Source organism: Bombus vosnesenskii, unplaced genomic scaffold, assembly GCF_011952255.1.
Source record: "Bombus vosnesenskii isolate JDL3184/JDL3185 unplaced genomic scaffold, Bvos_JDL3184-5_v1.1 scf7180000013265, whole genome shotgun sequence".
NCBI classification, from domain to species: domain Eukaryota; kingdom Metazoa; phylum Arthropoda; class Insecta; order Hymenoptera; family Apidae; genus Bombus; species Bombus vosnesenskii.
The window spans coordinates 9,268,410-9,412,588 of NW_022882925.1; the positions used below are offsets into that span (position 1 = coordinate 9,268,410).

The 144,179-nt window shown below is 37.3% G+C and overlaps 6 protein-coding genes, 1 long non-coding RNA gene and 2 pseudogenes across 14 annotated transcripts; 6 read left to right on the forward strand and 3 right to left on the reverse strand.

Annotated features, from left to right (window-relative positions):
• Window positions 1-8,363: 8,363 nt before the first annotated feature.
• On the reverse strand, window positions 8,364-9,162 carry LOC117242444 (annotated as a pseudogene).
• A 2,027-nt stretch (window positions 9,163-11,189) lies between these two features.
• On the forward strand, window positions 11,190-82,751 carry LOC117243105 (alpha-catulin). 5 transcript variants are annotated; one of them, XM_033510313.1, is made up of 12 exons: window positions 11,264-11,391; window positions 22,588-22,648; window positions 45,948-46,137; window positions 66,324-66,601; window positions 68,972-69,214; window positions 72,273-72,536; window positions 73,219-73,470; window positions 73,756-73,915; window positions 74,099-74,217; window positions 74,352-74,681; window positions 77,801-78,007; window positions 78,723-79,130. In XM_033510313.1, exons 2-12 carry the CDS (start codon window positions 22,634-22,636, stop codon window positions 79,128-79,130), a joined length of 2,466 nt encoding a protein of 821 aa, XP_033366204.1. In that variant the 5' UTR covers window positions 11,264-11,391; window positions 22,588-22,633. The 5 variants fall into 5 exon arrangements, with proteins under 5 accessions (XP_033366201.1, XP_033366204.1, XP_033366202.1 ...); XM_033510311.1 differs by lacking the exon at window positions 22,588-22,648 and adding an exon at window positions 80,746-80,856 and having other exon boundaries at window positions 11,305-11,391; window positions 78,723-79,213; XM_033510310.1 differs by lacking the exon at window positions 22,588-22,648 and having other exon boundaries at window positions 11,190-11,391.
• Window positions 82,752-92,845: 10,094 nt separating this feature from the next.
• Window positions 92,846-94,877, forward strand: LOC117243110 (26S proteasome regulatory subunit 6A-B). The gene is made up of 3 exons (XM_033510320.1): window positions 92,846-93,089; window positions 93,434-94,567; window positions 94,640-94,877. Exons 1-3 carry the CDS (start codon window positions 93,048-93,050, stop codon window positions 94,748-94,750), a joined length of 1,287 nt encoding a protein of 428 aa, XP_033366211.1. The 5' UTR covers window positions 92,846-93,047; the 3' UTR covers window positions 94,751-94,877.
• Window positions 94,878-95,359: 482 nt separating this feature from the next.
• Window positions 95,360-96,425, reverse strand: LOC117243112 (RNA-binding protein 8A). The gene is made up of 4 exons (XM_033510323.1): window positions 96,249-96,425; window positions 95,953-96,099; window positions 95,552-95,813; window positions 95,360-95,471 (listed from the first exon to the last, which is right to left on the reverse strand). Exons 1-4 carry the CDS (start codon window positions 96,307-96,309, stop codon window positions 95,441-95,443), a joined length of 501 nt encoding a protein of 166 aa, XP_033366214.1. The 5' UTR covers window positions 96,310-96,425; the 3' UTR covers window positions 95,360-95,440.
• Window positions 96,426-96,684: 259 nt separating this feature from the next.
• On the forward strand, window positions 96,685-98,606 carry LOC117243111 (testis-specific serine/threonine-protein kinase 2-like). 2 transcript variants are annotated; one of them, XM_033510322.1, is made up of 5 exons: window positions 96,685-97,036; window positions 97,503-97,652; window positions 97,723-97,996; window positions 98,108-98,287; window positions 98,358-98,606. In XM_033510322.1, the coding sequence occupies exons 2-5, from the start codon at window positions 97,516-97,518 to the stop codon at window positions 98,514-98,516; spliced, it is 750 nt and encodes a 249-aa protein (XP_033366213.1). In that variant the 5' UTR covers window positions 96,685-97,036; window positions 97,503-97,515; the 3' UTR covers window positions 98,517-98,606. The 2 variants fall into 2 exon arrangements, with proteins under 2 accessions (XP_033366213.1, XP_033366212.1); XM_033510321.1 differs by having other exon boundaries at window positions 96,688-97,394.
• Window positions 98,607-98,670: 64 nt separating this feature from the next.
• Window positions 98,671-101,723, reverse strand: LOC117243108 (glycerol kinase-like). 2 transcript variants are annotated; one of them, XM_033510317.1, is made up of 10 exons: window positions 101,314-101,723; window positions 100,788-101,046; window positions 100,456-100,673; window positions 100,169-100,381; window positions 99,972-100,082; window positions 99,645-99,901; window positions 99,333-99,538; window positions 99,084-99,221; window positions 98,936-99,013; window positions 98,671-98,867 (listed from the first exon to the last, which is right to left on the reverse strand). In XM_033510317.1, the coding sequence occupies exons 1-10, from the start codon at window positions 101,392-101,394 to the stop codon at window positions 98,770-98,772; spliced, it is 1,659 nt and encodes a 552-aa protein (XP_033366208.1). In that variant the 5' UTR covers window positions 101,395-101,723; the 3' UTR covers window positions 98,671-98,769. The 2 variants fall into 2 exon arrangements, 1 of the variants encoding a protein (XP_033366208.1); XR_004495395.1 differs by lacking the exon at window positions 98,671-98,867 and having other exon boundaries at window positions 98,989-99,013; window positions 99,084-99,225.
• Window positions 100,738-101,107, forward strand: LOC117243115. Its single transcript, XR_004495398.1, has 2 exons — window positions 100,738-100,888; window positions 100,956-101,107. It is a non-coding gene; the product is annotated as an uncharacterized LOC117243115 (long non-coding RNA).
• A 441-nt stretch (window positions 101,724-102,164) lies between the features above and the next one.
• On the forward strand, window positions 102,165-107,116 carry LOC117243107 (zinc finger protein 484-like). Of its 2 annotated transcripts, none has more exons than XM_033510315.1 (12): window positions 102,165-102,415; window positions 103,079-103,311; window positions 103,385-103,558; window positions 104,300-104,488; window positions 104,571-104,899; window positions 105,236-105,477; window positions 105,573-105,753; window positions 105,813-106,050; window positions 106,130-106,270; window positions 106,348-106,467; window positions 106,579-106,734; window positions 106,801-107,116. In XM_033510315.1, exons 2-12 carry the CDS (start codon window positions 103,090-103,092, stop codon window positions 107,032-107,034), a joined length of 2,226 nt encoding a protein of 741 aa, XP_033366206.1. In that variant the 5' UTR covers window positions 102,165-102,415; window positions 103,079-103,089; the 3' UTR covers window positions 107,035-107,116. The 2 variants fall into 2 exon arrangements, with proteins under 2 accessions (XP_033366206.1, XP_033366207.1); XM_033510316.1 differs by lacking the exon at window positions 102,165-102,415 and adding an exon at window positions 102,438-102,869.
• A 29,340-nt stretch (window positions 107,117-136,456) lies between these two features.
• On the forward strand, window positions 136,457-136,575 carry LOC117243456 (annotated as a pseudogene).
• The last annotated feature ends 7,604 nt before the right edge of the window (window positions 136,576-144,179 follow it).

Here is a 144,179-nt window from a genome sequence, read left to right on the forward strand (position 1 = left end):
ATAGTTGTGTTACGACTCGACTATATTTTATTTTCACCGACCAACCCAAAAATTACGTGACATTTTGGCGATCCTGCCAGGATCCATCAGCTTCGAGAAAACGAAATTACGCATTTCGGGCTACGGTCAACTTCGAAGATTGAGGATCAACGGACCACTGCAACAGAGCAGACACCTCTGACGTTTCGACAAAGGAACACCACAACGGCACCTTTCCTACGGGGTAAACGATCAAGGTGAGCGAACGCTGAATTCTTTTGTCAAATAGCACAGACAGTACAAGTAGTATAACAATGGCAACGCCACAAGAAAGTAATACCGAAATGGTTGACGCCGCTTTAACTAGTAGTGGGATGGACCCAACAGTTAGAGCTATAATAGACGCATGGCAGAAAGAGAGCGAGAGTTCCACGCAACGATTTAACCGACTCGAAGCAGAGATCGCACGAATAAGCGATAAGTTAGCAAACATGCAAATGAGAAACGGATCAGAAGCCAGCTCCCTGATAACTATAGATGAAATACACCCCACCACTACGGATCAATCAGTCTTCCGAGAACCCCCTCCAATGACTCAGCCACCCCAATCACCCGAGGGCAGAGCGTTCCTCCAACGTTCTACGCCACCAGAGCTTAAAGCTACAGATGTAATAAGATGTATATCATCACTCAACGGCGAAGATGATATAGGAATGGAAGAATTCGTTAGAGAAGTCGAAGAGATGAGGGTAATGTGCAGCGAACAGTACTTACTGCTAAGAATGATTAAGACTGAGAGAATTTCGGGAAAAGCAGCTATGGCAATACGTAGTGTGCACATTTCAGAATACGCACACTTATACCAAGCATTACGACAGAACCTAGCGACTCGAACCTCGGTCCGTGAAAACCAGGATCAATTACGAGACACTAGACAAGGGTTTAGTGAAGGCGTACAGAGCTATATTACTCGGTTTAGACGAGCCTACAGATGAAATGAACAGACGCGCCGTGAGCGACAGAATCTTGAAAGACTCGATAACGGACTTTGTTCGCGGATTAAAATTAGAAATAGGACAAATACTACTGACCACTCCGCCGCAGAATTTTATTGAAGCCGAGAAACGCGCCATCGAAATCGAAAGATACTTTCATGAGCACAGAACCCGTAAGGAGCGGACCATTCGCCCCGATAATCGACCACGACCAGTAGCAAATTTCACGTCCACACCGCCCAGAGTGATTCAAAATGGTTTCGCCCAACAACCTAAAACGGCCTTTCGACGAGCACCGTTAGAAGAACGAGCCCAGGTACAATGTTTCAAGTGCAAACGCTTTGGACACAGATCAAACCAATGTCCAAATTTTCGAACACCAGGCCTACAACAACGAGCACCCCCAATCAACTTCGTCCAGATGGAAACGAAAGAATCAGGATCAATGCAACTACAGGAGAACTACCCACAGTGCTCCTTGGACCAGCCGGACAACCGAAACGAACATTTCTTGTCGACTCAGGGGCAGGAATCAACCTGCTCAAGCGAAAATGGACAGCAAGAACAGAACCGGTACCTGTGAAGAAATTCACAATGGGACACTCTGAATTCGAAACTTCCGAACGCGTCATTATAGATCTGTTTGACAAAAAGATAGACTTTCATATAATAGATGATGATTTTCCGCTAATAGAAGATGGAATATTAGGTTTCCCCGCATTACGACAGTTTAAATTCAATCTTTCCAACAACAGATTAAAACTAAATAATAATACTATTTTGTTGCAACCGGCAACGACCATATTCACCTGGGCAAGCCATATCAAAGGCAGTGTACCTAGAAGGAAAACCGACTCCAGTATGCTTTATCAATGGTGGTGAGTCCAACTTAAAAATCACTAATTGCATCGAAAATTCCAACACCTACAATCAAATTTCTACATTCAGAGATCTAGTTAGACTTTCACATATAGAAAAGGCTCTCAGAGAACCAATTGAAAAGATATTACTTTACTATTTGGACGTCTTCAATCTCGAAACAGAACTCTTACCGTGCACTTCACTTGCTAAACATACAATTACCCTAAAAGAGAACAAAATCATAAACACTAAATCCTACCGACCCCCTGAATGCCACAAAACAGAAATTAGGCGACAGATGGACGAAATGCTTAGGAAAAACATTATAGAACCTTCCGACTCTCCATATAATTCCCCAGTATGGGTTGTACCAAAGAAACAGGACGCCTCGGGAAAACAGAAATGGAGAATTGTAACTGACTTCAGAAAAATTAACGAACTTACGGACCAAGACGCATATCCACTACCCGACATAGATGACATAATATCGCAGTTAGGAAACGCAAAATTCTTTTCCGCCCTAGACTTATCCTCGGGATTCCACCAAATTCCTATGGATCCCAAATCAAAGAAGTACACTGCATTTAGCACACCACAAGGACATTACCATTATAATCGAATGCCGTTTGGACTCAAAAACGCGCCAGCGACATTTCAAAGAATGATGGACACTGCGCTTCGCGGACTTATTAATAAACATTGCTTTGCATATTTGGACGATATTATTATTTTTGGTCAATCGATAGAAGAACACAACCAAAACCTAGCTATCGTTTTACAAAGACTTAGGGAATTGGGGCTGAAACTACAGCCAGATAAGTGCGAATTTTTAAAGCCCGAATTGGAATACCTCGGACATACCGTAACAAGTGAGGGAGTAAAACCCAATCCGAAGAAAATAGAAGCAGTAAAAAACTTTAGACAACCTAAGAACCCAACAGAAGTAAAATCTTTCCTCGGGCTAGCAGGTTATTACAGAAAATTTATTCGTAACTTTTCAAAGCTAGCAAAACCCCTTACGGACCTCACGAAAAAGGACACGCCATTCCACTGGACCGACAGAACACAACTCAGCTTCGATACGTTAAAAGAAAGATTATGCCAAGCACCGGTACTAAAATATCCCGACTACACAAAAACATTTACGTTGACAACGGACGCCAGTAACGAAGGTTTAGGAGGGATCCTTTCACAAGACGGGCACCCTTGTGTCTTCATTTCGAGAACATTAAACCCTCCTGAACGAAATTATACAACGACGGAAAAAGAATTATTAGCTATCGTTTGGGCAGTTAAAAGACTGAGACAATATTTATTAGGCCGTAAATTCCAAATTCAAACAGACCACCAAGCCCTTAAATGGCTACACAACTGTAAGGACCCCTCCAGCCGATTGATCCGATGGAGATTAAGATTAGAGGAATACGAGTATGACATAGATTACGTAAAAGGAAAGGAAAACGCGGCCGCTGACGCCCTATCCAGAGTACACGCGATAACACAAACTGACGTTTTATTAAAACAATTCAGAGATTGGGAAAAATCAGAAGAAATACCAAAATTATTAAAACTAACACCTAACAAAGACAACTTTTTCCAATTAACAAAAACATATCTAGGCCCATATGACGAAACCGCATGGTTACAGAAAATATCAAACGTACTCAAAACAAATAGAAAGATAGGGATAGGAGACAACAACTTAAACGCACAAGACAAAGCACACATAAAGAGACTTCTTTTGTTTTTCAATGACCAACGCGACGATATAGAGTTTGCTTACGAGCCAATACAGAGCTTAAGTGACGAAGAGATAGAACAAATACTGAAAGAAAATCATGACTTGATAGGACATCCCGGAATACAAAAGACGTACGACAGAATCAGAGACAAATATAGTATCCCACACCTTATGGACAGAATAAAAACCAGAATAGAAACTTGTGAGACCTGTCAAACCGCAAAAATGACTAGGATTCGACCCAAAGAAGAACCATGTATAACCGACACACCATTGGAACCCAATGACAAGATAGCCATGGATATACTAGGACCATTGAAGAAAACGAAACGAGGCAATTCCTTTATACTCACCATTCACGATGAACTCACAAAATACCTTATCCTTGTTCCTATAAAAAACTAACAAACAGAAACTATTTGGAATTCCCTGTTAGACCATTATATATACATATTCTCAGCGCCTAAGAAAATACTGACAGACAGAGGACAAAATTTTATTAGTAGCTTAATGCAAAAATACGAAGAAGCCTTCAAAATAAAACACATTAAAACTACTAGCTTCCACCCCCAAAGTAATGGATCATTAGAGCGAACTCACGCTGTAATAGCAGATATGCTAAAGTGTGTTCAAAGGACTCAGGGGAAGAATGGGACGAACATTTAAATTTTATATGCCTAGCCTACAATACGATGATACACGACTCGACCGGTTATACACCTTTTGAATTGACATTCGGACACAAAGCCAACTTACCCTCGACCATTTCACGAAATCCACAACGCACTTACGCGGACAAAGTAGCATTCAGAAAACGAGAATGGGATTCTAGACTTTCGAAAGCTCGCGACCAATTGATTAGGAGTAAACAAAGATATCAAAGAGATCAGAGACGACGAATAATAAAACCCTAGTCAATATTTAAAGAAGGGGATAGAGTCTTAATACACAACGACCATAAAGAGCATAAATTAGACATAGAGTGGCTAGGACCCTACACCATTGAGAGAGTTAAAACACCGTATTATGAGGTTTTAATAGAAGGTAATATCAAGAAAATTAATGGAAACCGGTTAAAACCTTATTTTCCAGGACGGGCTTCATAACTATAATATACTTAGGCAACACGCAAACAGCAACCTTACCGGAAAAGCCAATTGACCTAGAGATAATCCGCAGAAACACTGAGATTTTGGAGGACCAAAATCAATCTAAGAAGGGGGGTATGTAACGTCAATTCATATCAGAGACCAGGCCACACACCACGGACAGGATGGCACCCAGATGTCTGCATATCCTTGGCGCGCACCCTCAATAGTCTTAAGTGCCCACCAGGGGCCTTGGCATTTTTATAGTTAAGGTCCTTCGGACCAAGCGAGTATTTCCTGTCTTAAATTTCCCTTTACGTTTATTGTCTACCACGTGTTAGCTTAGAAAGTTGGTTTTCTCCACATCTGGTATGTTCCGTTGGCAACTTTCTCGCGAGGGCGGCTAAAACCCTTCCTGGTCCACCAACCGTCCTATTATCCAATCGGAGATGGTGTCTACTGCCCTCACTTCCTTAACCAAAATTGTCATCAACAAATCCGATAGTCCCGTGTCCTTAGACACACCCACCCCTAGCTTTCCTCAGACACAGTATCGTCAGTAAAACTTCACTTGTTCTGTATCCTTAGAATAGTCAACATATCTATGTCGGTCTCTTATAAGTCGCGTACTTAATGTATTGTTGTAACTAAGTCTTACATAACGTGGTTGGAGTGAATTGTGATTTATGTTAATTCAGTGCGTGTTACATTGTGATTGCTGAATTCATAATAAAGGTTGATTAAAACCAAGTAAATAGTTGTGTTACGACTCGACTATATTTTATTTTCACCGACCAACCCAAAAATTACGTGACAGCCGCGTATGCATTCTTCCGAATATTTGGCGGAAGAACCGTAGGGATATCGATGGTACATTAGGCATATCGGCCTTATGCTTTAATGGTATAGCGCTTTGTGTCGCGAAGCCGTCGGAAAGTTCCGTCGTCGAGTGCCGCCACAGAGTTATTGCTCGTTACGGTAAAACACGGAATAAGCGGGTTTTTTCATGTACAACACTCGAAGGCCGATTTCACCTGTGAGCGATCTTTGGTAGGGGGCGACCATCGCCCATCCTTACATATCAGTTTTTTTTCATCCAATTAGTAGCGATGGTCGTTGCCCTCGCTTCCTTACCGAAAATTACAATCAACGAATCCACTTGTCTCGTGCTCTAGACACACCCATCACTAGTTTTCCTCCTCGATATTGTCACGTAAAATAAAAAAAGGAAATCTCTGATGAAAAGAAAAATAAAATATAAAAAAAAAAGAGAATTTATTTTTGACTTTCGATTGGATCTGTTTCTTTTTTTCTTCGTCACCCCTCAATATCCCCACTATCCGCGCGTTTGTTAGACGTCCGAGATCGTTGGCACGCACGCCTTTGTCACGTAATTTTTGGGTTGGTCGGTGAAAATAAAATATAGTCGAGTCGTAACACAACTATTTACTTGGTTTTAATCAACCTTTATTATGAATTCACCAATCACAATGTAACACGCACTGAATTAACATAAATCACAATTCACTCCAACCACGTTATGTAAGACTTAGTTACAACAATACATTAAGTACGCGACTTATAAGAGACCGACATAGATATGTTGACTATTCTAAGGATACAGAATAAGTCAAGTCTTACTGACGATACTGTGCCTGAGGAAAGCTAGGGGTGGGTGTGTCTAAGGACACGGGACTATCGGATTTGTTGATGACAATTTTGGTTAAGGAAGTGAGGGCAGTAGACACCATCTCCGATTGGATAATAGGACGGTTGGTGGACCAGGAAGGGTTTTAGCCGCCCTCGCGAGAAAGTTGCCAACGGAACATACCAGATGTGGAGAAAACCAACTTTCTAAGCTAACACGTGGTAGACAATAAACGTAAAGGGAAATTTAAGACAGGAAATACTCGCTTGGTCCGAAGGACCTTGACTATAAAAATGCCAAGGCCCCCCTGGTGGGCACTTAAGACTATTGAGGGTGCGCGCCAAGGATATGCAGACATCTGGGTGCCATCCTGTCCGTGTTGTGTGGCCTGGTCTCTGATATGAATTGACGTTACATACCCCCCTTCTTAGATTGATTTTGGTCCTCCAAAATCTTAGTTTTTCTTCAAGATTGTTCTATGGACGGCCTTGAGAATGATTTACATCTTGAGGTTGTTTTTCGACGGGATTTTTCTTCAAGTTTTCCTGTGATCGGTTTTCCTAAACTTCTCCATTTATTCTGTTCTTCTTTGAGTTTTGGTACCTGGCTATCCTTCTCTTTAAAATATTTAATTTTATTAGAAAGCTCTCCTTCCGCCAATTGTTCTGTCGTACATTTCCTGTAGATAATAAAATTTGTATGTCTTCAATTTTTCCTTCCTCTGGTGGTGTTGGAGCTGTAAGTTCATCCGCTAAATCTCTTGCCGCTGCTTCCAAAATAGGTGAATATTCAATTGGGCGCTTGTAAACCGTTTTTTTTTTTGCGAGTGATTCATCGAAAGCTGTCAGATCTTCCAAATTAATTTCTATCCATGATTGACGCAAATTATAATTACGTTTTAAAATATCTCTATATTTGTAATTGGAGTTTCCCTCGTGGAATCGTGTAATAAATTCCATAAACTTCTTCTTCGAATGTTGAAAATTAGTTCGCGTCTTATTAAATTCACCTATCGAGTAGTTATCGAAAAAGAATATTCCTGGGTCATCAAACCCTTCTATTATAACTTGATTTTTTTTTTTTCTTTCGTTCTTTCTCTCTTTTTTTTCTAAAGTAAATCACATTTATCGTCTGGTATATTTTTTGCGGTAATTTCTGTCTGTACATTTTCTTCTTTTCCCTTACTCCCCTTTCTCTTTCTAATGAATTCTTTTTATTCCGTAAAATAGTTTTTGTATATTCAATTTTGTTAAGTGCAGTCCTTATTTCTGATAACTTACTTTTATTAGATAATTCTTGTGAATCTTCTACTACATCTTCCATATCATTTTGAGTGCGGCTTCTACCTTCAGTAAATTTAATATCTTTTGAATTGACTTCTGTCTCTGCAGTTTCTTCTTTTGTATCTTCTTCGAGTTTTCTTTGTTCTGCTAATCCACCCTTCTCATTTTGTAGGATCTTCCTTGTATCTTCATCTTTTTTTACTTCGACTATATCCGATCTCCTAGGTCTGCCTCTATGTTTCGCTTCATCAGTTGCTATTACACCCGTTACTCCAATATCATTTTCTACAGATTTATACCTATCGCTATCACTAGCTGTGTTCGTTAAAAGAACTTCCCTTCGTTGACGAGTATCAGTTGTTTCGTTTTCACTATCTGAAATTGATTTTTGTTTAACACCTCTTTTTTCTTCTTTGGCAAATTTATTTTCTACATTTTCCGATGACTTTTGTTTATTAATTATTTCAGACTTGTCTTCGATTAATTTCGTCTTTAAAGCGCTTCGCAAAATTTTATTTGTGTTTGATTGTCTGGTTTGATTATAAACAATTTCTTCAAATTTTGGCAAAGTAGCAGGCTTTGCACCAACATTATAACGACTGCTCCGTTTACTACTATCTAACGTAGATGGAGATGGACTTTTGTCATCTTTATTCTCTAAAGACTTCTTTTGTGTATTAGCATCTAAATTTCTCGACATAAGATCTGCTGAATTTTTTAATTCTGTAGTGTCACACGCAATTTTCGCTGTCATCATTTGGTCTTCCTCTATAAGCAAATGTTCATTATTGTAAGCATTATCTCTTGTTTTTTGTATGGATTCTAATGATATATTTTGTTCAACGTTGTCTATTGATTTTGTATCATTTTCAGCAGTTGATTTACTAACTGCTTCTAATTCCTTCGTTTCAATTTGGTTTTCTTTATTTGTATCGTCGTCCAAAATATTTCTCATTGAAATATTATCCTTCTTGTTATGATCTTTTTCTGCTTCTCCTAAACTTTCACTTTTTTTGTCGAACCGTTCTTGTAAATTTTGAGTATCTTGTGACGAAGATGGTGACAAATCATTATACAATACTGCAATATCTTCTTTCCTTCGTTTCACAAACTCTTTCTGGTTTTCTGTCGAGATATTTGCATCAAACATCAAGTCTGTTTTAGTGAAAATGTAATCCTGTGAATCGGTGTCGATTGATACTTTCTTTTCACAAGAATTTCCTACATTAGACTGCAATTCTTTTGGAAATTCTTTCAAAACCATCTCTTCATTTTCTACAGTAACGTTTTTCGTCTCCAAGCTTTTCTTCAAACTATTAGAAACTAAACTATCCTGACAACTCCCACTAGTCGCTTCTTTAATAGTGGCCTTTGATACAGTTCTCGTTTGTATTCTTGCTAACTTATCATTTATTGCGATCTCTGCTTCGAGTCGGTTAAATCGTTGCGTGGAAGTCTCGCGTTCCTTCTGCCATGCGTCTAACAAAGCCCTAACCGTTGGGTCTATCCCACTACTAGTTGAAGCGGCGTCGACCATTTCGGTATTACTTTCTTGTGGCGTTGCCATTGTTATACTACTTGTACTGTCTGTGCTATTTGACAAAAGAGTTCAGCGTTCGCTCACCTTGATCGTTTAGCCCGTAGGAAAGGTGCCGTTGCGGTGTTCCTTTGTCGAAACGTCAGAGGTGTCTGCTCTGTTGCAGTGGTCCGTTGATCCTCAATCTTCGAAGTTGACCGTAGCCCGAAATGCGTAATTTCGTTTTCTCGAAGCTGATGGATCCTGGCAGGATCGCCAAAATGTCACGTAATTTTTGGGTTGGTCGGTGAAAATAAAATATAGTCGAGTCGTAACACAACTATTTACTTGGTTTTAATCAACCTTTATTATGAATTCACCAATCACAATGTAACACGCACTGAATTAACATAAATCACAATTCACTCCAACCACGTTATGTAAGACTTAGTTACAACAATACATTAAGTACGCGACTTATAAGAGACCGACATAGATATGTTGACTTTTCTAAGGATACAGAATAAGTCAAGTCTTACTGACGATACTGTGTCTGAGGAAAGCTAGGGGTGGGTGTGTCTAAGGACACGGGACTATCGGATTTGTTGATGACAATTTTGGTTAAGGAAGTGAGGGCAGTAGACACCATCTCCGATTGGATAATAGGACGGTTGGTGGACCAGGAAGGGTTTTAGCCGCCCTCGCGAGAAAGTTGCCAACGGAACATACCAGATGTGGAGAAAACCAACTTTCTAAGCTAACACGTGGTAGACAATAAACGTAAAGGGAAATTTAAGACAGGAAATACTCGCTTGGTCCGAAGGACCTTGACTATAAAAATGCCAAGGCCCCCCTGGTGGGCACTTAAGACTATTGAGGGTGCGCGCCAAGGATATGCAGACATCTGGGTGCCATCCTGTCCGTGTTGTGTGGCCTGGCCTCTGATATGAATTGACGTTACACCTTCTTCTAGAACATTCTAGAACATAGATATACATTGTCGCCTAGTGCCGCCACATTTTTATCTCCATCATCCGCCCATCGGGTTTGAAGTGTGCCGGTCGTGACAATATCACCGTCACCGAATTTCACTTGCAATCAACTCTTCGGTCAAAACACTCCTATATCTTTCACACGCAACACTCGCAAACACTTCAAAAGTTGTTGGACTTCGTACACCTTTTTCTTCCTTAGGTATTCAAGAAGTGAGCCATTAATACCTTTGATTCGGATTATGACCTTCTCAATATATGTATGTTTTCTGTGCCGGGGTACATCACCCCATTTGTTGTTGGACTTATTTGTAACGTTCTTTTTCAGTATCGAGGTAAGAGTATTTATCCAACCGCTTCGTTCTCGGAGTACCGTAATATTTACCCTAACACTTTGTTCTTGGGGTAACACGATATTTACCCTACTACTTCGTTCTTATCTTTTCTCGCTTCATTCGTGTTCTTTCTTAAGTTCACACAATATATCTATAAAAGTGAGAGATCGTAGGTGTAACGACAGACAATACGGTAAATCATACGTATAGGTGTAAGGTGTTGATATATTAATAAAATTTGTATTTTGTCAATGAGATTAGTTTGAAATTTATATTATATATAATATAATATATATTAATATAATATAACATATATTAAAAAAGAGATTTCGAAGCGTTTAATGCAATGCTCCATTTTCATATTTCTGTTAATGGCGCGCAAGCCGTTAACAGATTCAAAACTGCATACCTTCTTTTCGGTATAATCGTTGATTCCTGCTTCGAAAACTTCATCCTCGCTGTATTCTACGCGTACTGTACTTTGTCTTTCTTTCAGTTTTATAGAAAAATTTCGATTTAAAAGCGATTAAAACACAGAGAACTAGGAGCAATAAACGAGCACTATCCAAACGCGGTAACTCCATTAGAACTCGGAAGATGGTGCTACCGTAGCTTCTTGAAACTTGGTTGCATAGTTACACGACGAGAAGTTGCAGGTATATCGCCGTTGCAACTGAATGTCGCTGGCGTCGCCGATTAGCAACGCAACGATTGGCTAGTAATTCGAATAGAGGGGCATCTAGGGAAATAAGTGGAAACGCACGAGTGTTGTGAGAGGGTTGTGTGGACGCACGAGAAGCAAGAGGGGTGCAACGAACCCTCTAGGCTCGGTTCGAGTCTACGGAGCTCGGAGTTGTGTTCGAATCATGGCGACACCCGACCCCGTAGACCCAGCCACCCTAGAGATAAAGACCCGTAGCATAGAACAGACACTACACCCACTAGTAAAGCAGGTAAGACAGTTTATCGGAAACCGGAGAAAAAGAATGTTTGTTTGCTCTAATCACTTGGTTTTTATTTGAGCCGCTTACATTCCTGGCTTTTAACCGCGCTAGGTTAAGGTCTTACCCCGGCTTACCTCGATGCGTTACGTTCTGTTGCACCGTTGCACGGTATTCGGTATCACCTATAGAATAGTCATGCTTGTGTGCGTGTTCATCTATACGTCACTCTGCGTATACGTGTACCATCATACACGTGTAAGAGCGTGTACAAACGCGAACGATGCATGTATTCATAGGTAAGTGAGAGAACCGTGTACACGACAGAGAAAGAGTAGAACTCGTAAGACGTGAGAGAAGGACAAACAAGCGTGCCGGTTGCTCTGAAGAGCGGGATAGATATACATAAAGAGTGTGTATGCGGGGGATTAAATGTTACTTACGACAGAGAACGTGCAGCATTAACCATTCCTGCGATATCGATTTGATCTTAACGGAAGTGCCCTTTTTAGGCCTCCATGGTTTTACTTTCAATAGAAACATCACTGTATTTGACAGTTCTCACGCCGGGCATGTGCTTTCTATCATCCAGCGACCGGGCTGCCACGCGCTCCAACTAACAGATATTTTGGTACTACATACATATACATACTTCTTTCTCTTCTGTCTCTTTCTGTTATCCACCTTTTTTATTCTCACTCTTCTAATCATGGCTACATACATGTCTATATATATATGTATCTATGTATGTATGTGTGTGTGCATATATCGGAAGTCACATGACTTGTGTTTCGTGTCGCGGCGTCAATTTTGAGTTTTCATAAAATTATGACGAATTTTTCGTTGTGTGTAATTGCGGTATGCACCCTATAATTTGTATACATGGTCGTCGGTACACGCTAGGAAGCACACATACAAAATCATTCTATAAAAGTCAAAGCACGTTGGACGAATTTGTGAAAAATTTTAATCGAATGAATTCGATCGGGTTAATGCACAAAACACCGACCATATTATATCACCATGGCAAATATACATTTAGATTAAATTATAATTTCAATAAAACCTAAACATTTGCAAATCTAATCAGTCCAAGTACAAAAACATATTCCGTCAACAACCTGTTTCGTTTTCGATTTTACAAAATAGAAAACGAGAAAAAAAGATAAAGAAAATGCGTAGTACAGTGAAAAATAGAACCAAATATGTTTAACTACAGAGGCCATTTCGTGACAAACTTTAGTCCCGTGATTAATGACACAAACGCCTTTAGTCTCTGTCGATGATTTCTGAAATGAAAAAGGGTCACAAAGATTTTCAGTCGTTTATAATAGTCTCTGCTCATAGCTGTGGAATTGATTCTCTATAAATATCGTGTCTATTCCCTGCAGCAAGTCGGATTGGATAAGATTCTTTAAATTTTCTTATACACTATCAAAATATAACTGTAAATTTAATCAAATCGACAATTTCTTTTAATAACGTTAGATAATTAACAGATTTGGAACTTATATTAATCTAAAAGAAAGACGCCGAACCAAAGGTTTGAAAAATATTATTACAATTTAATCATATTTTGTAAAACAAATATCAAAGGATTACTGCTCCTTTAATCAAATGAAACACAGTTCGTTTTCCTCTTTGAGCATATTTCAAAGGGTACGTGGCTTTAAAAGGACTCTGAATTGACGATAATCTTGTATCGCTGTCATCTGAAATCTTCACCTCTTTATAAGACGAAATAATCAAACATGAATCCCACAATCACTTTGTTCATAAGAAAACAAAGGCAGAAGAGCAAATAAACAGATTCGAGTGAATTTTTTGTATCGAAAATCCATTTAATTTAATAATCAACGGTCTAGTTTTTTTTGCGTTACTTATAGCAGCTTCAGATGGTTGCCTTGGTAGTTCTATACCACGAAAGCTGAATGATTATATTGAGTAGATTCACAAATATCGATGATCGTGAATATATTTAATTATATAGTATTACTATAAAATTTTGTTTAAGAAGATATTGAGTAATTTTAGAAAAATCTATCAGCATCGTTGAACGATTTTTCGATTTCAAAAACTTCCATAGAAAACTTAGACGATTAGGAGCAAAATGCAAAAATGGCGTGTTTAAAAAAACTGATATGTGACAAAATGCTTTATAGGTAGTCAGGTAATAGGAGTGATCGATCGGTCCAATTAACCAACCGCCGTTTGCGGGAGTGTCGCGGTGAAAATTATTTCAAGTCAAAAGGGAGCGAAATATCAGTCGGTCATGAACGACCTTTGTGTCACGTTAAGCGATATTTCCTAATGTTAGTGCACACGTATGATCAAAAGAAACGGGAAATTGGTGTGTATTGGTTAAACCTCTTAGATAGAGAAAGCACGCGAGTGTCTGGTGCATGACACAGAAGGCGATCGTTACGGGCTGCAGCCACTTGTTAGACCTCCGTCTAGCCACCTCCTACCTCTTTCCCTATCTTTCTTCTACTTTTCCCTTTCCCTTTTCTATCCCCTCCTATCCTCTGACAGAGACCTTCGACTTATACTTTTCGTACAGTCTATTCTTCCCATCCGGTGTTAGAGTGGTGGTTGAACTGCAGTTAATATTTTATTGACCATCGCCTACTTTATTCGTTAGTAATCACGATTATTTCCTTTAATGCCCATTCCTTTCTTTCATTTCACTTTCCCCTGCTTATTTCAGGTTTTTCCACGGATCTTCAATCGATCGATCATTATTATAAAATAAATTTCCTTGTTTAATCTTTTTAAGATGATAGTTTGTTGCAATTAATTTTTTAAAAAATCGTCGAATTGTTATGATTTTTCTATTGTCATTCAAATCTAAGAATAAAAGTCATTAAAAGAACTGACAAGTTACAAAGTATGAGAATTCATGAATTTTTGTTGTTATTTCAAAAATAATTATAAAGTAAATTTAAAAATCAAAAGGTAATTATGGGTATGGTATTTTTCACGTCATCGCTATTAAGGAAGGTAAATTAAAGAAAAATTTCTGGAGCACTTCAATTAATCGTAGTTCCACTGTTGAACTCAGGTTTTAATATTATCAATGTGTTAAGATTGAGACTACAGGCTGTCCATCATTCGTGTCAATTGTAAATGCAAATTAGACAATAACTATAGAATAATCTGCCGACTGATACCAACATCGTAAAATTTTAGTTCCATACGAAATATTAAAAGAAATCTTCGACCAATTTTCTTTTTTTATTGTATGTATTACTTCATATAATTCTTATTGTTACGACCGTTCGCGGAGAGACGCGGTCGCGAGGAAAACGCGTCAACGAGAGGCGTAACTTCTCGCTACGATTCGGTGAATCGACGCCGCGAAGTAGTCGTTCCCCTGTTTCGTTTAGGATAACAGAGGTGGTTGATTTGAATATGACACAGTAGTAAGTTATATTTCACCGTTTATTCCACAACTTAGAGCGAGGATAGTTACACTGGTGCGTATGTACGAGATGAGTGACTGAGTGATCTGCGGGTGTGTATACCCGCTCGAAGGATGTTGACCGTTCGAAGGATGCAAAAACAGTACTCTTGGGAGACGATGCTGTCTCGGAGGAAAGCTAAGGATGAGTGTGTCTAGCGCACGGGACCATCGGATTCGTTGATGCCGATGTTATTTAGGAGAGTGAGGGAATAGGCTTCGTTTTAATTGGTTAAACGAAGGGTCTTAACCGCCCTCGAGAGAAAGTGGTTAGTGGGAGGAAAGTTGCAGCGTACGTGACAAAAACTGACTTTCCCTTGTTAAGCCGTGGTAGACAATAGTCTCTAGAAATTCCTCCGATCCAGATGTTTGTTTCGTTTGAAGGACCTTTTCTAGGAAATCTATGTGATTTATGGAAGGTCCTTGAAATCATGGAAGATACGCTGCGAGTATCCGAAGACATCTGGTTGCCATATTGCCAGCGGTGTGTGGCCTCGGCTAGGTAGAGTGTTACGCGACGTAACACCTATGGTTGTATGCTTATTAGTGTTGTTGTACGTTTTTTACCTACAAAATTAAACTATTTTACAACTTCGAAAGATCTTTTTTTTGTAAGTAAGGAATATAACGACAGGTTACTTTTAAGTGGCAGATTTATGAAGTCATTGCAATATGTTTTACTCGACTGATTAGGAAGATAGGATTGAACTTTAAATTATTCAGGTTTATGTTATCTTTCGACATTTTCCCAGAATACTTTGCATACTTTTAATATATTTGAAGTTATTCCACGATATTTATCTTTTCAAATGCTTTTTTCGCGGAATATATTTCAAATCCATTGTAAATGTAAAATTTTATTGTCTGTTATCCTTACTCCTTTTATCCTTGCTTTATTTCGAATTGTTATAAATAATTATATTTACTTTGATGTCTATTACTGTAGTGTAACATTTGCTTATGATTCGTGAACTTCTTACAAAATAATAATTTTATATTTTCTTTAATAACTTTTTTAGTAATTTTATATCTTCTCCCTCTCCTTTTACTTTTATAAAAGTACGTTATAATACTAGGAATATATCGTAGCCTTTATCTGTCAGGTTGTCAGGTAGGAATAAAAAAGAATTTTTAGTGGAGAAGTCGGCGACACATTCGTAAGCCACCAATATCTGGTGAGAATTTCTCGAGTGACACACTCGAACACTTCAATTAACCTCGATCTTCGACCTAACCCCACAGTGACCCATTACTGACACGTTACAATCAGTAACTACGACCACAGCTTCCGCAGTGTCTGTCCATGCTTATATATATATATATACGAGAAACTCGGACAGATAAATGGTACCGTAAAGAGTTAAAACACCTCAAAAGATATTTTGCCAGTATTTCAATAAACTTATTCAACTTGGTCGTAAATCTTCTTAAAATGTTCTTTTACTACGGACATATCTCCTTCATGTTTTCATACATAAATAGAGTTGCTTATGCTTTATATCTTCATCTTTATATGATTTTATGAAACACATTTCCTATTTTTATTCATATAAGAAGATGTATTTAAAATATATCCCGGAATTTTTCAATTGTAAACTCCATTGTCTGTTGTGCTCAAAAAAATTTGGAATAGGAATTTCATAAAAGTCGTTTGCAAAAGACGCAATATAAACACGCATAGGCTTAAAAGTACGATTTACATTTCTGCTTAAAACGGATTCTTAATTTATGTTTCTCATTAAAGGAGTTTTAAAGTGGTGCGTATTAAAGTTAATACTTCGGCCTACTGTCTCTCTCAACAAACCGATTCTGGATTAGGTTCGAATAACGAGAAGCAATTTTCTCGTGCACATACCAAATCCCACTGATCCTAAGCGGTGACTTTGTCGGTAAATTTTCCACTGAAAAATTACTTTTCGTACTTTCGATCGTTCAGATGTTAACGATTGAAGACACTGAAAGACAGAACTTTTCCCGACATGTGTGCGCAGTGAACTGTGATTTACGACCTCAAAAAGCAGTCATTGGCGTTAAGATCCTCGGCAAAGTCACTATAAACCTCAAACGTTTTAGAAAATTTAATAATGATGTATAATACAACGGTAATTAAATGATTTTATTGAAACGATCCCAATTTTGCAAATTTTGTCTATTTCCGAGCATCAAGTGCTCGAATTTTACTTTAAAAAATAATTTATATATAAGTAATACTTTATATATATATATATGTGTATATAATCATAGGAAAATATAATAAATGTAGAAAACGTAGCTATATTATAAGTATACGAATTCCAAATCAATTAAGATTATAGACAGTTAAAGTATATCTTTATTATATATTACATTGTTAATAGAGTTAACTAATAAATTTTAAGCTTCTAGTCAACAAGAGGACTCTTCAGTTTAAGTGTAGTTTCGTCACGTATTGTGCACAATACGTACTTATTTACTTGTTTCGATTTTTAATTTCATCATTAAGCAAAATACCTGCAGATCTGTCATTAGACATTACAATTTTTTACTCTAATTTCTTTCATTTTGCTTATATTGCGCTTACAGCATTTTCATCAAACATCATCATTGATCTTTTTGCATAAAGTTTGAAATTTCCTTAGAGCATTTTACCTTTTGTATTTTGTGATATATTTATGAAAAGTTTAGAATGATGCAATTTAGAATGATAGCAATGATGAAATTGAAATACATAAGAAACTTTCAGTGAGTCCAACTTGAGGCTATGTGCTCAAGAATTTTAATCATTCATTAAAATTCTTCCCACTACTTTCATTACCGCCTCCTGTTTTTTCACGTTCCTGTTGCCCTTGGAGTTTTAACGATTTGTACAGGGTTCCCGTAATATTCAATATGGTGTTCCCATTGAAGAATTACATTAATTTCTAATTAAACCAATAATATCCTTTATTTATACAATATGTCCATAAAGAACAGAATTTATTGCGCGAGATAATTAGTTGATATCAGTGTAGTCTCCTTGTATTTATACTTTGGATCTAATACAATTCTTTAAAGTTTTACGTAAACATCCATCAACAAATAATTCGGAAGTAATATATCTGCTTATGCAACGTACATATTTTTCGTCTGCATGCAAAGCAAACATGTCAGAAGCCATTGAACAAACTAATATTGACCGTCGGTCTATATTATCTATCCAGTGATAGTGAAAGTTTGATTAACGTTTTGCTAAAGCTAAGAAGGGTTAATATCCACCGTATACATTGGACTTCAAATTATTCCATACCCCATTAACATGATAAAATCCTAGTATTATGCCAGAGTTAATTGTCTATATCATGTAATTTAAAACGAAAAGAAAAGATATGCCGATATTTCTGCAATAGTTTCAAAGGAAACGAGTTGTAGCTGTTCACGTGACACATTCCGTATTCATTTGTCTCTTTGTATGGCGAAAGTTTGTACGAAGCAACAACCTGAATTTTCTCAGATAGTCTCCAATACTTTCAATTGTTTTCTTACATATATATAAATTAAATTCAGTTTATCAGATTACCATATATGTATGTCCCTTGTAAAATTGTATTCCAACAAATGCTCATTCGAGCTTTCCGAAACCTACAACGCACATATCGAGTTAACGAAGTTTAAGGAAAATTTGTTTCCCATAAATTAAATACTCGGTTCATTTCTTGTAAGCCGTTTCGATCGCCATTTCATAATCAAAATCAAGATGAAGTTATAAAAAGGTATCTATTCTTTATCTTACATGATTTTGTTTCGCTTAAAAACATCATCAAATGGGAGTAAATCCCATAACTGGAAACATTGAGATCTTTCTTAACCGCCTAGCCACAATAAAAGGCTTTAGACAGAATATAGCATCGCAGCAATTATATTAAAAGCAGTGTAATGCGGTTTTTCGAGCGTGATAGTCCATTAAAAGAAAATGCCACAAATTTCAATCTTCAACGCGCACCACCTCAAAACGTCCATCGTCGTTTCTATCGTCGGTCGTGTTAGATCCAGCACAATAAATTGCACGTATCGGTGACCATTGTACTAGAATGAAAAGTTACCAGCCTTTTCTACTTATTACTACTTATCTTAAATGAATGGCGTATAAGGATTTTATGTCGCACAACGCTTTTGCATGATCTCCAGTCATAACAAAAATAGGGGAACAAATAAACATAAATGAAAGAACATTTCATTATCGCTATTAATCTAAACAAGCAGAGGAAAGATGCTATTAGTAAATTTATAAAGCAGATTACAAATAATCAAAATTGTACTTATTAAGTTCTTTCGTAATAGATATAAATTAACGAAAATATTGGGTTCGAAAAATTTGTAGCACAATTTACATAAAAAATAAAAAGTCACATCTTGAGACAGCCTGCTCCAATCTTTTCTTCTACTTTCTGATAGAAAGAAAAGAATAATAAAAAAAAGAAAGGAGAAATCTAAGCAAGTGACGTGGCTTTGTCGAGAAAGTTCACTGATTTACCGATCGTAATAACGTCTGAGGGAAGATCATTCAATGAAAATCCGAAACGTATTCACGACGTTTCACATTGTCTGGATTTCTGAAGGAGACTGAATCGAGATTGCATAAGTGCGAAGCGTTTGCAACAAAGTTCGTAGGCTGAGAAAATATGGGCCAATCGTAACTGAAGAAGTAAAATCTGTGGAATCTTTGCGTTGTTATCTTTTAATCGATTACGAATTTGACAAATTCAAAATTCACCAATCCAATTATATATATATATTATTATTATCATATATTTTTTATTTTTATATCTCGTATTCGATAATTAATGAAAAGAAAAAGTAATTAAGTTAAGTGTAAAAACGAAATAGAATCGATAGATACGAATCGAGAGCAGAGAAGTACAAGCATCAGTGGTTGAATGTAAACTGTTTCATTTTGTGAACCTAATAGTTCACCTAATAGAACCTAATAGTTTCAAAGTGATACGAGAGTGAGTACCTGACACTGCATCTAATATTAAAACGGAATGTCCAGAAGACATTACGTTAAAGCACCGATACCTTTTGATCAGCTAAATTACAGCATCAACATTTTTCATACAATTTTTACTTCGTTTCTATCGAAACGTTATTTTGATATTAACGTTAAACTAATCTGACCTTTTAGTTGCATTTCAAAGCATTCGAGTATAATATGAATCTCTAGAATCTATATGAATATCTAGAAGAATGTACTATTAAAAACTTAAATTATGACTTTAGACTATTCTTGACTATTATTCTTTTATTCGTCGATATTCGAATTGTTATGATCTCTAGCATGGAATTCAAACAACAAATGATTCTTTCGTATTTGCAAATTCAAATTTGAGTAATTGTTTAAGGATAACAATTTACCACTGAATTTTTGATAAAAACAGATCACAATCAAGTGAATTATACACCTACACATACCGCAACATTCCCCAATTCCGCAATGAAAAAGTTGGCTCTTGTTGGCAATGAAAACGCGAAATACCGAAGAAACGTATAAATTACGAGAGATAAACTGGAACAGACAATGAGGAAAGCATCTGAATAGAGTAAAGAGATCTAAACCGTTGTATAGTTTCTTGGCGAACTGAGAAATATCAAAGTTGTTTGTTTTTCGTTATTTTAATTTCCAAACTGCAGAGATTTCATAATACTCCGCATCAACCGCGCATAAATCAATGACATGCGATAAAACGGTTAAATTTTGCATTTTACATCGTATTTAATATCAAAACCTGCATTTTCTAGTATTCGCTACAATATTCATCTTTCTTACAATCATTCGCATATAATATACGGTAGCAATATTTTATAAATTACGTAGGTATATTAATATTTTACAATATTGTTAACCTCATTTTTCATAAAAAATTAAATTTTAAATGGTGAAGCTCAAATTTGTAACGATTTGCGCTTAATTTTTTTACAAATTTAATAGCGCGGGTAATCTTTATAATTTACAAAATGGAAATCTGGAAATTTTTATGCGAAGTTTGCACAATTTTAATTTTATAGTAACGAGCACAGATTCCTTGGAACAGTGCAAAAGGCGTATCGTTTGTGCTTATATCTTTTGCTTTAATTAAATGTCATTTATCTAATGGTAACTGCCTGTTGAAACATCAAATTGTGGTACCCGTAAAATTAATTTCACATTGGAAACTTCATAAATGTTATAGTATATGAAGTTATGAAATACGGTTGTACGAATTTTTGGATCAGGAAGTTATAATTATTTTAAAATAGTCTTTAGCTCCCTTCTTCACTAAGCAAACTTTTACATCCTCATTTTCACGTCCAACGATAATTCGGCTCCATTTCCTGTGACTAAAATTTCAGTGCAAGAGAAGAAATAAAATTTTGTCGACATTTCCTTTTTCGTAATTACACGGCCGGTATAACTTTACGAGCAATAATGTCTTTTTCAAACTATTTAATCGAAAAAGATTTACTGAAGAATTTTCGTCGATTCCCAAATGATCGTTTAGAATATTTTTCAAGATTTATTTATTGCTTTATTTATTTTTACAAGAGTCAATAGTGTAATCAGAATTTCAAGAACGTAATCCTTTCCTTGGACGTCTTATTTAGGACGACGTTTCTGAAGAACGAAACGGCCTGATTTCTCTTCTGCGTGATAGTGGTGCAATGAATAAGCTATGGAACAAAAGTAAACGAGGAAACAAAGGGATATTGATAAAATGAAGAGAAGGCAACGGAGGGAGAAAAATGTGATTTATCTTACACAATAATAGCAGGTTTGTGTTCGTTGATGACAAACATATCAAACAAAAAAAATGTCAAATTTGATTGTCTCGTTTCGCGAAGTAGGTCGCCTAAGAAAAGAAAACTCGAAACTTTCTTATGTTTCGTTCGTACTTCATACTCTTAGCTCACTTATCAGAACATCATCAGTGCCGGTATAAACTTTGAACGATTCTGGATATACGAGATTTATCCGATGAAATTCATATTCCATTTTTTATCGCGAATAAATTTTCCCCAGACGAGTTGAATTTTGCATTTTCACTCTTCAATTCTTCGAAGCCTTGACCGTTAACGTTTCTTCTCTTTAGATGCAACTTGTTCTTGACTTTGAAAAAAAAATGTTCAGCTGTTTGCTTCTTCGGTATTATTTCTAGCGGAATATTTTAATAGCATTTTACCATGTTAACAGAAAAGAGCACGAGTAAGTGTAAATTGCAAAAATATATTCATGTTTCGGTACATGAAGCAAGTACTAAATGTAAGAATCCTTTTACTACGGCGATTAATATTTTTATAATGAAACTTTCTCGCGACAGCTTCCCTTCATACTTTATTGCCCTCCAGGGAAGACTACTTTATTAGGTATCACATCACTTGTCTCGTATGAAGTATTTAACGTATCTCGAGTGTGTATTTCCACGTAGTAATAATATCGTAAATATTATTCAATGATAACGCGGCAAAGATATACTGGGGTAATATCATTTCACATTATGGCGAATTTCGGAAGGGATATACGACGTTATTTCTGGAGAATGTCGAAATCCTCGTCGCGAAAATAAAATCAAAACTCATGCTCTGTGGCGCAACGCGCCGTGCCGCAACGCGACGCGACGACGGCCAGAAATACCGTACAGGGGAAAATAGCGTCGCTTTTGTTTTTACGCTAGAAAGTAGAACGAACAAGAAATCAGCGCGGCTGCACGAGATCATGATTTTTCACTCAACGTGAATGTACGATATATGTGTTCTAGGCACTTCTTCTCAATCTTCGACAGGCGAATTGAGTTCGTAGGTATAATGGGTTCTTCCATGGTAAGTTTTTAGTGGACATTGTTCCACCGATACATAATCGCTACCTACATGTGGTGTAACACTATTAGAATTATCTAGATGATTAGAGGTATTATCCAATGATGTTGTTTACGTGTACGTATTAGAGAAAGAGAAAGAAAGAAAGGAATAGACAGAAAACCGAATTCAACTGAATATTTCTTTCCAAGCTTTCGCAAAAATTTGTTGCAATACTGTTCTAGATCGATGTAATTAGAGACGAAAAAGAATAACAAAGCATAAATGGTTGGAAATGGTTTGTTACATTGGCATAGAGATCCGTAGAAAGCGTTAATTGTCGATTGTTGTGTATGATTAGAAAAAAGAGGGAGAAAATTGTAACCGTTATATCGCCATATTTGTGTTTTTCTAATATATTATCGAATATTTTTGTTTTCGCTACTTTTGTTCGAGTAGTCTATCTGACGAACGAAGCATGATTTCAATATAAAGCTCGGTTTGCTATACTGTTACGTTATATTACGTTAGAGTTGGAGAGTTTCGAGTATTCACTCGCTAGATGCGTCGGAAGGACAATCGCTTCTTTCGTCGGAGAGATTTCTCGATGCTCCTCGGTGAAGTAGTACAACTTTTAAATATTAATTTCCTCTTTTGTACTCTCAAATTTTATGTCTTTGAAATTTACTTCGACGCAAGTCGTGTCGTAATTGTAAAGTGGCCGAAAATTCTCAATTTTGAAATAGAATTCGTATCATTAACTTTTAATAGTCGTTGTTCGTGTAACGATATTTTTTTCTAACATACCTAGCAGTAATGTCTAACAGTAATATAAAATCAAATTAGAAGAACAGGTATTTGAATTCTCTTGAAAAAAGTTTTCAACTTTTAATTTCTTTTAAGAATATCTTTTCAAAGACATACTCGTAAAAACCCTTAAATTCGATTTTCTTAGTGTAATTTCGTAACTTGATCAAATGGAACTTTTACGTACGTTTTATACTACGTGAAATTGCAATTTTTGACAGAGTTATAACAAATAGCTGAATATCTATTAAATATTCTTCCGACCTAACATCCTGTCGATTCTTATTATTATAATTACTTTTGCGTTCTTTTCTACAACCGTTTTAACTATTTCTTTACTTTCGTTTCTTTGTTACTGTCCTTTCCTTTCCTTTCTTTTCCTTCCTCTTCATTCCTTTCCTTTTCTTTTATTTAGAACATAAGATCTATGTAATAAAGAAGTAAAATTCCGTTAAGAGCACGTCCCGTTTCCAAACGATGTTCCCTCAAATTATCATACAATTCAATGCGTCCATTGTCTTGCTCGAGGGAAATTTCATTATAAAAATTGCTTCTTGTAAAAGACGAAAGCTTTTCCTTTTTGTTCTTCGTACAAATTAGCCAATGCAGTACAGTGGGCAAAAGAGCACTGATCGCAAACAGTAAATTCTTCGAAAAGGATTAAATCGAAGGGTTTTCCTGTGAATAAGTATCTCATTAATTGGCGATTCGAAGTCGTGCTCCATTAATTATTTTCCTAGTGACACATAAAACATCGACTGTATGTGACACATCTGAAGTATGTTATAACTATAAGAAGTCCATAAAAAGGAGCTGCCGTGGCACCGTATAGTATACATATTACATATATGCAGTAGAAATTCGGAAAATGAAAGTGCGAATGCAAAGCTCATAGCTGTTTGTTACCCTGGAAAGTTAATTAAATATTACTCGTAATATTAAGTTGGAACATATGAAATGTTTTTCTCAAATGCAACTTCAATTTATTCGCTTTAAGGTTGATCGACTCACCTCACGTATTATGCATTATTAAAATTGTTAATAAAAGTTCTGAAGATGGCTAACATGACAGTTTACACGTACCTATATAAAACGGTATTAAGTTTATTCCGCACAATATGTACCTTCTTCTTAATCAAGTAAAAGTGATAGGTTAGCCAGCTGTGTAGAATTTCTCGTTTTCTCTCACGTATCGTGCGAAGTGTGTAGGAAAGTATCGCACATAGATTTCCGTGGAAAGACGTTTTCGATGACTTCTTTTAAGGTATTTGCTTTTCCTAATCTTTCATATGGCACGGTACGTACATATATAGTCGATACAGATACATTGGCACTCCATCATCAAAACCAAAATCAAACAAAAACCGACTTCCTACTCCCTACGAGACCTGCAAAGTTCACATCTTCTGATTCATTACTACTCCGAAACATATTTTCTATTTATGTATTTTTTACTATATAATCGAGTAGCAGCTGGATCTAAAATATTAATCCTCGATAGGTGCAAAAAAATTGAATTTCTTGTTATCGTAAAAGAGAAAAGACATTATCGTTTGCGATGAATTACAATAAAAGCATTAGTTTTACGATAGAGTGTTCTCTGAAAACTCTTTTCTTATTTCTCGCGTGCTTCCACAAGTGGAAGAAACCTTCGAGCCGTAAGGCTACCGCAAATATGTACAACAGTCACGTTTCCTGCTTAGTGTTCTTCTTCTGCAAATCGTACTGCTTTTGTCTCATTTTGGCGTTTAGCTTCGCTTTCTTTTCTGAAATTTCTTTACCGGTCCAATTATACAGGATCCATTTTTTCTCTTATCGAAATAACAAACAAGATCCTATAATGAGAACAATACAAAAGTATTGTAACGAAATACATATATTGGAAATTATAAAAGAGAGAAAGAGAAGCTTTGTAAGTGTGAATGTATGATGGAATCTATTTGTATGTGATGTTGTTTTACGGAAGATATTTGATACGTATTTTTTTATTACCTTTTTACATCGAAAAGAAAGAGAATGATAAAAATACGTCATTTCTTAGTTGAACCATTCTTTAAAAGCCGAATAATTTTAGATATATTTTAAAAATCAATTTTTCAAACTAGACAGAAAAAAATGTGTTAAATTTTCAAACACTGCGTCTCGTATGAATCTTGTAACTGCATATGTCCGATCACGCACAATCTCTTTCTACTGAATTGTACAGATTGATTTCCTGTACCAATTTCAAAATGTAAATGAAATTTTGTTTATATCTCTGAATGTGTTATCGTCAAAGAAAATGCTTGAAAAACGTATTATTGTGTATTACGACTTTATAAATTTCTTTTCTCTTTTATTCGTATTTAACTTCAACATGAAATGAGAAAAATAAAAGAAGAAACAGAACGGATTTGGTAATTTATATGGTGACGGTATACACGATTAATTCGTATAATTTAAAGAGACTAGACTTGAATTTTTAGCTTTTTTGCATGTGATTTCTTTTCCCGCCATTCGCAAAATATATTTTTAACTCTACGTCATGTCCCTTCGTATTTCGTTGCGGCGAAATCTCCTTCGCAACAATAAGATCGCTGTTCCATGATTATAATAATATAGCACTTCCTGGTCTTATAGTAATTCCCGTTCTCTAGCAATATTATCTAGCGTTGCTTCATAAAGACGCTTCTTGTATAGAAATTATTAGATAAATTCGCTACTTTTGCTGCTATTTAAAATCCTATTTATCTGTACGGGCAACGATGAGAAAACTCACTGTTATGTTCCGATACTTTCCTACATGGTAGGTACATTTAAATTTAAGAAGCTTTTGAGCGAAGCTGAATGTAAATTAACCAATTTTGGAAAAAAACGTAAAAGGTAGTAATCTCAATCTATTACAAATAGTAATGCGTGAGCGATTTGAAATTGTACATTAGCACGAAAAAAATCGATATTGTTTTGCCAGGAAATGAAGTCAACATATTTCGACCGTTTTAAATAATTGTTAAAATTATACTATATACTATATATACTAGTATATACTACATACCAGTCTGAAAGTTATTCGAGCTTCAAATTGGTCGCAGAACTTTTTAAAAGCTTTATTTAAGTCGTCATCTAGATTAATTCTTTTTCAAACTTGTTTGACTTCCTAAACGATTAAATCATCATCAAACAAGTGCTAGTAATACGCGGACTCGATAATAATTAGTTTGTACGAAAGTCGAGCCAAACAGCGTTAAACGCGCGCTTTCGTTTCATGTTGATATTTTCTTGTTATCCGTATCGCCTATAGAAAATTTGTGATAAGAAAAAATCAGCGAGCAAAATGGTTTATCTTTGGTTGACTCACGCCAGTGGTGCAAAATGCTCTTAATGGTTCGATAATCGAATATCTGTCATCAGATTTTCATCGAACATGTGAAGAACTGCAGCTTCAGATTTACGAGCACGAGTTGCATAAATAAGAATTATGGTTTTGTATAATTTATACGACGATCCCCTGCGCGATGTCGATTAATAAAGATTTTTTGCGACTTTATTGTTCATATTTCCTTTTGGACAAATTGCTTACAGGAATGGTATTAAGAACAGAACGTGCTTAGTCGCATAGAAAATAGCTTATTGTCAAAATTACTTCGCTTCACCGATATACGCAAATGTAATTTTATACAACGTACAACGCCTATCGTATCTCCCGACCAAAAGAAAGAAATATAGGTCGAACCAGCGTTCAGATTTCGGTATTCGGTCCGATCGAAGATTCGAGTGTACCGAAGGCGATATCGAGGTAAAAGATCGATATTGAGAAAAATTAACGACAACCAAGCCTGACTATTGTCGACGAACCAACAAAAGATTCGAAACTGGCGGTGCAAATGTTCCTATCCTCGTTGCCGTCGATCCGTAACCAAGAAATTCCCGCGCTTTTACGCTCGAGTGGGTATTACGGAAAAGAAAAAAGATAATAAAAAAGTGAAAAATAAAAAAATGAGGTAAGATTCCAGTCTATATAATCACGATAGAAACGTTGAACGTGGAAATTTGGTATAGAAAATGGTCGGTGGTGGAGGACGATGGGAAAACGAAGATGAATCCCAGCGACGCAGAAGGGAATCGGCAAACGGAAACTGGAAGAACGATGGAACTGTGAAAATTACGATTTCGCGGGCGAAAGTGCGGGCCTGCCGACGTATTGATTGTCGGTCGGTGGAGAGAGTCAGCGCGCCTGTGCTCCAACGTTTCACGCAGAGACCACGAGAGAAAAGGAGAGAGAACAGAGAGGAAGCGCACCAGTAACGAAGAGAGGAAGCAGCGAGGGCACACGGAGGGCATACGGAGGGTGGAGAAACATCGACAGAGGGAGAGAGGGTATGGAAGAGGGAGAAACACCCTCGCCCCCGTGGTCCTGCTGCCACCGTGTCGGTTTCCAGTCCAGTCTTCCCCTAGGCACTCGACAGGCCGGTGCCTGTTTCTCGAAGCGACACGCGCTCTGTCTGTCGTTCTCGCAGCACACTCGTCAAACACACGACATTCATACATACATACATACATACATACATACATACATACATACATACATACATACATACATGCACACATACGCATATTCTTGGATACGCAGATACAAGCCATACACTCGTGGACACGGCTCTTCTGCACATATGAGTCTACACACGCATAAAACAATTCGCCACGACGCACGGTGTATTTGTATATATGATACATAAAAATATACTCAAACGGAGAGAAAAATATAACATACATAATATAAGGAGAGGAGACGTACGCGGGCGCACACGTAGGAAACACCAACCGCGCAGAGGCACCCACATGTCTACTCACACTGTGTACACGCGTACGCGAGAGACCGTGCCGCACACACGCAACGAGTGGTCATCGTCTTCATCTTTGTCGTTTTTGTCGTCATCGTCACCGCCGACTTCGTTTTCAATTTGTTCCTCATCGTCGTCATCGCCGTTCTCGTCGCTTCGTCCCTCTATATCACACGGCACAGTTACAGAAGGAAACGAACAAAACCAGGCGTTGCACCGTAAAAGAAACGAGGAATAACTGTTTCACGATCGGCTGACGAAGAATTGCGTGGCAAACAGAGATTATGGCCCGTGAAGGGAGTTAAGCCTTGTGCCGGTTTCCTTCCTGCAAAAGAGATTCGCTGCTTCGAAAAATACCAATCGAGACTCCGCAACCTACGATCTTGCATGCGAAACCGTTGTTTAGGGATTCAATAAATAGAGGTTCGAGATTACTTGAAATGTTATCATAGCCGACGGAAGTCGAGGATATTCGACCACTGGTGTCTGACACCATTTCTGAGAAACGAAGAATTCGGTCGGTTATTGTGATCGGCGGGAAATCGATTTGGCAAAACTTGGGCGACTCGCGATATCGTCAATGACTTGGTCGTTTCATCTTGAATCATAGGAGAAAAAGAACGAGGCCTAACCAATGCCCTTCCATTACCATGTGAAAATCTGGTAACCGGTTCACGCTAATCTGGCATCGTGCTATCTAGTGGACGGCAAACTGTTAATACGCAAGAGAAGTTACCAGTGGAAAGTTAGTCCGCTGCGTGTTGCGGATCATGAACCCCGTTTGAAGGGCGACGACAAACTTTAAAAGTGGGGTTCATCGTACCACTCTTCGTCGGAGACAAGTCCTGAGCCTGTGGCAGTAGCCTAAAAACAGTGATCTTCCTGCAGATATACATATATATATATATATGTGTGTGTGTGTGTGTGTGTGTGTATATATACACACATAAACGTCTATTTTTGTTTTTCTTCGGCTCGAAAGCCGGGCCCATTTTTTCCGGAACTGGCCATATTAGCGAAGTAAAGAGATTTTTGTAAAAATTATCGTAATTCTAACGAAGAAGCAGAGAACACACTTGTTAACGAACGACATCACCTGCACCGAGAGAGATTAAATATCTCTATATATAGAAATCTATATATGAATATACATACATATATATATCTGTATATCTATCTATATATATGTATATATGCATATATATAAATGGAAAGCATACATATCTTAACGATGTTGATGATTCATAGTATATTTTGATCATACCGAGAGTAAGATAGAAACAAAGAGTGTGAGTGAGAAAAAGACAGAGAGAAAGAAATTAGCGAGAGAACGACCAGGCAAATCGACAGGAATAATAATAAAAAGAGTTCGTAATATATATAGAAAGATAAAAGTAGATATTAAATCGTAAATAATAAAACAAGGGAAAGAAAGGAGACGAAGATCGAATTGTTCGAGCCTGATCGTCATTTATAATTGCCTACATGCCTGCCGCATTCTATCGACGTGACAGAAGCATGTACGACTGTGACATGATTCCTGATCGTCAGGTATGTTTTACGATAATCTAGTACTTTGCTTTTAATCTGCCGCATCGAAATTTCCATTGTTTCGTGACACGTCAAACAAAGATCGAGTTGTATCGGCGAAGTCTAAGTGGAAATCGTGATAAATCGATAAACATGTGTTTTCAAAAAATATGTCGCAAAGATTGAAACGAAATTATAAGAATCGATAAAGTTTCGAATGCTTCCCGATCGTTTTTAAAAAATAAAAATAGTTACGAGCAATTTTAAGATAAAAGCTAATGCGTCCAAGTACCACACAAGCAAGTGATATTTCTTTTTCAAAGTATTTCATTTTATATTTGAGAGAAACCTTATTTACCTTAATACTTTATTTTCTCTCTTATGAACATAATTACTAGAAACATATATCTTCCATTAACTGTGATCAAAAAATTTTGAATAGCATATAATCGAATAATACTCTAAAGATTGGAGATTACATTAACGAAACAAGCAACAGCATTTTTACTGTCCTTTATGATTTCCACCGATAAAAAGAATCGCAAAAAGGTCATCTCAAATCTCTATAATTAATTCGCGATGGTTATACGATCATTATCATTGCATCTATATCAAACGGTCGCAACACAAAGCAGATCTTTGCGCGAAAGTGCGATGTTTCTTTGTCAACTTAAACTAATATTTTATTTAATAGATTGAAAATAAATAATCTTCGTATTGTTCTTTCCCCAACATAATTAAGTTAAAATATTTTTCGTATGAATTTGAAACCAGCGACAAGTCCAGTAACGATAACGTTTATTTTGGAATGGAACGCGATGATTGATCTAAAAATATAATTCCCTTAAGCGTTTACACAAGAGTGAGAAAACAAGCTAGAATGGTAGAACAGCTTTGAAACCATCGGTTAGGTAAAATTTTCTCGATAAATTCTTGCTGAATCCTCGATACAGTCCACGACTAAACTGAATTATTACATCTGATCATGATTATCGTAACATACGATAAGAAATGAAACTGTTTTGCGAGCAAGAGGAATTCTTTCAATTCGATTATTATGTAGTTTCTTAGGTTTTGTTTCTTTATCAGAAATTTGACATGAAATAAAGGATTAAGACTAGAGGATTACGAGTTCGATTACTCCTTATATATTACATTATATTATATATATTCTCCTTCAGCCCTGTCATTTAGGAAGCAATTTTTCTAAATTGGCTAAAATCTCAGTGACTTGGAGCTCGATTAAAATTTGTTAATCAACATTCCCCTACCGCGATTTCAAAAACAATGTTCCTAATTAATATTTTCGCAAATGCTCTTGCTTTGGATCTTCGGTTTCTATTATTCTTTTAGCCTCCTAGTCTTATTGAAGTTTGGCATTTATCGTAAATTAAATACCAACTGAGAAAATAGACAACTACAAAATAGTATGGTATAAAATGGTATGGCTAATGATAGCAATAGGTAACAATACTTCGTTGAAAATCGATAATAAAAAACAACAAAATTTACGAAGCGATCTACGTAATATATTATATTATATGTAAGTCATACTGATTTTTAAAAATTCTGTGATATTTTCAATTCCGTGAAACTTTCATTCACAAACATTCTATTAGAAATTCTGTATTTTAACGGAAATCTGTTAGACGTATCATAAAGAACATAAAGTATGCGATGCATCACTTTGTCAGTAAACGTGTGTCAAATAAAAAACCGAAAGAAAAAAGTAGAAATAAACGAGATTAAGAGATAAAGTGGGAAAACAGATCTAGAAAGATAGAAAGATGAAACGACGGCCCTGCTTCTGCAAAATAACGACGTCTCTAAGCTATCTTTTGATTGGTGTAACACTCTAAGAATTTGAAATCGAAGTGTACGAAATAGGTGCTTTCCTAATTCTACCGATCTTGGTAACGGAATATCTTGTTTCAGAGGAAAGTTCAGTTTCCGAGCAGTTTCGTCGTAATTTCCGTCCAATTTTCGTTCTTAATCTCCACCTCCAATCTAGAACTATCAATCCTTTTTCGCTTAGAATTGTGGTCAATATTATCGCGTTTCGTATCTAAGATAACTTTGTCTTTGAGGATATTATAGTATCTACCGCGATAAAAGATTTATTTAGTTCTAATTTCAACTTGCGACACAGCTAACATTTTGAATTTCAACAAGGGACGAGATGTACGTGAAATGAACATGATTTGATAGTGATCGCGAGATCACATTAAAAGAGATATCTGTAGTCATCGATGCGATGAAAATCCAATCAACTATGAATATTTCAACAACTTTCAACGATGCGAATTCCGTCGAAGTATTTTGGAAGAAGTTCTATGTGCCGATCATTCATTTTTATATTAACAACGATTCTTTCGTATTTCTCTCCGAGCTTAAGATAATTTATACCGATAGAAAAGTACAATTTGCTTCAAAATGCTGCAAAATTAAGAGAATTAAAAAATTAGGAGAATTAAAAAATTTTTTATAATTATGCTAGTTGATTACATTGATTACATCGTGAATCTTCATATCGTGGGAATAATGGTGAAAATTTGATTAAATGTATCTTTAAGCACTATTCACAACACTGTTCTCATAGATTCGTCAGCCGCTATCTGGATTCGATCAACACTCGAACCCTATTACTTTTAGGGAGAATCCGCAACGGAGGAAACCGCCCTTTCTCCGCTATTCTGTGTCTTTTCTCCTTGAGAAAAGGCAACTATGCTGGTGTGGCAAAGTCATCTCGGTGAAGCGAATTTCGTACCAAGTCTACCATTAAATCCTACTTATTACTTTCTCTCAGGGACATAGCAAACAAATATTTTTCATATCGAGAAAAATTATTAGATCCTATGTCCAACATGTTCTAATGCTCGATCTTTGTTGTTGTCATTTTATTTCGAGAACAACGGAAAATGACACTATATTCTATACAATTTCCAAGTGGTTAAATACGATATAATTTGAAATATTTATTCTTCTTTTATATGTACAATTTATTAAAACGAACGCATTTATTACTTTTATCAAGTAAAAAATTTACATGTTGCGTGCAAAAATCAAATCAAGTTTCTCACGATACTTCATTATTTAGAATACGTAAGGCTACTTAATATTTGAATTATTGAATTATTAAGTTTGAATATTCTTTTCTCGTGTATCGATACATATTTACGCGTTTCTATAATTTTTCGTTGATAGGCACTGATCGATCTACTCGTAACACACAAGTTTTCGATAAATTTAAATATAGAACGGAATTGTCTAGTGATATCGTAAAGAATCTTTACTTAGAAATAGCGGGACACGATAAAAGGAATTCTACCCTATCGTAACTTATTCTCATAAGTTGTAAGTTTTATGAGTTTTATTTTAATAAGTTTTTTTTATGTTATATTTTTATAAGACTACTATTCATTTTGTTTATTTATTTATTTTTTTGTTATAACTATTCCTTTTCGGCTTAGGATGCCTTCCGACTTGCATCGTATCTATAATACATTCACATTCTAAACTCTTATCTTATTAATTACTTAATTGAATACATTTTGTCGCTATTTTACATTCGAAAAATTAACGGTAATCTAGAGAGTAGATATTACATGATAATATTATTTAAAAGAATGTAAATAATAGAGAGTTATATTCGTAAAGAAATATCCGTTTAACCCGTTATCGTTTCTTTATAGTCTATGAAACTGGTCGTTATTCTTAAGTAACAATACTTATATTGAACGTTTTATAATTGTTACATCTAGACGATATAATTACATGAATGTTTTATATCCTACATCTTCAAAGTGACAATTACTTAACGAGGTAGTTAGTTTCTAAATAGTTCATTATGAAGTTCTAATTATCCATTTTCGTTAAAGTAATTAAATTAGAAATTGACATCAATTGACTGTTTGTATAATGTTTCAAGATATTCGCAATGTAATCTCTCCTCCGATAAGTTGAGCATAAAGTTTTTTCGATCTGAAGTTATTTTTATACACGTCTGAAAAGAAATCTGATCGCTTTAAAAATATTCCACCAATCCTCACGACAATTTCTGTATTCCTTTTTAAATCCAGATAAAACGATAAAAGTAGCGTTGTGTTATATATTCAAAATTAATTTGGAAGTAATCCTGTTTTATTAAAGAATATAGAGATGTTTTTCTACATAACGATGTCGAAAATATTCTCGCTGATATCAGCTTTTGTTACAAAACAATTCAGATACTGTCACGAACAAAGAATCAAAGTATCTTTGATCATCGATCGATAAATTCCTAACATTTCTACGATATTAACGTATAGATTTGATAATCCAACCCTTTCGAATGAACTGTCACATGTTAATGATCACATCATTTACAATACGATTTCATCGAATCGTCAGAGGCATCGATTTCAGCGAGGTACAGGTCGTTATAGCGACGGCGAATCGTTTTCCGTGGCATATCTATGGAATCACTTGGAATCCAATCATGGATAAACGGATTACGTTAACCCTGCACGCTGTATCTTTGTTTACATAGCAGTATCGTGAACAGGAGCATCATGCAAAATTGTCATCTTAGTGACAAGCCAGGTTTCTCTTTACAAGAACATCGACGAATACGTTAGTACGCCTAGAATAAAGAGAGCCTAAATTTCTAGAGAATTTTAATTAACAGATAATCTTGTTTCCAGGGATTTTCAGAATATTAACTCGAATGTACATCATGTATGATTAAATTATTCGTTTTTTATATTGTATATATTATATATATTATATATATGTGTGTGTATGTTTTATATAATATATATAATATAATATAATATAATATAATATATATATATAAATGTAAATGTTTAGCTTGCACTGTTTTTCCACCCGGTGTGCTTATAATGTGCTCAATTAATACACTCTTTCACGTACTTAACGACGAATTTTCGCATTTTGGTGAACCAGTAATTTCGCTTTATGCGCTCCAACGTCTTCTCTGCGCTCAGTTGTCCCGCGTCGTCGTGGTAGAGATGACATATCTGGAAGCGCGCGTTCTTCGGCACCACACATGCCTTTCCTTTATTAGGTAATCGTCTGAATACCTTGTTGTCTTTCAAGTATACTCCTCGAAGTAGTGTTTTGTTTTAGGATTCCGATCACTCGTTCCCAGGATCTTTCTGACGTGTGCCAGTTGCTCGTCCTGCAACTGAGCCGCCGTTATCCAATCGGCCTCTGTGATATCCACGTACGCAAAATCCAATATCAGTAGCGGGTTTTTACTGAGGGCGTCCACATGGACCATTCTCGTTCCGGCGCACTATTCGATATCGAAGGTAAATTCTTGTACGTCCAACCACCAACGTTCGACCATGAGCAATAAATTTTTCTCCGAGAATGTCGTTCTCAAAGCGTTGCAGTCCGCGACTACCTTGAAAGTAAAGCCGAGTAGGTAAACTCCGAAGTACCGTAACGCCAATACTACCGCCATCGTTTCCAACTTGTAAAAGTGGTAGTACGCTGGTCCGCCGTAATCTGTTTGTTGAAGTAGGCGACGACGGTCATGTCTCCACCCTCTTGCTTCTGCATAAGCATTGCTTTTACATCTAAGGAGCTCGTATTCGTAGGTAGTTCTGTTGACCGTTTCGGGTCGAAAATCATCGTGGTTAGGTTCTTCTCTTTATCTTCTCTTTACGGAAATCCTGTTTCTGCCCCCCCCCTCCCAACACCACGGAACATCCTTCCTGGCCAGTCACGTAATCAACTCCACGATCCTTGCGAAATTCCGAATGATTTTCCTGAAAAAACTTGCAAATCTCAACAATTGCCGCACTTCCTTGATGGTTGCCAGCACCCTCATCTGCAGCACAGGTTCGACCTTCCATCGTCCCCGCTGCACTCCCTCCTCGTTAATTTTTCAACTGAGGTACTCAATCTTCGTCTTAAAGAAAGAGCATTTTTCCAAGTTGAGAGTGAGTCCGTGCGTTCGTAATGTCTACAGTAGCTGCCACAGCCACTCCATCCCCTTGTCCACCGTACGCGATGGGATAATGACGTCGTCTAGGTATGGGACAACGATAAGCCGTCCATAAGCCGTTAGAACGTGGCAGAGACGTTCGTTAGTCCGAAAGGCATTCGCAAAAGCTCATAGTGCTCCTCTGGCGTTACGAATGCCGTCTTCGCAATGGAGTTTTCCGCCATCGAAATTTGACAGTATCCGGATGCCAAATTTAGGCCCGTGAAATATTTAGGATCCCCAAACTTGTCGCGACCTGGTCATCGATCGATCTGGCATTTAGCTTTCGATAATCGACGCACATCCCGTAATTGCCGATATTTTTCTTCATTAAGGTAATCGGATTTGCATACGGCGAGTCCGACTCTCAAATAATTCTGTTGTCCAACAATTTCTTGATCATTTCGCGTTGGTCCTTCTTTCTGGCTCCGCGAGGCAACACGGACGGTATACGACGGGCGCGTCCGTTACGCGCTTAATTTCGAGCGCCGTTTCGTATGTTTTTCTTAAGTCGCGCATTGACGACAACGTGCAACAACGAAACTCGTCGTTCAACGTAACGCACTTCCCATGCGCTTCTTTTTCAATCTTATCAAATTACAACTTGAATTTCGCGATCACGTCGCAGAATCCGATATCCTTCCCCGTATCAAGCGGTTTCCACGTTTGATCACGACTACATGATATTGTAATCTGAAGTCCTGTCTGATGATGACGAGGTGCCGCGTGTATTCGTCAGGAACTACGAACGAGTCCACGTCGGTCTTCACGTTTTGGATCGCGATCATCACGCGTTTCCACCACCGTTTTTCGCGCAAACATTCGAGGCAGTGCATCCGCGATAACCCTCGTCGCAACACCTAACTACCTGGCTACCGACGAGTGCATCACGGTGCACGCACTACCCGTGTGAACGAGACTATTTATCCGATTCCCGTTGACACTTATGCTAATCCCATATAAATTTAGCACCGGTTTTATACGGTCGAGAGTATTTACTTGCTTGCTAGTATCACCCTCCTTTTCGGATTTGTGGCACCGCCTCGCGATATGTTCCATCTCTGCGCACCGCAGTGACACCTACCACTGGTCGTCAATAAACGCCCCTTTCCTCTTTTCTTGATCGTCGCCGGTCGTTCCACCTCCTTCCGACGGTCCCCGTCGATGCCCGTCGAACGCGGCCTTGATTCTCTCGACGTGATTGACACTCGATGACCCCGCGTTACCCGCCCTCGTGACGGCATGTCGCCAAGGGTGCTCATAAACGCGTATAACGTGTTGGGGTCAGAATGCTTCGCCGAGCTCACGGTGCGAGCAACAGCGTCGTCCGGTATACCACCGATCACCATATTCGCCTGATATTTATCAGATATATCGATATCTAACTTTCGCAATTTGCATGGCTTCTGGAAACAATAATCTCCTAAATTCTGCCCAGGCCGTGCTTTATACGATGCTACCTCCTTGAACAGACGGCTAAATGGCACCGTCTTCAAGAACTGGGCCACCAGCTGTACTTTCGTCTGCGCGTAGGTGATGATGATATTGGCGGGTGTCATACCACTTCCTGGCGTCACAGTCGCGTGGCAATCAACCGCATTACCGACCCAACCATACCACTTGGCAAGTTCATCCACATGTCAGACCCATTGTTCAATCACTAAAACTTCGTCTTTCATGGAGACGAATATGGGGATTAACGATTCGTCGCCGGGTCGGGTATGCGTCGGTGTGCGCGGTCGCGAGTATGAGCTGTGGTTCAGGTGCACGAACATTTGCTCCAAACGTTCTAATCGACCGTCCTTGTCCGGGGTCCTACGACACCCATGCGGCGGGCGTGAACGCTAACGCGCGGATGATCAAGAGCGCTGTTGCGAGCGGGCAGACGATCGAGAACGCGGACGCGAACGAAGGATCTTCACCAATTGTTCCAGCCATGCCAACCGCGCTCCTCGGTCCTCATTTTCCACGTTCTCCGCATTCCCGCGTCGTACCGACGAAACGTCCGGGAAAGAATCATGTTCCTCGAGCTCGCAACGGACGCACCGCTACGTATTTCTACCGATTCGCACATTTCTTCCTTTTCTATTCTCCATTTTTTCCTTTCTCGCACTCCGCACTGCACGCGATCACTGTGAAATGTTTCGCATTATAGCACGTAAGCGAATCCCACTTCTGATATGTAAGAAGCACTAAAAGCGAATTCACGTTAGTTCCGCTTACAGCACGTTCTGTAAGCTCGAAAAAAAAAAATAAACTCGTGTGATTTTGCTTTTACGTTCGTCTGTGGTGACGATTGTACAAAAAATGGTCGAATACCCTCGGCGTCGCAGCCGTACAAAAGGTCAGAGCCCGCTAGCTTGTGCTCTAACGAGGGAGAGGGTATACTTTCGACACCCTCACGTGGTTTCGCTATCTCTTCCTAGAACCCAGGCAATCGCAATCGTAAGACGACCACTGGGCCACACACCGTGCGGATGATGAAAGACAGCTTGTCAGCCCGAACGTTCGAACTTCGCATTTTCTTACATAGTATACATATAAGTCTAATATGTAACTAAGGCTACATCTCTTATACAAATCGATTTTATCAAGATTCAATGTAAATGTGAACAATATTGTCATTACAATCGGGCACTGTTCTTCGTAACAATTCATTTGTTACAAAGAAGGTGTTATGGATAAATTTAAAACTATAGTCTGCGATTTTAGTTGTGCTACAACTTAATTTATGAACGTACGATTTTTTTGCGATTGAGATGTGGGTCTTGTGATCATCAATTATTATTATTATATACGGAGCTTGGAGTATTATTATTATACTTGAATCATTTCATCCACCCTCGACAAAAAGGTATATTCTTTTCCGTTTACTTATTTGTCCCCTTGATGTAGATAATCAAAAGAACAATACAAAATTCCTTGTGATATACTAACTACTCGTTCACTTTAAACGAGAAGGAATGATATGCTTAACTCTGCGAAGGTGGAATTGGTTGGTGGGATCCAGTTAGCCAGAAGTAGAGCGAGGCTCGAGATAGTTTCTGAACCTCGTTCTTCTGAATTTCGTTCTTTTCTCGAACGCTGCCCTTAGATTTATAATAAAAAGAGCAAACGACAGTGTACTAGATAAGCATCGAAAATTAGAAGCATGACAGGAGTAAATTGACTGAGTAATTCGTTTCCATCGATTCCCTAAACTCTCGTTTCACGGCAATGAAATAGACTGCACTGGTAGAACGACGTCTGGTTAACTCCTGGTCATCCGTCGTTTATCTGAGTGAAACTGACGTAATGCTTTTCCATTTGAGCAATTTAATGGATTACATCGAATCTCCCATCACGATTCTGTTTGTTTTCATGATGGCAGGAAAATTGGATGAAATCGGCATCATGCTCAGCTATTTCCAAGGAAAATCTTCGCGTGCCATTTCGACGGAGCTAAAATTTACATTGTAGAATAAAAGCACGAGACCAAGGGAGCTGCTGCTATTAGGTTGGTGTCGGTAAAATGTTTCTTCGAGTAAAACTAGAGCTAAAAATTAAAGCTAAAAGATTCATCGTCATTTATAATTCGGTAGTTAATCCTTAATTATCCGAAACTTTTCGCGTTTTTACTTACAGTCTCCGAAATTTTTCTACTTTTTCTCTATACCTTTTTCAGTCTCATGGAATTAGCTTGAACCCTTCCGCGATTAAAATTTGCTGAATAAGCATTGTCACTGTTTCTCCGAGATTTTCTATGACTCAAACTATACTACCATTTCTTCAACGTTTCTTCTTTTTACGATATATTTTCAACGAAAACGCCAAAGAAAAGTTATACGCCATACGCTTATAAAATATAACGCCAGAAAAGTTGTATACAATTGCGAAAATTTTTATTTAGCTTACTGTATTTTAGTAAGAATATAAAAGTATAAATAAATAAGAATTTTAACTTTCGCGATGGAACAATACATGAAATTTCAAATATAGTCGTCGCTTATCGTACAAGATTAGTAAACAAGAGAAAAAGACTTAAATAAAACAAGTGAAAAAAAAATCAGGGTTCCAACCAAAATTGTATCCTCATCTTAATTAAGATTCAAGGGAACGAAACGAATGATTTATACCGGATGTTCAAACTTTAATAAGCTGCCGTTCGCTGTTTCGTTATTTCGCTAATAAAACGCCGACAAGGTAAATAATGCATAAACAATGTTAGTGAAAGGAAAAAATGTCTTGAAACTATGTTATACGAATGGCTAAACCGCGATTGAGTAGAAAATGGCGAAATGAGGAAGAACTGTGACGGATGGCGTGAACGATGTAAAAGCACAGCTCATGCATCTTTTATAAGGGTAGAAGTAGAAACCAAGGGGTTGTCCTGAGTAATCGTATGATACGTACAAGAAGGGACCAAAAGGGGAAAATCAAGAGGAAATATCGAAGGTTAGATCATGCACACACTGATGGCCACTCGTTCTAAGAGGCTCTATCCTCTTAATTAACTCTACATCCGAATACGTTTTATTTCTACGTTGTTACCACCCCTTCCGACAATAACTATCCATCTTTGCTTTCTATGTAGCTGTTGCATTGTTTTAAATATTTAGCATATTTGGCAAATTTAATTTATCGAGGCGGAAGGATCAGTGAAAGCATGAATTGAATATTCCAAGTATAAGTACACGATCAAACTTTGGTGTCGTGTATACGTTGCGAATTAATTTTCTACAATACATGTTGCATAACAATGCATAAAGCATAACATTAGAAAAAATCAAACGATCGCATGCATGAAAAAGGGGCGCGTATCGTAACGAGCAGCAAAGTCGTTAAAAAGTTCAGTGACTTCCATAGCGAAAAGAAGAAATGTATTGAAAAAATAAATATCGAATATCAGATTGTTTACGAACATGTGACCTCTCACTTTGAGAGACTCTGCAGCCCTGATTAACGCCAAATTGAATATTTACGATCTTTTTCAGCTAACCGTCACAACAAGGTTCGTCTTTGCACGATAAATTACAGCGGTTTCACAGACCCACTGCAGGTGGTATCGTTCTGAACAGCCATGTTCTCCCTGACTTCCGTTTTCTCCGCATCTCGTTGCAACCAGCTTGATTAATCGCATCCTCGAAATTTCCCATATAAATTTCTCCATTTCATTATAGTTTATCGATTCCATTTTTTTATGGAATTTTTTACGTCATTTACAACTTTTAACAGGAAGACCAATTTTCCATTGGATTCATTTATATAATAAAAATTAATTCATATTTTATATGATATATTGACATTTAAAACAATAGCTTTCTTTTTATGGTAACTAAAACTACACGTAATATGAAACTGCTGATTTCTGGACAGAGAAACATGTTCTTTCAAGCATCTTGAGCTAATAAAAAATATGAAATATAGAAATATAAAAAGAGCCAATGCGGTGGGTTAAAAAAGTAGTACCTAACATGGAACACAAGAAATTTGTAAAGAAATATCTTTCATTTTTTAATCGTATATTACATCAATTTTCTTTGTCTTTTACGCGTTGAACACGAAAATGAATGTGCAATCTCTTCTTGATTCTAATGAAAACAGCAAATACATTTGATTCATTTCTCGCTATTATTGTCATGTTCTTAACTTTCGCCACAAAATAAATATCACCAAATATCAACATCATCATCAGTAACAGCGTCATTGACATGTTCGATATTACAACGTGTTTCATATTAACTACAGTTACCTTAATCCGTTAATTACATTACTTATAAATCAAGCCGATGCATGTGTAAACACCGATTAACTATTATCACATTGTATTTATCGCTTATTGTGCGAAATTACCGATTTTACCTAAACGGCCAGCGTTACATACCGTCCACATTGATTAATACGTATACCAATTGTTCCCTTACCAGTCGTCCTCCTAACAGCATCAATATCTTTTTTTAAGAACGAAACAGAGAAAAAGAAAAGAGGAAACAAAGACAGAAGAGTATGGTTGATGACAGAAATACGAAAATTCACGAGGACGTTAGAGAAACGTGTCAAAATCGAGGACATTAATTAGGAAGTCTTAGAAATTTGTTCGTAAAAGGAATTCGCGGGTTGAGAAAACTTGGTTAATTCGTGAACTTGGCTTTTTAGATAGAAAAATGAACTGAGTAGAGTTGCAGAACTGATTAAAACGTGCGACTCGCAACGTTATGCTTCACATAATTTGTGGAACCCTTTTCGTGGTTTCAGCATACAGGAAAATTTAACGCTAATTCGAGCTACCACGGGAATCATCATGCATCAGCCTTGTTCGGCTTGAATTCGAATTAATACGACAAACCTATTATTAATAACGTCGGCAAACTGACTGATAAATGGTTCGCGCTAATTTTGTACATTCGGGAATCGCAAGATCACGATGCAAAATATTCGCCATAGAGGTTCTCATAAATACCGTGTATTATCGCACACCCAACATCAAATAATATTTTATCCGCGATAGATAAAATTCGGGATGCGATCAATGCTATCCAACTAATTAACTCGTGAAATTTTTATTTATACGATATTAATAGGAAATAGAATTTATTTTATAACCAGTCCCCTTGCAAATGATCTAAGCGAATTAAAGTTATAACAGCTTAAGAATATCGTTCGTGTCTGTTGGCTTTACAATTACTTAGTTGCTTTGCATTATTTCTTTATTAATCATTTTATTCTTAGATTTCTAATATTTTCCTACATATAGCACCTGCTCGAGGTATTAATTCCATTAATTTCATCGCGGAAGTCATGAGATTGATAGCTAAGAACCACCCAAGATTTCTAATAAACAAATTACATGCGGTTCGCATAATTCCATGTATGCAATAACTTTCTTATTGCAGGAAAGATGAACTTATGCGAAGAATTTGTTCTCCGTCCTGTCGCTGGATGTGTGGCCTACTTATATCGAACTAATGAATTTACGAGGTTCCTTCCCCACGCGACCGTGCGAGCTTACGGTGGAAAATTTTCATTGTGATGTTAAGTTAGATAGTATCAGAGATTAAAAGTATTCTTAAATAGTAATTTCGATTAGGAACCGATGTTATTCTTGTGATATTAATGCATTCAAGAACGCGATATGTTAAATTCTGGAGAATTCTCCAGTCGATTTTATTTTCCGACGTATAGGCCGTATATTCGTCAATTTTTAGTTTTTAATTTTCTCTAGAATTTTCTACCCGAATTCAGAGTGATCGGATCTTAAATTACGACAAATTCTTAACTGTAATAGAAATATACACTAATGCTTACGATTAGAAGTATGCAATCCTCGTATAGTTTTACCCGAACCTAATTTAATATAATATATTATGGAAAATTACGGATAAAAGAATCTGCGATAATCGCATCATTTATTAATATTATAACTGTGTATCGTAAGAAGAAGAAAAACGAAATCGTCTATCATTCGAAAGATATTAATTTTTCGATCCACGTGTCTGTTCATATCTCTTTTTTCAATTCGGATTTAAAAATTTCGGATTTTTGTTTTCTATGGCGTTGCATATAAAGCGATATAGAGAGAAGTTCGATGACAACCGAACTTCGTGAAATACCTGCATATTTAGCGGAAGAGTTGTTAGTGAGTGCCTTGAGACTGCATAGTATCAAGAGTAAAAAAAGAGATACTGTCATATCATAACAGAGATGTCCTTTATCCTTTCCATGGAAACTACACGGCAGCAATTGCGGAAATAAACGCGATCCTAGGGAAAAACACGAACCAGTGAGGCTGTCTCACTGATTCGCAGTTGAAATATCAGTCAACAGTCTTCATTGTTTGGCCAGTCTCTCATTTTGTCCCCACGGCGGTATTAAAATCTTCCACGTGCTCGACAGTTTTGGGAGGTATAAGTTCTTGTTTGAAACGAAAAAAACGCAGTCGACCACAATGAACACATTGAGAGGAAACGAGCTGTACATATCGTCGCACATCGTCACCTTGCACCTGTCTCGACACAGGACATTTAACAATGCTCCAAAGTACAGATCCACGAATACGAATCGTGAACCGAATGTCGCGTATGTACGTATGTATATAGATTGTAGATACGTGGGCAGAGATTGCATCGGTATTTGTTATTCGGTGTTGGTATTTGTACTCTTGCCTACATCAATGTGTACGTGCAAGTATGTATATGCGATCATTCGATTGTGCGCATTCACGTCGCGAAACAATACCCCCGAGTTCAGTTCACCCCTTTCCCGATAGCCCTTGCTCCCCCTTTTTCTCTTCCTGTCAATTTCTCTTTCATTTCTTCCATCGCTGCTGCTTTTGCCTCCCTGACCCTTTGCCTGGCATCCAGATGCTCTACGGTCTTCGTCTGATTCACTATTTTCCTTTTCTTAGTCTTTTTATCTCTTTACATAGGCGTTTAATTGTTGTTCTCTCAACTGTTCGTAAATCTCTACAATTATTCCGACTCTGGCCTAGTTTTTGTTTTCTCCCTCCTCACACTTTATTTCTTTAGATACGTTTCTTTAGCCTACCACGTAGTTTCCTCGTTCGTCTTCCTTCTTTTTATCCTTGCATTCTTTTTCCTGCCCTCGATTTACCTCTGAGCTGAACTTCCTTCGATCTGGAAACTGGCTCCGTTCTCTATACCCCTACAATTTTTCCTAACGTTTGTCTACTTGTCTCCGATTGTTGAATTAGCGAAATCGTTTAAAGAGGACGGGTCGGCTAAAATATATTGTCTAATTGTGTAGAAACTGAGATATATACAGGGAGAATCCGGCGATGCCTAGAACTATAGGCTGGCTAACGGGGTTACTCTCGTGCAGCTTTTCTGAATACAGACAAAGTTCGGTATTTACGTGGAGGATACGGAGGCGAGGAAAGAAAAATCTCTGTCTGGTCGTTAGCCAGCAGACAATACAATCTGAGCGTGGATGCTTTCCATTCTAAACATACAGTGGATGAATTCACGCGCATATCGCAGAGATGCTTGGTTTTCGGAGTGTCACACATCACGATGCAACATTAATAATTAGAGCTAGCTCGAATCTTGGTTAATAACGAGGTTCTACCCCTCGTACTCGTGCACCTTTAGTTATTTCGCGTCGTGTCATGGCTTTTCGAAATCGATGATATTCTACCGAAGTACGTATATCGTATTGCTTCGCAGGAATTTGTGAAGTACATCTACATATATACGGGTATACACACATGTATATCTCTGTTTAATATTTAAAATTTAAATGAAAGACAAGGCAACGGTTAGTAACTAAGGAAAAACACGGGACAAGATGTTGCGTGACCCTTTTTAATTACGATTAATCTTTCGATGGGCACAAATCGAGTGAAACGTGCTTGATACGATGAGTATCGAAGCGGTAATTTTTATGTACCGAGAATAGTATTTTTATCTAATGAAAAAGGTATCGGATATACATTATTATTAGCTTTTCAAAACATAAATAGTATCTGATGGTTGTTTAAAATATTTTTTTCTCACATTGCGTTCCTGTGAGTTGTATTTATCTATGCAAAGTTCAAGTAATACCGAATATCCACGAGTTCTTCCTCGTGGACATTTTTTCGTACCCGCGAAACGTTATAAGGTATACCAATATAATGAAATGATCAATAAATCTTTCTTGGTGCGGAAAAACTAGAAACCTCGTTCGTTTCTATGAAACATATCGGTCTCTGTGTGTGATGCATGAATCTATATATTATATTCATGGAAATTCAACCAATTTATCGGAGTTAATCTGCATGACCAGCTGCTTTTTAAATGGCTGTTTCATTCACGACTAGAATTTAACCAAGCAAATGTATACTCTGATTTTATTCTCGTTAACAGGAGGAGTCCGTTGAGCATAATTTCTTAGGAAAATATCGTTTGGATTGCAAAAATTCACTAGTCGTTTTATCACCTATGCAGCCACGCGAACATTCTATCGTGTTCCAAAGAAATGCTTTTTCTACGGGATATTATATTTTTTCATTTGTTTAAACAAAGTTACTTCTCTGATAGCTCTTATCTTCGATTGTAATTCTTTTCAAGATACATGTCGTAGTCGATCTCGAACGTAGTAATTAAGAAACATAGTAACTTCAAAGTTTGTAAAAGTGGCGATATCCTTAAAACATTGCTTGTCCGATGTTACCAATTCATCTTTCTTCGTTTTCCAGATTTCTACGTTAGTGTCGCACAGAGAACGTCCGCTATGTTCGGACAGAAGTCTCCGTGCTGTTGCCAGAGTCGGACAAGCTGTGAATCTGGCAGTAGAGAGGTTCGTCACTGTTGGCGAAACCATCGCGGATGGAAATCCAGAGATCAGGGAGGACATGTACCAGGCGTGCAAGAGAGCAAGAGATGCTGGTAAGTCATTGTCTGCAATCTGTCTATAAACCATTATTGACTATACTTGATTTGCCGTTATATGCGTATAATGAATGAGTCGAGACTAGAGAAATCACGTTGCAGGCATTATTTCTTCAGATTTCGACTTTTATCGAACATAATTCATAATAAAAAATTGTTAATTTCCATTTCTGTACGTTAACGTGCCGGAAATACATATATGCAGGAAATTATTTTTTCCGTCCATTAACACTGGGTTAAAGACCATCTACATATATATAAGATTTTCACGCAACATGATGCGCAAAGTTCGTATTTGTCGCGTTAGTAATCGGTCATCGAGAGATCGTCGCCAAAACTTTTTAAGCAAATAGAGGTGACCTAAAAAATTCTGCGAAGATTTTAAAGCCGCTTGAAGATGTAAAGACGTTTGTCACGAGTTGTCGCTTCTAAAAGTTGAAAGGATATCTCTCAGCAGGCACTCAAGCTCGTGCTGACGTTCAGAGAGACCTTGTCATTGTTACTTCCAACAAGTTTTACTCCAGCTTGACTTCGGTCTACTTTGCTTTCTTGACAATCGGCAACATTGTCGCATCGGTACTCGCCAGTAGCTCTATTCGTTTGGAAATAAAATCTCTGATAATACCTTACTTGTCTGCGAAACTCACGATAACGCAGCGTTATATCGTAGTTCCTTTATTTGTAGTATACTTCGTACGATCCAACGCGATGCGAAGTCAGTCGATGAGACGCAAAATTTCGAAAATGTTAAATGTATTGATGTACAGAGCGGGACGAAGTAAAAGAAAGTAGTTGGGAACTTGGAAATATTATAATCTCGGCCACTCTTCAGCCTGAAATCCGTCTGAATGCATCGCGGGAAGCTCATGTGATCAACTACGGAGCTCCCCCTCCACGCCACGCAGGGGCTGGCCGAGCCCCTATGCACCAACAGGAGTTCAAGTCCCGCGGCCCAATCTGACAGCGCGCGGCCGCGCGCGTTGGTCCTGGGGTTTTCCCATTCCGTGGAATGTACGTTGAAGTCTCCCAGGACGAGCACCTGCCGAGGAAGGCGCCGCCTGACGCAATCGCCAACCCCGTCCAGGAACTCCCCATCCGCTGTTGGGTGACACATACACGCCCACCACCACCATTCCTGCCCACTCTACCGCGAGGTATCCGTTGCCGCGCTCCAGCGGGACTCCGTCCGGCGTTGATGTCCAGGTGACAGCAACCATTTCGTCCGTATCTCTGGCCCAGTCCGGAGCATCCAGAACTCTGTATGGCTCGGTCACGACCACTAGGGCGACCTAGGTGCTCTCCCGAATGATTTGGTAGAGCAGGTCTTACGCTCGTCTTGACCGTCCCAAGTTAGTCTGAAGGATGCGTCATTGCTTCCATGGCTTCCTCCGCGCCAGCCTCCTTGCTCGCGAGCTTAGGATCGGGGGTTCCCTGCAGCGACGAGCCTTTTTCGTTGCCACTTGCGACCGTGGATACGCGGGTGGTTCCTCTTGTTTCCTTCTTCGGGGGAGGGGGGGGGGGAGGCGCAGGCCGGATCCCCCATCTTTCCCGCAGGGAGGACTTGCTTATGTGAGTCTATGGGGGCTGGCAAACCCACGTTCCCGCAGCCAGGGAGGACCGTCGGGACAAGCGTCCTGCTTACGTGAGTCCTCTATGTACACCGCAGGGAAGGTCGCCGGGAGTGTAAGGCGTTTAAGTACGGTTACACTCTTTTTACGTGGCCTTGGGTAGTAGCACACCCACGATCCTAATGCCAAGGATGAGTCCCATTTGGAACTGCCGAGCACGGTTAGCAAGTCGCCGGCCGGTAGTGTTGTGGCCGTACATCCACATGATAGCCCCACCAATGACTTAGGATGGTACCACGGGTGTGGTATACGACCCCTCTGCTCGACCAATTATGGGTTTGGACTCGTGGTGGCAGTGGTTGATGGTCAAGATGCTGACAAGAGGGCCGATTTAAGGGGTATTGGCTCCCCCGAATGGTCTTCGGCGGGTGAGCAGCGTCCCACCTGCTCCGGAACCATCCTGGAGAGACGGAAGGGCTTAGAAAGCGCCCCGTTCGACCTGAGACGAACGATAGCCCCTGCCAGGCTTAGCTAGTCCAGGTAGCAAGGTACTGAGTGCCTTGTGCGCTGGTTGGGCGTAACCCCAATTCCTATGGCCGTAGGGGTGCCCGGGTACTGCATAGCGCTAAATTTACGCTCAGGAAAGCACCCGTAACCAAAGATGAGAATACTTGGACTTCCCATCCTGTGTACCGATGGTGCTCCGAGCGCCTCGCATAGCAGGCATTTCGGGTTCGCGGCAGTGCATCCTTTGGCTTGGTGTCCCAAGTCGCCGCATTTGTAGCACAGGTGCCCCCTGTCCTCCTTGGAGGTGCATGTCTTGCTTATGTGCCCAATCTCCAGGCACCTGTAGCATTGCAAAGTCTTCGCTCGATGGCTTCGACTTTCGCTATCTTCCATCCTATGGCCAGCCTGGGCCAGTTTTCTCACTGTACCGTCCGGGCCTCGTATCCACACGGATCCAAGACCGTTTCGAGCGAGGCGAATCTCTCCCAGTTTGACGTTCTCCGCCTTGCAACCACTCTCCTTCGCCAGGATGTTCCTGATTTCCTCCTTGGTGGCCAAAATGACTATTCTAATCAGTCTTGTTTCCGCGGCTCGGAAGGGTGTCGTTATGCGGACCTTGCTCGGATCCAGGGTCCGGGTCAGCCCAAGCCCATCCAGGGTCAGTGCAAGCGCAGCGGCCTTCTCCCTCTTCTCTTCGGAGACCTCCAGAACGACGCCTCCGTCATAGTTCTACGCATCCTTACCGCGTTGATGCCGACCTCGGCCAGAGAGACGCTGTCCTTGGCCGTGGCCAACACTTCCGCGTAGAATTGGCCCGATCTATCCTTCAGCGTGATCGTTATCGCCGATGTTCGCGGTGTATGTGGGGGGGGGGGCAGCTTGTCTCCCCCTCTGCACATGTTCTCCAATCCTCTCTCTGGGGCTTTCCTCGGGTTCTTCACCCCTGTCCCGGGAGATATCTTCACCGGTTGTTTCTCCACTGGCTCCTTCTTCTTCCTGTTTCTTCTTTCGACGGTCTGCCATTCCATGGCAGCCGCTTGTCTTCCCTTCAGTCATCAGCGAGGAGCCTAGCTCCTCCATCTTGCGTTCGATCGCGCCGAGACGCGCTGTCTCGCTGCTCTTCTCTGCCGTGGAGCTTGAGGCCAGCTCTTTTCGGAGCGCCTCGTTCTCCGTCTCTAATGCCGCTATGCATCCTTCCATTATTTCGAAGGCGCCAGGGACGGGGTCCATCCGTCTCACCATCTCCGTTGCGCCAGCGGCAGTAGATCTCGCCGCTTCTCTCAACATCTTCTCATGTGTGCCCTTTAGGTTTCGGGATGTTTTGGCAATCTTGGTCACCTCAGAAGCTCGACGGAGCAGTAGCGCTCCTATGTCCGTTGTAGTAGATGTCCTCATCTCTTCGGCCAATTCCGTGGAGAGCTCGGGAGATCCGCCGGTCTTTCTTTTCTTCGCGCGGGGCGCTTCGATCCGTAGGCGGTCAATGCAGAGCAAAAGAACCCCTCCTTAAGAGGGACCGCCTTCCTTATACTTCTGGTGCTGACGTGTGTAGGTTCAACAGTCAACTCCACTTCGCCCTCTCCTCTCATGGTTTCATCCGCCTCTTTATCCTCCCCCACAGTTGTGTCCTTTTTCCCCCATTGGGCGCGCAAAATAGCCACTTATACCCGCACTTGTCACTACTACCTGTCACTACCACTTTTAAATGGCCCGCGCGACGCGTTTTCGGCGCTTTTTTCCACAGGCACTAGCCCTTCACTCTGATTAACTTCCTTGTCCGAATTCTCCAGTTTTCCCGGAGATTTCGATGACTGCTGTAGATCTGAAAATCTGTCAAAGCTGTGATAATGCAAGCGGAACCCATTTATTATTGTCACGTCTTGTTAAAACTTACGCATAGTATTTACGAACATTGTTAGATTACACGTGCCTGCGATCGCTATACTCATAATCACTAAGAGTTTTAAGTATCGATGATGCGTAAATAACATTTAATTTGTGGTGTTATATATACTTGCATATCTTCCATGTTGAAGCATTGCGTCTGTTTTTCTTTTCTCATCCTTCGTTTTCTCCCACTCGTTTTTCCGAATCGCAACATAACGTACAAAAAAACGCCTCTGGCTGAAAACTCTGAACATCGTCGCTGAAAGAACATAAATGCAAACTGGCGTATGCAACTTTACGGAAGGCACCGGTAGGAGAAAAAGTCGCGATATCCTCTTCCGCTCAAGGCAAAACAATTCTCGAGAAAGTACTTAGTAACATATCTGTCCTGTATTGATTCATTGCGCTGAAACATACAAGTCCGAAGAACTAAGCGATATATCGATTTACGATATAACTGACCAAAATCTTTCTCTGATTTTGTCGCACTAACTTCGAGTTTTGTAGAACTCATTCGTAAATATTTTCCGATTTTACTAGAACAAACGAATGATCTGGTAAAATCGTCAAAGAGAAATGGAGATGTATTTCGATGGAAAAAAGATGAAAATGTTTCAAAAATTCGCTGTCGAAAGTACGGTTGTAAAATAGCACAATGTAAAATTCAAATAAAATATAATGCACTCACCTATTTCATGGAACCACGGGAGGATAGAAAACATTTGCTACGTTGAATGTTTTCCCGTGTAACATCGGACAAAGTCATTAAAGAATCGTATTTTTGCATTTTGAATAATGGCATTCAATACTCCATTTACATAATTTGAGCATAAATCAAGGAACATATTTTCATAACGTGGGGTCTCCTTCGTGCCTTTTTCCAAGGTGTATGCCAAAAAATATCTCGAATGTATAAAGCGAGTACGCGATGACCCATATTCCTTAGTCCTTGAAAGATTTTTCGCTATCCCAAGTAGAGCCTTGAGCAACGTTTTCTCTGGATGAAAAACAACCAGAAAAATATCGCCACGAGTTTTTTTAATTTTACAATCTCTATACTACGTGTTACGAATCAATAACAAATTCTGCAGCTACCGACGTAATACGTAGATATGCTCTAATAGTTTCATAAAATATGAAGTATTCTAAATTCGGAAACGCAAAATCGAAAATTATTGGAATTGGAAGATTATCTTGAAAATGTCAAAATTTACGAAGGTCAAAGAAAAAACGCTAGTCTCTGCTAAAATCAGGCATAAACTTGATTACGACAAATCTTTATTTTACGAACGATATCCCGGAAATAATTCGCCACGGTGTAGCACGAGGATGCGGCATGACACGCAGTGTATCTAAATAAATCTTCATGTGCTGGCTCGATTTCACATTTCATCTTCTTAATCCATTCATAAATGTCGAACATCTTTCTGTTAAAAAATTCGATATATTCTATACTTCGACTACTACTACTACTATTATATTTGAATATAAGGATCTAAGTATTTCGCGAACAATTTAATACGTATGAATATAATTTCCGAACCAAATATTTTAATTAAATTAATTCGAATCGATAAACAAAGTACATCAAATGCGTCGTTATTTTTGGTAAAATAACACCATCGAGCTTAATTTTATTTGAAACATCCGATAAATGCCATAACATATCGTTCGAAGCAACCGTTCACTAAATTATATAGTCTTATCGAATATTTGGGACGAGAATACGCTCAAATGTTTTTTACATGACGCGACGCGAACTCTAAAACGAATTAACTGAAAATCATATCAGCTTCAAATACGTGGTTATTTATCGAACAAATCGAATAGCTCCGGTGCTAGTTACGTATTTGGAATTACAGATTATTCTATTTTCAGATAATTTGTTAAATTAGCGAATAAATTCAGAGAAAATTCGATTGATTCGTCCCAATGGAAAATACGAATTGATAAAGCCCGCAATGGTAATTAGACCATGATTAATAGCTAATTGGGACTCTAATAGGAACGGCGGCGACTCTGGACGTGGATCTACAGGAAATTGCGGCGATTTCGTCTGCAAGAACGATTGCGTCCGTGGTAAACGATAATTTACGATACACAGACTCGAAAATTCACTGGATGAATCCAGCTGGCCACGGCGACCGCCTCCTACAGATACGAACTGTATTTACGAGCGACATTGCACGCCGGGTGAAATAACTTTTATACGGAACCAACTAAATTTCCCGTAGTCCAGTTAGTTTAAATCGCTAGCAAAACGAAATAATCGTCGATAAATTCAAAAGTAGCATTCACGTCCCTTCTTTCTGTTCCGATCTACCATATAAATTTCATACTTGCACGTAATTCCTTCTTCGTATAATGAAAATCTTGGTTTTTAAATGCTAACCGTACGACGATGAAGCGAAACGTTTATTTTCTATTTTCTCGAACGAAAACATCCCTGCAATCGATAGATTTTTTTCTGTGGATTTTCCGTGTATAATATGAAATCTGAAAGTATCTTCATGAAGGTCTTGATTGCGCGATTAATTTTGCTTCTTTTTCACGAGAATCAATAGGATACAGAGCTTCCAAAAGACAAAGAAGCTACGAGAATCTTCTTTAAAATTTTGTACGGAACAAATATTTGCATGTTGCTCGCGCTTGTTAAGCTCGTCTAGCCGCTGAAAAATTCAGATCTAGCGTGGAACAATAGGCAGGTGGTATCAAGAAAACGAGTAACGCGAGAAAATGTAGTACGAGGTCGAAAGTCGAGAGGTAGACGATGTTAGATGAAAGGACAAAGGGCGTGGAGTTAAAGTAGAGGAGTAGAAAAACAAAGATGCTAAAAAGTTTGAAGATGGTAGAGCCTGGACGGAAGATTTAAACGACTCGCTCCTTTACACTTCTTTCATTCGATTTCATTCACGAACCAATTAATATTTCGCCAATTTAACGAGTATCTTATGAAGATGGAACGATACCAAACGGACTTCACAGGAGCATGGAACGTGCAAGAAAAATGATTTTCCTATAGCAGGATGACTCGTACCTTGAATTTTGTTTCAAACGGTAAGAAGAAGCTCGTATTTGTCGCTAAGCTGCGTAATATATCAATTTCGCAGGAAGCTTCGCACTATATATGAGGTTTTTCAAATTTTTAGATCGTGCTTTACAACCTACAATACAAGTCCGCAAAGTACGTGTTATAGACAGATTAACTATATATATATATATATATATATATATATAAAAGAAAAGAGGAGGTAGAAGAAGAATTTTCTCGTTGAACCGTTTGGAATTGAATTGCAGTGTCTGCGCCCGGAGAAAGAGCGTATAAGCGAGCGTCAAGACAGTTTAACCTCCAATTGCAGTCTTTGCCATGGAACAGAGCTGTATCAAATGTTTCATGGTCTTGGAATGCTTTACGGACAAAGTTGAGCCGGAAAGAGCGGAAAGCAAGTAAGGCAGAGCCAGCAACGCGGCTGGAGAAAGTGGCGAAATGCCAAGCGATATATCGTCGTGAACAGCATCGTTTTTTTCGAATAAAGCCTTATAATATCTTCTTGATATTCTTGTTAAAGACAAAGGAATAGGCAGGCGATCGCCTTTGCCACCCAACTCCTTTCTTTGACCACCTAGCATTTTAACGTTGTTGTTTCTATAGGTAGATTCACAGATAAATTACGCTCAGAATTAATATCACTGGCTTTGGTTTATGTTTTATTTTCCTCTCCTTTTGGGCTTTAGACGATGATTTTTAGTGACTTCTTTTATGCTAATTTAGTGGATTTGCTTGCACGAATGATGCGTAACGAATGTGAAACCAAAAGAATTACTCTTCATTCGGTTTAGTAGTAAGTACGTGCGATACCAAATTCTCGGTTGGTTAACGTCTTCGCTCTATTCCTTCTTGAAAATATAATAAGTTTACTCTATATCGTACAAGTCAGGGTTTAACCAAAAAGGAATCGAGAAGCGTAGCACATACATATTTGGAAGTTCCAATTTTGCCTTTCTCTCGAAGGAAGCGGTTGCTGTGTCGTCGTCCACTAATAACTGCATCGATCAACGATGAACGGTAACTTCTTCCACAGTCTGTGAACTCTTACGATAGACGGCACTCTGCTATTTTTATCCCGTCTACCTTTTAAGATCGGGTCAAGTCAACGTGCAAAACATTTATTAACCCCTGAGTATTTTCTAACTAATAACCAGGCCGGGAGCATGGTTTCCCCAGACATCGATATAACCAGACTTAGGTTTTTCCAAAACATTTCCTTTTCCAGCATCTGTTTAATTCTACTCGATCGTTATTTTTTGAGATATCTTTTCAAAACGATTTTAACTGAAACTGATCGCGAAAATTCTAACGAACCCAACAATTTAAACACACTTACGAAAAACAGGGTTTTATTCGACTCGACTCGACCATTAAATCCCTCGATTCTTAAGTAAGTCAAGCTTTGCTGAATTTCCACTTATAGCTCTCAGCAAGCGTGATGGAGTATTTTCATCGCAAGACTTGGACGAGCGTGAACCTTAAAGCGGTTATTTTTTATAAGGTTATACTAAACGCTTAAAACTACGTTTGCGTAACATCGCAAAAAATAAACCTGTAGTAAATCGTTTTTAATTAAATCGTACGTCTATAAATCTGAGCTCGCCCGCTTTCTCTTCCTAAATTCCGTTTCGAATATTTCAACGATTTAAAATCACGAGCGCGTTTATCGTTGACTCGTAGAAACAACAAAACGCTTAATCGTAAACATGAATGAAAGCTTTGGATAAAAAAAAGTAAATTAAAACTTACAACGAGATTTATTCCATTCGCTACTTTATTCTACGACTAATTCGTTCAGAAATTGCCTTCTTGCTTTAGATTACAATTATTTTAGACGATGTAACATTTCTGTTGTCGAACGAGGAAAATAAATTCGAGAATAGACGCAACGTGAACACAGTTGCATATTTTCAGCTACATTCGATTCATTTCGTATGCAAGACGAATCTTCAATGGAGCTTGAATCATTTAATATCTGTGCCATGCGTCACGTACACTATTGGCAGTGCATTTCATATTGCAACATATGTAATATATGTTCCCAAAGGATTAATCAAGAACCCGGAAGGAACGTTAGCGTATTTCACTCGATATTCCGTGTAAGTATACATATGTGTACATTCGATAGCTCTGTGGCTTAATAATTTCGCATACATCGGAGATGCAAGTTCGGTAACTGCATCTTTCTTTGCGATATACTCGTGTACTCATAATATTCATAATTTCTGGTCTAACTCGTATACGATAATACAATAATTCGTTGAGTGAGCAGAACGATTGGAGACACACTGTTCGTTTAATGTCGTTAATTTCTTTATTGATGATTATATAATTGTATTCCACCGTCAAAAACGACAATGACAAAGTTGAAAATTTGTCGCGAGATTTATAGACGGCGAACCAAATGAAACGTTGAAACTTGGCTCGACGAATGAATATTTTTATTATCGCCAAGTTATCGATTATGACAATTCCTCTGAAATTTTAATTATCGTAACAGCGATCGAACGTTGCTTTATAGTAATTTCACTAGCTGCCCTGCATAATAATTACGTACTCGCAACGGTACACAAATAGTTTGCAAAATGGTTTTCGACATCGTCGGCAGGTGTTAGACCTATCTAATTAATAATATCTATTAATTAATAATATTAATACCTATTAATTAATAATATCTAGAAATGGACCCTGTAGAGTCATTGATTTATCTACGTCTATTGTCACGGCAAAGGATCAATGGGACCGATCTACCAATCGGTGAACTGGGTTATACGCAGTGCGCCTATATTGTTGCGGTGCTGCGATATCTGTAATCTCATGCTCTCGAATTTACATGAGAAACTGCAGGACGATTCAATTGCGTTGTTTATGTACCGCTGTTATATATACCCAAATAACTGTCGAAACGCAATCAAAACCTACTGAATTCGTCCTACTCCTACATACATGATCGTTGAAAGCGTTAATTTTTTGTAATAAAATCAATAAAGTAGATAAAATCGAAATAGAATGTACGCGGACAGGAAGCAACGGAGGTAAATTTTTTCAACTGTATGAATTACATATCGAAATTCGTTAACATTGGAACGTAGTTCAATGGGAAACTAGTGAGACGAGTATACGTAAAAAATATGTATGTACATAGGATGGTGTAGGCACTTTAGATTAATACATTGGTTGTGGTACGCGCAAGCTTTCCCTTCTGTCGAACAATGTGCTCATTCGCAAGATACGATAGAAAATAGTACGAAAGATATCGAATCAGAACAATGCAATGCACTTATGCGATTGTTAAATTGGGTCAAGGGGGATTGCATGGCGTACTTGATTTTCGATCTGCATAAAGCGTCCTAAGGTTTCTTTATCAAGGCAGCTGAACTGATTACGTTACGCGAAGTCATTTCTTCTAGGTTACTATCAGAGTATAAACGGTGAAACATTTCGCGCAACGAATCGTCAGATTTTTTGAATAACGTCGCGCTAAACTTGAACGAAACGAATATGTAACAAGAAAATACGATACATCTAACTTTTATCTTGTAAAACTTATCGCTTGAAAGATATGGAAAGACGCGAGGCACCACTTTTGTATTTGTTCTCCTTGCCTTTCATACGTTAAGTTTTGCGAAATAAAAGTTAGAATATCTGATAAACTAATAATTTTTCGATATAAATAGATCAACAGTTTTTTATAGAGAATTTCGAGCTGCATCGATTAATATGTATTAAAAAATATATGACTCCACTTAAAAAAACAAAGTTAACCTTCACATGATCTTCACGCGTACACCTACTGTAAAACTAATAACATCAGAATATGCCATTCAACTTTTATCTGAAACATTTTTCGATATAATTAGTAGTATCGAAAATATTTCAGCTTAAACTCTTAGGTGACTCATCCTGTATACATTAGGTAATGTTAGGTATATGTATATTCACAAATTTAAAGTTTAAGAAACAATAGATATAAAACGTCAAAATCTCCATAGTTTAAAAGATGAAATGATTTTGTGAAAATCGAGCACGATCGAATTAGGATTTAATCATAGATAACGAAAAATGTCGAGAGGAGGCAACAAGATAGATTTAGCCGGCGATTCAGCAGCGTATCTAGTCTTCTACTTCGTTTGCTGCTCGTGCTTTCGAGTGCTCGATAAAATAGTGGAGTATAAAAACGCTATCTGCTAACGCTTCGTTAAACACCTTCGACAATATAAACCAAAAGATGTTTTTATGTGACTGTCGATCGATAGTCTAATGGTAAGACGTGGAAATTCAGATACGAATCTCTTCCTTATTAAAAATATGCTTGCACGGATTTTTCTATTTCACGGATTTAAAAGAATCTATAATAACTGTAATGTTCTCGATTACGGAGTAAACGGAGAGCTTTGGGATAACTTTTATATTATACGAAAGTAGTAACAGACTTTTTCATCAATATAGAAAGGTATAAGTCTTTTTTTTTTTTTTTTTTTTATTTATTTGTTGAAATTACAATCAATTCTCGCGTTGAGAATTTTCAGTAATTTTTCTGGCGTGGCGCAGTGACATGGCTGTTTATTTACAATAAGTTAATACTATTATAGATAGGTATAATTTAAAGTATTATAAGTAAGTGCATATGCTTAGTTTGGATAATTAAATGAATCTGACGTTTAGATCTAGCGGGTAGTGCCTCTTCAGCCTGCGAGTCTGGTCCGTCGTATCGAGTAGTCCAGTGATTAGGGGGTTTCGGTGTTTGTTGATTCTTTTGCTGTATCTATTGCTATATTTTGCTATTTCCTCTTTGACGGTGGGTATCTTGAGGTCGCGGTGTATTGTTTCATTGGATACATACCAAGGTGCGTCAATTAGGGATCTTAGCGTTTTCGATTGAAAGCGTTGGAGTATTTCAATGTTGGAGTTGCTTGCTGTTCCCCATAGTTGGATTCCGTAGGTCCAGACAGGTTTTATTACGGTCTTGTAGAGGGTAATTTTATTCTGTATATTTAGTTTGGAGCGTCGGCCCGTGAGCCAATAGAGTTTTTTTAGTTTGTCCTTTAGTTGCTTCCTTTTATCTGAGATGTGTGTCTTCCACGTTAGTCTCCTGTCCAGGGTCATGCCCAGGTATCGGACTGTGTCCCTGCTAGGAACTGTTGCATTGTTGATGGTGACCTGGGGGCAGGTTTGTTTTCGGAGCGTGAAGGTTACATGTGTGGATTTCTTTTCGTTGACTTTGAAGCCCCATTTGTGAAACCACTTTTCCATGGAGTCGAGACTTCGCTGGAGAGTGGATGAGGCTATTACCGGGTCAGCGTGGGAAGCTAATAGCGCTGTGTCGTCTGCAAATGTCGCTATTGTTATATCATTTGATATAGGTAGGTCGGCAGTGTAGATGGAGTACAGTAGGGGTCCGAGGACACTACCTTGGGGTATGCCGGCTTCTATTGGGAATGTTGCGGAAGTGGCGTCTAGGTATTTAACCATGAATTGCCTATTGGTTAGGTAAGATTTTAGGATGGAGTAGTAGGGGTGGGGTAGGATCTTTTTAAGTTTGTATGATAGCCCTTCATGCCATACTTTATCGAATGCCTGTTGGATGTCTAGGAAGACCGCTGAGCAATATTTTTTCTTTTCGAGTGTTTGGCTGATCGTATGAGTTAGGCGGTGGATTTGCTCTACTGTAGAATGATGTTTTCGGAAGCCGAATTGGTGATCTGGGAGTGTTTTCAAGTTCTCTAGGATTGGAAGGAGTCGGTTCGTGAGCATCTTCTCGAATAGTTTGGACAGGGTAGGTAAAAGACTGATTGGGCGATAGGAGCAGGTTTCGTATATCGGTTTACCGGGTTTAGGGATGAGGGTAATCAATGAGATTTTCCAAGCCTTAGGATAGTGTTCCAGGCGAAGGATAGCATTAAAAATCGATGTGATGAGTGCTATCCCTTTTGTGGGAAGTTCCTTGATTGCTCTATTGCCTATTAGGTCGTGTCCTGCTGCTTTCTTGGGGTTTAGGCGACTGATTGTTTCTATAGTCTCAGCAGAGGAGAAGGGTTCGATAGGAGGGGACATTTGGAAGGGGGTGTGCAGGTATTCAGTAACGTCCGCGGCGGTTTGGGGGGAATGGGGTTTGAATACTTTTGACAAGTGTTTTGCAAACAGGTCGGCTTTTTCTATAGGGCTTCGCGCCCATCCACCTTGCGGACGGCGGATAGGTGGGATTATTTGTGGGGGGCGTGTGAGTTTCCTGGAGGCCTTCCATAGTGAGTAGTTGGCGTCGGCTGTGGGGGATAAGCTGGCGAGGTATTTATGGAAACAGTCGTTTTTATAGTTTCTTAGGGTTCTGGATAGCTTTCTAGTTGCGTTGTTAAGTTTGCGTTTGTCCTCCGGTGTTCTATGGGTTTGCCATACTCTTCTTAGTCTTCGTTTTTCTGCTATTTTTTTTAGTATGTAATGGGGATATTCTTGTTTGCTGTTAGATGGCTTTGTCGGTGTGGAGAGGCGGATTGCGTTTATTATGCTCGTGTTTAAGTATTCCGTGGCTGCTTTGATATCTTCCTTTGTTTTTAGTGGGGTGAAGGCTGAGGTTGAGTGTGTAAAGACTTCTCTGAAGAGCTGCCAGTTGGTGTGTTGGTTGTGAATGGTGCCATTAGGTGTATTCTCGATGATTGTTGAACTGACTGTTGCTATCACGGGAGAATGATCAGAGGAGAGATCAGCCGAGGAGTTGATCTGGACGTGTCTTGATGGGATATTTTTAGTTATGAAGAAGTCGAGAAGGTCGGGTATTTTGTTGGTGTCAGTGGGCCAGTATGTGGGTTCGTATGTGGTGAGGTAGTTGAGGTTGTTGTTTGTTATGCTGTTTAAGAGGTTTTTGCCTCTTGCTGTAACCAGTCTGCTGCCCCATTGGATGTGCTTGGCGTTATAGTCTCCTCCAACTATGAATCTGTTGCCCAGGGTGTCCAGGAAGTTATCAAAGTCTTCTTTGGCGATGGAGTGTCTGGGAGGGCAGTATACTGCTGAGGTGGTGATTGAGCCATGACAGTCTTCTATTGCTACGTTTGTTGCTTGGAGGTAGTCTTTCTGGAATGATGGGAGTTCGTAGTGCTTAATACTTGCTTTGATTATTATTCCGGTGCCACCGTGGGCCTTTCCGCTGGGGTGTTGGGTATGGTAGAATTTGTAACCATTTATTTTCAGGTAGCTCTTGTCGGTGAAGTGGGTTTCCGACACGAGCATTACGTCGATTTGCTGGTGTTTTAAGAAGAGTTCTAGTTCAAGTTTGTGTTGCGCTAGACCGTTGGCGTTCCAGAGTGCTATGCGCCTTGGTTTTATTTTGAGTCGGGGCGTGCTAATTTTTCCACGATGAGTGTTAGTAGCGATAGCAAGTGATTTATTTGCTCCGATTGTTTCTCTATTAGCTTTTCAAGCCTTGAGGAGTTGTCTGTGTTTGGTGGGTTGGGGTCACTGTTTTGGGGAAGGTTCCTTTGGCTGTTCGGGTTATTTTGGATGCCTTGTACTGCTTGGGCAAAGGAGGTTGAGGTGGAGATGAATTTGGTAGGACTGTGCGTTTGGTTGGTTGAGGGGGTTGGGGTAGTAGTGAATTTCGGCGGGCTGGGTGTTTGGTTGGATACCTCTTTTGCTCTGGGCTTAGGGTACCTGTTCGTGTATAGTGTTTTATATGCTGGGCAGCCTTTGTAGTTGGCAGGGTGGTCCCCTTGGCAGTGGATGCATTTCGCTGGGGTTTCCGGTGATTTGGCGCACTGGTCAGTGGAGTGAGAGCCTGCGCATTTAACGCAGCGGAAAGTATGGTTGCAGTATTTCTGCGTATGACCGTACCTTTGGCACCTTTTGCACTGCACTATTTCTTTTTTCACGAGCGGTGGTTCGATCTTTACTATCGCGTTCATTAGGCGACTGATGTTATATATTTCCTTATTGTTCGGTTTTTGTTTAATGTCTAGGAAGAATAAGGATAACGGGTCTTTCGAGACTCTATGCCTTATATTACTTACGTTGACGACTTCGTGGCCGAGTTTTGAGAGTTCGTCTTTTAGTTCGTCTATGTCTGCTGAGTGGTGTATGTTTCGTAGGACCACCCGGAAAGGCCTTTCCTGTTTAAGTTGGTAGGTGTGGAAGTTGGCGTTCAGGGTCCTGAGTGTCTTGGTGAGTTTTCTGTAAGCTTCTGGGTTCGTCGGTAGTATTTTCACCTTGTTGTTGCTTATCTTAAGGTTATATTCCTCCTTGCTGGTATCTCTCTCTAGGGACTTGGTCATTGTCTGTATGTCAATGACGTCGTCCACAAAAATTGGTGGGGGAGGGGGGATTCTCTGTGAGTGTTGGTTTGATGGCGGTTCTACGATTTCCATGGCGTCGTTTGAGGATTCCAATACGGCGAACCTGTTGTGTGTGTTTATTTGCGTTGCTGGTTCTATTTTCCTCTTCTTTGTAGTGTTAGCGTCGTTAGTGCGGAGAGTTCTGCTACACTTCTGCCACGGGGGGGGGTAGCTCGGGGTAGCTGCGAGTCTGCTCCGGAGAGCCTGGTCGCGGTTGCTGGGCCATCATCGAGCTAGTTAATTCGGAATGAACAACTAGTCGTGAGGCTGTGAGGCTAGTATTCGTGTTGGGGTTGGGTGCGTGGGATTTTCTTCTCCCTAGGGGGTAAAGGGCACTTAGCTGTGTTCTCTTTCGACGGTTGGGCGACACGTGTTGTTTTCGAACTACGCTGGGCACTAGAGACACGTCTGCACGCTTCGGCACTCCACAGCGAACTGACCGAAAGATCGAAAGGTATAAGTCGACGCGAATAATATTATAAGCCTACAAAATAACTGTAGCACGAGACGAATTCTCTTAGAAACGTTACACCCCATAAAAGTTTTGTATACTATGGTAGATGGTTCCAATTCCTCTCAGCTGAACCGACACATCTTCAAACTTTATTTTTGTCGACATTGGCTAGGCGTGAAAATTTATGGCCGTATCAACGATCCTAACTTCGGCGTCCGTGAAACGTGAAACTGCGCTACTTTGCAGTGAGCCGTAAACGAAAAGCGGCCATGGAAAATAAAAAAAGAAACAAAAAGATAAAATTTTCTAGTTGAAGAGGAAGATTCGGAACAAGTATGTATTCCGATATTAAAATGACATAGTTTCTGCGATAACTCTTCAATAAAATAAAAACTGAACTTTGTTTCATAAGAACAACTACTACGCGTTTCTCTTTATCATCAAACCATTAATCCTGTCATAAAGTATTTTTTCTATTTTCATTTCTCAACGTGTTACGCAATAAATCGCTGTTTCAAAATATTAATCGTCTGTCATTGGTTTCTGATCGAAATGCAATCAACGTTCTGTTTTATTCGCATACTATGTTTATACTATGTTAAGCGAATGTTATTAACGATTAAAGCTGATTGATACTAGGATTAAGAACAGACCTAAATATTAATTTCACGAAGAAATTTTTAATAGCGAAACGTTCGTCTAATCGACGATTCGATAATTGATTAGTCATTAATACAATCGGCGATTAAATATCCACGATAATCGTTCGTTGCAACTAGGTCACATTGATGGAACATAAGATTAATTAAACATTGCATTATTATATATATTTGCGTGGAATATCTACCAATACTGTATGGCAGTACACATTCGAAAGATTCGCAACTGGTTTACGATGTTAGAAAGTGAAAGAAATTAAATTTCAAATAGTTTACGAAGTAAATTTCCACAGAGAATATTTATAAAGAAGTTGTTATATATTTGACGTTATCTAGAATATTTGTCAAATGTATGTACATATGTATATGTCGGAGATGAAAGGACACCGGAGCTTTCCCTTTTGGAACTTCGGGAAAACCCGTAAAATTGTAATCTAAAGTCTACCATAGCCATAATTAAACAATTGTTGTCATTCTATCTAATTGTATTACATTACAACTATTTCTTAGTTTTATTACTTAAGAGCAGCTATAGTAAAAGTCTGGACTACGGTATTGGGGGTTTCCACAACATTCCAAAAATATTTATGTCGGAGATGAAAGGACATCGGAGCCTTCCCTTTGGAACTTCGGGAAAATCCCTTAACACCGTAATCTAGATTCTATCATAGGCGTAATTAAACAATTGTCGTCATTCGATCCGATTGTATTTGTTCGAGATTTGTGATAATGAGCTTGGGCTCGAGGCGACAGCCAGTCGCCGAACGTAGCCGCGGGCACAGGATGAACGCTTTGTCTAACAAAGGTATGGAGTAATTCTATAGCTCTCCTTAAAAGAAATATTTGTAGCGGCACGCGACAGTAAATATTCCAACGGCTTCTGCCCCGTGGCTCGCCACACGCAGGCCCCATTCTTCGGGTGTGATGGTTACCAGATGCCGACACGTCTCCATAGTACATGTTCAGCTAGCCCGAGGACCGTTATAAATATTAAGATTTAGTTATCTAAAGTCTCTCAGTCTCTCAAACAGTCTTTGTCCCAACTACGGGAAGATAGTAAAGATCTATTTTTTCAACGAACGATGCTTCCCGCTAGCAACCTTCCCTCAAGGACGGCTAGCATCCTTTTCTAACCACCAATATGAAAATTGACCAATTAACAGCAACGTCAATTTCCCTCACTTCCGAATGAAGGCATCGCTCCACGAATCCGATCATTTCGTGCCCTTAGATACACCCCATCATAGTTTTTCTCGACAGTGTCACCGTGACGGAAAGACACTCTTTCTCGTGTACGAGCTCATTGACGAGTTAACTAACGCCTTAGTATCTGTGATTACTCCACGTTTGATATAAGCTTCAACTTAGACTTTGACGAAAAATTAAACCTACTATCCCATTGACCGCGGATTCGTTATCGAGTCTCAGACCAGTGTTATTAGTGCCTAATCATCGCGATTTCTTGTAAACTTTGTAACATCCGTATTTGTGTTAATAAACGTTACTTCAACTTCGTAAGAAGATGGATAGTTCCAATGAAGGTTCATTACATACCTCAAACCCTTACTTCGATAGCGACCCGGACCCGTATTACGATGACGATACGACATATACGTAATTATATATTATTAATTATTATGTATTATTAACATTAATATATTAACCTCGGAGAATACGTTGAGTTACATACATTTGTACTTTTAGGTAATACTTTTTTGATCGAAATACGATCAAAGATAAGATATACTTCAGACAAATACAATCTTTATAGGCGCGTATATTTTTCTTAGATGTTTTAATTTTTAGCGGTCTTAATAAAACGGTGCCTGAAGAAATTAAAAAGCGGTAACGCGTATAAAATTGTACATGGACAAAATACGAAGACCGAAAGAAATTCTATAGAGATTTATAAAGTGGATCTCAGAGTTCGCGTCTTTAGAATCGAGATTCTATCTCAGACAAAAATCAGAGAATTTGTGTCATTCTTGTGTCGTGTAGATATGACTTTGGAATTTATTTATAACCAAAGTTGAACACGCCTGTAACGAACCTCGTTTCAATCATACCTATAATTTGCATATCATTTCATCAAGAATCAACATTTCTACACAAAAATTTTAAAAGAAACTAAAAACTATTTCAGAACACCGAAATGCATCAGATTTGAAAGGAAAAAAGAAAAAGCGCAAGCTTCGTAATTCGCATTAACATGAAATGCACACGATTTATAACCGCGATGAAAGTTAACATTAAAGAAAAACAATTTAACGATCGTAAACTTGTAGTTAAGTTTCTTACGATGTTAATTGGAAAGCAGGGAAGCTCTGGGTAGAAATTACGCGGACAAGGGAAATACTATCACAGCATCAGCTTAAATTGACAAATCTCGTTTTTCTCGTGAGAAGAATAAAGTTGGTCATGCTATGTTGCTTTTACAGGAAATTACAGACACCGACACATCTGGCAGATAATTAAAAGCACTTGATTATAAATGTTATAGCCGTAAAATTTTGCGATTAATCGTTTTGCATATTCCGCGATATATTTGTGATAACCGGGTTTCGGTAAAAAAAATCTACTACATGGTACAAATTGACTGCGTAGTTTTCAGAAAAAGACTCAACTGTTGCTGTATATAGTGGTCACTGGATCTGCAGAATTTTAATTGAAAAATTAACTATTTGGTTGCCGACATAATGAAAATGGACACGCGGCAAACGTAGAAATATATGGTAAGGAATTAAGAAACGAAATTCGAAGTTTCAATTATAGCAGCCGATGTTCAGCTTATCTTTCGAGTGAAAAATGAGAAAAGCAAATGTAATCATCAATATTCTTCGTCACACGTTGAACACGTTCTACAAGATAATAAATATTCATCGTGTTAGATGAAAGGAAATTCGATTGTCGGAGGCCGATGATATCGGCGGCTAACTGTATAGTAGCAACAGCCAAACGACTTGAAATCGTAGGTATAATGTGTACGCGTGCAAGAGATTGATTTACATCTAGTATCCTACGTATATATCCGAGAACATGTAGATGCAATCCTCTTAACCTTGTACTTTGTATTCGATGCGTTTGTATTATAGATGCTCGATTAAATGTCCAATTCCAGTTTCACTCGCTTTTCGTAATTCATATCTTTATGTTCATCATTTTGAAAAATTAAATATTCGCAATTATACCGATAACAAAGTTGTTAAAACTAAAATCAGGTTCATAGTTATATAAAATGTGGATAGAACGCTTGAAATTGCAATTAATTGTATAGTTGCGTTATTCAAGGAAAAGAGCTTGATGAATAAGTGATTAATTGTGCATAATTATGCCACTCTGATTTTAGACATCTTTATCTGCGACAAACACGTATTAATACATATAATAACAGCTATATCTATTGCGTAAAACTAGGCATTTCATCTCTGCGGTCTTCTTCGATTTTCAGAAAAGGTTTAAATCTATCATATTAACGTTATCTTTAGCGGTGGATTTATTCATAGGATGAAAAAATGTATTCTTCAAATTTTATTAAATATGATTGTATCGTGATATCATTATCCTAAATTAACAAAAATCTAAAGTGCATTAAGTATAATGTTATTAATTTAAGAGAAAATCGAATAGAAAAATAGTATAGAGTGCAAATATCTAAAAAATTTATTAATTTATCGACTCAAAAAATAATAAGCGGTAATTATAATTGCAGAATAAATTCAACGAAGAATGTAATTTAATTTGCAGGCTCGGCTATCGAAAAATTATGCGAGTGCGCCACAGAGGACAGTTTAGCTGACCGAGGGTCTGTTGTCAGAGCTGCAAGATGCCTTCTTGGTTCTGTAACCAAGGTCCTCCTTTTGGCTGACATCGTCGTGGTCAAACAACTTCTTCTTGCAAAGAAGAAAGTGGCTCGTAGTCTTGGCCGTCTCGAAAGTGTTTCAAACTTTACCGAATTTGTGAAGGCGTTTAGCCAGTTCGGGGCGGAGATGGTGGAATTAGCACACTTAACAGGTGATCGTCAAGTAAGTAATTAACTTGATCGTATCTTTATACGATGTATAAATTATATCTTATTAATAACTGTGTTAGAAAAGTTTTTCTAACCTTGCTATCGCGTTTGCTTCCATCGGATAGTGTTTCATGGAATGGATACGATAAGAATTCTTCTCCTTTGTTTTGTTATCAATAAATGCTTGAAAGCTCGTTTTAGGATGTGTAATATTCCTGAGTTAGTCACGTTAAATAGGACGTACGAGTAAGAGACAGGACAACATTGATCGTTACTACATTAACCCTTATTTATTTGCCTCGTTTACCGTGAATCATGTTCTTAACAGTTTCATAATTAGTATTCCGAGAATATCTTTCGCTACTTTCCGTATCTTTCAGCCACCGTAAGGTGTCGAATTGTCAATAAATTATCTATTATATTTATTATATATCTATATATTTATATTATATACAATATATGTATTATATATTTATTTATTATATATACATATATATATACATATATATATATGTCGGGTTTACATTAGAATTAGGGTTAGAGGCGTGAAGCGAATCTTCGTTTGGATTACACGTCGTCGTTATGCAATAGAGAAGACATTGGCTAGTGCAAATACGATTACCATAGAACCGGACAAGTAACCGTGGTAATTAGATACTCGAGAAACTAATGACAATGATCCTAGGTTCAATAACGAATCCGCGGACAACGGGACGGTAGCCGTACGCACTCGCAAAGATCTAAGTCGGATTCTGTGTTAATAGTCGCTGGCGTTAATCTCTTTTTTGTCGATGAGACCGCAAGAGAGAATGACTTTCTGTCCCAGTGATACCCCAGAGGAAAACTATGACGGGGTGTGTCTAAGGACACGAGATCACCGGATTCGTCAGGGACATCCTACGTTCGGAAAGTAAGGGAAATTGACGTTGTTGCTAATTGGCCAATCTCCATATCGATAGTTAGAAAAGGATGCTAGCTGCCCTTGAGGGAGGATTGCTAGTGGGAGACGTCGTTCGTGGAAAAATAGGTCTCTCCTGTCTTCCTGTAACTGGGACAAAGACTGTGTATCTGTTGAGGGATTTTAGGTAACTAGATATTAGTGTTTATAACGGTCCTCGGGCTAGCCGATCACGTACTGCGGAGACGCGTCGGCATCTGGTAAACATCCTGCCCGGAGAATAGGATCTGCGTGTGGCGAGCTACGGGACAGAAACCGTTGGAATGTTTACTGTCACGTGTCGCTACAAATCTTTCTTTTAAGGAGAGCTATAGGGTTACTCAATGCCTTTGTTAGATGGAGAGTTCGTCCCGTTGACCGCGGCTACGTTCGGCGACTAATTGTCGCCTTGAGCCCAAGCTCATTGTCACAAGTCTTAAACAAATACAATTGGGTAGAATGACGGCAAACCGTTTAATTACAACTGTAGGTTTTAATTGCAATGTTTTTATGGATTTTCCCGAGGTTTCAGAGGGAAGGCACCGGTGTCCTCTTATCTCCGACATATATATATATATACATACATTTGCTTATATCGATTAAATTTAAAAATTTAAATTTCCGGTACATGTTTTTTTTTAATTACAACAATAGCGAAATTCTGTAACGAATCTCGTTCTTTGCGTTACATGTCATATCTATCATCCTATCATGATCATAATGTGAATCATGATTCTATATGATAAGTTTATCGATAGATGGATCTATTTACAGTGCTTGAAACAGGAAACGATGGTTATTTAACGTGAACTTAATGCAGTAATGTGATATAACTAAGCAACTAAATTGATAATTCACAACTCACAACTAACAATTAACAACTCATAACAACTCGGCAACTAATGATTAATCTCAACTCTCCCTCGACTCAACCCTCTGCTCTCAACTCTCTCCACTCAACTGACGACTCGCAGCTAAGTCCTCGCAACTAAACTCTCAATTAACAACTGACGATTAATCGTCTTTCTCTCTCAAGCATCCCTTTGTCGTCTCTTCATACTCCCACCACGTACATGTTCCGTAACCGTCCACGATCATGGTCACGTACGCCTTCTTCCGAGTAACTATTTGATTGAAGGATCGAGGATATATTGATGGGCCGCTTGGCCCATTCAAGTTTCCCGACCCTTTTGGTCTGTCGGCACTTAGGCTTTCTCGCAACATTGTACATATTTCGTCGGGTCATTTTTAGACATTCTTTCCACGATACTACAACATGATCATAATAGGATCGTACCAATAATTGTTATTAAATAAGACATTCGTTCGTTAGATGTTACAAAGTCACGTTAATTATATGAATAACGTTCACGATGTTACGGATATACAAAGTAAATAGCAACACGTCGAACAGGAATGAATGGACGGAACGTTTCAAAATTCCAGAATGACTTGAAAGACGAGAGACGAAGGGCGCAGATGGCTGCGGCTCGCCAAGTTTTAGAGAGAAGCACTATGATGTTGCTCACGTCTAGTAAAACGTGCTTAAGGCATCCGGAATGTCCATCTGCCAGAGAAAACAGAGACACCGTTTTCTGTCAGATGCGAAGAGCCATGGACTTGATACACTACGTAGTCAAAGACGGAGTATTAGATTGCAGTGAATCGCAGTCTTATTCCAATTCCCAGGTAAACAATTAGTTAATATACAATTATTTTTATCGAGAAAGGTATACATATTTAGATGGAAATACGTTCGTATAAAGATCGTACAGATTTGTAAAAATAAACACATAGCAAGGTCAAGGTTCGTTGCATGCATATATGATACAGATTTGTGCTAATACGGTTTCGACAAAGATTTGTTGCACCGCAATTATATATTCATGGAATTTTGACGCCACGAAACCACGAATGTTGTTATACCTCATCACCTATAAACGTAAATATACATTTGATGTAACAACATGCGACGACGTAGATAGAAACATTTATAGTGAAATACATTCGAAAGTTTGGAACGAATCCAAAGAGCTTTCATTTGCCAAATTCTAACTCATGTTTAACACATAATATACGATCGAGTAAAATTTTGGAGACCTTGACAAACTTTGGCCATCTTATAGTATGCGATAAAACAACGAAATAATTATTATCTTCGCCAGAAATTGTAAAAACCGAAGTAGCGATGGTCATGCTTAAATTCCTCTCGTAAGTAGAAGAAATCTGTACAAAGTCGGACCAGAGGGGTCTCTTCCTAAGGTCGTCGCGTATTTAAATTCATTTCTCAAAAAGAAGAAGAAAAAGAAAAAGAGGTTTTTTTCATTTTAAGGAAGTATTAGCTAATGCAGAAATTTGGAATAATATCTTAAATTTTAAATAGAAATCTTAAATATTACTTTTTTTTAATGACATTTTAAAGAAATCTTTTTTATTAAAATACAAATCACTATCGGCAACTTCGTATATTTCGTAGTACAGAAATGTTTCCCCAATACGTTCGTATTCAGAATATAGGATTCGATAAAATAGGAGAAAGTTACAAATATTCTGAACTTCACGTATGACCCGATATATCGGCACCATCGACGGATCGGCGGACATGCTCTTGTATGAACGGTCGAGGCATTTTCGAAATTTAAGGAACATCTTCAGTATGAAATTAATGCGGTAAATTGACAGTGATGCGAATTGATATCGTACCACACATAAGAACCATGCATAGCAAACGACGCTGAAGTGAATATCGTAAACGACGTTGTGGTACGTTCTTCGGCACGTGCCGATAGCGCATTAATTTCAATTTCTCGCCAGTTACATATGGAAGACGGGCCAAATCTTCTCATCCCTATTGGGACAATAAAACAATAGGGAATTGTTTCGTCGAGGGTTAAATCCTCGAGAGTTAAATTTATTTTCTGCTATTAAGCTGATAGTAAATACGACAACCCTTAACCGCAGAAAATACGTTGAACATTATTTTATACAGGAGAAACAAACGATAAGAGAAACCTTTTTTATATATAAAAATAATAAAGTCACACGAATGACTCCAAACACATATCTCGCACAAAACGATAGAGCTACACATTAGTGTCACGTAATTTTTGGGTTGGTCGGTGAAAATAAAATATAGTCGAGTCGTAACACAACTATTTACTTGGTTTTAATCAACCTTTATTATGAATTCAGCAATCACAATGTAACACGCACTGAATTAACATAAATCACAATTCACTCCAACCACGTTATGTAAGACTTAGTTACAACAATACATTAAGTACGCGACTTATAAGAGTAGAGACCGACATAGATATGTTGACTATTCTAAGGATACAGAATAAGTGCAGTTTTACTGACGATACTGTGTCTGAGGAAAGCTAGGGGTGGGTGTGTCTAAGGACACGGGACTATCGGATTTGTTGATGACAATTTTGGTTAAGGAAGTGAGGGCAGTAGACACCATCTCCGATTGGATAATAGGACGGTTGGTGGACCAGGAAGGGTTTTAGCCGCCCTCGCGAGAAAGTTGCCAACGGAACATACCAGATGTGGAGAAAACCAACTTTCTAAGCTAACACGTGGTAGACAATAAACGTAAAGGGAAATTTAAGACAGGAAATACTCGCTTGGTCCGAAGGACCTTAACTATAAAAATGCCAAGGCCCCCTGGTGGGCACTTAAGACTCTTGAGGGTGCGCGCCAAGGATATGCAGACATCTGGGTGCCATCCTGTCCGTGGTGTGTGGCCTGGTCTCTAATATGAATTGACGTTACATTAGCATAGTTTACCAAAACCTGCTGATTCCGAAAAAGGTGTTAAAGCACCGACCAACTCTCATGCAAGTTTTACCACGATGTATAAAAGGGTTTACCTAAAACTTTTATCATTCTTCATCGAAAATAAGATAAAATTCCAATTTTACCGCGTAAACGGTATACGTGTATTAACGTATTTCGAGCGTCTTCTCGCTGGAAGAAAGTGCACGATATTCGTAAAAGAGCTAAGTAGAGGATGGATGAAAGCTTAAAGTATCAGCGAAAAATGTATAACGTCCAGATTGACCGACTTTAAAGCTTAAGTTTTATTAAGCTTTATTAAGCTTTAAAAAGAAATGCGGATAGAGGTGCTCGGTCACGTTCAAGGATCTAGTGCGAGTAATTGCTATCTAGAAGAATGCATAGTTAATCGGCGCCACCGGGATATTGCATAGTCGAATGCTCTTTATCCTTGCTTAAAAGCAATCGGTTCAACTGCACGTATTTATGCTGACCTTAGGGCAAGAGTATATTTAGGTATGGCGTACCATTAAAGTTTCGCATGATATCTTGCTACTACATAGTAACAGCAAGTACATATATACAAGTCATACTCCTGTGTAAATATAGCAACTGTTTGTTACATGCGCAATTAAACTCGAAGCATGTTTTTTCTTTTTTTAAGCGATTTCTAAAAGCAACATTCGCGAACGTATGAATAAAAAACAAACATAAATACCGTAATAATAAAGTTAATCGAACGCCGCGTTATTTGTGTCGTATTAATGTACATTTACATACTTGCGTAGTAATTGTTTATTAAAAGAGGTGTTGAATATTAAAAATATTAAAACAAACTGAGAACTTTCGAACGATAGCGTACGTCGAAGATTGAATTATCGTTAACGTAAATCCAGAGACGGAAAATAGTACGTATATTACTGGAAGAACAGAGAGAATCTTTTACTGAATCGATGACTGATTCCAGAGTCCACAGCAGGAGGATTGGGACAGTAGCACGGCATTCTCCGCGTTGAAACACTTCGAAAGACTCGTTGAAACCACAAGAATGACTCTCCTAGGACCAGGTTGTCGAGAGACCCTCACCGCCGCGTTAGATACCGTTATTGAGAGAACGCAGGATTTCACTGATAGCGCATACACGACCCACGAGCACAGAGAAAACATCCTTCTGCTTTGCGATCGAGCACAACTCGAACTCAACACGCTCCTGCGAATCGGCAACAGTATGGTAAGGGTCAATTTTTTTAACAGATCTCTTGTTCAAAGTTTACTACCAATTGTAAGTCTCTTTGATCTACCTCCGCCTAAAAGTACAAGGAAAAAATGATGTCATGGTCGTGGATTTGCTAGAGAGAAAAAGGTTTGGTACAGAAAGTTCATATAATACCGGATTAATTCATTCCCGTGGAAGAATAATCTGAAAAATGGCTGACATTCCGCTATAAATCTGAATGAAAGACCGTGCTAAACTGAATCACAGTTACGAGAGTCTACCCCCAGTGAATAGGTACGAGGGAGCATGCGAGCGATTCCCTCTTTAAAAAGAAAGAGAAGGTACACTTCTTTTTGTCGCTGACTGTGAGAAATATCGCGACGCATATTCTCGTGAAATTAGTAATTACTTTGAACACGTACCGTCCATTTTTAGGCTACGTTAAATGAAATATTTTATGCTCGCTTACATTCTATCGATCATATGAATGAAAGAAAGATACATCAAGAAAGGAATAGTCTACCGCTGAAGGTATCAAGACACTGCGGTGGTGGATTTGTAGTAATGATGTTTGAATTTGATTAAAATCGCGAATACCTCCAAAGAGACAATTTCTTTTGCTAAAATCATAATTGTACGTATACCAAAGGAGTAAAAAAATAGTAAAACTATTATTACTATTATTATCTGGTACTAGAATTACGAAGGTGGCGGTGGTTCTCCAAGTTCTGAGATGGAGCAAGCTGTCTTAGGAGTATTACGTACCACCAGGGATCTTCGCCAGCAGCTATGCACGACCACGATGGAACAAGCGGCTGATCTTGGACAGGTAACTAAAGCGGGTCAGGAACTTGTTTCAACGATCAGGAACGTCGCTTTGGCCAATGACAGATATCTTCTTCAAGAAAGCAACGAAAAATTTCGCGAATACATTGAACACATTCTCGAAGTAAGTATTCGATTCTGACGTCAAGATCGAATATTTCATTGAAAAAGTCTCATACTTTAGATTTCGAATCTTTTCGCTTTTCTACAGTTTTCTTTAGAAAATTTACTCTTTTTCGATCTTGAGATCAAATACTAAACAAAAAATGAAAGGTGTTTGAAAATCAGCTAATCGATAAAGCTCGTTTAATCTTCATCGTCGGCAGTGTCTTTTTCTGAAATGCCATCGAAATCTAAACGATATCATTAGCAATCTATAATTCACGTTTTCGAACATATCGATTAATAGGTGTGCAAAATGCTGAGACACGTTGCGCTCTCGGAATCGTTGCAAGTTTCAGCCAAGTTTACCGAAATTAACCTGAGAATATACGGTCCCCAAGTGGTGACAGCGGCATATACTTTAGCGAGACATCCTACCAGTAAAATCGCTAAGGAAAACCTAGAAGGTAGATTACTCGTAACATATTAATCGCTAGTATTCTGCTCAGGAATTTCCACTCCACTCTTTGTTTTTCCGTAACGATACATATATTTAGAAACTCTTCCTTGAATCCAAAGTCATTGTCGTTTTTCTAGAATCTCTAGGACATGGAGAAAAATACTGGATTTCATTCCGATACGTGTTTCAGTGTTCGCCGACATGTGGCAATGGCTTATGACTGATGTGACCACCGTGGCGAAAGACGTACTCGAATTGAATCAAAACCGACCTGAAAAACAAGTTTACATGTCCTTACCACGGCCTGGAGTAAGTTAATTTGTTCATATTATGGTTTAGAATCGTTGACTCGATATAGTTTATTATTATTATTATTTAATATTCCTGAATATCTATAATTTCGAATTTGCATCCGACAAGATTAATATCTTTGTTTATTTCAGAAACACGGTACAACGAGCAAACCACTGAAACCGGTAAAATTGGACAGCGAAGAGCAGGCTAAGATCGCAAAGGCAGGTCTGGAGATGAAGCTGATCACTTCGGAGATGGATGCGGAAACAGAGAAATGGCAGGAAAGTGGAAGTGCCCTGGAAGAGAACAACGACATCGTGAAACGCGCGAAGAACATGTCCTCGATGGCGTTCTCGATGTACCAGTTCACCAGAGGTGAAGGGGCGTTGAAAACTACACAAGATCTATTCACCCAAGCTGAGTATTTCGCCGAGGAGGCGAACAGATTGTACAAGGTTGTGAGACAATTCAGCTATCAGGTATGTATCAGTTACTAAGGCAGCGTAAACTCAGAGCAAAACTGATACACATTTTTTAATTGGTCTGATGTTCAGATGTTATGTATATACGTGTATGAGTACAGGAAACACCTATACGTACACGTATACACGTACATCATCACTCTTACTTTATAATCATACTCTTTTATCATTATTTATTATTATTATTATTACTATTGTTATTATTATTATTTGTTATCATTACTGTTTACTATTATCATTATTGTTATTATTCTCATGATCATCATCATTATTATTATTACGGATTCTATACTGGACTTGATTCCGAGTTTTTTGATCCTTGCTATATTGGGAATATTTTTACTTCGATTTCGCTAATTGAGTTTCATTTTTATGTAATTGCTACGCTAGAGCTACGTCGAATCCAGACGAATTCCTCTTTTTGTTTCACGGTGTATCATACGTTTGTATAAGTACTGTTTTTGTGTCTGATCGATATTTTCAAGAATAAATAACATTTTAATCAATGGGAAAAATATAACATACGGAATAATGTTAGAAATGGATTGGGGGTAGCTCGGTCGTGAGTTATTAGCATTAGACATGTTCGAATTAACACGTTTGCTGCCCTTTCGACCCTCCTAGCTAGGCCGAATATATATAGTTACCCAAAACCATTTTGATCTTTCTATATTTTCTTGAAACAAAAGTCAACAAAAACGCTAACCTTGTAATATATATTCTTGTATTATGAAACCCTTTTTTGACCCTCGCTCTTTGAATGCCTCCATCCAGGTAACTCTTTCTCTCTTTACTTTAGACCCTTGTTGGGCTAATAGAGATCACGTTCGCCTTGTACAAATCGTTTTCATTGCCGTGCATTATACCGCTCATTTTTCTGCGAACTCATTGTTCATCAGTTGCTGTTAAGTGTTTCCGTGTTTCTCTTTACATCACTACACACTATCTTTTTATTGTTCTATTACTTTACTATACGCAACAGTACTGTGCTATGCAAGATCATGCGATGATACCTGGTATGATTTATCCCAAACAATCGTTTTTCTCGAATGACGTAGTATACTTCTACCTCATACATTGCTTTTGTTCGTTCTCCGACAAAGAAAGCACGTTACGAGGAACGACGTTGCATTTTTCATAGTGACTTACATGACGGTAAAGTAATTTTCGCTAGGCAATCAAACGATTACGTTGTTCCCAATTTGGTAATCGGAAATAATTTCTATAGCTCGCGTGTTTATACCGTTACGGATTGATATTGAAAGTAGCTATACGATCATTGTCGCATCGGTAGATAAGTATTCTTCTTAATGTCAAGTTTCATACAATCGAGATTTGAAATGAGCAAGTATATTCGAGTCTCGTTGTTTGAAAATGTATGTAACTACGATTACATTTATAATATTTTTCGTGTTTTGTTTTTACGTTCGTTAAGAAAGCTCCAGCTGAGAAAGTAAGAGTTCTTTAGATTAATCAGTTCAATAGACAGAACTTTTTCAGACGCTGGTAATTAACGAAGTATGTATAAGTTCTGCAGCAGGAACATGACTCTCATTTTGAAATGTAGACATACCGTTGAATCTCTCACGTCTCATGCCACCAAATCAACTATGATCGTTATTTTGTGGGTAAAACCAATTTTGTATACGTATATTTACGACTTTTTTGTGTACGATTAGTAAGGTGTGTTTTAGATGCTACGGGAATGCTTCCGTCTGTGGACGACGTCTATGTGCATTGTGGTCCCCCTCCTTCCACTATCTGGGGCATGACTATTATGTCTCAGTTTTTGCCAGCTTCCGATTCGACCTTTTGTTTACACTTTATTCTTAAATGGCAGCTAAAATGAAATTTTATTCTATTTTCATGGGATCTCCCGATAGAGCGATGTTACTTTGTTACTTTGTTCGCTACAAAAAATTAAGATTAAAATACACATAGTCGTATAAAAAAGTATTTTAATCTCATGTAACTTGCTTCTAATTGAAAGACGCATCACTTAATACTACTACGCTTTTTATTCGCATAAAGACACGTAAAGTCACTCATTCTTCGTCACTTTCGAGACTCTATCATCGAAAGGAGTACGTGAAATAATTTTCTATGAAAAAATTCTCAAATTTAAAAAGAAATACGTTTGACTAATTATTTATTTCAAGTTCATTTTAGCTGCGATCGTTTGAGAAAAGCGTATGGCTTGATCTTAATTATGATTCAAAATGAATTGTCATTCGAGAAGCTTGCAAAAACAACAAGGTCTGTACTAATTCACTTTCATTCACACAGTCACTCTCTAATGTTTTCGAACAACTGACACGTTCTTTTTTCAAACTTGTTGCATTGTGTTCTATTAGGACGAATAGCATATCTCTTTTGTTAACTTTACTAGATGCAATCTTTTTACAAATATCCGAGATATACGTATTTTAAAGTATTTATTATACTAGTCAATCGATAAAAAATAGAATCAGGCATTGCTTTAAAGATTTATTCGACTTACGCTACAAATGTAAAACGATGATATCGCAGGGCAAATGTAATTGTTTTTCAACGATTCTCTAACAGAAATTGGATCGTATCGTATCGTATCGTATCGTATCGCATCGTTTCTTTGGTAATGAAATAGCGAAAACATATAAAAATAATAGTTTAATCGAATCGTCCTTCATACGATTCTATACTATCAATTTGTGTTTTGCGCAAAAATGTTTAGGTACTAAAAAATGACTCTAATCTATATTTTGTAGAAATTTTCAACACAAAAAACCACAATTGGTTAACGATCACGCGCTCTCGATAACATAGGAAGATTTTGCACAGAAATAACAAATATGTATAACATTTCTCTTATCTTCAAGACACGACCCATGCTTCGAGTTAGATCAATATTGAATTATAGATATACATAACATGCTAATATGGCAAATATAAAAGTCGAAAAAGGATGTCACATCTGCTAAATTTGTAATTTGATGAAAATTCGCATAGCATCGGTATAACTGAATTTTCTAGATTTGAAATATCTGATCAAGTCGTTGGAAACGAATCACGATCACGTTTGCCTTGCGATACGAACGAAGACGTAAGATTGTATACGATGTTGTGCATGGGTGCAGGTACCGGGCGGACCGCACAAGAAAGAACTCTTGGAAAATCTTGATCGTGTGCCAACGTATGTACAGCAGCTTCAATTCACCGTGAAGAATCCCACCGTTGGAAAAGCCGCCACTTTTACCAAAGTCGATAACGTGATACAAGAGACAAAAAATTTAATGAACGTGATTTCGAAAGTGGTGACCACGTGTTTCGTCTGCGCCACAAAGGTAAGATACGCTCGCGTGTTATTTCATCTTATACTATGCACAAGGAAAATTCTAGCGTCAACCACACCAATTGACCCTTTTAGTCACGTTACATTTTTATCTTTTGTTTAGTATTTCCCTCACTTTCCATCTTTTCTTTTTCTTTTTTCTCCGTTTATTTTTTGGTTCGAGAACGAGATACGTATGTGTGTGTTCAGTCTTTACCGTTCCCTCGCACTTGTAGGAGGTATTTTGTTTGATTAAAATTGTAGAAATAGCTCGTTGAACGAAGGAACAAAAGACTGGACAGTATTTTTTATTGTAGCTAGCTTTGCGATAGCGAAAGTGATATGTTTTCATTTTTACATAATTGTTTAGCTGTTATGTCATGTAATACTGTAAAGTTACGAGAAGATATTTCTGTGCAATACTTGCCTTTTAACTATATTCGCTTAACGCGGAGCATTTCGCACGAGGATTCAAACAAGGAGAAACAACAAAAACAATTTATTTACACCTCGTTTGTTCCTATCAGAAAATTTTCCAGTTTATATTCCTTGTGTATTTCCGATATAATTATTACTTGTCAGATTTTAAATTTATTTGCTTGGGAAGCAAAACAAAGCTAAAGTAAATATTCGCACAAACGAAATACACAGTATTATAATATACATATATATAGTAAGCGACGCAGTAAAGTATGTTCTATGTATCCTTCCATGCATTCGTCGAATAGCACAATGTCACGATGCCGCAGTACATGGAGCTCAGTCCGACGATACCTGGCCTAGCTGAAGAGGATTGCTTGTATCCAGTTAGTCCGCAATTGTTACCATCCACCAGTCCCTACGTACAACCTTATCCGTTAACTTCGGCTCAGTTACACAACATTCTAAGAGGTGCGAATCTGGGCTTTCCACTCTTCAACTACAACACCCTGCCAAATACCACCTCTACCAGTACTGCTACACGCAATTCCGCATCCTTCGTTCATCCATCGGTCCTTCCATACTCGACACCCATCACGACTTCCACTTGCGGGCCGCAGGCTCCGTATTGCCTACAGAATCTACAGCTGCTGCAGCTGCAGCTACAACAGGCACAGCTGCAGCACCTAAGACACGCCGCCATCTTGCCGAGATAACACAGACTTTCGTTCGCACCCCGAAGGTCGCACGTGTTCTTCACGCACAGCTACAGAAGCGCTGTTCTTTCTGTTGTACACAGGTTCGATTTTGGTTTCCACCCATTGAGTTTTCCGTTTTCCGTTTTCTGTTTTCATTCTTTTTCCTTTCGCTTTCTCGTTTATTGTCAGTCTGCTTCTCGCCTCGTTGCTATCTATTCGAGCGAACGCCAATGATCGAATTACGATCGATCGAAGAACTTTTCCATTTCGAGCTTCGAATATTATGTACACCCTGCTCGGGAAATAGGTTAATCGAATTTCACGGTTTCCATGAAGTTAAAATAACAGTAATTTCCGATTAGTTTAACACCTCGAATTTAGTCCTCGAAGTAATAGATCAAAATTTTTCTATGAAACAGTAAAATATCTAACGCGATATGACATTGCAATACCGTTAACCTAACGATCCAATTGTTCCATCTTCTATCTAGTACGATCGATCGTTTTCGCATCATTCGTGTTCGACAAACGCGTTCCCCTTCCCCCTTTCCGGTGCCGCTTTTTCTTATACGATGCATTTTACGCGTAGGCTTTGTTTTATTGCCCTAATAAGTTGACTCGATTTCTCGTTTTTCTTATTGTACTTTGCAGACGTTTTTTTCATGGTCCAATTTTTGAACAGCTTCGCTTCGATCGACAAGTTACACAGTGACACCGTCGAATATCGATTCGACATAGTCCACGGCACGAAGAGGAACTTTTAATCAATCTAGTTTCCTGTTTTCAGCCATCTTTACAGAAATGGATGAAATACCATATTTCACCGTGTAACAGAATTCATTATTTCTTCTTTCTCTATCGATATCATATCTGACACGCCATAAACTGCAAAATATAACGCTTGTTTTTTACATACCAAATTAATTGACACAATTTTCATTAGAGTAACAATTTGTCATAACGGCCTCCGACTTTTCCAAATCACCAACTTTTTATAAACAAATAACGATTCATTCTTCATGATCGCAGTGCATCATTAACAATTACGACCGCTAACGAACCCATTTGCAACTAAAACACTTCGAACGATCATTAAATGGAATATCGATACGCTGGACGAAAGTATTTTGAATGTAAAGTATTTACATGTGATTAAAACGAACGAATAAAAACCGGCCAGCTGTTATCGTCTTACGAACCTTTTTGTTGCGAGTCGATATCTTGATTATTCTTTTACGTTTAAGTCAAAAGGCTTTAAGTCAACATTTTAAACATCTATGCGCTCGATGGGCGTAGATATGACATTCCATTAACAATGAGAAACAAGAATCTTACCGAACAACGTATTTCTAATTGTTCTTACACGTATAGATACATATATATATATCGACTTGAAGATCATGGACGAGAGGTGGCGCAATAAATACACTTTGTATGTCTGCGAATGTCTGTGAATGTCTGCGATAAATAGATGCGCGAGGATAATTAAAGGGTATATTGCCAAAGTACTTTTGGTCCGACGTATCGATCGAGAAGCTAGTCCAATGCTTATCTCCGTGATCAGGAAGAATCGACGGAAAGGAAGAAAAAATGTACAGAGTGAATAATCTGTAGTTTTGGATCTATTTTTCAGTACAACCTGGATTTCCGAGGTCTGTCGGCGCGTGGGGCCGGCGGCTCGCCGTACAGGGGCGGAGAGGGTGCAGGCGCCGATGGCGACGGTGGCGGTGCTGGTGTCGACGGCAGCAAGACGGGCTCCGCCCCCGGCAGCGACCCGTCCGTCTGACAGTTTGGGATGGCCCGACGGGCCAAGGGGGACGCTCGCCGCACTCGGGTTTCCTTTCTACTTTTCTAGGAAGAACCCTCGCCTGCCCCATCGAAACGTACACGTCGGGCTCCCTCGATTCCCTTCGAGATCCCAACGGAATCTTACAGATTTTCGACGGGATTTCCAATCGTACCAACCAATCGTTTATGTTTATTCGGTTCCCAAAGTTTCTTATTCATTAAGCCTTATTTCGCGAATGATACACGTAGCATCGAAATGTCAATTTCGTCGAGAGAAATGCCGAATTTAAAAAATTCTATACGTTTGAATAATTATCTTCTACTTGTTAAAAAATATGTTTATCTAAAGTCATGTCGTAGCAAAATATTACAAATAGATCCGAGAAATCCCATCGAAAGAACAGAATGTTTTCAAACTAATATTTTTCGAACACACGCGATTATTTTATTCTACAATTTTTAACAAAGAACAGACGTTCATCGAATCACGTCGAGGAACGAATATCGAACAAACGAATGTGGTCGAATCGTCCTTCCGAAAAGTTGGCCGAAACGAACGATAAAGTTCGATGAAACCTTCGTTACAAGTTACAGGTTTCGATTAACGAATGGAAGGAATTCAATCTTATTTCAAATTTTACCGGTGCTATCCAAAATTACCAATCGACTGGTTCCTTGATTAACTAAGGATTATCTAGGAGATAAGCTGACCGTGTAATTTCTTACGAGCACATTGTATTTGCATCCGACGAGTGGATTTTGAAAGCGCGTTTGCTTTTTAAAGAGAAAATTTAGAATTTAGATTATCGACGTGTACGTTTCTCAATCGTAATTTGCTTCGAGCACAAGCTACATGTATTCCACCGATTAGCCACGGTACACGCGTAATCTTTGCGTTGCTCAATATAGAAAATGAAACGGGTTTTCCGTTCGAGAAACGGTTCCGTGTCGCTTTGCGTGACTGCCATGAAACGCATGACAGGAACCAATAGAGAATCACGAGAAATTTAGGTACGCTTTGGCACAAAAAAACGCACGCGTCAAACCGTGCAAAGAATCAAGAACACAAAGAACGTTAAAGCGCATTCGTTGGCATTTTAAAAGATATACGAAAAAGCTTTTTCCTTGGAAAAGTAACGGCTATTTCTATTTTCCAAAATTTTCATGTAATCGCATAAAATTATCTTAAACGTGTTTCGACGCGTACGTTTAAAATCGTGTTTGCTCCGAACACGACCCATTTACGGCTGAACGGAACGTAAACTGAACGTCACTCGAAACGAACAATTTTTCCTGTACCCTTTTTACTCTCTTCTTTAGAATTTCATCATGCGGTAAATTTTATCCTACAATGTATCTATGAATAAAACGAACAAGACGAGCGATTTAGAATCTAAAGCATCGTCGATTTGTGCGATGAAATTCAATGTTCACAGCGGCAATAATGCAGCCATATCAGAAAAATCGACGTCCGATGAGCGAACGGTAAAACTGTTTGGAATAATTAACGCCGTTGACAGAAGCCACTTTACGCGGCTTTTGTTCGAAAAGTCCTTTCGCCGAAACAACGATCTGCGTAGGTAACTTGTTCCCTTCGTCCGTGACAGTATGCATGCCTCTATTGTAATATATGTTGCTGTTGCTGCCGCTGTTTTAAAATCCATTCAACTTTCCGCGTGATATATCGAACGATATACATACGTGTAATTCAGGTGGCAGCGAAGCAAACATTTTAACGCAGCACGTTTCATCGTTAACAAGTTGTTTTGTCTTTTGCTGCACTGACTTTAATCATCTCTCTGTCTCTTCGTTCGAGAATTTCTGAACGACTCCATATGAAAAAAAAGAAAATTCTAAAACGAAAGAAACTCGTTCTTCCATGTAGAAAAGTTGGTGCAACGACAATAAACTCGATCGAAATGTCTTTTAAACATCCGCTTACGCGTCTCACCAACTGATTTTTCAACACATTTCCCCACTTTCTCTCTTCGTTACGTCACGTCACGTCATGTATCTTTCATCGTTAACGCAACGTGCTGCGAGGCATTACGCTTCTCAAGATTCGCTTTTGATGTTCAGCAGTTAACTAATATCTCGCCAATTAACGTATGGCAAAGTATTAAACGCTTCGATAGACAAACAGTCTCGCTTGTTACCTGAACAATGGCTATGCGTGACGAAGCCTAGAATCTGATTCTTTGAATTTTCAAACTTTTTGCACCGTCGCACTAGAAAGCTAAGGAGAACGCAAACCTCTACGATTTTATATTATAATACTATACCAAATATTCGTTCGGCGTTATTTTTATTTATAACAATAGTCGTCAGATCAAGACGATATGATGTTACTAAACATAAATTACTTTCAAGTTATAGAGGATTAATTTCACAAAGAGATTGTTCTTTATGTTTTAAATTCAAATCGCTTCCTTCTACATATGTATAAAGGTATTCTCCTGAACTTCGGACATTTGACACGCTAAAAGCTTCGATTAAAAATAACTCAGGGTAATCAAATTCTACGCAAAGAGATATCGCGCGAGAACGAACACTATTCGTTTCATGATCCGAGACTTTTGCTTTTTACACTCTCGAATAACAGATAATTTAATAATTGACTATCGGATGTAGGCTACAGATTTTGTGAATGATGAAATCACGAGAACAAGAGCACAGCTTGAATGATGGGGCAGGAGATGGTTATCGAGGGTGACCTGGGGGCGGCAGCAGGGCGGTCAGGGACGTACTTTGTGGCAAAGACACCGTTAGACGCGCACGATAACCGAAATCTCGTGGCTCGAGCTCCGTTAACTTAAAACGAATCGATTGCTCCACTCGATCAACCCCTATATGCGTCAACGTATTTCTTCATTCTTCCAAAAACGCGTGTTTCGTGTTGAAATTAACATTTGATCAGGCCGAGTCGAGTCAAGCCAACCGCCTCGACGAATGAAAATGAAAATCGTGCTCGTAATTGTAACACTTCCACGCAGAGTCGTCTTTGAAACCGCTGACGAAACGTCTGTTCATTCCCTCTCGTCGGAGAAACGGAAAATAATCAAGATTCGACTTTGGGATCTGACTTTGGGGTTTGACCTGACGCGGACCGAAATGGAGAAGAATCATCGCGATCGATGACTGTGCACGAGCAACGTTCCCTACGTTTTTTTATTTCATCAGTTGACGGTTCAACAAATTTCTATCCACATTGAGCATTATGCATTACGATTATATACAGTTACGCTGTACCGTATAAATATTGATCCGACATATCGTCCCATGCGTTCTTTGTACGCTATGAAAGTCGACATTAGAAATCGGAAGACACGAGCACGAATCGTTGCTCTGTTTCATTGGATCCGATTAACAGTCAGAGTCCGTTCCCGTCATCTTCCGCCAATCTCTATGCGTATTCGTAAATACAGACCACAGAACGACGTTAAACGAGCTTCCTCTCAACGAACCAGACGAAGCCAAGCCCAAAGAGATTTAAAAATAAACCAGTCGTTCTGCCACGGAAGTAACGACTTTGACGATTAGCATTAGCATTAGTAACGTTGCATTCGACAGACGACTGAAACGTAAAAATCGATTGTACATAGAGCCATAAGTTATACGCGAGCTAAATGTCGACCAGTCATGCATTTCTCGTACTTACAAATATATATATATATATATATAGAAGATCGATTCTGTATGTAGTATACAGAGTTGGCACAAAGAATGTGACCGATCACAGGAGTTTATGAAGAGAAACGGGTCGTAGATGTCGATGATGCAAAGTCGTGCTATATTCCAGATACGAATGTAATCGCGATAATTTTAAACGATATTAATGTACTCTCTTTACGGAAATATCGATCGACTTTACTTCACCGATCAAAAGAGATTGAAAATATGATCGATGTAACGTTGCGAACGATCGATCGTAGGCGAACGAGACGCATGCGATATCGACGAAGCCTCCGATCGATGAGAATTCGTTGATAGATCCTCGAGATGTTCCTAGGGTGTAATTACGCGAATCCGCGTTCTCGTATTGCGTACGCGTAACCTCGCAGGAATATAATAACCGACTTGTTATAAGTTGTAACACACGTACGCGACGCGTTTGTACAAACTCTGTATCATACTTTATCCGCGGTCTTTTAGAGTATATGATAATGATAGAGCTCGATCAGTTGTTAAGGGGGTAAGCTTAAGTTTCTTTTCTATAAAACAGCACAAATATTTTATAAGGGGAAACCGAGAAGCGAGTTTCCGCGTAAGCGTTCAGTTGATCATCTCATTACCGAATCAAGTTAGTGTGAATCATAGATATCGTTAATAATCAGAAACTATTTTCAGAGCTCTATCGTCAGGTCTCAGGTCTCAGGTCTCAGGTCGAGGAAACCAAACTTTCCCTTCGGCATGAAGGTGTTTTGTCGATCGAGTTACCGTACATACAAGGCTTTCAAGGAAAGCATTTCAATTTTGATCTGAATCTTTTCAAATAATTCCACCGTTAGTTATATCTTTAAAGTTCGAACGAATGTTGTAGTCCATACTATCCAAGGAATATGTTTCACGCACACGGATCTTTCACAAGTAGAATTGAACTTAGACGCGACATTGGATCCATACGTTTTGCGCGAAGAAAATATGCAAAGGTATCCAAAATATTTAGAGGACGAAACGAATTTCTGTCTTTACTTCTTTAGTTGCGAATCTACAAAGTCATCTGCGGTCTATCTCTTCTGGGCAACGTCCATCTCTAGCCGAATTATCCCAACTAAAGACCATCCCAATTGCCATTTCTACAACTTTCGTTATACGTATACATATACCTTGTATCTCTCTCTCTATACTTCTATTGTGTTTCTATTAGAAATCCAACAGATTTCAGAATATAAATACATCTTTATCTCTCGTGAATTCGGTTTCTACATTAAGATTATTCGAAACGATGATCTTCGATAGTGCGTTCATTCGAGATCTGATAGCACAGTTTTGCGTTGGATCGGCTTCGTTGTTTCCTATCTGAAGTGGAGTTCATATATTAACATTAATACCAATGGTGATAGTAAATATATAGTTGATCGAAATTCTAGTTGTTGTATAGAGGTCAGTTGATAAGTGTAACGTGTATCGATAATATCGTTAAGTATATTAACAGCAACAATAATGATTATATGGCTAGCATTCACAGTCGTGACACTATGGTATATTCCAGAAGCTTGGCATTCGTATTCCAGAAACAATTGACGAACACTTTTCGTTTATCGCTGTTCGAACGTCTCGTTAGTCTCTCTCTCTCCCCACCTCCGTGTACTTATACATTGTCTCGAATTTGTAATTCTATTATATGTATCCATATGTAATTCTACCTCAATTCGTAGCTTAGATACCTCCCTAAGAAGGAAAAGTTTCTACTCGTGGATAAACGATATTGTATTTAGGTGTTATCTGCGTTTCGATCATTGATCAATCCCAATTTGTCGGCATATATGTAAATTAAAATGAATTCAACATCTTAGAAAAAAATAAAAAATCGGCGAGAAAAGCTGATAGGAAAGAAGAAACGAGGTATTCGTTAATCGTCATTAGATTTGGTTCGATCGAATTCGTTGACGAAAACAACGATTGTCACACGAAGCAACGCGCGAGACACATTTTCCAGGAGCTCATCGTTCCCATCGATTGTGCCTATCTTCTTCCAAATGTTAACACGTTTTTACTGGAAACCACACACGTGCGTGTTACGCCTGTATACGCAAAATACATACATATGTACTTATTTATATCCTGTACAACGTTCGTTTTGTAACTGTTTTATGCTCTCGACAAAAACAGGAAAACAGAACATAAAACTGGCAACGAACGATGTACATAGCGAAAATTTTAATGTCCATCTATATATACATAATACGCATAATATGTATCATTACGTGAATACTAAATACTAAATACCGATGATTGCTGTTAGTTGGACTATTTCGTGCCTCTGGTGTAATATTATCAATGATTGATATTTCATTGTGTCCTGTTTTTCTTGAAAAGAAAACGACAAACGAAAAAAGAAACTGAAAGATAATATGAGTGAAAGCCGGTATGAGAAAACCAAGTAGCCTTGTGACAAGCATCTGAAACGAAGAAAAACGTGATTCGTAGATTTAAAAAGTGAACGATCAGATATTCGCATGTTTTTCTTGTCCGAGTTGTTGTTGTTCTCCTTGTTCTTTTTTTTCATCTTTTCAATTAATCGATCCATTAGTATAACTCTAAAAAAAGAACAGGTAAAAGTTGTCCATTTATACCTAATTTATCGCACAATTTTCTATTTTATAAATTCCTTGAGATCTTTTATTTTTATTTGAATCTATTTTCCATAAATTTGTCCGTTAGCGTATTCTTGACTCAAATCTACGTTGTATGTTTTGTTTGTTCGGAAAGATCGTGCCGATTTTTAGAGAAATAAAAAACATTTTCTTACTCATTTCGATGTATTAAAACTCCAACTGAAGGAGACGATTACAAGCTTTCTGGACAACCGGTATATCATTCTCCGAGTATTCGATCGATCACGGTTGCATCCAAATTATTAACCAAGTAAACATTTAAATAATTATTAATACAAAAGTCACTAGGTTACTAGACAATCGCATTTAAATGCGAACAATCGATTCTACAATCTTAGTCTTTCCATTTTTTAACGATCGAGCAGACGATGTAGATATCATGCTTCGTACATCGGTCATTCTGATCTGTTGGTCCTACGTTAGTCAGATTTTAGATAAATATCGATGACAATAATTTCGGGTAATTACTTTCACGTTTGTTCTAGCAAATGTTTGAGATTCTAGTAGAACGTGCGCACTTGATAACAGGAGCATGTCTATATTTTTTGACGTTATTCAATCGCAACGTAATTGAATTTCCGAACGATGTTTAGATCGTAAACGATCTAAGACTCCCCAGGAATTTTTTATATTTTTCTGGTCGAATAAGACAATCTTTGTCGAGTCGAACGATTGCTTGATCGTAAACGACGTGAAAGTAAAGTCAGTGTTATTGATGCGACGATCGCACTATTTCTTTCTCCTTCCTTAAGAAATTATGAACTATATGAAAAAATGTGAAGAAATGTGATATATGATTTGACTATTATTTTTGTGAGCATTTAATAATATTTGATAGTTTTCTTTGAACAGTGAGTACAAATATGACAAGCGTGTTTCTTTTAATTGGAGTTTTAATAGTTTGAATATTACAATAGAACAATGTAAAAGAGCTTCACGTAATTTTATAACAAAATACAAAATAGTCTTTTAAACCAACATAGAATATAACAATTGATATATTAAATGTCTAATAAAAAAGATAAATTTAAACGTATAGGTATCACTTTAGTATTATAGAAATAATTTTTGTTCTAAATAATTCGATATACATATAAACCAGGTATAACTATAGCTATCGTTCCATCATAATTGTCAATATGTTAATGTATTAATAAGAATTCAGAAAAAATGTTGAAATATAGTTCATAGTCTTTTAAAAAAAAGGGAGGGAGGTGAAAAGAAAGAGAATCGGTGATGTTGCGCCAACAACGCTAACTTTTTAATTTCTGAAATTTGCTTCTCGCTCACTTGCAACTTCCCACATAAAAAACTACATACCAGATACTACTAAATTTTTGACCGTACATTGTAACCATAAAAAGATAATATATCAGTAACGCGGACATTAATTAATGTAAAGAAAAAGAAGTAAATAAGACGTACTATTCGATCCTCTCTTTTTAATTGTAACTTTTTGTATAACGTATTTCATAAAATTACTCGAGAGCTCTCTTCAAATATATATACTATACGTGTATATTATGAGCTTATAGTAATTAATATATCTACAAAAAAACATCGATAGATTATTGAATAGAGTTCGTTCGGTAGCTAAATCTGTCTTTACTTGATGTATCTCAACAGATTTGATTCTTAATCTACTTCTTTTTCTTTTGTTATATAGAAATAATTTACTACATTCGCTATTTTAACTTTTTAAGTTTCCATTTTTTTTTGTGCCATTTTTCTACTCGATCGTGTTCAAATACAAGAAGAAAACCACATGCATTTGAACGTTTATATGACAATCTAACGTCAAGCATTCGCGCAAATCGCATATGTTGAAAGGGTAACGAAGAATCGAAAAGAGCACGCCGTTGTTTTCACCCCAACTCGTGACGAATCTGATCACCCATTTCAGAAAGAAAAAGGATAAACTTATGTTTCGACAACATTTTCATGAAGAATCTTTCTTTTTGATATCTATACCTGTGCATATCTTTAAGCGGGGTGTCGTAATCCTATGTGTCGCGAGTGAATCTCTGATCATTTTGATTCAGGAGTGGACGAAGAAATAATTAGAGGAAACAGAGACAAGGGGAAGTTGTCAAATTGATTCATTTGTTGCCTACACGAAACAGCTGATGTTTAGTTTACTTACAATTAATTAACAGTCTTTTCTTCTTTTACCGATATATAGTAAAACTTCCAGCGTTCAATTTATTAGGAAGATTTAACCGAATGACTAAATATTCATATTTTCATACAGTTTATTCTCTATATTTTATTTGAAGAAAGTGAAAAGAATAATATTTCTGTCACTAACAACAACGAAGATATGATATAAATATAATATTATTTCAATTACTTCTTTCAATCGATATTATCTACCGTTCTTCCAGTTCGTCTCTGTATAGTCTGCGGTGAGAGTCGAATAGTAAGAATCTGTATCGTCTATTTAGTGCGAATAGAATATTCCAACTTGATTCTAAAATAGATTAAAGAAATAATGGATCGAGCTCATTTAACAGTTAATTTTCCCAGTTCTAACGATTCATCGCATCAGGAATTTAAGAACCTATAATAATGTGATCGTTCGATCACTGAATTATACGGTTCGGTTCGATTATTAAATTAGCAGGGGTGAGAAATCGAATGCCATTAAAAAAAAGGTATTATCGATTCTGCCACTAATTTCTTTCTCTTCTCCTCATTCGACTGTTCAACGTGGGGCTGTGATTGTCACCAAAACAAAAAACCAAAAAAGAAAAAATACAAAGAAAGAAATAAAATGGCCCTAGCACGATGTGGGGTAAATGTTTCAAACGGCGTCGCATTCGTTTCGTTCTTTGCCGTGACTTCTTAGCGAAATAGATCGTTCAAAGACGACGAAAACTTGCGAATTATAGAATATTTCGTATAATTTCGTCTGAACACGCGCCTTCGTAGTTCATACGGTCTTCCCAACGATGCTTAATGTTTCCTTGTTGAAAGATTAATTTGTAATAAGAACGCGAGCGGTCGGAGAAACAGCCGCAAGATTTGAGATATGAGATTTCTATTGTAGATTTTTTTAATAGAAGGAAGTTCGTTTTATCCATGGTAGGTTCGGTTTTACGCTTTAAGCTGCTATGTGTGAAATTGCGTAATAGTTGAGAATGAGAGAAAGAAAGAGAGAAAGAAAGAGAGAGAGAGAGAGAGAATGAGAAAGAATATTGAGAATTAAAAGAAAAAAACGCTTACCTACCTGCGATAATTTATTATCGAACGTTTCATTTATATCGACGATATACGGCAAAAGATACGATATCGATCGTAGATGAATTTAGCGTAGATAGGTTTCGTACTTCGTATTTAATGAACATTATTGAATCATTGTATATTGGATTATTGTATATCAAGTATTTCATGTATTGAAGCCGCAGAGGACAACTGAAAATAAATAATTGTAACCAAAAAATTGAAAGCTTCCTTAATCAAGCTTTGAATTAGTGAGAAATATATACGCAAAAATTATGATGGATACCCGTGCTTAGAAATTTAATATCCGTGTCATAATTTAATTCTACTTAAAAAAAATTGATTAATATACAAAAAAACATAAAGATAATAATTATGAGTTCGAGATAAAATAATGGTAAGAGGATCAGATGACTCACAAAATGCGGGATACGAAAAAGCATTGTATATGTCAGATCTATCGATAATTCCCAAAATTTCTAGATGGAATAAAAAATAAAAGAATGATATTCTACGCCTCATCTTGTTATCTTCTAAATAGAAATATCTAGGTTTCACAAATAAGTAAATTACAATACATTTTTAGAAAAACGTACAGTAGAAAATAATATATTTTATCGTCACTGGCATAGGCCACTTCTACACCTTCGGGTCGGTGAGAATCTGTTGAAAAAAATTTCTTGAAATTCAAGATCAAATTTTTCTTCGTTTGCATCGTATTCTACTTATCACGAAAACCAAACTTGTCACAGAATCATGGCTGGTACTTGAACCATTCTCTTGAAAAATATTGATAAAATTCCATTGGCTTTCCATTAACATTATGGACAATATATCTGCATTTCGCAGTCAGATAAAAGTAAATAACGTGATATTAATAAATAAACAGAGAATTATTCCCTAGCACGTATGGTGGTTTGACTTAAATAGAATAAAACACCTAACTTCATAATTTCAAATTATTACAAAATTATTTGCTGTATGAAAGAAGCTTTCAAACGAGAGTTGAATGACGCCGAAAAGGGCATAATTTGATGTTATTAGTTTCTTTGCAGGTGAATACATGGAGGACAATGTTTTTTTTTAATAGAATTACATTTCTTCATTCGTTGGTCGATGCATCTCGTTACTCCATATAGAAAAGTATTAAATTCTTCTTACCTATATTTCTTCCTATATTACTATACAAGAGTATAAAGTAATACATACTTTATTTTATATAAGTATTTGTCGTCCTTCATGTTCCTTCGAAAAACAGTAAAAATATTCTTAAAAAAGAATTTTTCTACTTTTATTGAAGCATAGATTAAGAAAACATAGAAACGTCATCAACATAGAAAGAATCTCAAGGTATCAGAGATGAATAGGAAGATCGTCAACGAGCATGGGAAAAATTCAGACAAAAATAGGCTTCACGAATTACTGCCTCTAACGATTAATGGTGGGGAAACGTGCGAATGTATGGCGACAGGGGAAATGTGCATTCGTACTTCGTACTCCATATAGAGTTGACCGAAAAGCATGTGCTTACTATTTTATGATTAATAGTGAATTGGTAATTCAAAAATGAGCGGCAAAACACTGCGCCGTATCACGAGCACTTATAAGTTTTGTAATTATGTTATTTTCACATGAGAGAAGTTGTTTTAGCTCCATTAGTCAAGTAACGGAATCAAATTAATTTAAATTGACACAATTACACAAATTATTATACAGAAAATTATGAACTTATTGTACAATTGTACAATTATTGTAAACCTGTAAATTGAATTGAATAACTAAAATATACTTGGTTTATAAGTTAACAAAACGTTAATTATTTTAAATTCTTCCAACAGCCATAAACCTCAAATTCTTTCTAATTCTCGCAAGTTTAAGGAACAAGTTATTTAAGAAACGTTCAAGAAAATTGGTAAATACTTAAAAGTATTAAGAGAGTAAAATTATATAAGAGATATTTGAAACATTTTGAAATTTTTGAAAACGGAGCCATTTTTTAAGAAAATTCGAGAGCAAAAGACTTATCGGTCAAAATAGTCATTTTATATTAGGAAATAATCATAAAATAAATAACAATATTGTAAAATGCTGTTAAACTATTCGGATTTGTTGAAATTCTTTCTAAATACATCTTATGTAATTATTTTACAATAAATAATCTCATTTTTATCGTATTATATAATCATTTTCAAGATGATCTCAAAGTGGCATTTCCGTAATCATTACAATAAAAAGAACAATTTATCTGTAATATTTATTTAAACTTTTAAACAATTTATGTTTTTTCACTAGTCGCCGATACGAATGTACATTTCCCTTCTCGTTGTGCATATGTATGTTTCTCCCACCAAGAGTGCCAGAAAATGTGCATATAGTTCAGCTGCTACCTGCTAGAGGGCCCTATTCTTAGTGCACATTTTTTAGCTGATTTTTTGCTTATATTTACATATATGTAGATTGTAGATACTTATGAACTTAGTGCAAGTGGTTAGTGAATTTCATAATTCAGTAAACTTTGCGCATCGCATCAATTTATAAAAGATTTTGAACTTTTGTCGTTTTAAAAATAATAAATTTATTTAAATAAATGGCTACCCTCGAGGACAAATCTCTCTGGGAGGATGGAGAGGTATAGATCGCAAATTTACTTCATATAGGTTAAGGTGGAATGACAAGCATATCTAAATTATCTTCCAGAATCCTATATTTTTTATATGATATGATTCGTATAGTATTTAACATATAAGATTTGATATAAATTAGATTTATTACAATTAGTAAAATATTTGTGAAACAAGAAAATATTGCAAAAAATACAATCATTTTTTATTTATATTCAAAAATTTCAGCCAATAAATATTAAAAAGCTATTATAAATTTATTTCTAAAAGTACTTGCAATTTACATTATCTAAAATCAAGTTAATTATATATGGTAAATAAAAAATGAATATTTTTGTAACTGTTCTTCTAGGAAGCTTTGGGTGAAGATGTTTGGAGAATGTCTACAGATGAAATTGTATCCCGTACACGTTTATTAGACAATGAGATCAAAATTATGAAAAGCGAAGTAATGCGTATTTCTCATGAACTTCAGGCACAAAATGACAAAATTAAAGAGAATACAGAAAAAATTAAAGTAAATAAAACTTTACCATATTTAGTATCTAATGTTATAGAGTTGCTAGATGTAGATCCCCAAAATATGGGAGAAGAAGATGGTGCGGTTGTTGATTTAGATGCACAAAGGAAAGGCAAATGTGCAGTTATTAAAACTTCTACTCGTCAAACATATTTTCTACCTGTAATTGGATTGGTTGATGCGGAAGCTTTGAAACCTGGTGATTTAGTTGGTGTCAATAAGGATAGCTATCTTGTCCTTGAAACATTACCTGCTGAATATGATGCAAGAGTGAAGGCTATGGAAGTGGATGAAAGACCTACGGAACAATATTCAGATATTGGTGGCTTGGACAAACAAATTCAAGAATTGATAGAAGCTGTTGTTTTACCTATGACACACAAAGAGAAATTTGAAAATCTTGGTATCCAACCTCCCAAAGGTGTATTATTGTATGGACCACCAGGAACTGGCAAAACTTTATTAGCTAGAGCTTGTGCTGCACAAACAAAATCTACTTTTTTGAAATTAGCTGGACCCCAATTAGTTCAAATGTTTATCGGAGATGGTGCAAAATTAGTAAGAGATGCATTTTCGCTTGCAAAAGAGAAGGCACCAGCAATTATTTTCATAGATGAATTGGATGCAATTGGAACAAAACGTTTTGATTCTGAAAAAGCTGGTGACAGAGAAGTGCAACGTACTATGTTGGAATTATTAAACCAATTAGATGGATTTAGTTCTACTGCAGATATTAAAGTGATAGCAGCTACAAATAGGGTAGATATCTTAGATCCAGCTTTACTGAGATCCGGTCGTTTGGATAGAAAAATAGAATTTCCGCATCCAAATGAAGAAGCTAGGGCTCGTATAATGCAAATTCATTCGCGAAAAATGAATATGTCTCCGGACGTCAATTTTGAAGAATTATCAAGATCTACCGATGATTTTAATGGCGCTCAATGTAAAGCCGTTTGCGTTGAAGCGGTACATATATTATAATATTTGATAGTAATAATATAATTCAGACATTGATCAATTTTTCTTCATTTTTTATAGGGTATGATAGCACTAAGACGCAATGCAACAGCAGTTACACACGAAGATTTAATGGAAGCTATTAATGAAGTTCAAGCAAAGAAGAAAGCCAATCTCAACTATTATGCCTAATGTGCTTTATTTATTAAGTTACATTCTATAATAAATGACTATAGAAACTGTAAACAAAATTAAATATCAATAACAAAATAACCTCGTTTGTTAAATAAACGACTCAATACGAGCATGTTAAAATTCCTGTGGATGTTTTTATATGTATAGGAAAGCCCAGCTAAATGGGATTACCCAAATAACTTAGATATTTATTGTTCTATGAAAAAACTGAGGACAATGTTATAGTCTGACATCCTTGAAATACTACAACTTTGTCCTGACAAGTTTTTTCCTACAACAATAAACAAAGTAGATTTAGCTGAGTCACCCTATATACTTAACTTTCGATTTATAAATTTAAAAATGCTTGTTGAAAATGGAAAAACAAAATTACATTTGTCATTTTAATTATCTGCTATTGTAATCCATAAATTTTATGTACAATACTAAAAGTTTAGTTACTGGCAAATTTATATTAAATAAATATATATATGTTTAAATTGTATAAGCTCCTATTTTTATAAATCTAAGTTGAATCCTTTTCAATATGTTAATTATAAATGGATAGAACTTCTACAATTTATGAAATTTTCTGCAAACTATATTTATAATATTTTGTCTTTACAATATCTGTCAAGTACAAAACGATCTTTATTCAAAGTAGTCATACATAAGAGAAATAAAAATCTTTCTTGATAATCTTCTTTTTCATCGTCTTCTATGACTTCTCTTCTTAATTCTGTAATAAAAAAATTAATTTATTAGTCAAATTTAAATTTAATAAATACTTTTATACTAAAGTTTTTAATAAATATTTACTTCTTTGGTCCCTTTACAAAACACCAATCAACTGAAATAGGTTGACCCAAGATTTCTGTCCCATTTAAAGCATCTTTTGCTGCTTGAGCTTCTTTAAATGTTTCATATTCTACCAAAGCATATCCTTTCAAGAAGCCTGTTCTTCTATCCAAATTTAAATGTAAATTTTTTATTTGCCCAAATTCTGAAAATTTATCTTGAATGTCATCCTCCTGTGCTTCTTCGTGTACTGAATTTATAAATAAAATCCATCCTTCTACAGCTATAATAAATTCTCTATAAATATCTCAAAATTAAATGTTTAATAATTTCACTTTTATTATTTTTTATTATAATAGCTTTTTATTAACAAATTATACAAATACTCTGTTAAATATAAAGTATTTAGAATGCTTTCTTACATCTTTGTGGACCTGGTTCATCATCGTCTTCCTCAACAATGTTCATTGATTCATAATGACCAACATCATCACGAGTGGACACCAATTCTGCACCATGTCCTCTACCTTTTCTCCTTTTTGCCTTTTCTTTTAAACGTGCAATACCCTCTAATAAATGAATGCAGGAATATTATCAAAAATTCTTATTTATTACTATAAAGATATACTTAAATCATACTAAACGAAATCACGAAGTAAAGAGGTTATAACAAATGTCACACGCTTATGTATAACTCATGATAAAATATTAAACTTACGATCGCCTTCATCATCGACTTCAAACTCTTCTGCATTATCAATATCCAACACATCTGCCATAATTAAATTGTTAAATGTTTTCTTTCAATAGTAACCTTGATCAAATACCGTACCACTGTATTTACCACCATGTAATGGATACAAATCACGATGATTCACGACTCACGTTACACATAATAGTCAACAATCACTAAGTACACATTATCTAGATTCTAGATGTATGTTTTTACCAGTTTTTATTTCTATCATTTAGAAAACATCGTCCTTAAATAATTTATGTAAGATATAAATATCCCTAATTTTGTTTTTTTTATTTTGAAAAAAATTAAACTATTGATAATAAGATAAAACTATTTTATAAACTATATGTAGTAATCTTCTAAAAATTGCTTATGATGAAACTCGTAAACCCATGAACTACAAAAAATATTATTTTATGATATTTTTCATAAAATCATCGTGATATCAATAACAATCGTATTTCAAATGTTTGCTAAACTGTATATATATATGACGAGCATCATGCCAAATTTCAATAGCGTTCAAATTGACAAATTATGGAATACCAATTTTCCTTAAAAGATTCACTAAAACATGTAACTTAACAAGTAAAATGACATCGTTGCGTGTATTGAAACCGACGTAAAAACACAAAGAAAATAGCATAATAATGTGTTCATAGTGATTATTTGAATTTATAATATAGTACAGTAATTGTTTACGCATAACATGGCAACTGCACCAATAACAGATAACTCCCCGAAATCCTTATTAAAAACCGTGGAAGGTAAAAATGACGAAAAATTAGAAAAGAAATTAACTATCCTTGAATCGCACGGATACATTCTTGGTAAAACAATAGGTACCGGTTCGTATGCCACTGTAAAAGTATGTTATGTAAACCATTTATTGATATTAAAAAAGTCAATATTTAATAACTAGTCAATTATTGATAAAAAAAAATTGTAATGAAAGATTGCCAAATCTAATCGGCATGATTGCCAAGTAGCAGTAAAAATTGTTTCAAAGTTTCAAGCACCCGGCGATTATTTAAAAAAATTTTTGCCTCGTGAGATAGAAGTTGTTAAAGGTTTAAAACATCCAAATCTAATTCGTTTTCTTCAAGCAATCGAAACAACTCACCGGTTAGTTATCGTTTTTTTTATTTTATCATTATATCCTTTAAAAACATAATTGTGTCTCATATTTTTCACTGATCATATATATAATCCATATAAATACTTAATATTTAGCGTTTATATAATTATGGAATATGCTCGATGCGGTAGTTTATTGGATATGATAAGGCGTGATACATTTATCGATGAATTCCGTAGCCGTCGATGGTTTCGGCAATTATTAGAAGCTATCGATTATTGTCATGGACGTGGTGTTGTACATAGGTAAAAATTTAACGAAAAGAAAAAATATTAAATGTCGCATATCACATTTAACTACATAATTTTATTTAAGAGACATCAAATGCGAAAATCTTTTAATGGATCAGAACTTCAATATCAAATTATCCGATTTTGGATTCGCACGTGGACAAATGAAATCGAAGAACGGTATAGCTCCGTTAAGTGAAACTTTCTGCGGTAGCTATGCTTATGCTTCACCAGAAATATTAAAGGGTGTTCCATATTTACCTCAATTGTCTGATGTATGGTCCATGGGAGTAGTACTCTATGCAATGGTTTATGGTCGACTACCATTTGATGATACAAATTACAGCCAACTTCTAAAGGTACCCAGGTACATTAAAGAGAAAGTAATAGAATCTAGTTCAACTTAAAATTTTATTCGCTTAAGTAAGAATTCTACCATGTTATTTCATTTTCTTTCTTTCGCGATATAGCAAGTACAAAATAAAGTTATATTTCCTAAAGAACCAAACGTGTCTCAAGCTTGTCGTTCACTTATCTCACGAATACTTGTATCGCAACGAATACGATTGCATATTGATCACATAAGAAATGATGTTTGGCTTGCTACGTCTCTTGTTACCGCCCAGACCTCTACTAGCGACATTTTAACAGTAATATTTCAAATTCTTTGTTTTATATGTTGCGCTAATGGTTAGTAATATATTTTATATAATTTCGAAGGATATTCCTATAGTACCGAATATAAAGAAAATAGCAAGTGAAAAGAACAAAGGAACAAAAAGGCATGCGACTGATATTGAAGCGTCAGTTACCGACGTTCGGTCATCTAATTTCAGCATTTCAGATGAAAGCAGCAATCGATACCGCTGTTTGAAATAAATTCCAAATCTCTTATCTCCAAACTCCAAAGGACATTTTCTTGATTTTCCGTATTTCGTTTAATATTAAAATTATCACAATATTATGGCACTTTTATTTGTATTTGTTCTTTAGTTCATTCTTCATACTTACAAGGTTTAATATGACCAGTATAGTTAATATCAAATAATAGTCCAAATATTTATTAGCAAACAGGACCTGCCTAAATGCATAATCTGAGACAAATACAGTACATAGTACTGTACTCATTCAGTCATAACATAGAATGATACTTGGCAATCATAAGCAAAAGTATCGTACTTATCACAAAAATACCAGGAGCAGTTGCTTTGTGGATATTCTTTGTATCGTCTGTAAAATAACGTAACGTTTCAAGTAAATTAACAAAATCAAATTTTGAGACCAAGATGAAAACATACCGTTGGTATCAGTTACTGGTTCCCATCCTAAACTACGATCGATTGCCATTTTCCATTGAGAATATAATATATCTCGTTCTAAATAAAACATGATTCATATCTTTAACGAATTGAATGAGATAAAAATTCGAAAAGATATTGAACTTACCATTCTCAGTTATCGAAGGTAGAAAGGTGTCGCTTGGTACAGCGGCGTCTATTTTCACATCCCATTTACGTATACCATCTGCATTTCCTGCAGCAATTGCAACTCCAAGTGCAGTAGTTTCACACATTAAAGGCCTCACTTTCTTGTAAAATTTTTTAATTAATCAGGTATTTCTTTTTCTCGTATATTTTATTCTTATTTGTTTTAATCAGAAAAGGTAAAGTCTTTATGAAAAATGAATCCACTTACCAACTGGAATTCCACAAATGTCTGCTTGCATTTGCATTAACAAATTATTGGTAGTCATAGCACCATCTACCAACAATTTAGATAAAATTAAACCAGTGTCCTCTTTCATAGCTTCTAAAATGTCTCTTGTCTGAAAACAAACGGCTTGCAAAGCTGCCTTTATAATATGTGTACTATTAGTGTCTTCAGTAATTCCACATATAACACTGAAATATTAAATACTTTGCAAGGGATATGTGATAACAAAATTAATTAAGATTTCTAATTTGATATTAACGAATAATTATAATGTTTAATTATCATGTTATTTACCTTCTTGCATCTTTCCTCCAATATGGAGCATATAATCCAGCAAATGCAGGCACAAATGTAACGCGATTATCAGTAGGAATTTGTTCAACAAGGGATTCAGACTCTTTTATATCAGACAGTATACCAAGGTTATCTTTTAGCCATTGAATAACAGCACCAGCTATGGCTACTGACCCTTCAAGAGCATATACCGGTGTTGCTTGTGGTCCTAACTGATAGGCGACTGTTGTCAATAATCCATGAGACGAATCTACAATCTTCAAAATAATTTATCAATATACAAGGTATGAAGGAAAATATTTTGAAAAATATTAAAGTTAATCTTACAGCAGTTCCAGTGTTGTATAAGAGAAAACAACCTGTGCCATAAGTGCTTTTTGCGTGTCCTTTTTGTAAACACATTTGACCTACCAACGCTGACTGCTGATCACCTAAACACTGTGTGTGTATAAATATTTACATATAAATATTTATCTATAATTACTATTTTATTGATAAACATATTAATTATAAGAAATATTAACTCCTGATATTGGTACTCCAGATAAAATATTATCTTGTATATATCCATATATTTCTGACGAACTACGGATTTCAGGTAAAATTTCTGGAGGTATATTAAAAAATGATAACAATGTTGGATCCCATTTTAAAGTTGTAATATTCATTAGCATTGTCCTCGAAGCGTTTGTAACATCAGTGGCGTGGACACCAAAACTTGTCCCTCCAGTTAAGTTCTACAAAAAAATAAAATGCTTTTATTTTTCATATAAAAATGCGTTTCACAATAAACAATTATTATTGAACCGACCCAAATTAACCAAGAATCAATTGTACCAAAGAGACAACGTTTTTGATCTAGAGCCTCACGAACACGAGGCACATTTTCTAGTAACCATTTTAATTTTAAAGCACTGAAATATGGACTAATCGGTAAGCCACAAAGTGGTTTCAAATAATTTTTATTTTGATTACGTATCTTTCTCAATATGTCATCCACGATCGAAGTTGTTCTCATATCCATCCATACTATAAGATAGTAAATTTAAATTTTATTTTTCTTAATATTTAATTATTGATTTGTTGATATTGATATATATGATTGAAAACAATGTATGTAAAAAATTTTGGATCAATGATTACCAATAGCATTGTATAATGGTTCTCCAGTAATAGAGTCCCATACAACTGTAGTTTCTCTTTGGTTTGTTATACCAACTGCAACTATATCACTAGGATCAATGGTAAGTTGCCTCAAATTAAATATAGTCTGATTAAGACATTCTCTGACTGCTTGTAATATTTCTATAGGATCTTGTTCAACCCATCCTTCTTTTGGACATGATTGTGATATCGAAACCTGATGATATGTTAATACTTCGGCAGTATCCGCAGCAAAAACCTAAAATAATAGTACACACATTAGTAAATCATTAATAAAAATATAAAGAATGTACATCGAATGATGCGTTATTTATATTTTTTGGAAGGATCAATTAATCACCATGCCATTCCTCAATATATTAGTAAAAGTAGATTCAATAAATGTAATGTATATTACGACCCAAACGATATATTACTTTGTTTATCACAAATATTATAAATTTTTATTACATTAGAGATATTACACTAGAATAATTTAATTATATGATAATCAAATTTTTAATACCAAAAATCTAGCACTACTTGTCCCTTCATCGATTGCACCGACGAGGGGTCCATATCTACTTGACGACTCATTTTTGTTCATCTCATAAAAGACTGCTCGAACGGTTTATTAGAACAATTTAAATGAAGTGTCACAATCATGAATGTGAAATTAGCAAGTGAAAGATTTCAGATTAATATGACATTATAAGGTTAGGTACTGAAGGAATCATTCGTAAAAATAAGTGCTTTCAACCACCCGCACGTTGTTGACAGTTTTTCATCGATCGCTTTCTCGTCAAAGAACAACTTTTATACATTGATGTATGTCGCATTCACAAACTGATTACCGGTTTCCATTTATGGATATGTTTAACATAGAATGGTACACTACTACTTAAAAACTATCAGTGGTCAAGATATCTCATAAAGTATATCTTATTTTGAACGTCAATCTACAGAGTAAAAAACGAGTTATGAAGAAAATACTGTGATTGGTTCATGGAATGTTTTGATAAAGCGCCAAGAGAAGAAAATGATCCTTCTTCATTTACATGCAGAAATATTATACTAAATACGTTTCACGAATATAGTTACTAATCTGTACAACTTAATAGAAAGGAGAATAACAAAAATATTTTGTTATATCAATTGAAAATCTTCCAATTAGATCACTTAAATTCAATAAAAAGTAGTATTATACAAAATAAATAGTCAAGCGAATAAGCTTTTCCTTTATAAAGTAATGAAAAATTTTTGCTAAATAGACGTTTACCTCACAATATCTATATTTTAAAATATTGTTAGTGTATTTTTTCAAATTTTATGAATTTTGTAAGATTGGAAATTTTGTAAAATATGGCTGGATTACGCGTAGAAAGGATCCGATAGAGGGCATTCAACGCGTGCATACGCAATCGCGTACCTCCACCTAACGCGAAGACGACATCAAATTGTCGTTTACGTTTTAAAAAGTAGCAACCGTTTTGGCGTGTATTTTTCGTAATACCTTCATCGGAACCAACCGCTCTATCTGTCATGAGGACCTAAATGGCGTTGGCATCAACACCCATCTACCGTTTCGCTCGCTGCCAATCGTTCGAACAGAGACACGAAAATTTCAAGTCAGTGCTGGCAACTTTTTACGTTTATTATAAGGCTTCATTTTGACGAGGAACGCAGGCAAATATTTTGTTTACTGTCCCTCGCACGTTATTGTTAGGGTTATTGGATTTTAGCGGTTACTTATCGATACGAGCGAAGAAGAGAATGCTTCGTTCCATGCTATAACGGAAGCAATCTCATTGTATCGTGCTTCGACACATTATTTCTTGTTCCTTCGCTTGCAGAATGAATTGTCAGATACGTTATTGTTCGAGGATACAACGATATCGATGGTTGCATTCTTATTCTCAATATTCGGTATACACCGTGCGTGCTATTACATAAGAAGAGACCATCGAGAAAATTTTATTTTAACGGATATTTTGCCCCTGCTCACATTGTTCGATCATGAAAGCTAAAAATTATTCCGCGACATGCAAACTATCGCAACTGCTCTTTTTAATTAGAATAACGGTATAATTTTATGTATTATGTTAAACATTTTTTACTTTTTTATATACTATATTTTAAACACTATATTAAAAACTACTAATGTATCCAATTAAAATGGAAGGAATGATTATATATACACTAAGTGACAGCATTAGTACTAACATGCAATTTATTGTATGATTTTATTGAGACTTTAAACCAATGTTTTAATATCTGTATTGTTTTTGTAGTTGCCAAAAAGATGACAGCTGATTCAGAAAAAGATAGTACTCATTGTTTGATATGTAACAGTAAAGTTGGTGTATCTACTAGGAATAGTATACGAATCTTTAATGAAAACTCTGTAACATCGTCAGAAAAATCACTTGTAGATGCCATTTGTACTGTCTTAGAAACAGATTTGAATGAAGAGAATGTACATTCTCTTGTCATATGTAAAAAATGTTATAAATTATTTAATGAGGTAAATGAGATATCAATTATTGATTCATATAAAATTATATAAGGGTAATTAAAAAAATAACTGGCATTTATAGATTGATGAACTTGAAAATCGACTGACAGAGGTAAAATTAGAATTATTTAATAACTACAAGAAAACTATTAAAAAGATATCTGATATGCAAAATGAAGAAGAATATAATGATCATGATTACATAGAAAATACAGAAAGTCAGGATACAGATGGAGAAATTAGATATATACAAAAGGTAATGAATAAAGTAAAAACTAGTTATACATATACATATACTATAAATATTATAATATATATATGTACAGGATATCCATGCAACTGGAATAAACAATACCATTAAAATGGTAGAAGATGAAAAAGATTTTATTAAGAGAGATTAAATGGTTTTTAATTGTGCATCATATGGTACCTGTGCCTTTTATATAAGTGGTGGCGTTTCAGAGATTTTAGGGTCATTTCTATTTTTTTTTTAATGGAACTATGCTTTTCTTATACACCATGCGATGTACTTTTTAATTCTCTACAAAAATGTATTAAGGTACTTGGGTCGAAAAATGATTGGTTTAAAAGATATTTTAACCTTAATATTGTAAAACTTTTTGTTACTAGAGAAGAACAACACAGTAGCTTTTGGTTTATGTTTTTCTTGTTTTTCATCCAGTTAAAATATTTTCTAAATTAATCATTTCTCAAACCAAATACCTTCTCCTTTGTAGAGAATTAAAAAATGCATTGAATGGTGTATAAAAAAATATATAGTTCCATTTATGAAAGTAGATATAAGCTTAAAATCTTTGAAATACCTTCACTTTCGGAGAAGACACATGTACCATGCGATACAACATTGGAAATCATTAAATTTTTCCTAATGAAATTCTTTTTTATCCTTTATCATTTTAATATTATGGATTGTTCCAGTTATATATATACATATATATACACATATATATATGTAATATTTCAAAATTTATGTAAGGATGAATCAGAAATTCAAGAGATAGAAGGGGAAGAAGAAAGAATAGAGGAAGAAGAAGAGGAACCTTCTTGTGAACCAGAGGAAATTATTCTGAAAGTTGAGGCCATACCAGAAACAAGCGGTACTGAAGAAAGAAAGAGGATAAAACGGGCAAAAATTACACCAAAAATTGAACCTCCCCAAGAGCGAGTAAGAAATGGCAAATAATATGTTCAACAGTAGTTTATATTACTGTGAAATGATAATCTGCGATTATTCATTTATTTTCCAGATTGTTACTAGAGATGGCTCTATATATAGCTGTTTGTTATGTACAAATGAAGACGATAAAGCTGTAGGAGATGCAAAGTCTATTATCGCTCATGTAAGGAGTGTGCACGAAACTCGTTTATATATTTGCGACATATGCGGGGATGACTTTAAAAAGAGAAATCAACTATCTATTCATCTTGATGATCATGTTGCTAAAGAGGAAGGAGATTTTCAGTGTGAAATATGTAATAGAATATTTAGTAATTTGCGGTTGTTTAGGATTCATAAAAGAATACATTATCCACAAGTGAAATCTTGGCCGTGTGAAACTTGTGGTAAACGATACAGGTAGTTATAAACTACGATTTCTAACGCTAGAAATACCACACCAGTTAAAATGACCAGTTCTACAATTTTATAAATGTATCAACCCTCGTTTAGAGATCATAGTCCCAGAGGGATTAATAATACCAAAAATGTATTACATAACATGGAATTTCTTCTGTAAGAAAGTAATAAATCAATAAATATAAAAATATTCTATTATTACGTATTTTTTAAAGACCAGCCATTTTGACTGGTTTTGGTAGAAATAGCTTCGTGTTAACTATCGGTAGTTCTAGTGTTAAATTACGTATTCACGTAGTGTAAACTAGTGTGTATTGCAATTTGTTACTTTTGTAGTTCTAGAAATTTATTGGAGGAACATATTAATACACATACAGGTGTACGCCCATATGTATGTGAAAATTGTGGTAAAGATTTTGCTTCAAAATATACTTATAAAGCACACGTAAAAACACATGAAATACGACCTCGTCCTTATCAGTGTTCACAATGTAACAAAACATTTTTGAGCCAACAAAATCTTAATCAACATGAAAGAACTCATAATGGTGTAAAGGAGTACGTTTGCCACCAGTGCGGTATGATTCATTATTTTTCCCTTTTTCAGTTTCCTATATATCCTATATATCCTATATATCCAAAAATATATTGGTATTCATGGAAATAATTACAGGAAAAGCCTTTGGTTCGCCACATAATTTAGAAGTACACAATATAGTACATACTGGTTACAAGCCATACATATGTAGAGTATGTGGTAAAGCATTTGCCCGTAAAGCTGAAATAAGGGACCATGAAAGGACACATACTGGAGAGAAACCATATCAGTGTGAATTTTGTGGAGCTACATTTAGGTATGTCTATTAATTAGCAAATGTAAAAATAATGAAAAAATATTTTCGTAACGTTTTAGTCAACGATCAAATTTACAATCGCACAAGCGTGCAACGCATTATAATGATAAACGGTACAAATGTGACGATTGTGGAAAAGGATTTAAACGGCGGAGATTATTAGACTATCATATAAAAGCAGCTCATACCGGTGAAAGACCGTACAAATGCGATATATGTACAGCAACATTTGTATATCCCGAACATTTCAAAAAACATATGCGTATACATACTGGAGAGAAACCTTATCTCTGCGAGGTACTTGTACTGAAAATGATTATTTATCTAATATCGACGATGTTTTTTTTAATTTTGGAATTGTATTGTAACATTTCAGGTTTGTGGTAAAGCATTTAATAGTCGAGATAATAGAAATGCGCATCGGTTTATACACAGTGATAAAAAGCCGTATGAATGTCTAGTATGTGGTATGGGTTTTATGAGAAAACCTTCCTTGTATGCTCATATGCAGACTCAGGTGAGCTGATATCATATTACAACAACGAGATTCTGTAAATTCTGCGACAGTACTAATACGACACGAATATTTTTTAGGGACACTTAAATGATACCATTGTGGTGAATCAACCGCGTCTCACTACGGAAGATGATCAAGTCATAACAATTTCTAATGGCAACGTGGAACTTTTAGTAGATGAAGCGGAAAATGACCAGGTAATTAAATAAGTTTGTTTTTCATTTTTCTTTATGCTTTTCTTATTTTTCATATATTTATTTATGTTGTAAGGTGTAACTAATACCCTTTATATTTTAATTATTTTCTAGTTAGATGAAACTGAACTATATGTGACAGAGTTAAAAGATCATGTTATCATACAGCAGCAAAATGAGGATCAAATGTATAATGAAGAAGATGTATTAAATATTCCAGCAGAGGAAAATGTTGCGGACGAGGAAGTAAATCATCTCGTTGATGGAGAAGTATGTACCAAATTATATGCTACAACGTAGTATATCGTGCAGATCAAAACAGATGATATTTTTCAGATGAACTTCGCTGAAAATGAAGTGATGGAATGTAAAACTGAAGATTCGGAGCAAGTAGAAGAGGTATATAACTATAATGAAACGGAAGATGGGGAAACAATAGTTGTACCAACTACCTCAGAGTACAAAGAAGCGGAAGAAGAGAAAAATGCTGTACGATTAGTACAAATTCGATTTCCAACATCGGTTGGTGGTGAAGGCCGAAGTTGGTTAAGCTTAGTACAAAACACGTGAATTTTTGTATCATTGTGATGTACTATAGCTTCTTAATAAGGAGTCCGCTTCTTAATAAATCTTTAAGTTTAAGTACGTGTAATTTTGAAGAAACTGCTATATTATTCTTCGATTAAACTTGAATTTTGTATTTAGCTGTAATTGATGCAAAAGGCAAAAAACTTAAACTCATTATACAATATAACATTTAACGTTTTCAATTTACTTTTATGGAAATGAAGGTGGAAGAAATTGCTCAGAGAACATGAAAATGATGTTTAAAAATAGTAATATCAAACTAGATATTCTATATGGTTATTTATAACGCAAAGCAGTCAATAGTATCATTTTAATTGTAATTTATTTCTCTTAAGCCGCGTTTTATGTTTATGACCCTTATCTTTTCTTATCTTATAATGGTCACTGCGCATAAGCAATTTACTCAAGTTAAATCAACGAAAATTAGTGGTTAGTTTCATACTAAATTAGTAAATAGTGCCTATTAGTAGATATGTTTGTATATTTTCTAATAACTTCCATCATAATTCACTAAATGTATCGTATTAATTTTCTTGATATCAATACTTTTTTACGCGTTTAACATAAATTGTAGTTCGTAACAAACATGTTGGCTATACCACCGAAAAGCATCCGTGACCGAACGAAACGAAATTTAGCTGATATCATTGGATGAGACAGTAGATTTGAAATATAAGATCTTAGCTTCGGGATATTATAAGTTTGGAAGATGCAGGTCTCTATATGTAATAGATCTTCACTGCTATTAGATACACGGTGCATTCGACAATTAGTACATATAACCATATGGGTATGAATGAGGTACGTATATGTATATTACATTCAAAAGCGTTTAATGTCAATACAAACTTCATGTCGATATTTTTTAATGTGTCTTTAATCTTTTCGCTTATTGATGTTTCGGTCTTTTGGCTTAGGATAAAGATGGTTAAGGATATCTCTATGCGTGAAACAAAAACCAGTAAGAGAATTACGTAAGTATATATCGCTGTTTTGCTTTGATGGTGGCACAATTAAAAAATTGTAAACTTTAAAAGAGGGCGTTTTAAAATTTACAAAGAAATCTTTGTAACCCATTTCAACAATATTATAAGGCTTACTTAATACGAGATATGCCACTATTCGCGAAAGTAGTACAACCTTCCATTTATAGCGTTATAAAACAGATGAAGATGGGCCAGTGTTGTTGCAGGACTAAGGCCTGGTTGATAACGGTATACGTAATGATTTTGCCATCTGACGCAAAACTGGTAGTTAAAAATATAAATATACGGTTTAACATGATAAAAATAGGAACATAGTATAGGCTTCCCATTGAATAAAAGTAAATTTGAAGTTTTTTGAGATGTGTCACTATCAAAGAGAGCAGCGATATGTGAGTACATATTGTTTTCGTGATTGGAAGAAAGGCAAGAAGAAAAGGCTTGATTTGTACGTAGAAATGATTCAGTTTATTCGAATAGTTTATCCACAGTTGCATATCATGCTACTGCCGTTAATTTCGTGAAAAATGTCGAACGGAGTATCTTAATAGTATGTTTTGAACGTATAATCTTTCAAAGGTAAAATTTTATATTTCAAGCTTAATTACCTCGTCCCAATGATACTCATTGAATTTTGTTCTGCTCAGAGACCATTCGGAAGAATACCCAAGAACTTGCCTTAGCGGTAGAATTAGAGAATTTAAGATTTAAATGCTTCAAAGTACCATACAAAATTTAAACGAATCGCCTTTCTGAACTTTTGAAATCAATATATTGCATCGTTTCTATGTATAATATCTCCTATGACAAACTGTATAAGAATAATATTTGTTATAGACATGACATCATACTATGTATTTAATTTCTATGTATTATTAGTTATGTAACATTCTTTATAAATATTAATACAAATATGTACAATTAAATAAAATTATAATGTTCTTAGTCATTGTCTTTTTCTTCATTCTTTTGTTAGCAATATTTGCGATGATAAACAAATGAAAGTCTACTTGCTATTAAATGATTAACATTCAAGATAAGTCATTTAGAGACAATTCGTTAAATGAACTCTGGGATCAATTCTTACCGTAATTATCAATGATAGATGTCAGTAGTAGTGCATGTGTTTTGCAGAAACGCTAAGGGGATGGTTTTGATAAATGACAGGAAATTACGGAGGTCTGAGATACTCCATTCAGCGATTAATTGTTACGCTATTGTAGCTTGAGCCATCAAGCAGCATCTCGTGGCTCTCAATAAGTTAAATTGAGTGTGAATAATATTCGAATCCGGCAGTCTCTGTGTTGAGAATTCGTACCCTTAATGCCTCTTTATCCAGTTCGGTCTTTCAAAACGAACTAACGCGATAACATCTAAGAATATTCAATTCTTCACAAAAGAATGAGATCTCAGTAGTCTCCCGTTAAATAATCATGATTTCTAGAATTACACATGGCTAATTACGAATCGATTAAACAAAAATGTTATTTGGATTAATTTATATCTTGCTGTCGAAATTTTAAAGTCCACAAGGATATTACAAGAATTTCCTTCAAAAACGTTTTATAATTTAAGTTTTCTAAAACTTTACTATTAAACAGAGAGCTAACATGAAGTAAAATCGTAAGATTTTTTTATCTTCCAATAATAGGAAATGTTCCCTTCTCGAATTAAACTAATTTAAGTAAAAGCTTTAATAAGATCGAAACTTTGTGCAAATTTAGAAAAGATCTACAGCAATTTCCCTTTGAAAGAATAATTTACTTGCATAAGATGCCTAGGAATTCTCTGTTCATTCTCCACAAGTGCACGAATACACGACGCTTCTCACATTAATTAATCGACAAGTCTAATTGAATTGCCTTGTCTGAAAACCGTGATTTTAATGTGTCATCAATGTTTCATTAAATGCACAAAAACGTATAATATGTTTATTGATGAAATTAATGTTGATCATTTCATTTTTGTTACATTATAAGTAACTTTAAATTAATGAAAATAAGATGTTTGCAGAATTGTCGAGAAAAGAACACTCTTATGCATGCACGAAATTTCAATTATCTTAATTCACTAATAATCACTAATAATAATCACTAACTATAAAGGAAACTAAAAGGAAAAACTTGATCATAAATTGGTTAATTGCACGGCAAAAAGCTCTCGTAAATATCGCGTCGTTAGTGGCGGAATATCAACATGTCTTTTTTGCATTCCCTCATTGTCGTTTTATCTTTCCGCAAAATATCTGTTTCACTCACGAAGATTCCGTATGTTTCCGTTTGTGGTTTCTCTGTTTTCCCAATCCGAATCTTTTTCTTTAAGCTTTTTTCTTCTTCCTCTGTACACGCACTGCATGCAAATGTATGTATTATCGCGGTGTTCTACTCCGATTAAACGCCGTGTCCAAAATGAATCTTTAATGAATCTTACCAAAGATTTCCAACTCCATTCTGTAATGGCAATATTATAATACATTATTTATAATGGTAGCGGTATCGCAATTTGCGAAGTTATTTTAACAAGGAAAGTTGACGAACTTGAATGTCGTGCTCGTCGAATAATTCTAGGGACATTTTGGTCCTTTCTCGGATGAAAATTTAGCTAAAGATGAAAAAAATCGTTAGATATATGTATGTACATACATATACTATCAACAAGAAGTTTGGAAGCACCAGCGTTTCTCTAAGCTTTCTACATCTCTACGTTACAATACGTGTAAATTACGTGATGATAAACGAAGACCAAGGCCGGCGTGACCTTTTGCGGGGCCGGTTCAAAAATTTTGCGGGGCCTGAAGACACATTCAAATCCTACACTTAAATTTTACTACGAAGAATTATTTATTTATAAATGCTGTTACATATTATATATTTTTTATAAGCAGTTTTTTAAACAAATCCAAGTAATATTTTTTCGCATCCATAATCCGCTTTCAAGAGGCAAGAAATTCAATGAAAGTACAAAATCTGTAATCATGTATGACTTTTGCAAAAAACTATTGATGTAGTTTAATTTCTCTAAAAAGTAAATTTCTCTGAAAGCGCCTGGATTTTTTTATCTAAAGTAGTTTCCAAGATATAAGGACTTTATGGAGTTACACTGAATTTTGATGATTTTTGTCATTCCTGTGGAGAATATCAAACGTGTTGATTCAAATGGCAAAACGAGTTGTAGCGGCACATGATTTAGAGAATAATTCAAATCATGTTGTTTTGCCTCGGAGTATCAAGACCGTAATGTGAGAAAAAATAAACTCCGAGCAAAACAATGTCGCCGCTACATGCAACCGTCAAACGTAGACGAATTCGAATTTTCCGGTTCTCCCCCAACCAGTATTTATTTATAATAAACGGACCGTTTATTTATAAACGGACGCGATCGCAAGGAAAGGAGTTACAGTCAGTTGTCGATCAGTTATCAACCAGTTATCAACGAATTATTAGCGATCTAATTAACGAGTCAATAGCGATCCTATTTTACGACTTATACACTGCCTCAGCGAATCGGTTAGTACGAGCGTCTTTGCGAGCATTATCTGTATACTAATTTATCAATTTAAATATATTCGACGGTTTCAACAACGAGCAATTCGTCCATTAAACCTTACCGACCAATCGCCCTCTACACAAACCTCTACAGAGCGAATATTTGTGATAGTCAGGTATATTTAAAAATCACTCTAAGTACAACAATACAGAGTTAATATAATACGTCTTGATTGTCGCTCGCTCAATGCTACTCGCTGCAAGGATACTAGATACTAACTTTTTGGAGAGCATGATCGTCTATTTATACTGGTCGGGGGAGTACCGGAAAGTTTGAATTTGACTCCGGTTAACGGTTGCACGTAGCGGCGATATTGTTTTGTCCGGAGATTGTTTATTATTACATCTTATACATCGTAACGATGTTAATACTCCAAGGCAAAACAAAAGCACGAGTCACTCTCGATTCGAATCGTCCTGTGACTCATGTGCCGCTACATTCCTTTAAACTTAATCATCATTCTATAAAAAGTTAATCAAATTCGGTGTTTTTAATTGGGTAATTTTCGTAGATCGCGGGGCCTCTCAAAACGCGGGGCCGGGTTCCGGCGAACCGCTGAACCTGCCTTGCGCTGGCCCTGACGAAGACCTAACTCGCAGGAACTTTTAAGATATTTGTAAAATATTTTACGAATTAATAATTTGTACGTCAGTAATATTAAAAAATGTATAGCGTGAATAGACAGATGGCGACATGTTCGGAGATTTAAAAGTTGAACGTTTGAAAGTTAGAAAATCGCTCATAAGTTCATTTACCAAGCAAGTATCTCACAAATTTGATTTATTAATCGAATGCAGATATCAATGTCCAATTGGTATTCTCCTGTTTGGAGGTCATCATATCTTTAATCACGGCAATATGCATTATCTTCGTATTTCTACGATTTCGTTTCTATCCCGATGTTCCCTCTTGCTCGTTTCTCCCATTTTTTCTTCCATTTATTTTTACGCTACGTGTACAGAGTATGCAAATGTACACGTGTATTATTTCAGAGTACCGTCTTTTTCAAGTATCACATGCAGAATGAGCGAAACTCCCGAGAGATTTGTTTTTTACCAACGTCGTGCATGAAAGATACACAAAAGCGTCACGAGGAAACATACGACGAGGTAGAAACAAGCACAGGCCCGACCTATCCATATGTCGAGTCGATCCTAGGATCCTTTGATCCTATTCTGATTTACTTGTAAGTGAAGTGTACTTGTAGGATCGAAAACTTGCCGAAAGAATACAAGTTCGTTGGATGTTGTCGGAATTTTCATCGTCTAGAGCTCAATACGTATCACGCCATACGATGGCTCAAGTTGCTGGCACCCGAGATTTTCATGACATTTGTTCGAGCTCTTCGCCAGATTTATGAACCATTTTCGCGACTTACTTTTTTTCCCTGCGGATTCGCGTTAGAGATTCCAAGGGAATAAAGGGCTCCTTGGAACAAAAATTACAAGAAAACACTGCGTAAAAATAGACTGACGTAACGAATGACAATGTTTCAAACAAAGAAAAACATATCTTATCAAATATTGGTTTGGCATCTAAGTGATTGCGGATTTTATCATTATCATCTAAACCCAACAAAAGTATTGACTAATTTAATAATAATATTAATAATAATAATAATAAACGCTTATCAATCAAGTATCAATCAAATGTTCTAATCAAATAGTTTTAGTAATCTGGGAATATTTTTCATTTTACAGATGATACGGAAGATATTTTAAATAAAAGTTGTATAGAATTTCGAGAGCTATATACATCTTTTATAAATGAATAACACTTCAGGCATACTTAACTTTTATCTGAAACATTTTTGATACCATCGAACATAATTTCGAACATTGTTAGGTATAATTATATAAGGCTTTTAAAAGTAGCTAATAAAAGTAGCTAATGAATCTAGAAAGTTTTGAAGTAACTTATGATAGTTGATACATTTTTGCAATGTTCAGGAGAATAGTAAGGATACATATTTGATTCGAAAATGAAATAGAAAGGCAATTTCGGTAACATGCGATTTATCGACAACTATCGAATCTTAAAATCATATACAAAATGGAAAATGGATTTATCACGTTTTTTTCTGCAACTTTCCCACCGTACAGCAATCTATGTAGATGGTTTTTCGAGCAAGTAATTATCAATTTCACTTGCTTTTCATTCAAATAAGTTACACAAAATTAATTTCATGAGTAATCATCGTGAAAAGACTCGTGCACTAGTTACAGTTAACTTGAACCTTACAACTTCGAAGAACATTTTAAGAAGTACATACGGTTTAATTTTTAAAAAATTGACGTTGAACTTTCGAACTCTTATTTTATTGCATATCGATCGGATATGTATTTTCAATACAAACTTGGAATAATTTTTTACGACCATTTCATAGATACAGACAAACAGGATGTTTATATTTACAATAACGTTAAACGATACGTGAGAACACACGATTTTAGCATTTTCGACATTCGGGGTCATGACGAAATTACAGGATATTTTACAGATCGCGCGTCTTTCAGAAATGTTAATTATATTTCACATCCATTCCTTCATATTGAAATTAGAGATCTATTAAATTTAATATAAGCGTTACTTTCGCGTTAATTCAGTGCGCGTATTAGACAGATTCTATTATATGGTTCGTTAGTTACATCAATTATACCATATTTAAAATTTTTTTGCATTTCAACTGAATTTTTACACGAGTTTCTTTCACTCTTAACATTTAATTCTCAATAACGTTGTTGCGATGTATTTTAATCATATATTGAGTGATTTTATTTCTCGACCCAGATTCTGCATTTCAGATTTAACCGTTTAATTAATTATGTGTTAATTATCGACGATGTCTGAACAAAATCGAGTGCCAATTCAAAATACAATTTTTCGTTACGTGCGGTAATACAATTAATAAAATATCTGTCGATAACAATAAAATATTATTCGTACTTGAAACGCTTTTAAACATTTGAATTTGCAAGAGAACGAAGATTATTTATTTATTTATTTATTTGATGGAAAAACTCATTATGAAAGAGAAAAGAAGGTTATACAGGTATGAAATGCAAAGTAGTATAAAAGGAAAAATAACACAGAGACGCGGGGACAGACAAAAATAAAGGTGAGATATGAGGTTGTAAATATTTACAAATATTTACGTATGTGAGGCGGCTGATAGAAAAGATCAGAAGATGTGTTATTAGCATATATGTATAATTAATCATTCTATTAATACAGTTGAAATAACCATACAATGTACGATAATAATCGACCCGTAATAATTCAGAATGACGCAAGTGTTTAGGCGGAATGAAGTTACAATTTTTGTGTAATGTTAGGGCAGGTAATTAAATCATTGAGTGTTTTATAAACAAATAAGACGTCTAATACTTTTCTCCTATTCTTAAAAGTTGTAAAGTTAATACTTGATATTAAGTGTTCGTAATTATGACATGTTCGTGGCGAGGGATAGGAAGGATTTATTAAATCTAGCATTAAGGTGAATAAAATTATAGTAGGGAGTTTTATAATAGAGGTTTTTTAAATAAATTTAGAGGTTCTTTAAATAAATCCTCAAGACCTAAAGGTACGAGATATATTTTTATAGTATTCGATAAAATTTAAGTCTGTGGAGAAAACAATACCAAGAATCTGGATCGAGTCAGGAGAGCATAAAATTGTATTGTTTTGAGAACAGATATAAATAACTTTCTTTAACGTACAACAAACCTTACGACTTTATATTTAGTTATATTAAAGCATAATTTGTTCAATAAACACCCCGTCCTGTAATTTAGATAAGTTATTGTAAATTAAGGGAGTAGACGTGGGACTGAAGATAGAATGAAAGATTTTTAAATCATCAGTGAATAACAAATATTTACAAAGTAGGAAAACCTAGATTAAAAAGTAAGGGTAACATTAATGAATGTTGAGTAAGAGTTATCAAATTTAACTATTCACACTCTGTTCCTAATACATCCAGCAAGCCATGCTAGTAGATTACCGTTGATACCAAATGTTTGAAATTTAGAAATAAGTTTAGAGATAATAATTGTATCGAGCGATTAACAATTTCAATTGTTTTATGAAAGGCAACGTAAATTACGTCAACCTGCATACCGTTTTCTATGGAAACCGAAATATGGTGATAATATTAACCAAATGAGTTGCAGCGAAACATCCGTAAAAGAACTCATGTTACTGATTGATAATAATATTTTTGCAAAAGAAAGATAACTTACAAATAATGAAATCTTCGAAAATTTTAGGCTTAACGTTCTGAATGCAAATTGGTCTATAACTTGTAACAGGAGGTAAATCATTGATTTCTAGAATCGGTATTAATTATACAAAGTTTTCAGGATACCAAAAAAGTGCCGAAAAACAGAAATTTCCTGGACATGATAAATGCGCAGAATTTAAAAAAGCCTCCGCTTTTTTTGAATGCCGTTATATCCAGAACTAGAATTGGTATTAAGGGTTTTTATGCTATCATATATTTCTCCAATACCGAGGGAAATATCCGACAGATTGAAAATTTGAGAATAATTAACATTCTAAGAGCAGGTATTCAAAAGATTTCGCGAAACCGTTGGCTATAGTAATCCAAACCAAGCAACTGAAATTATCTTCAACCAATATTAGTAATAGCAGTTCTTTATACAGAAAGTTCCCATTTATCGCAAAACAAAGTCTTTGTAGGTTTTGCGCGTTACGGAACCGTGTAAGAAGTAACGGAAAGCTCGGTAGACGTATATCGCACCGCGTTACATACATTTTTTATCGCGGTAGCTAGTGCAAAAGCGTGTTATCATGCCTGTGGGATATTATTAATGGTCCTTCATATTCATAAGGATCCCGATAATGAATCGCACCGATGAGCTGGTACTCGACCATCAAACTACTCCCTTTTCGAGAAAAAGTAAAATTTGCGGATGTCCCTTTTCTTTCTCTTTTCTCTTTTTCTCGCAAAGCTATTCTCGGCTGGCAATGACGTAATTATATCGACGAACACATCGAGATCACTGGCTCCTTCTTCGAGATTCGAGAATGAGGATTGGGCTTCTCATAGGAAATATTCATCGCCGCGAGAAGTCAAGAAGAATTGTCAAGGACGTACGGACAGGAAATTTATAGGAATTTCTTGCAAATCTCTGCAAAAGTCCACATACCTAGAGCATCGATGACTACTACGACGATGGCGACGTTTTACTTTCAATGTCGTCGGAGCCTGCAGATGTGTGCTTAGTCCTTTGAATCCATCTGTCGTCCGCAGTTTCCCCATTTTTAATTGAATTTTTTCACTCGCCAGGGAAGTAATTTATCCTTTTTATCTCTGAGCGAAATCACGGATTCCAATTGAAAGAAAGTTGAACTAGTGTCTTCTCCAGATGATCACTCGTTTGCCAGAAGTGCTTCAAAACACGATAAAGCGACGAGCCCTTCAAAATGGGCTGTCGCAGACGTTCTTTGATCGATACATTTTTCGATAACTACTATTCTTTCTATACGCGATAATTAATGTAGAGAAGTTTGAGCCAACCGTAAACTATTGCTATATAAACTACCTCTATAAACTATCCTCGCATGAATTTATCCTTGCATGAATTCCAGCCGAATTAATAAATTATTACAAATACGTTGAGGGTAGGGGTGGAAAGGAGGTGAACCGCAACAATCGATCGGCACATCTCATCATGTAATCCTATTTACCTCGTTAAGAAGGACGTGAAGCGCGTTAATTTCAGGTGTCTTTGGGCTCGGAGCCAAAGGCTCCTTCGTACTTTCCACCTGGCAGGCACGTAGCATAAAGGTTCTTTGGTATACATGGGGTCATTGCCGGCGCTAATGGCATTCACCGCGATTTCTGCACGGTAAATTAGACTCGGAATGAATGTGACTTTCTTTTCCCACCGGCGCGGTCGATTGTCCTGCTACGTGCTTCACGTTGACGCTCGCAAATATCTTGGAGAGGCGTCACTTCGCCTTGCCTTTCGTCAGTGTCGAAAGAAAAATCCCTGGTAGATCATCGTAAAAGGAAGGGTATGATGCCAGAGACACGAACGTGTCCAAGGAATTTCTTCGAGAGATGCAAGAGTTTTAATGAAGCGAGACTGCCGCGAAAAGTATCCACCCTCGAAAGAAGATTTCAAGTTTAGACTGTGTCCAAATCTGGTCGGATATCACAAGTAAATAATATGCTAATCCTATCTATTCGCTGTCCTCGCTTCGATTCCCATTCTTCCGGATTTCGTGTCTGTTGGTCGTCTTTGTCTTTTCTTCTTTTTGCTATCTTCGTCGGGGTTACGAGCCAGACTGACTGGACGGTACAAACTCCTCCGGTTCCTCTCTAATCTGGCGAAAGGCTAATGCATGTTATTCAGCAACGGGGACAGAAGGGGAACTCGATATCGACTTTAGATTCGCCCTCTCGAAAGGCCTCTCGTAACTCCTCGTTCGCTGTAAAATAATTTCAAAGGGGACAAGCCGGAGACTTGATCTGAGGCAATCCTTTGTTGTTTCGATGTCCTGCCGCGTCACGCCGCGAAGGATCAACGAATTAATGAAGTTGAATAATTAAACAGGCGATTCGTTGGTTCTTGTAAGCGAGTTGATTGGAGGGATGCTGCATCGAATTAAAATAATCAGAATTATGCTATCTTTTCCTTGAATTCTACCCCTATGACACGCGTATGCGATATATGCATACCTACGTTGTTCTATCATAATAAAGAGAAGAATTGAATGACAGATATTAAATAATAAAGAGAATGCGCTTCGTATAATAATAATCGTGAGTAGAAAATCTAAACAATTCTATTTTGCTATACATACATTGTTCATGTGGCAGTTTTCTCGCATTGTAAAGTGTAAGAATAAGGTGCACAGACTTTTTTCTACGTATCCGCGAGGGTTTGCCAACTTTTTCTGAAGAATTTCTTAAAAGGTTGTTGAATGTCTTTGTTCGTGTGCTTGGGTCGCACGCTCGTCCGCGTATAGGCCGTTTCATAAAATGTGTAGTATTATAAAATGAAAATTCTTTTCACATTAACGAACAGGAAATTTGAATTCGTATGAGCGTTTTGCGTTCAGTCCGTTATTTATTGATAAAATTCATTTTTCGCATACAATTCTTACAACATGCTTTATAGGAAATTTGATTTTCTTGAAATTATTGTGAAACTGTATTGGCAGTAACGATGAAATACTCCTCGGCTCCCCGTGCCGTCAAATTACGTATCCGAAAGTATCCGAATAAATAACAAAGAGATACCATATCTGAACAGTAGCTAAGACAAAAATGAGTAGAGAATGTATTAGTAGTCCAAGGTTAAATATCTTTCAATTTTCCATCTAAGCATGCTCTATGGAACACACTGTATTCACGAGACGTATCGATGGAAAATTACGAACAGGAGAGGACTTATTGAACGTAGCCGCAGGCTGTAAGAAAACTTCCGATCCGGGTAGTCCATTAAAATCAAGCTTCCTAGAGAAATAATTTTCACATATCAAGATGATCGCTGGCATGCTCATTCGCTAATATTCAGGTGAACTTCTTATCGGGATATTTTTTATTCAAGGTAATTATTTACATGCCCGCAAGATACGATATTACATTATAGATTTATAGGTTAAAAACATCTCCTTATAATAAGTTTTCCTTTAATATTTGTATAATACCGAACAAAGAAAGCCTTGGAACTTTGTAAATTTCTTCAAGAATTTGTAAACATTCGCAGAGTTTTCTGTTTCATTATTTTCCTCCCTTTTCATTGTATCTTATTTTCTATCTTGTTAATGATAAAGTAACGTTAAAGAATAAGATTATCCTGTACAGGCGAGTATAACTTTTCTTGTTACAGGACAACATCGAACAAAATATTAAACTTTTATCAAAAGTTGCCATTTTAATTTTTTTAACGTCGATTTATAAAGCACTCGAATATTTTTAAATACTTTTAATATGTAAACAACGGTTTGTCTTAAGTTAAAAGTTTTTTGCTTTCTGATATCTATATACTGTAGTACTTCAACATGCTGCGAAACATTGTTCTTGTTTTATCTGTGTTTACTTCAGATGTAGAATATAAAAGTCAAAGTTATGCTAGTATCTTACTATCATAATACTAGTTCGAATATTTATGAGACCGATTGTACGTACCGATTTTTGTCAGAAGCAAGACCATCGTCAGATAAATATTTGATGTTGTTAAATAAATTGAAAATAAAATGGTTAACGCACGCACGCATGGTGTATACGGACACATCCGACATGATCACCGTTTTCAGTTTGTTCGTTTTATTCATTGATATTTATGAATTCAAGACATAATATTTTATGCTAAATTACCTAGTCCTGTCAAAAGTTTTGTTATAAATACCGGGCGTGGTATAAAAAGAAAATAAAATAAGAAACGTCACAGTTTAGAATCGAGAATTTATTGATACGCATAATAGTAAAAAAGGAGCGAGACGTGTCACCCTTTGCTTTGATTAATAACAATGTTTAAAGCACACGTAGCGAGTTAAGCCACAAAGGATTCCTTTTAAAGGAGTAGGCAAGTTCTATATAATTGAATTTTCGATAAAAGAAATCAAAGAAAAAAAGGAAAAAGATTCGAGAAAGATTTGATCAAACTGTGCAAAGTAAGAGAGTCGAGCACCTTCGGCCGAGTATGATTTGTCTGTAGAATGAGAGGTTCCTCCAGCGGAAGTTTTCGTTGTCAGTCGTTCACCGAGCCGACTCGACATTAGGATCTCTGATCGAGTCTCGTCAGTCAACGTGGATCAGCCCAAGAAACGAATGGAAAAAAGGCGAAGGACCCGATAAGTAACACGAAGCTTCTACTCTGCTGCAAAGGCCATGTCACGTTGGCAGAAGTGGAGAACTAGGATAGAGGAGGAGGAGTTGTGGATTCAAGCCGCAACTAGTCTGCAGTATATTCTTATGTAGGCCTACTGGAGGAGAGTTTCGGCAGCTTTCAGAGAAATTTACGAGCTACGGGCTGATGGGGTTTCCGTGCTTCCTCGAACCTGCTACCTAATATCTTTACCGGGGCTCCCTCGATCTCACCCTCTTACTTTCCTTTCGCCATTCTGCTTCAACGTATATAATCGAAATACATCAGGCATTGTTTTATTATTTTACCTCCGGGGCAGACTGTGGCTTCTTCCCTGCGTGCACGAGAGCGTGTAATGCACTGGTGCATTAAATATCATCAGCGTTTGAGGGAAATCGTACGTGTTAACCGTAATAGTGCGTTTCTTGAAGTACGTACATCGAATAAGGTGTGATTTTGCCTCCGAAATTCTACGTTTATTGTTTATGCTAACGATTATTCAATTTTAGATAGGAGAATTAAATAAGAGGATTTAGAATGCTGTTTACAAAATAATTGGTATTTTTACGAAGGGATTTCGTGCTCAAAACGAGAGTTATTATATATTTACTTTTTTCTAGATATTTTTTCCAAATTTTTTAGTCTTTAGTTCACTTCTCCCGACTTATTTGTTCCCTGCACTTTATTTTAGGTACTTCATTGAACGAGACACCATAGCGAAATCAAATTTGCGACAAGTTTTTCTTGCCTGCTTCAATTTTTATCAATTTTTTTTTCGTTCTTTATTTTCCATCCTTTTTGTTATCGATAACACGAATCATCTTCCCTTTCCGTCAATCTTATCCGTTTTATCATACTTTCTCAAATTACTTACCGCTTATCCACTTAGTTACTTCTGACTATTCGTCAAGCCTTTAATTCTTCCAAGCTTCGCAGGTTTTGTCATTTTTTTCCTTTCTTTCTTTTGTTTTTCGACTACTACTACTTTATCAAGAGAACATCGAGAAAACATCCAGACGATCTAGAACAAAATTACGAATTTTTAGAGCTTCTATTCTCTCTGTGGTATAACATTTGTTGTACTTTTTACATTGTGTATAACGTCTTGGTCAACGATAGAATGGTTACCAAGAGTTTATACACACAGTTGGGTCATTAAAGAACGAGTTAGATGGGACGGAAAAGAAAATCGTTTTCCAACCTAGCCATCGGTCGATCTTTCACCTCAAGCTCCAGTTCTTTTTCTTATCTCTTCCGCTGGTAATTACAGAGATTTTATAAGGCAAGAAATTTTTTAATTCTTTCTCTTTTTTTATCATTGTAGTTTTTAAGATACACTGATATTTTTGATTGACTACTCGAATTGTTATCACCATTGTTTGAAATTCATTTTTTATCTTTCCTATTCCTATTCGATGCAACGATGTAAAGTTTCTCTTTGAATTGAAGTATCAAAGGTAGAATATATGTAAAATATTGGAAAGTAAAGAGATAAGATGAAGTGATTGAGAGAGATTTTCTCCATTGAGGTACTGTAGGAAGAAGCTGTCAGAGTTTTGATCGAAAAAGGATATCTAAATAGGATGAAGGGCATGTAGGGTGAAGTTTAAAACAATCTCGTAAATCCCTTAAGTTCCATAAAGGAAATGAACCATGCAACAATAAGAAATTTCCATAAAAACTCCACATCTTTGGGTATCGTTATTCTTCTTCACTAATTTTGTATTTATATTAATTTTAATAATATCGTTTTTGTATGAGAAAGAAAACATCATTAATTTTAGGAATTTTCCCGAGAAATATAATTCTTAACTTTCTAAACTAAAACTAAAGGAAATCAGTTTCCGATTCTTGACATTACAAGCAATTGATATTCGAAGATATTTCTTTCCGTAAATTGTCAAAATATATATTATTTTTAGATTAAATGTGAATATTCGTCCCAAACTAATTCAAAGTAACTTCATAATAGTATGAATGTCGTATATAAAATAATTTTCAACTATGTTTTAGCAGAATCGCTATTTGATTTCACCGTCAACAATCAATTACGCTTAATCGAGAGAGAGAGAGAGTGAGAGAGAGAGAGAGAGTGAGAGAGAGAGAGAGAGAGTGAGAGAGAGAGAGAGAGAGTGAGAGAGAGAGAGCACGGTGTTGCTCTTCGTCTCGAAATATGAGTCGACTGTAGCCTTCCCTGCATGTTTAGCCGTCCAAATTGCGGTAAACAATTACGGCCTAATACGAGGATAATCGAGTAATTATTATAAAAGCCGGAGCTTCATCAATCACCACTGTTTGATAACCACCGATAGCGCGGTGGACGTTCTATTTCGAGAAATCGAGCCACGCCTATCCTACCTTAGCCTAATCGTTACCTATCTTACATAAAAAAAAAGAAGAAGAAGAAAAAGGAAAATTAGCGATTGTCATTAGGATTTGCTTACAAATCGCGTTTCTTTATCAAGTAATGTAATAGCTAAGAAGCGAATAAAACCAGAATGAACCGGAGTTGTTTGTATATCGCGTCGTGACTGATTTATTCGCTTTCTAAATTTTCGTTAACCGGCATTAACAAATAAACGTACTAACTGGGATCGATTTGGAGAAGTGCTCGAAGACAGAATAATACTAAATGCAAAACATAAAACAGCGGATGATACATGACGCGATTGAAAGTCACAACAAGTAACATGGGCAGCATTACCAAATGTAGGAGTCCATGAGACGGTAAGCTAAGGAATTAATCATCGAAAGTCGCAGAGCGAGAAAAAGTTGGTAAGAATCGAGACATCCCCAAGATAAAACAGTATTTAATAGACTATTACTGAAACTAGGAAGGGTAATGCAAAAAATAAAAAATGAGTTCATAAGCCAATACATAGAAAGTCTTAAAATAACGAGAGAACCGATTATTCGTTGTGGGAAGCAATAAAGAAATTAAAAAGATCATAAATATATATGTATCTTTAATAAGCGACAAGGCGGGGAATTGACTCCAATTATGAGAGAATTGAAAGAAGTGATAAACGAAAAGCAAACATATTCGTTGAGCGCCTAAAAAATGTTTTTCAACGCAATCAGTCGATTAGAGAAAAATGAAAGACGAAAGATGAAAAACAATTCCATAAAATACGTATCACCAACGAAAGCAGTAGAAGAAATAAACAAAAACAGCCCAATATCACTTCCATCGATTATATCTAAACTCTTCGAAAAGCTACTCCTGAAAACCCTTACGTCAATTGTTACAAAGCAGAATCTATATCCCAGACACCAATTTGAGTTTTCCAGAATAACAAATATTATCGAAAAGTGGTTGGAAGGAATGAAGATCTGTTTAGCATTATTCTTAAATATGTCACAAGCCTTCGACAAAATTTAGAACGAAGGTCTTTTGTAAAAATTAAAGCAACAAATACCTCAAAATTATTGCGAATTAATAGAATCATATTTAATCGATCGCTATTTTATAGTGAGAACAGAAAATGACTACACTGAACTACAAAAAATCAAAGCAAAATTTCCACAAGGCAGCGTATTAGGATCAACACTTTACCTCCTACTCACGGCGCGAATCAGGCGCAACATTAAAAACAATGTACTTGCTACTAAACAGGAAATCAGAATTATCTTTATACAATGAATTACTTCTGTACAATGCGGCGATAAAATCCATATGGATTTATGGTATCCAATTATGGAGTTGTACAAGTAAATCAAACCTAAATATATTACGATTCGAAAATAAGACACTAATAATAAATAATAAATGTAGCAAGGTACAAGGGGAATGATTACATCCATAGAGATTTAGGAATAAATGAAATAAAAAATGAAGTCAATAAATAGGCCACAAAATACAGTGCACGACTACAACAACATTCTAATGCAAAAGCAGCACAGCTGATACATTATACGAACTCGTGAAGATTGGAAAGGAAACAACCCCAAGACCTCACTACAAACGATACATAGAAATCCAATGAGGAATTCCCAGTGGGAAGCAACTTCAATTACATCAATCGTACACGTAAAGAAGCCATATACTGATTACTCTCATAAGAAGATTAGATTGTAGATTAATCTCATAAGAAGATTAGATTTAAAAATATTTAGAAAAAAAGGATTTCGTTTGACGATATACATGTAGCATGAGAAAGACAGGGATTACTAAAACCACCGGTATAGATGACGAAACCTATTGATATCTGGACGTATGTACAATGTACAATATAAGTCCATTCAAGAGATACAAGAATCAGTCTTTTAAACAAGATTTTTCCTTATCAAAGAAAGTAGTATTTGTTATGCGATAACCTAATAATTTCCAGTTATTTACGTACAAATTTTACGTAATTCACATTTATGCCATTAATTCATAATATTTAAACTATTACTTTACAACATTTAATCTATTAATTTCTTACAGTTAAACTATTAATTTACAACCAATAAATTAATAATTTATAATAGTCACGCTACTCATTTATAACAATTTATTATTAATCTGAAACAATTACTCCATTAACTTTTAACAATTATATCAATAATTTATAACAATATGCTTCCATTAATTAAAAATAATTATACTCTTAATTTATATACCATCAATTCGCAGTGATTAAATTATTGATTTATTTTGTTTCATTTAATATGAACGAAATCATTGAAGTCTTCGGAATGGTATTTTATTTCTATTTAGTTTTAATTTAATAACCTATTTAATTAATTAATCTATTTAATAATCAGTGCCAATACAAAGTCTAACTATTGAGCGTCTATGGATGGAATGTAATTCTTCATATCCACTCAAAGCCAAAGATCAAACCGTATTCATGGAATTGAGGCAGTAAGTGCAATTTGATCGAAGGCAACAAGATTTCATCATCCATTCATGAGTGGTACAATTGGTCAGTTGCATGGTTTGGTTTCATCGATCATAATGATACTATACCTATTCTAATTAACAAATTTCAATACACATTACTATATAATAAAACTTTGCTATAAAATAATGTTACATCTTCTGCTGCCGATGCTTAAAACTCTTTACGTAAATGAGACCCGAGTGTAGTTACCTCTCCGTGATGGGTCGCGCTAATTGGTATCGTTTTCCAAATAATGATACATAAAATATTATTCTGAATATTAGAAAATGAATGTAACATTAATTTTAATAGCATTAGATTGCTATTGGGAAATGACATACATTAATATTTCCGAGTATTACTATTTGAAAAACAATATCAAGCTAAAAACTACTTTAATGTAGTCTAGTTTGGATTATTCAAAACTGTTTTGGTGATCTACACTGAACTAATACCCCTCTCCCTACGGGTGCCGTGGACGCCGTGGGATGTCGTGAGATACCGTACGATGCGTGTATTGTAACTTTAATTGATCATGAGATAGATACCTATTGTGAGCTCATTCTGTACTATAGGATTATTTATCCAGAAATATTAGAAATTAGGATTTTCAATGATTTCTATTCTATATGATAAATTTATTGATAAATGGATCTATTTACAGTGGATTAAACAGAAAACGATGGTTATTTAACGTGAACTTAATGCAGTAGTGTAATATAACTAAGGCAATTAAGTTGATAATTCACAACTCACAACTAATAATTTACTACTCATAACAACTCGGCAACTCTCTCCGTCTATTCAACTCTTTCAACTCAATTCCCCACTCGCAACTAACTAACTCCTCACAACTCGATTCTCAATTAACGATTGCCGATTAATTCGTCTTTTTCCCTTAAGCATCCCTTTGCCGCCTTTTCATACCTCCATCACGTACGTGTTCCGTAATCGTCTGCGATCATGATTACGTACGCCTTCTTCGGCGTAACTATTCGACTGAAGAACCGACGATACTTTGATGAGTCACTTGGCCTATTGAAGTTTCCCGACCCTTTCGGCACTTAGGCTTTCTCCTAACATTGTTTATAGCTTACCCGATATTTCTTAGACAATCTGTCCACGATATTACGCTTCGCGTGGGGCGATAGATTTTTTCGAGAAATCACGAAGTTGTACGTTCGCACCGCGAATATTTTCTGATTGCTTGCGGTTTCTCCTTAGTTTCTTCCTACTTTTAAGGGCAATTTAGTTCAGGCACCTCGGAGATTATAATTTTTCGATATTTTTAAAAGTTTAGTGTTACGAAAATAGAATGTTAAACTGTTTAGTACAACGACTCGTATGTCCCTTTTGCAAGACACGAAATTGTATATACAGTGTTAGTAGCTTCATTTTCTTTCTGTCGTTGCAAGTTAGACAAATGTGTCTTCAATACCAAATGCTGCTAGTAGGGCTACGAATTATTGCACGATGTTTATAAAGATCGATCTAATCATTATATAGAATATAAATATTGCGTGATGTATGCTTTGTTTGAAATTTGGAAAGATTCATTTAAGCACTGCGTGGAAGATGAATGTTCTTGCAGATGCACACCTTTTTTTTGTGTAGATCGTTTAACTTTCCGTATCTACTTGTGCTTTTTTTTATACTTTACGTGGAGGAAATCCGCACGGACGTCAGGCCGCTTCTGGGGAAAGCGATGTGGTAGTGTCGGACTCCAACTGATTAAAACCTCCACGATGACTGTCCCGGCTGCGATCGAGAGAGGCCCGGGAACCGGTGCGAGCGACACACCGCCCCCCCCCCTCCCGCACTCAATATCACCGCTGATGGAGCGGTGTGTGACCATATCACACCGTGCCTCGTTGCCGGAATCGCCATGCCAGGCAGCCCGGTTCCTCTACCGGACTGTTGGCGGCCCCGAGGCGCTGAGCCGCCAGCGTTCAAACCCGAATCCCACCGGGGGGCGGACCCAGCGCGCTTTGCCAACGCCATACGGAGTTCCCAGGCTATCACCCATCCAAGCACTATCCGTGCCCGGCGCTGCTTAACTTTCGTGATCTGACAGGAACCAGTGCTTTTTCAAATAATGTTTATTACACCAAGATACATTTTAATACATTTGGGTATTCACAATAAACTATGAATTTTGGTAATGATGTGTTAGGCAAAGGTATCGATACGCGACGGTACGACGTAGCCATACTATATTATGTGTCGGCGCTTTACATTTTTTGTGTTTAATACAATCTTTGGATTTAAGCCGTTGGGGAGCGGAATTTTTATATGATTTTGTTTTCGTTGATTTTTTTCTGTCCTGAAAACTTGATCGCAAAACAGGACGCTTCGGTAGTCTACTTTTTGGGTGTTGTGTAACTTTGGGGAGGGATGGGATGAGAGAGAGGGGGCGGGGGAGGGGGATGTCAAATAGGTTTATTTACAAAATTTACAAATATTTACAGTTTACACCTGTGTTACACGGTGTCAGAATTGAGTTCTGTCGGTTTAATGGTTTTCTCTCTTATTTTATTATGGATTCGGTATCCACCAATATTTTTTTGTGTTTTTTCTGTGTTTGTCTTTAGTGTCTTTCTGGGGCAGGGCCATGTTGTATCTCCACCTAATGTCTGCGGTCTGTCCATTTAAGTTTTCTTCGTAGAGTATAGTTTTGATTCCTATTTTTCTTTTTATGTGATAGATTATTGGGATATTATTTTGGTCCTGGAGGTAGTTTTTTTCGTCTAGGTATAGAAAAGCTTCTGGGGGGATGTAGCCTGTTGACGGGAACGAGTGCACTCAGCGCGGCATGGGCGTTGGCATCTGTTTGTGCCTCTGACTCGTGCAACCTCACAACGCTTTGGAAGTTGCGTAATCGTTCAGTTGTCTCATTTTGTGCCTATAACCTATAATATTTTAACCTGTAAGTGGCGTGTTTTCGGTGGCACCGTTTCTTCATTACTTTTTTACTATAGTTTCTATCTCGTTATTAATATCGTTTAATAAATACATGTACATTTAACGATTCATTGAACATTAAGATAATTAAATTAAGCGGTTTTTTTTGACATTTTTTGTTTTAATTTTTCTTCAGTCGTCTATTTACTAAATGATATTGTTACTGCTAGCTTGTATGGTACGTTTTTGTATGAAAATTTGAGTTTAATTGTATTTTCATTTAATTATTTTATACATTTGTTTTAATTTCTAGTTATTTTTTGTACAGGTTATAGCATCGATAGCAGGGATAATATAGAAGAATCAGGAATATTAATATATGGACGCAACAACGATCAATGATCAATCCGATGAATTTTCATGGAAATTTGGTGATGTTTAATTTATTTTAACTAAGACAGCTGTAACATTTGGTTACAATTTATATTTGTTTTAAAATATATTTGATACATATTTCATAATAGATAATTTTTTAATTATTTGGAATACTAAGATGAAAGTAAAGACGATTAAATAAGTCATTGTTCTATTCCGCCATGCCTATCAAGACCATTCAGATCACCATTGCGTTGGGAATCGCCGTCACCCTGCACCGGCTTTGACCGGAGTGGGGTGCAAAAGAGTGGTAGCGTCCGGACTGAAACTCATGATGACGACCCAGCGAAAAAATGAAATAAAATTGATGGCACATGACTGCTGTAGAGGTTTATGTGTAAAAGGTGGTTGGTCGGTAAGTTTTAATGGGCGTGATTGCTCGTTGTTGAAACCATCGAATATATTTACAATGATAAATTATTATACAGATAATACTCGCAAAGACGCTCGTACTAACCGATTCGCTGAGACAGTGTATAAGTCGTAAAATAGGATCGCTAATGACTCGTTAATTAGATCACTGATAATTCGTTGATAACTGGTTGAAAACTGATTTACAACTGACTGTAACTCCTTTCCTCGCGATCGCGTCCGTTTATTTATACTGGTCAGGGGAGAACCGGAAAATTCGAATTCGTTTACGTTTGACGCTTAAATCATGTGCCGCTACACTGCAAACAGCAATAACGTTTACGGTGCGTGAATGAGGGTTGTAAAGCAGGTCACGCTGCGTCGCCCTTTTTGTGACCGCGGCACTTTGGCGATGGACCACCAGGCCTTCAGTTGTCTTCCTGCGCCTGGTGAGGAATGGTGCGCTCCGTGGTGTTGCGATCATCGGAAAAGACTCCGACGGAACCGTATGGGCGAGCGATCGGGGTTGGTTCTGGGATGAGCTCCTGTCCCCGCGGAGATGTCGCCAGATCTCACCCTCCTCGACGTTAAGAGAATCTCCCTACAATAGAGTCGGGTTAGGTGGGGTCGGAGGAGATGGTCTTAGGAACGGAATTGGAGTCTCCGATTGTGACCCCCGAAAAAAGAAAGAGGCCGGCGGTGAACTCGTGGAGTGCGTGGCCGACATAAAGTCGGCGGTCTTGACATTGGAAATTATGCGGAATTATTATGCGGAAATTGTGCAGAAGAGGAAGGAGGTGGAGAGGATCGCCTTCACCTCTAAAAACCTCAAGTGCCCTTACGTGCCCCGGCCTCAGCCTCGGTTAACCTCCCATAGTCAACGGCTGAACCATCGACGGACGAGGACGAGTTTGGAATAGTCGTGAGGAGGAGGAGACGCAAAAAGGAAGTCGCTCCGACATTGGCGACCTCTACGAGTGGCGTCCATGCCGTTCGTGAGAAGTGCGGCTCCTAACGAGGGTGCCAAAGAGGAAGAGAGGTCGACTTCCCGAGATAAGGCGAGGACGTTCGCTCAGGTGACGCCCCCTCCGCCCCACTAAGCGCGCCGGTGGGCTGACGGCGACGCAGCCCGCTGGGGTAGGGGGAGAAGGGGTAGAAGGGAAACGGGGAACCGTCTCTACATCCTTTTTTTTTTTTTTTATTTATTTGTTGAAATTACAATCAATTCTCGCGTTGAGAATTTTCAGTAATTTTTCTGGCGTGGCGCAGTGACATGGCTGTTTATTTACAATAAGTTAATACTTATTATAGATAGGTATAATTTATAAGTATTATAAGTAAGTGCATATGCTTAATTTGGATAATTAATTGAATCTGACGTTTAGGTCTAGCGGGTAGTGCCTCTTCAGCCTGCGAGTCTGGTCCGTCGTATCGAGTAGTCCAGTGATTAGGGGGTTTCGGTGTTTGTTGATTCTTTTGCTGTATCTGTCGCTATATTTTGCTATTTCCTCTTTGACGGTGGGTATCTTGAGGTCGCGGTGTATTGTTTCATTGGTTACATACCAAGGTGCGTCAATTAGGGATCTTAGCGTTTTCGATTGAAAGCGTTGGAGTATTTCAATGTTGGAGTTACTTGCTGTTCCCCATAGTTGGATTCCGTAGGTCCAGACAGGTTTTATTACGGTCTTGTAGAGGGTAATTTTATTCTGTATATTTAGTTTGGAGCGTCGGCCCGTGAGCCAATAGAGTTTTTTTAGTTTGTCCTTTAGTTGCTTCCTTTTATCTGAGATGTGTGTCTTCCACGTTAGTCTCCTGTCCAGGGTCATGCCCAGGTATCGGACTGTGTCCCTGCTAGGAACTGTTGCATTGTTGATGGTGACCTGGGGGCAGGTTTGTTTTCGGAGCGTGAAGGTTACATGTGAGGATTTCTTTTCGTTGACTTTGAAGCCCCATTTGTGAAACCACTTTTCCATGGAGTCGAGACTTCGCTGGAGAGTGGATGAGGCTATTACCGGGTCTGCGTGGGAAGCTAATAGCGCTGTGTCGTCTGCAAATGTCGCTATTGTTATATCATTTGATATAGGTAGGTCGGCAGTGTAGATGGAGTACAGTAGGGGTCCGAGGACACTACCTTGGGGTATGCCGGCTTCTATTGGGAATGTTGCGGAAGTGGCGTCTAGGTATTTAACCATGAATTGCCTATTGGTTAGGTAAGATTTTAGGATGGAGTAGTAGGGGTGCGGTAGGATCTTTTTAAGTTTGTATAGTAGCCCTTCATGCCATACTTTATCGAATGCCTGTTGGATGTCTAGGAAAACCGTTGAGCAATATTTTTTCTTTTCGAGTGTTTGGCTGATCGTATGAGTTATGCGGTGGATTTGCTCTACTGTTGAATGTTGTTTTCGGAAGCCGAATGGGTGATCTGGGAGTGTTTTCAAGTTCTCTAGGAGTGGAAGAAGTCGATTCGTGAGCATCTTCTCGAATAGTTTGGACAGGGTAGGTAAAAGACTGATTGGGCGATAGGAGCAGGTTTCGTATATCGGTTTACCGGGTTTAGGGATGAGGGTAATCAATGACATTTTCCAAGCCTTAGGATAGTGTTCCAGGTGAAGGATAGCATTAAAAATCGATGTGATGAGTGCTATCCCTTTTGTGGGAAGTTCCTTGATTGCTCTAATGCCTATTAGGCAATGTCCTCCTCCTTTCTTGGGGTTTAGGCGACTGATTGCTTCTATAGTCTCTGCAGAAGTGAAGGGTTCGATAGGAGGGGAAATTTGGAAGGGGGTGTGCAGGTATTCAGTAACGTCCGCGGCGGCTTGGGGGGAGTGGGGTTTGAATACTTCTGACAAGTGTTTTGCAAACAGGTCGGCTTTTTCTATAGGGCTTCGCGCCCATCCACCTTGCGGACGGCGGATAGATGGGATTATTTGTGGGGGGCGTGTGAGTTTCCTGGAGGCCTTCCATAGTGAGTAGTTGGCGTCGGCTGTGGGGGATAAGCTGGCGAGGTATTTATGGAAACAGTCGTTTTTATAGTTTCTTAAGGTTCTGGATAGCTTTCTAGTTGCGTTGTTAAGTTTGCGTTTGTCCTCCGGTGTTCTATGGGTCTGCCATACTCTTCTTAGTCTTCGTTTTTCTGCTATTTTTTTAGTATGTATTGGGGATATTCTTGTTTGCTGTTAGGTGGCTTTGTCGGTGTGGAGAGGCGGATTGCGTTTATTATGCTCGTGTTTAAGTATTCCGTGGCTGCTTCGATATCTTCCTTTGTTTTTAGTGGGGTGAAGGCTGAGGTTGAGTGTGTAAAGACTTCTCTGAAGAGCTGCCAGTTGGTGTGTTGGTTGTGAATGGAGCCATTAGGTGTATTCTCGATGATTGTTGAACTGACTGTTGCTATCACGGGAGAGTGATCAGAGGAGAGATCAGCCGAGGAGGTGATCTGGACGTGTCTTGATGGGATATTTTTAGTTATGAAGAAGTCGAGAAGGTCGGGTATTTTGTTGGTGTCAGTGGGCCAGTATGTGGGTTCGTATGTGGTGAGGTAGTTGAGGTTGTTGTTTATTGTGCTGTTTAAGAGGTTTTTGCCTCTTGCTGTAACCAGTCTGCTGCCCCATTGGATGTGCTTGGCGTTATAGTCTCCTCCAGCTATGAATCTATTGCCCAGGGTGTTCAGGAAGTTATCAAAGTCTTCTATGGCGATGGAGTGTCTGGGAGGGCAGTATACTGCTGAAGTAGTGATTGTACCATGACAGTCTTCTATTGCTACGTTTGTTGCTTGTAGGTAGTCTTTCTGGAATGATGGGAGTTCGTAGTGCTTAATACTTGCTTTGATTATTATTCCGGTGCCACCGTGGGCCTTTCCGGTGGGGTGTTGGGTATGGTAGAATTTGTAACCATTTATTTTCAGGTAGCTCTTGTCGGTGAAGTGGGTTTCAGATACGAGCATTACGTCGATTTGCTGGTGTTTTAAGAAGAGTTCTAGTTCAAGTTTGTGTTGCGCTAGACCCTCGGCGTTCCAGAGTGCTATGCGCCTTGGTTTTATTTTGAGTCGGGGCGTGCTAATTTTTCCACGATGAGTGTTAGTAGCGATAGCAAGTGATTTATTTGCTCCGATTGTTTCTCTATTAGCTTTTCAAGCCTTGAGGAGTTGTCTGTGTTTGGTGGGTTGGGGACACTGTTTTGGGGAAGGTTCCTTTGGCTGTTCGGGTTATTTTGGATGCCTTGTACTGCTTGGGCATAGGAGGTTGAGGTGGAGATGAATTTGGTAGGACTGGGTGTTTGGTTGGTTGAGGGGGTTGGGGTAGTCGTGAATTTCGGCGGGCTGGGTGTTTGGTTGGATACCTCTTTTGCTCTGAGCTTAGGGTACCTGTTCGTGTATAGTGTTTTATATGCTGGGCAGCCTTTGTAGTTGGCAGGGTGGTCCCCTTGGCAGTGGATGCATTTCGCTGGGGTTTCCGGTGATTTGGCGCACTGGTCAGTGGAGTGAGAGCCTGCGCATTTAACGCAGCGGAAAGTATGGTTGCAGTATTTCTGCGTATGACCGTACCTTTGGCACCTTTTGCACTGCACTATTTCTTTTTTCACGAGCGGTGGTTCGATCTTTACTATCGCGTTCATTAGGCGACTGATGTTATATATTTCCTTATTGTTCGGTTTTTGTTTAATGTCTAGGAAGAATAAGGATAACGGGTCTTTCGAGACTCTATGCCTTATATTACTTACGTTGACGACTTCGTGGCCGAGTTTTGAGAGTTCGTATTTTAGTTCGTCTATATCTGCTGAGTGGTGTATGTTTCGTAGGACCACCCGGAAAGGCCTTTCCTGTTTAAGTTGGTAGGTGTGGAAGTTGGCGTTCAGGGTCCTAAGTATCTTGGTGAGTTTTCTGTAAGCTTCTGGGTTCCTCGGCAGTGTTTTTACTTTATTGTTATTTATCTTTAAGTTGTAGTCCTCCTTGGAGATATATCTCTCTCAAGGGACTTGGTCATTGTCTGTATGTCAATGACGTCGCCCACAAAAATTGGTGGGGGAGGGGGGATTCTGTGTGAGTGTTGGTTTGATGGCGGTTCTACGATTTCCATGGCGTCGTTTGAGGATTCCAATACGGCGAACCTGTTGTGTGTGTTTATTTGCGTTGCTGGTTCTATTTTCCTCTTCTTTGTAGTGTTAGCGTCGTTAGTGCGGAGAGTTCTGCTACACTTCTGCCACGGGGGGGGGGGGTAGCTCGGGGTAGCTGCGAGTCTGCTCCGGAGAGCCTGGTCGCGGTTGCTGGGCCATCATCGAGCTAGTTAATTCGGAATGAACAACTAGTCGTGAGGCTGTGAGGCTAGTATTCGTGTTGGGGTTGGGTGCGTGGGATTTTCTTCTCCCTAGGGGGTAAGGGGCACTTAGCTGTGTTCTCTTTCGACGGTTGGGCGACACGTGTTGTTTTCGAACTACGCTGGGCACTAGAGACACGTCTGCACGCTTCGGCACTCCACAGCGAACTGTCTCTACATCCTGACGAACGTGACCTTTAGGGGTCCTGTCCAGGACGCGGGGGCCGGGGGGCCTGCCGGGACTAGGGCTGGCATGGAAGTCCTTGCCTGAGAGGTGGGTCCTCCTGCGGAGGTGGAGGCGGGCAGGCTAAGGCGGGACGTGCACGTGCACTTGCGAAGCGTGTATACCTCACGCAGGTCTGCCGCTAGTCGGGCGATATAGCACGTCTTAGAGAGGCATGCGTTCGTGGCTGGTACCGGTACACGCGTGCCAGCCCCAGGAGGCGGTGGATGGGCCCACTGCGCGGGGCCTACCGTGAGGCGCGTGTGTCTTTGTAACGGGGTGTAGTGGCACATGAATCATAGGACGATTCGAATCGAGGTTGACCCATGTTGTTGTTTTGCCTCGGAGTATTAACACCGTTATGATATACGAAATGTAATAACAAACAAACTCCGGACAAAACAATATAACCGCTGCGCACAGCCGTCAACTGAAGTTGAATTTAAACTTTCCGGTACTCCCCCGACCAGTATATATAAACGAACACGATCTTCAAGAATCAGTATCGAGCATTCTTATAGCAAATTAGTATCGAGCGAACGTAAGCATTACCTTGTATACGCATATCGAGCAACACTGAGAGACTGACGACTAACTCTGTACTGCAAATAATTTTACATACATTTCACTACACTAAGTATCTGTTACGTCGGGCGATTCTCTACCTGGACCAGGCCATACACCGCGGGCCAGACGGACACCAGATGTCCGCTCATCCTTACGGCGTACCTTCAATAGCCTCAAGGACCCGTCATAAATCCCAGTAATTTGCTAGCTAAGGTTCTTCAGACCCAACAAACATCTGTTTTCCGAATCATTTCTAAAGGCTATTGTCTACTACGGCTTGACAAGGGAAAGTTAGTTTCTCACGTACGATGCTTCCTAATAGCAACTTTCTATCGAGGGCGGCTAAGACCCTTCCTAGTCCACCAACCTCCGTTTATCCAATCACAAGCAATGCATACTGCCCTCACTTTCCTGACCAAAAACGTCATGAACAAATCCGATGGTCCCGTGCGCTAGCCACACCCCTCGCCAACTTTCCTCCGACATAGCATCGTCGCTGTAACTTACTTCTCCTACGACATCGGTCAAGTCAACTACTTCTCCTACGACATCAGGAGGGTCAACTCTACTTCTTCTACATCATTAGAAAGGTCATCTACTTATTCTACACAGTCACGTAATTCGAGTCTCGATCAAACATCTGCTTAAGTCAGTCTTCACCAAGGATCAACTCAATTCAGTCAACAAGTCGAATACAGTCAGTCAACACAATACATTATCGTACGCGACAACACGAACAGAGTCTCAGGTCGTACTCCTTCGTAGTCAGCTTATATCAACCATTCACTTTGTATTACACCGAAGTTGTTGGATTGTGCAAATATATAATAACCTGTTAATAGTAGCGTTATCGTCAATTTAATTACCCTTATTATCCCACAAGAAATAAGGGATCGAACGATTCGTGGCGTCGATTAGTCAATCGTAACGGGAATTTACGACTCCCGTTGGCACGCTTCTTCGAGATCGCGTTTCCCCACGAACGTGCGAATTTACAGTATCCAACTCGTCTAGTCATTAATCAACAACACGTTTAATCGCCCTCCACAGGGTCATTTTGATGGCAAAGAGACGGGCCTAGGATGAGCTCCTGGTCACCTTGGATTCCGACGGGGGCCGCCTGTACAGGACGGTGTTGAATAAAGTCCGCCCTTGATCGCTTGCTACGACGGAGGGAATGGACCCTCAGTTTCAAGATGTGGTCATCGGCAGTTTCTTTCTCAAGGGCGGAGAGCTGCCGCGATCCCAGGATACTCCGCGCGTGGAGGAATCCGGAACGGTGGGTCTTCGAGGGGGAGTTGGCTGGTGGCCTCAGGTTCGGGTGATATCCCTGCCTGTCTGTGGAAGGGGGTTGCCAAGAAGTTAGCCTCGAGGTTGAGCCAACGCCCTTACCGCGCCGAGTGCACTCGTTCCCGTCAGATCAGGAAAGTTAAGCAGCGCCGAGCACGTATAGTACTTGGATGGGTGATCGCCTGAGAACTCCGTGTGGCGTTGGCGAAGCGAAAGTGGTGGTGCCGGGCGTGGCCGCCACGATTAGGGTAGGGGCTGGAGATGTCCTTCAAGTGAAGTACCTGGCGCTTATTCTCGACAGCCGCTGGGCCTTCGGCGCCCACTTTGATGGCCTGATGTCCTCTGTTGAGGTGACGGCAAACGCCTTAGGGCGCTTGCTGTCCTCACGGAGCGGGCCGGATGCTGGAGTGCGACGGCTGTACGCCGGGGCGATGCGATTGAGGCTCCTGTATGGCGCTCCAATCTGGGCCGGGGACGTGATGGCCAATCGTCTTAGCCTTTAGCTGGTTGGGAGGCTGCACCGGACGATAACTATCAGGATGGCGAGAGGATTGTACACCATCTCGGGAGCGATTCTTGCGGTGTCCCCCTGTTTTCCGGGAACTTTAGGTCTTCAGGTGCCAGGATATATATTTTAGCACAAGAGAGGTGATGTGCGGGATATAGACCGGTGCTTGCCGCCCTGAGAGCAAGGGCTCGGCAGACCCTGCTAGATGCCTGGCGTGTTAGCCTCGAGGAGACGGGCGTTGTCGTGCGGCAGGTCGAGACCGTGCAGCCGAATTGGGGCGTTTGGTTGAGCGGGATCAGGGTTCCGCTGACTTAGAGGATAACACAGGTACTCACCGGGCTTCCGTGAGTATACAGAGGGCAGACGCAGAGAGGCGACCACGCGATGCCATCACTGTTGGAGGAGGGACACGAGGTCGCCGTAGCACGCATTGTGGCATTGCCCGAGGGGCGGATCTCTCGCCGCCCTGAAGGTCATACTGGTAAGCGAGGGGTGGTTGCTTCCTTCTGTGAGCACGTAATGCTCCATAGCACGGCAGAGCGGAAGAGGGTACGGGATCCCATCCCGAAAGAATCCTGGACGGCACTCCGCGCGTCGACCTCGCTTTCCGGTAGATCTTACGCGCTGGAGGGTAAGACTCAGTGTCACAAGGTGCGGTGTATGAAGGCGGCACACCGCGCCGTAGTCTGTGACTACAGGTATAGAATGCTATCGCGGGTTCCAGGGCTTCCTCCTTATGCGCTTGGATTGGCCATCATGGAAGTTTTGGTACTCTTCTTGGTACTCTTAGGTACGATGCGCCACTATAGTGACTCACTCTACTGACTCATTCGCTCACCGTTTGAACTAAATGATTTTTTTCATTTGTCTTGCTTCATACTTTTTTGCTTATAACGTTTTATAACAGTGTTGAAAATATACAGATGGAATATATAGTCTTTGTGTTTGATACGCCAGTGTCACTATCAATTGTTGCTTTTCATTAAAATAAATGTATCATTATTAGATGCTCTTTTTAACATGCCGATCCGTATCTTTATAATTTTTTAAAATCTTCAAACTCAAAATATCGCTTCAAAATAGAAAACGAAGAGTAATTTGAAAAACACTACCGCGCTATGAGTGTGAAAACTGTAACGTGGGTCTATGTGTCGTACCGCGCTTTAAAACATATCACACTCAATTGTATTATTAATTATTAAAGTAAATTATTGAAGTTAAAGTATATGTATCATATCTTTAAGAAAAATTATAATTTCCAATGTGCTTGTGTAGAGGACAGCAGTACAGTGCTGTATCGTTTACGCGCAATTCGCGTCAAATTCTATCGTACAGAGAAACAGTCCCACACAAAATTACCTAAGAGGTTAATTACAAAATAAAACTGACTGATAATTTAAAAGGTTATAAATGTTTTTTTTTTAATTGAAATAAAGTCTTAAAGTGTTAACATTCGATTACAATAAAATTGATACGTATCAAAAGTCACTGAATTCTCAATTTTTTTGATTTCAAATTCTAATGTTGGAGTTTCATTTTGCTGCATACTTATTACAGCTTATTAGAATTTCAATCTTTATCATTACTAAAGATACAAATTTAATAAGCTTCCATTTTTCACTATCTCCAATTTTTCAAGTAATCAGCAGTCACATATTATGTTTTGTTTTGTAACAAATTTTTCATAACCTCTATTTCCACCATTGGATTTTCAAAGGTTCCTGCCTGATGCTAGTATTCCTGATGATATTCGCTGGGATAGTGCAGTATCGATGGTATGTTTTCTGTCTCCAATGGTGAGCGCATGCATTTCTGTTCCTGCAGTCATTCAATCATGTCGTAGGATGAAAGGTCTGAACTGGCACAGGTGACTGGTTGTATTATGCAGAATTTTTTGCCAGAATAATGAGCGCGGATATTTTTTATACCCATGAGTAATAACATTTTTTTTCAAATCTTTATTTATTAGTTTAGAATAGGTCTTCCTGCACATCGCGACTACAATAATTAGTTTTTAAATAATTAGCTTAAACATATGAATTTGAGAATGTATTCATGGTACCTATAAATATGTATTATATTAGTATTCAGTATAAATATTTGCAAATGGCAAATATCTACACGAATACATCTGTATGATACTGCTTCTGCAGTTTCGAAAATGTGCTGTGATGAAAAGATTGCCTGGTTTTTGCCTTATTTCTATCTTAGTAATATGTTTAGAGTCGATTATTCCATTTCAATGAGTTTTAGTTTTTTTTTCAGATTTAAAATTAAAATTAAAGTTAAAATTTCAGATTTATTAAATTAATAAAGTAAAGTTATTATAGTCTGAAACGAAGTAATAAAATATAAAATCAAAGAATGTTAAATACTTTAAATATTGTTAAGTCTGTTAAATACAAATTAGACAAACTAGTCATCTTTTTAGATCAGGATTTTCAGATTTAACCTTCCCGCGCTCATTGTCAGGATCTCATTCAAGTGTCCAGATTCTACTGGAATGAGAGAAAGACATTGGGCACGGTGACCATAATTAATGTAAAAATTTCTCAGTGATTGAAGATGTATTAATGTATCATATACGACGTATTTTCCACATTGCATGTCTGTAGTTAGGCTATGGAATTGCGTCGATTTTCTCACTCGCTGCGACTTAAAATATTAAAAATGTTGAGACATATATTAATTCAATTTCTGTATCAATGCAATCATAATTTGTGATAATATCCATCTTCTACACAATTAAGTATAACTGTTAATGTTGCTGTTAATTACAATTATAATTGAAAGTTTATTTACATTTATTTTAACAATATAATTTGTTTAGACGTGTTTTATTATGTTTTGAGTAATGGTCACTAGCCTTCGTGAGTCGATTTTAGGGAAATAGTACGTAAATTAGAGTGTGCATGTTGTATGTTAAGCTCGAATGTCGGAGGCGCTCTGGGACGTTCTTTCTGTGTAAGTTCTTAAGTGTTTGTGTGAGAATCGTGAAGTGAGTGTGTTGTTTTGCTATGTTTTAAATATAGGACTAGGTAGGATAAATATCTTTCTGGCGTATCTGTTAATTAATTATAGGTAGATAGGACAGGTTGGCACAGTCTCTGGTCGGGTAGGCGCGTTTTCGAATGACGAACCTATTTTTGGAAATCTAATTTAAAATCGACGGTGAAACTGGTACGGGTAGGGCATGTTCTCGCCTGGTTTTGCTTATCGATTTTTCAAATTTCGTGGTTGTGGTTGCAAATAGGTTCGAACGTTCATCTATTGCTCGAACACGCACATGCGTATGGGTAACGATCATTGCTGTGATCGTTGATCAGTCCATGTGCAGTTGAATCAGTTTCCGCGGTTTATATTTTTATTTCACTTTTATAAGTTTCTTTTTGTTTGCGATTAGACAGACTCGAGTTTAAATTTAAGTTTCAGTGGGCATTGCGCCCGAAGAAAGAAGAGGCTATAAGCCGAAGAGACACGGCAAAATGCCATAGAAGAGAGCAACCGGTGGAATGACCTTATCCTCTGGATCATCCAGAGCATGGGAAGTTATTCTTGTTACCATTTTGTCACTATGCTCGCTTTTAGTATTTATAGTAGTAGCAGTGGTAGTTTTTTTTTGGCCGGTGTATATATCAGTCCATTATCATATTGGGCAAATTGCGATTGCTCTTAGTAATGTCGTGAATGATTGTGGTTTGAATTACAGTTGCGATAAAATGATAATCGTGTTTGCTTTAGAGTTGCGAATAGAGTTACGATATCTCGATTACCTTTTGCAATTTTTATTATGAATTTTTAGAACTCCTTAGTGAATTTAAAATTAGATTATGAACATGTTAGTTTTTAATTAATTTTATAGTGTTGCGAGTTGCACGACCAGAATATTTGAAATAGCTTTCTCATATAGTAAATATTCATATAATAAATAATTTTCATTGAATTCACTTTAAAAGTTAGCGTTACGATATTATTCCATCGCGATTTTAAATTATTTTTTTTACATTTACAAAATTCTCAAAGTCCTCTGACTGCATTCGTTGCAGGCTATTCCTGGATTACTCGATACAGCTACAAGAGCTGTACAAACGTGATCGTTCATTAGTAACCTCCTAAATGGTTGCATTGGGATCCCTCGCCATTAGTGTCGTGTATTGCTTCTTTTTTTCTTTTGTAAATGATAAATTAATTGATATCGTAGATATGAAGCACTTCTTCGCGTTTGATTTTGAGAACTTTCCGTTTTACAAATATTAGTAGTAAATTAACGGTTAAACATTAAGATCTAGTTACCCAAAGTCCTTCAAACAGACAAACAGTCTTTGTCCCAACTACGGGAAGATAGGGGAGATCCATTTTTCAACGGACGATGCTTCCCGCTAACAACCTTCCCCCAAGGATGGCTAGCATCCTTTTCTAGCCACCGATATGGAAACTGACCAATTAACAGCAACGTCAATTTCCCTCACTTTCTGAACGAAGGCTATTCTCGATGAATCCGATGATCTCGTGTCCTTAGACACACCCCATCATAGTTTTCCTCTGCAGCATCATTGCGACGGAAAGTCATTCTCTCGTGAGGTCGGATTAGCGAGTTAGTTAGCGTCTGTACGCTCGGTGGATATTCCACGTTTTAACAAAGAGTTAGTTTAGTTACACTTCCATCGTAGCCAAGTAAGTCGAGTACGATTTAGGCTTTGGAAGAAAGCGCATCTGTTATCCCGTTGACCCCGGATTCGTTATTGAACCTAGGATCATTGTCATTAGCTTTTCGAGTATCTAATTGCCACGGTTACTTGTCAAATTCTGTAATAATCGTATTTGCACTAGTCAATGTCTTCTCTATTGCATAACGACAATGTGTAATCCAAATGAAGATTCGTTTTACGCCCCTAACCCTAATTTTAATGTAAACCCGACATATATATACACGTATGAAATTGTGAGTGATATCATCGATACGTGTAACAAAATATTATAATGAAATATCTTCATGTTACTATGGACGCTTGAAATTTTTTTTATTAAATCATTAAATTGATATTATTTTTTAAAGTACCTGCTAATTTATTTTAAGTGTCAGTTAAAACTGAATTTATTACTATTGGAATAAATACTAGTGGTTGTTCGTTATTAGAACCATAATTTTTACAATTTTTTCGACCATAATATTTTCAATTTTTTAATAGTAATGTAGGATTTTATAAATATTTGAATTTTGTTTACATGAATCGAAGTTCATTCGCGATCATCGATCATTTGTAACAAAAATTTTGCAAAAGATTATTTATTTGCATATCTTTCGGTTCATTATGTTGAATAAGAAATAACAGATAGCAAATGTTAAAAGACAAAGCAAGTGATTTTATAATAATCGGGTTTTTTCTTATCATAATATTCAAATTTTCAATTTTTAATTCAGTTTTAATTTAGTAACTTAAAACTTTTGCTTTTAATTTTTCTAGTGTAGCTGCACTCGACACCAAATAGAGTCGGACGACAACAGCGCAGTGGTTAGCGCCTGAGGTTACGAACGTTCGGGATCCTGGTTCAAATCCCGGCGACCGTAGTTCGACATGCAGCCAGTACCCCAGCAGGCGACATCTGCACCAGCAGCCAGAACCTATCTCGGCCTCTACACCAGCAGTAGCAGTATCACCACAACTATAAACTATCTCCACCTCACTAGTTTTGATTAAAAAGATATAAATGATTTCCTAGAGTGAGTCAATCTAATTGATAATTAGTACTTCATTTTTTTATGTATAATTTCATGTTCTTATTTCAGCGGTGCCAGTTTTTCTTAAATACTAATCCAGTGCATGAGTTTGTTTCAGATTCATCGATTTACAGAAAATACATTTCATTTACATATTTGAATATTTTATAGTATAGAATATTTTAAATATGTATGCTAGAGGCTCAAAAAATGAGGAGGAATAAAGGATGTGGACAAACGAAAAGTGCTAGATATTACGAAATAATGTTTGAGCCTTACCAATTAGGAAGTAATTATACATATGTAGAGAGAGGACATAATGGTAAAAAAAAGAACGAGTCGCGTTCGTTTACTTAGCTATTTAATGTGACGAACTGATCATTGACGTTTCGATGCTGGGGAATGTTTGGATTATCGGCGCACGGTCTGCCGCGTACACCGATGACTGACACGGATACTCGAGAGAGTTTTTTTCCGCGTTTTATCGCCTACACATATTTCATAGAATTTTACTAGTGAAGAGGACTCATACTCCATACAATATCCCTTCCCTTTCCCAGTATTAGATTTATATTATTACGTAGATAGAATAAGCAAATATTTAGTTTTTTACGTAGATGTGATTTATCGTTAGGTAGATTACTTCAACTAATCTTTAGATTGTAATCTAAGTAAGTAGGTAAGGTGTAGGTAGTGAATAACTATAATTACTCGGATGACCTCATCAGTTCCTGGGTGCAGATTTATTATCCGACCCATAGGCCATTGGAGGGGATGAGTGTTGTCTTCCTTTAGTACGAATAGCATGTCTTTCTTGAGTTTCTGATTTCCTCGAGTAGATCGTCTCGTGCATATTTACGCTTATCAATTTCGATGTTGATCTTCTTTAAAGTCGAATCCAAGGTTGCAAGTTGTTTCAAATACTCGTTATATGTCATTGCTTTCCCTAGAGATAAAGGGCTAAGTTGGTTGCTAACTTTTGTAGATCTGATGTGTAATCGATGTAAATTAACGTTCAATTCGCTGAATTTCTGTATGTATTTTAAGCAATCCGGATAGCAGTCATCCTCTTCGTTGCTCATAAACTCCCCGCTGGAGTCCACTATCCAGGAAGTGTCGTTGGGCACCGCGGCCCAGGAAGTGTCGTGGAACGCTTCGATCCTGGAGTTTTGTAGTTTGTCTCTTGTCCCTGATTAAGTCGTGATGTGGCAGGTAGTAACTGTTGTCTGAGGAGTGGTCTGTTGTGGTCTTAGTCATGTATTTCGTTGGTGGTCCCTCGTCGATTTCCCATACGCGAGTGAGGTCCATCTGTAGATACGGATCTACAGGTGGAGGTGTAAAAGATGTTTACGGTTGATTAGAGGACATGACTCCCCCCGCTGACCCATCCACAATCGTGTTTTATTGGTGATGATCCTTGGTGGTTGTACTGGCTTGACCCGTAGACTCTTTGTCGTCTCGTTAGAGTAGAGTCTCTTGGTCCAATTATCCGCGAAAGGCAAAATCAGAGATATCTTATCCTCCGTTTGTTCAGATTCCTTCGGTTGGATGCAGTAGATTAGGATTTACAGCTGCAGGCGTTTG

Excerpts from the sequence above, each read along its gene's own strand:
- LOC117243107 (XM_033510315.1), top strand. The coding sequence starts at position 103,090 with ATGACAGCTGATTCAGAAAAAGATAGTACTCATTGTTTGATATGTAAC. Across the intron at positions 105,478-105,572 it reads GTACGTTTGCCACCAGTGCG|GAAAAGCCTTTGGTTCGCCA; the intron begins GTATGATTCATT and ends AAATAATTACAG. Across the intron at positions 106,468-106,578 it reads ATGAAGCGGAAAATGACCAG|TTAGATGAAACTGAACTATA; the intron begins GTAATTAAATAA and ends ATTATTTTCTAG.
- LOC117243112 (XM_033510323.1), bottom strand. The coding sequence starts at position 96,309 with ATGGCAGATGTGTTGGATATTGATAATGCAGAAGAGTTTGAAGTCGAT. Across the intron at positions 96,100-96,248 it reads AGTCGATGATGAAGGCGATC|AGGGTATTGCACGTTTAAAA; the intron begins GTAAGTTTAATA and ends TTCATTTATTAG. Across the intron at positions 95,814-95,952 it reads TGAACCAGGTCCACAAAGAT|CTGTAGAAGGATGGATTTTA; the intron begins GTAAGAAAGCAT and ends AATTTATTATAG.
- LOC117243108 (XM_033510317.1), bottom strand. The coding sequence starts at position 101,394 with ATGAACAAAAATGAGTCGTCAAGTAGATATGGACCCCTCGTCGGTGCA. Across the intron at positions 100,674-100,787 it reads ACCATTATACAATGCTATTG|TATGGATGGATATGAGAACA; the intron begins GTAATCATTGAT and ends ACTATCTTATAG. Across the intron at positions 100,083-100,168 it reads CTGGAGTACCAATATCAGGA|TGTTTAGGTGATCAGCAGTC; the intron begins GTTAATATTTCT and ends ATACACACACAG.
- LOC117243105 (XM_033510310.1), top strand. The coding sequence starts at position 11,305 with ATGGCGACACCCGACCCCGTAGACCCAGCCACCCTAGAGATAAAGACC. Across the intron at positions 11,392-45,947 it reads TACACCCACTAGTAAAGCAG|ATTTCTACGTTAGTGTCGCA; the intron begins GTAAGACAGTTT and ends TTCGTTTTCCAG. Across the intron at positions 78,008-78,722 it reads GTTTCGTCTGCGCCACAAAG|CACAATGTCACGATGCCGCA; the intron begins GTAAGATACGCT and ends TTCGTCGAATAG.
- LOC117243111 (XM_033510322.1), top strand. The coding sequence starts at position 97,516 with ATGGAATATGCTCGATGCGGTAGTTTATTGGATATGATAAGGCGTGAT. Across the intron at positions 97,997-98,107 it reads ATTACAGCCAACTTCTAAAG|CAAGTACAAAATAAAGTTAT; the intron begins GTACCCAGGTAC and ends TTCGCGATATAG. Across the intron at positions 98,288-98,357 it reads CTACTAGCGACATTTTAACA|GATATTCCTATAGTACCGAA; the intron begins GTAATATTTCAA and ends ATAATTTCGAAG.
- LOC117243110 (XM_033510320.1), top strand. The coding sequence starts at position 93,048 with ATGGCTACCCTCGAGGACAAATCTCTCTGGGAGGATGGAGAG. Across the intron at positions 93,090-93,433 it reads CTCTCTGGGAGGATGGAGAG|GAAGCTTTGGGTGAAGATGT; the intron begins GTATAGATCGCA and ends CTGTTCTTCTAG. Across the intron at positions 94,568-94,639 it reads AAGCCGTTTGCGTTGAAGCG|GGTATGATAGCACTAAGACG; the intron begins GTACATATATTA and ends CATTTTTTATAG.